We start from the raw sequence: 141670 nt of genomic DNA, 5'->3' as shown, positions 1-141670 counted from the left end.
TATTAGCATGGATTTTATGTCGTGCCAAGCCTTGTGCCATTTATTCATTATATAATTTCGGCTTTCACGGACCAACAAAGATCATGTGCTCTATATCATGCCTAGGGTTTAAAGGTGAATCCTAAGTCTCACAGAAATAGTTTTAAAGGTGATTATTTTGGTGCTTCCAGTTTAGTTTACTTGTAGAGTTCACTTTGGTTTGTGATCATGTATATTCTGCTATACTGCTTGATATACAACTATAGAAGCAACAAGCTCCGGGTCTGACATGATATGTATGCTTTCTTGTCATTGATGTGTGCTACTCTTTCTATTCATGCTTTGTTGGGTGTTCTTCTTAAGAGAAAATTTACTTAAATGTAATAGAACCATGCTCTTGAAAAAATTTCTCCAGCTTTTGTCCATTATGTTTCTTATTGTTCTTCTTGTAGAAGGATGATATTGATTCATATTATAATGTGTTTTCTTTTTTAATTGAACCAGGATCTTGATTTTTTTTTTTAATCTATGTCTACTATGTTTCTTGTTATCTTTCCTGTAGAGAGATGATATTGGTTCCCTTTTTAGTTGGGAATTCTCCTATTATCACTATACTGTGAAGCCAGCAGAATTCTTCGAGATGTTCCCATGAAATTCTCGTGTAATGCCCTTGATAGAAATGTATCCATATTGTTGTAAATGATGGATTAGTATGCTGACTTGTAAATTTTGTCGAGGTGGTTTAATCATTTTGGTTTGATGAATGTTCAATTTCCAGCGTGCTAGTGACAGCATTTGTTGGGACTGCAATAGCATTCGGATGTTTCTCAGGGGCAGCAATAGTGGCCAGGCGGGCGGAGTTTCTTTACTTGGGTGGTCTGTTATCTTCTGGCGTTTCTATCCTTCTGTGGTTGCAGTTGGCAGGATCCATTTTTGGACACAGTGTGGAGATATTGAAGGTTGAGGTAATCTACTAAGGCCAAACCTGACCAATATCTCAATGTTTGTTATTGCCAAATTTGATGATGTTGATTTTTTCTTTTACAGCTTTACTTTGGGTTGTTGATCTTCCTGGGATACATCGTCTTTGACACTCAAGAGATTATAGAGAGAGCTCACCTTGGGGAGTTGGACTACGTGAAACATGCCCTGCATCTCTTCACAGATTTTGTTGCAGTTTTTGTTCGGATTCTCAGCATCATGGTAAGCTGCATTCCTACTACTTATCGCTTCAAAATTTTGGTAACAAACTAATTTCTTGTGTAGAAGAAGAGTACTCATTCTCAGTTTCTGGTTTGCAGTTGAAAAATGCATCAGCGAAATCTGAAGATGAGAAGAAGAGAAAGAAGAGATCGTAAAATCCTGGTCAGAAGAAGTGGTGGCGTTCATGAACTCTAGGGTCTATATTTAGGGTACTTGTGATCCTGGCAAAGTACAGAAAAGTAGGAGAATTATAATTTTAGTCCCTGGTGTGTCCTTGGACTTCTGGTTTGTTTTGTGCTTATGAAGGATACAGACATGTGCCAAACTGGCAGTGACGATTCTTGCGTTATGTGCTCCTCTTTATACCTCCTATGCTTCTACTAAAGATGAAACTAGGCTATTAGTTGTCTTCCTGCCGAGTCGAGACCTCCAGCCGTGCACATTTGTATGTTCTTGCTGGGTACGTACGTTAGACTGATGTAGAGATGGATGAGTTGCTGTCTATACCATAGACAACTTAGACGAGCGTGCTATGGAATAATAATTGCTGAGCTGAATCTTCTGTTTGATCTACTGAAATGAAACAAATACAAAACCGATTTACTAAATACACTAATCTTTAAAGTAATTGTAAGAATTATCTATCGAAAGGAATCACCCATTAGTCCAAGGTGTGGAAACAACGTCTGGTCGACGGTGTTCCGCGGAGAGACATGTCAGAACTCTTGTTCTTGAGCTTCATTTTTGACATTTTGCAAAGCGGACAAGCAAATGTACCCATACTATCTGTGGTTTGGATTCCGAGCAAATGCAAACGGCATTCCATTCTGGAAATCCGTTGACGTTGGTGTTGACGTTGGATTCTAAGCTTTTGTTGATGTTGATGTTGATGTTGTTAACGAACAAATATACCGTGGCTGATGAGTCAACACGGTTTGGTTCATGGGTCGATGTCGGGAGCCTTCTGTTGGAGCTAGACGCCGAGGTCGATCGGGACCTTGCGACGGGGTGTTGATCAGCATTCCTCGGTCTGTCGATCCGGGTGTCGTTTATAATGAGCCACATCTTTTCGTCTCCGGGGTGGTTGGCAGCTTGTCCTCGTACACTGGATGGCGATTCCCGGGTTAAGACGCTAGACGCTCGCCGCTTGTGGGTGATCGTCCGCCTGCAAAAAAAGGCCCTCGCCGGGTGATCCCCGACTGTGGCCCCTCCGACGAGCAAGTCAGTGTGGGGTGGATTATTTTTTTTGTGTCTATCCTCCCTTGGCCGGAGGTCGGCCAGGGGTTTTATACTATTGCATGAGGGTCGGTAGTGCGTGGCCGCTGACCCACGAGGAGCAGGATGGGACTTCTGACCGGCTGTCGTGTCCGGGACGTGCAGAGCAGCGTCAGACGGCACCGCCCGAGCTCTCGGGACGGGACAGGTGGAACAGCTTCTCGGTACGGTTCTGACTTGGCGTGTGGCGTCAGCGGTGATGTGTCCGAGGTTCCAAAACATGTCGTATCACTTCTCCCCCCTCCCCTCCGAGGCATGCCGTGTGTTCCTTTAAGAGCCAAGAGGCATGCCTGGGTCGGAGTGATGTTGATTGCTTACAAGGGGAAATTGATTGGACTCGTCGTGGGGCATTTGAGAGGGGCGACGCCCCGTGCCTCAGGCAGGATTGATTCTACTGATCGGGCGTCAATCGGAGCCTGACAAGATGAGACCGACGTGTCATAGGTCGGATGGCCGGTTTTGCCGCGACTCAGAGTTATGGCCACCGATCGAGAGCAGTATGGAGCGACTCGGTAAGAGACCCGACGAGCTATGAGTCACGGATTGGGGTGGAGCGACTCAGACAGCGGACTAGGCCGGGCGTTGGATCGGTCGAGATGCAATTCGAGCATTAAATTGACCACGAGGCGTGCTCGGGCGTTGGGTTGGTCAAGATGCGACTTGGGCGTTGGATTGGTCGAGATGCATGGCTCAAGCGTTGGATCGGTCGAGATGCGTGGCTCGGGTGTTTGAGGCGTGGCTTGGGCGTTGGATCAGCCGACATGCGACTCTAGTGTTTGATCGATTGAGATGCGCGGTTCAAGCGTTGGACTGGCCGAGATGCGACTCGGGCATTGGATCAGCTGAGATGCGACTCAGGTATTAGATTGACCGCGAGGCATGGCTCGAGCGTTGGATCGGCCGAGATGCAACTCGAGCGTTAGATCAGTCGAGATACGACTCGAGTGTTTAATCGGTCGCAAGGTGTGGCTCGGGCGTTGGATCGGCCGAGATACGACTCGGATATTAGACTGATCGCGAGGCATGGCGCGGGCATTGGATCGGCCGAGATGCGATTCAAGTGTTTAATCGGCCGAGATGCGTGGCTCAAGCGTTGGATCGCCCGAGACTCGACTCAGGTATTAGATTGACCGCGAGGCGTGGCGCGAGCGTTGGATCGGCCAAGATGCGACTCGGGCTGGAGGTTGGGCATGTGGGCCGAGTGACTATGCTCAACTCATGTCTCGATGTCGACGGGCCGCCTGTTGAGAGCAATCTGGAGTGACCCAAGCATGAGCTGGACCTGCAGGCCAAGCGGCTATGCTCGGCTCAGGTTTCGGTGCCAACGGGTCACCTGTCGAGAGCGATCTGGAGTGACCCGGGCATGAGTTGGACCTGCGAGCTAAGTGGCTATGCTTGGCTCAGGTTTCGGTGCCAATGGGTCACCTATCAAGGGTGATTTGGAGCAACCCAGGCATGAGCTAGACCTGCGAGCTGAGCGGCTATGCTCGGCTCAGGTTTCGGTGCCAATGGGTCGCATGTCGAGGGTGATCTGGAGCGACCCGGGCATGAGCTGGACCAACGGGCCGAGCGACTATGCTCGGCTCAAGTTTCGGTGCCGACAGGTCGCTTGTCGAGAGTGATCTGGAGCGACCCGGGCATGAGCTAGACTTGCAGACTGAGCGGCTATGCTTGGCTCAGGTTTCGGTGCCAACACGTCTCCTATCGAGAGTGATATGGAGTGACCTGAGCATGAGCTGGACCGATTGAGGGGTATCCTATCCTCTTCTCGGACAATTACGGAGATGACCGAGGAGTGGATGGTCGAAGCGGAGCTGAGCCCCACCACTGGGGGTATGGCCATTCACCTATGATGGCTCGAACGTTTGTCTTGACTTATCTGACCGATCCGTCTTCTTTTGTAGAGATGGTGAACCTTCATTTAGTGAAGAAGACGCCCGGTGTCAAGGCTGTCGTGCCCTCGTCTCGAGATGGGGAGGGTTCCGTAGGTGGGGATGTCCCGTGGGAGGGCACTCCAAAGAGGGCGCCAGCATCCCCGGCAATAGGGCGCCCTCCGAAGAAGACGAAGATGGTGGCTCGAAAGATGCCTACGGGCCCAGCCACTCGCTTGAGTGCCATCTTGGAATTACCGGGGGCCGCTCCCCAGGGTGAGGGCTCAGGGAGCACGAAGGGGAAGGGGTCGGCCGGGTTGTCCGGTAGCGACCCTTCTAAGAGGATGCCGACATGCTTGTTGCCGATATGGGAGCTGTCGCATCCACTCCTGGGCCGGTGGTGAGCAGTACCAAGCCCTGAATATGGCTGATCTTTCGGCTAGGGAGTCGGGGGTACCCTACGCCACTCGGTGGTCGACCCTCAAGGCTGACAATCGCATCTGGGACGACGGGCCAACTGCCCAAGAGTACATCCGAGGGGCATTGCACCCGACCATAACTAGGTCCACGACCTAGGCCACCGAGGAGGTCCTAAAGGAGGAGTGGCTGGGATTGCCCAAGAAGGTCGAGGAGGCGATCGCCGGGTATAAGGCATCTGCCAGGTTCTAGCGTGGCTTGGTGAGGTCGGGCTGAGCCACGTATGAGTACGGGTACCGGGTGGCCTATGCTTGCTTCCAGGCCAAGTACTCGGACCTACAGCTGGAGTCAGACCCGTTTGTTGACAACCCAGTTGATCAGGATGTCGACATGCCGGCCAAACGTCCCCTTCGACGATGGGCCCGAGACTCCCCGCGCCCCACCGCCCCCCGGCCACCCCCCCCCCCCCCCCCCCCCCCGAGCTAGGGGCTGCACCCCCTTTCCTTTTTCTTTTTGTTCTGGTCGAGTTTGGAACTGTGCCGCCCGACCACCATGTGTATTCCCTCTTTCATCAAGGAGCACTTTTATTTTGAAATTCTGACTTGTTTTTTCCCCAACTGTGGGTGCACAGGCCTCGTATATCTTCTCTGTGTCCTAACCAGCCTCCTTCATGGGTAGAATTTCTTCAGGTTTGTCGTGTTCCACGTTCTCGATAGGGGACTTTCCTCCATGGTCTCGAGTCGGTAAGTCCCCTCTTAGACCACGTCGTAGACTCAATAGGGGCCTTCCCAGTTGGGCGCGAGCTTTCCCCTTGCTCGGGTTGGGTCGCTCACTTCTGCTCTTCAGAGGACAAGGTCCCTGACCTTGATCAGCCGCGGACGAACTTTACGGTTATATACCCGAGCTGTCGCCTTCTTGTATGCTAGGGTACGTAGATGTGCCTTGGCTCTCCTTTCCTCAAGGAGATCCAGGTTTGCTTGGAGTCCCTTCTCGGAGTCCCCTTGCTCGTAATTGGAGGTGCGTAGGGTCAGGAATACCATCTTGGGTGGAAGGGCCGCCTCAGTTCCAAACACTAGGCTGAACGGGGACTTCCCCGAGGTGGTTTTGGGAGTCGTCTGCATCGCCCATAGGACGTTGGGAAGCTCGTCCACCCAAGCACCATGTGCGCTTGAGATTCTCCTCTTGAGGCCTTCCAGAATTGTCCGATTCATCACTTCGGTCTGGCTGTTGGTTTAGGGGTGCGCGACCGAGCTGAACTTTAGTTGGATCTCATATGACTGGCAATAGGCCTTGAATTTGGTATTATTAAATTGAGCTTCGTTGTCGGCGATGATAGCCTTCGGGATCCCAAATCGGGTGATGATATTCTTTCATGTGAAGTTCTGGACTTGCTTCTCAGTAATGGAGGCCAAGGGTTCTGCTTCAACCCACTTCGTGAAGTAATCGACCCCGACTACGAGAAAACGCCGCTGACCCGATGCTGGAGGGAAAGGTCCAAGGAGGTCGAGCCCCTATTGGGCAAAGGGCCAGGCCACGTCTATCGGAGTAAAGGGGACCACTGGCTGGTGCGACAATCACATGCCTTTGGCATTGTGGGCACTACTACAGGTATGACATGGCGTCCAAGCGCATAGTTGGCCAGTAGTACCCCTGCCGGAGAGTCTTGAAGGCTAAGGTTCATCCCCCGATGTGCTCCCCACAAATCCCCTCATGGAGCTCGGCGAGGATTGTCTCGGCCTCTAATGGCACAAGGCAACGCAAGAGGGGTTGAGAGAAGGCCCTTCGGTATAGCTTTCCACCGAAGGCGTAGTACCAGGCTTGGGTTTGCCTCAACCGTCTTGTAGCCGCCGAGTCGTCGGGCTCCTTTCCGTCCGTTTGGTAGCAGAAGATCTCCTCCATCCAGCTCAGTGGTGAGTTCGTTTTGGTGACCTCGTGAGTCATCGCCGTCGGTGCTGTTACGGACTCGGTCGCTAGGGCCGACGCCGAGCTGTGGGAGGAAGTCGATCTGGCTAGCTCGTCGGCCCGCATGTTCTGTGCCCAAGGTATCCTAGTGATTGAGAGACGGTTGAAGTGGTGGGCGAGTCGCTTCGCCTCCATCAGGTATGACACCATTATTGGATCCCGGGATTTGTAGCTCCCATTAAAGTGTCCCATCACCAGTTGAGAGTCACTGAAGACTTCAAGGTCGTCCACATGCATCTCCAGAATGAGGCATAGGCCATGGAGTAGCGCCTCGTATTCAACCTCGTTGTTAGTGGCTTGGAATTGTAATTGGAGCGACCTCTCGTAGGTTTCTCGTGAGGCCCTTTGAGGATGAGCCTGACCTCGGCCGCTCCGGTAGTGGACGAGCCATCCACGTATAGGGTCCACGTGTTTTGGTTGTTCTCTTACCCCATAGCATGGTCTTTGGGAGTTAACTCAGAAATAAAGTCAACCAATACCTGAGCTTTGATGGCGGTCCTAGGGGAGTACTGAATGTCAAATTTGCTAAGCTCGACCGACCACCGTAGCATGCGACCGGATGCATCGAAGTTGGAAAGGATCTGTCGTAGGGGCTGGTCGGTGATCACTTTGATTGTGTGGGCTTGGAAGTAGGGCTGCAACTTTCAGGCTATCTTCATTAGAGTGAGAGTTAGCTTCTCGATTGGGGAGTACCGTGCCTCGGGGCCGACGAGGATATGGCTGATATAGTATACGGGTTGCTGCATCGGTGGTATCTCCCGAACTAACACCGAGCTGACTGCTTGCACCGAGGCCGCCAAGTAGAGGCTAAGAGTTTCGCCCAGCTCGGGCAAAGCGAGTCAGGGCAAGCGAGCGAGGTGCGCCTTCAATTTTTCGAAGGCTTCCTCGCACTCCGAGGTCCATGTAAAGTTGTCAACCTATCACATAACTCAGAAAAGGGGGAGGCACTTGTCGCCTGATCGTGATACGAACCTGCTAAGTGCTGCCAACTTCCCAGTGAGTCGCTGCACCTCCTCGACCGAGCAGGGGGAGTGCATCTCGGTTACGGCCCACACCTTTTCTGGGTTGGCGTCTATCGCCCTTTGGTGAATGATAAAGCTAAGGAACCTCCCCGAGCTGACCCCGAAGACGCACCTCACAAGATTCAGACGCATGTTGAACCACTTGAGCATTTGGAATGTTTCCGCCAAGTCGGTCAGGTGTGCGCTTGTGACCTCGCTTTTTATGATCATGTCGTCCACGTACACTTCCATATTCCTCCCGAGTTGGTGCTTGAAGAGTTTGTCGACCATCTTTTGGTAAGTTCCCCCAACGTTCTTCAGGCCGAAGGGCATTACTTTATAACAATACACCCCGCTGGTGGTGACGAAGGCAGTGTTCTCTTGATCCTGAGCCGCCATCCGGATTTAGTTATAACCCGAGAATGCGTCCATGAACGTGAGGAGTTCGTGGCCTGCGGTGGCATCAACTAACTGGTCTATCCTAGGGAGCGGATAGCAATCCTTGGGGCATGCTCGGTTGAGATCGGTGTAATCAACAAACATCCTCCAGCTTCCATTAGATTTCTTAACGAGGACTACATTCGACAGCCACCGAGGGTATTGAACCTTAGTGATGAATCCGGCCCTTTTAAGGCAGTTGACCTCGTCACCAATTGCCTTTTGTTGGTCGGGGGCGAACTTCCTTGGTCTCTATCTCACCGGCTGAGCCTCGGGGTCAATATTGAGCCAGTGTTGGGCCACTTCTGGGTCAATCCCGAGCATCTCGTCGGGAGACCAGGCGAACATGTCGGCGTTTCTCCTCAGGAAATCAATGAGGTGGAGTTGATCCGCTACGGGGAGTGTGGTTCCGACCTTGACGGTCAGATCGGATCAACTCCTTTTCAAGGGCACCTCGATGAGTCGCTCGGGAGGCTCCAGCGACGTTGGTGCCATGGGTCCTTCACGGGGGTTGGGGGTTTAAGTTGGTTGCAATTTCCCAGGGAGAGCAATCGCGATGAGATAGCATCGCCTTGACTCCCCCGGGTCGCTCCGGGCCTCCCCGATCCCCGCCGAGGTCGAAAACTTGATGGCCCTATGGTAGTTGGAAACCACCGCCTTTAACTTGTTGAGTATCGGTCTGCCAAGGATGACGTTATAGGCCGAGGGCAGATCGACTACCATGAAGGTGGCCAATACTGTCTTCGCTCTCGGCTCTTCCCCAATGATGATAGGGAGGACCATGGTCCCAAGTGGGGAGATGGAATCCCCAATGATTCCTATGAGCGCTGACGACATGGGGGTGAGGTCTCTCTTGGTCAAGCTGAACCTCTTGAAGGCATCGAAGTAAAGACGTCAGCGGAACTCCCGGTGCCGACCATCACCCTTTTGACTCAGGCGTTGGCAACCTGGATGGAGATCACCAGGGCATCGTTGTGATGGGCACGCTCGACTTCTCTAGCCCCGAAGGTTATTTCAGGCTCGAGCTCAGGCCTAGGACGTTTCTCGGCCGTGCTGCGGGCATAGGCTTTCCTCGCTGCAGAGTTGTTACCGTCGATTGCTGATCCCTCGGAAATGATGTCGATCTGTCTTTCAATGGGTCCCCTGGGGCGCGGAGTCGCTTCCCGGGGTTCCCTGAGATAGCGTCCGAGGTGGCCTCTCCGGATCAGTCCCTCTATTTGATTCTGGAGGTCGTGGCAATCCTCCGTATCATGGCCGTAGTCTCGGTGGAATCTGCAATATTTAGACCGATCTTTGTGAGTGGCCTTCATGGGACGAGGTTGTCGCAAGAGACTCTTTTCCCTAATTTGGAGAAAGATCTCGGTGCGGGACGTATTCAGGGGGAGAGGCGGGGGCCTCGAGAGTAGTAGCTCTTGTCGGTCGGGTCTCCGGCGGGGTTGCGTCAGGGTTGCTAAGGTCATTCCCCAAGATTGTTCCACCCTTGGCCTCTTGCTGTCCATGCGCCTCCCCGTCACCAACGCTTCGGCGGTGACGTACTGGTTGGCGCACTGGAGCATTTCGGAGATAATCATTGGCGATTTCTCGATCAGCGACCAGAAGAACTTCGAAGGCTTCAAACCCATTAGGAATGCCTGCATGATTAAAGAGGGGTGAGCGTCCGGGAATCCCCGGATCTCAGTAGCAAAACGTGCCACGAACTGGGAGAGCAGCTCGTCTTCGTGCTGAGATAACGCGAACAGGGTGGCCATTGAAGGCCTAGGTCACACGCTGGCGAGGAAGTTCTGCTTGAACTCCCTGGTGAGCTGGTCGAAGGATGAGACCGTGGATTGGTGTAGCCAGCTGAACCACGCTCGTGTCGGTCCCTTCAGGGTGGTCGGAAATGCCCAGCACATCAATGCATCAGAGGTGCCGTAGAGGGCCATTTGAGCTCGAAATGCGGAGACATACTCTGCAGGATCGAAGCCGTTGTCATATGCTTCCAATGCCGATAGCTTGAAGTTGAGGGGTACCGGCTTGTCCTGTATTTCCTGAGTGAAAGGGGACCCGCTTGAGCCACCTTTGCTGGACTCGCCCCATGATTTTCGAAACTCGCGCTGGAACTCATCCAAGCGTTGCTTGACCCGAGACAGCTGGGCCCTAAGCGAGTCGTCAGCCGAGTCGGATGATATAGTGTTAGGTTCAAAGTGGGGTAGTGTGGCTCGGTAGGGTGTGGGTATGTTTTGCCCGGGCGGACCTCTCGGGTCCGTCGCTTGCTCTCGGGCTTCTCCGGTCCTAACATGCTCCTCGCTCAGCCTCTGCCGGGTAGGGTCAGTCGGGGGAGCTGCTAGTCGCACGATCTGAGGAATGAATGGAGCGAGCGTCTGCATCATGCCTGCCATGGTTTGCACTTGCTTGGTCAGGCCGAGGAATGCCTCGGGTGTCACGGTCGAGGGTCCCGCAATGAGTCCGAGGGGCGATAGCTCCGAGTCATTGAGCAAGCACCAATAGCGATCTGGAATCGAGGCCGGGACCCTCCCATCTCGGGGGGTGGCGAGGGCCTGACTTTAGGGTTCAACGGAAGGGAGACCGGTCGATGGTTCTCCCTCGGGGAGAGCTCCTGCTAGATGCTCCTACGACATGGCCCTCCTTCTAGCACCAAAATGTTAATGAACAAATATACCGTGGCTGATGAGTCAGCACGGCTTGGTTCACGGGTCGATGTTGGGAGCCTTCTGTTGGCTGAGCTGGACGTCGAGGCCGACCGGACCCTCGCGACGGGGTGTTGATCAACGTTCCTCGGTCTGCCGATTCAGGCACCATTTATGATGAGCCACGTCTTTTCATCTCTGAGATGGTTGGCAGCTCGTCCTCATACACTGGATGGCGATTCCTGGGTTAAGATGCTCGCTGCTCGTGGGTGGTCGTCCGCCTACAAAAAAATGGCCCTCGTCGGGTGATCCCCGGTTGTGGCCCCTCCGACGAGCAAGTCAGTGTGGGGTGGATTATTTTTTTGTGTCTGTCCTCCCTTGGCCGAAGGTCGGCCATAGGTTTTATACTATTGCACGAGGGTCGGTAGCACATGGCCGCTGACCCTCGAGGGGTGGGACGAGACTTCTGATCGGCCGTCGTGTCTGGGATGTGCGGAGTAGCGTCGGACGACACCTTCTGAGCTCTCAGGACGAGACAGGTAGAATAGCTTCTCGGTATGATTCTGACTTAGTGTGTGACGTCAGCGATGACATGTCCAAGGTTCCAAAACATGTCGTATCAGATATCATTGAGGAAATAGGGATTCATCTATTGGTTATTATAGCATATAGAAGGTCGTTGAATCTTTCGACCATCTTCTATCAAATTCTAAGATCCATATCAAATAAATATAGTCTTCTTCTTAAAAATCTAAAATTAATAATTATCATCTTCGAAAATAGAAAGAAGTAAATTAAGAACACTTCAGTCATCTTTTATTTTTTTAATCTACCGGTCTTTCTCTCTTTTCTTAATTGATATACTCCTTTTGATCTTCTTTGAACCATTGACTTTTCTATACAACTTTAGGGAGAAGGAGAAGAAAATTAATAAAAAAAATATCAGTATTTTCAATCTATAATACTTTTATATTTATCCAAAATCATTTATTTATATTAACTAAAAGATAAAATATAAGTTTTTTAAAAAAAATAAAAAAAAATAATTATATCCTGATATATCTTTTCATCCTAATCTATTTATTTAAATTTAAATTTTTATCTTTTATTTTATATAATCCTGAACATATCTGCATACTACAGATAAATTTCTGAGTACGAGCCCATTGAAGTACTCCCATCTGTTGAAGTTGTTCGCATTGATGTTGACGGAGTAAAGCGGCGTTTCATCTTCACTTCCACCAAGCGGGAAACATGCTGACGCTCCTTCTTGACCGGTCTTTCCTTTCAGCTTACATTCATCATCTTTTACCAGCGGTTTCACTTCGCCAGGTCAAAAGGATGAGAACCAGTCGAACACCAAAAGGGAGGTAGATCATGTGATCGAGTGTGCGTTCCGACGCCTTTCTCTCATCTTCTCGTGCTACTTGAAGCACTTCAATGTTGGACGAGCTCCTTGGTATGCTTTTGAATACTCAAAAGACTTTGGATCTCGTCAGACTTCCACGCATTCTGACGATGGCGAAGAACCAACCAGGATGAGCTTTTTATTTGGATTGACAAGTATGGCTGTTGAAGTCGTTGTTTTCGTTCTCGACGACATCTTTTAAAGCATGCAAAACTCGGGATAGTCAATACCTGCATTTCTTGCTTTCAGATGTCTCACAGCCGTCACAGGTCTTTGAAGTCACCAAAAAATTGTAAAGGCCAATCAAGGACATGTCAAAGTCCCTGCTAACAAACAAAATAATTGACAGCTAAATTATGTAGTTATGTCCGGTTGTTCCCATTGCCTGACAAGAAATCCGGGACCCTGAGGAGATCTTTCTCGATAATATGTCAAATTCTCATTGGTGTGTTTCTTGGTGTCAGCAAACCGGAGGATGTTTCTTGGTGCTTGGAGGCTACACAGTCAATGGTGTAACCGAAACGGTGCTTGGAGGTTACACAGCCTTGGTGCTTGATGATTCTTCAGGATGCATGGACCTAAACCTGAAGGTAAAGACTATTCGGCGATAATACGGGATGTTGTCTCTCGTTGAGGGGTCGGAGGGTGATTAAAATACGCTGTCGTCAGATCTGATGTATGGAGAGAGAGAGAGAGAGAGAGAGAGAGAGAGAGAGAGGCTCGTCAACCAAGGAAATGAAAGAGAGAGAGGCTTGTCAACCAAGGAAATGAATGCATGTGTTCGGATCGAACTGGAAATCGTCAACAGATGGATTGACCTCAGATTTATATGCTTGTAAAATTCTTTGACTTGCTTGCTAAGTTACGGCTGAGAGTATTAATTGTTTAGCAGACAATTGCAAAGGGTAAAAGTCAAAGTACATGCTTAGGGTCAAAGTTATGACTAAAACATATGTTGAATATGATACGTTTAATGAAAAAAAACTAAATTCTTTGCTATACGAGATTATATAATCTTCGAATCTAATTGGTGAGGTAGGTAAGGACAAGGTCAAACTTATTTGTGAACAGGTAAGATAGATGACAGTCTGTTTGTAGCCGACTTTTCCTCATACAAATGGCTAGTTGATCCGAGTTTCCGCGTTGATCCGAGATAATACTATTCAAGCTGCCAACTTGGTCTTGCACTGTCGCAGTCGATGTTGATGCTGCCGGTGAGGAAGCAGAGAGGGCTCTCAATTCATATTTTGAACTCACTGAGTCCACGGAGCTCTTTGACCGTCCTCTCCCAAGCAACCGTGTTTGGAGTTATAATATAAGTATATGTATACCAAGCAACCCCCCTCCATCCCGAAGCCCCATTCCGTTTCCTACTTCTCGGTTCTCGAGTCTCGCCCTTTCCCTTGCTTTTGCCATCTCGCCTCTTCTCCCTCCCCCTCTCCCTCTCCCTCGTTCCATCCGTCCACGTTGATTCGTTCGTTCATGCCAATCGGCTCCGCTATGGCGACTGCACCCCGCCACGTCTCGCCCGTTCGTAACCCCCTCCGCCACCGGCCCAGCTCTCCGCTCAATCCCCTCGCCGCCCGCCTCCACTCTGCCGCCCACATCCACGCCACTACTGCTACTGCTATTACCACTGTCGTGTCCACCAGAACACACCTCTCCAACCTCGACCGCCTCCTCCAAAAGAAGCAACCGGTTGCTCCACCACCGCCACCGCAGCCCGCGCCTGACCCCGTCGTCGAAGATGATCGCGATCCCCGTGATTCGCCTTTCTCCTTTTCCGTGCTCCACCGTACCGGCAGCTGCCTACTGAACGCCCTTAACCTCCCTTCCGCTCTCTTTCTTCCTTCCTCCTCTACCCAGCAGGCCGAAGAAATTTCTCCCCGCAGCCTCACCCATCTCCGCCGCCTGCTCTCTAACTCCAACCGCCAATCTCCCCGCGGCGTCATCGCCCCCAGATGGCATCAGTACCACGGTGCCGCCGACTGGGACGGCCTCCTCGACCCACTCGACCATGATCTCCGCCGCGAGCTCATCCGCTATGGCGAGTTCGCCCAGGCCACCTACCACGCCTTCCACTCGAACCCCACCGCCGCCCCGCCCGATCGCCCCCGCGCCGTCGTCCTTCCGGACCGCTCCTACCGCGTCACCCGCAACCTGTTCGCGACCGCCTCGGTGGAGCTGCCCCCGTGGGTCGACACCGTGGCCCCGTGGATGATGACCGCCACGCCGACCAGTTGGGTCGGGTACGTTGCTGTCTGCGATAACGAGCGGGAGATACAGCGGATGGGGCGCCGCGACATCGTCATCGCGCTCCGCGGAACCTCCACCTGCCTGGAGTGGGCCGAGAACTTCCGCACCTGGCTCGTACCAATTGACGAGGAGGAGCAGGAGGCCGAGGAGGAGGAATCCTCGGAGGGGGAGCAGACAGAGAAGCCCCGAGGAACTGTGCCGAAGGTGGAATGCGGGTTTCGCAGCCTGTTCAAGACGGCGGGGCCAGACGCGCCGAGCCTGTCGTCGATGGTGGCGGAGGAGGTGCGGAGGCTGATGGAACAGTACGCAGGGGAGGAGCTGAGCATCACGGTGGTGGGGCACAGCCTGGGGGCGGCGCTGGCGGTGCTGGTGGCGGACGAGCTGGCGGCGAGCGTGTCGCCGCACGTGCCGACAGCGGTGTTCTCCTTTGGCGGCCCGCGGGTGGGGAACCAGGCGTTCGCGGACCGGGTCGAGCGGCGGGCGGTCAAGGTGCTGCGGGTGGTGAACGCGCACGACCTGGTCACGCGCGTGCCATGGGTGCTCCCCGCGCGCACCGACGGTTACGCGCACGTCGGGCGGGAGCTGCGGGTGGACAACCGGATGTCCCCCTACCTGCGGCCCGACGCCGACGCAGCCTGCTGCCACGACCTGGAGGCCTACCTCCACCTGGTGGACGGCTTCATGGCCACCAATTGCCCCTTCCGCTCGGACGCCAAGCGCAGCCTCGCTCGTTTGCTCAGCCAGCAGGGCACCAACGTCAAGGAGCTCTACGTGAGCAAGGCGCGGGACCTCCGGCTCCGGCCGGCCGGCAGCTTCGCCCGCTGCAACTCCGGTCAACTCCCCAGTCCTTCGTCCACCTGCTAAGTCCACAGAGGAAATCATGCGCTCCTTGGATCCTCGACAAGCTTCAAGAACTTGGGAGGATCCGACTACTGACCAACACTAGGGTCATTCTACTTAAGAAAAGATTCCGATTCTTTGATTTGATATAAGAATTCTTAGTTCTGTAATCTAATTAAGATCTTTTCAAGAAAAGAGATGATATTAAAGCTACAACGATCATCATCGTTTTTGTCAAGAGCAAACCAAAACGTCAAAATTGACTGGCCCCAATCCTTTATCCAAAATAAGATGGTCTATTCCTAGTTGCCAAAGAGCCAACCAATTCGCACACCCCCTCAAAATATATAGAAATTTGACCTCCGTAAGAACCAAAGAACGTTCTTATGCGTGGTTAAGATAGAAATATCAATCAGGGTCAACAAATTCGATTTCAAGGTGCAACCAAGGTCGGTATTCGTTGATCCCAAGATAATTAAGTTTTACTCGGCAACAAGAGAAAGCAAAGTCCTACTTTCAACGATTAATTCACACGCACACAATGAAATTATGGCTCCAGTATCACACACACATATTTTGAATTGAAAACCTTCAGTATAAAAACTTTTTGACTTTAATCGATAAGGGGTTTGATATATAGAAATCAAACATCTATCTGAGTATCCCATCAAACACAACGTGATAAGGGCACCCAATCATCGCGATCACATACGATGGGTCCCTTCGTCTCATTTATATAAAACCTCTATGGGGGTAGTCATGACACACCTAACAATCAATGATCGATGATTCCACATAGTTGTCATATAGATTAACTTCTCACTTAATTTCAGTAGTTATCGGAACTCCCTTTTTTCCAAGCATGTTTGCAAATACTGTCTTGAAAAACTTGAGTACACAATTCCTCTTATTCCTACTAAATCCTTGGATTGCTTATCGAGTCGAGCACACCCACACCATCTCATTCTCATTCTCATTCTGGACCTTGGATTTAGATTATCTCCGATAATCAGAATCTCCATTACCAATTAGTTCCTTGCAACAATCTGTTTTCTCTGGTTGATGGAGGAGATAACGGCTTGCTTTGACTTTGGAATCTGAAGATGTTAACAGTTTGCCCTTTACTTAAATGTGGGCCAGTCATAAACCGGGCCAAGCCATAATGGGTTCGGTTTCTTCCACTCCAGAAAGCAATCCTAATATTTTATTTAAACCAAATCAAGCCAACCTACCAACAAAGTACAAAGGGGCTGAGACGGGCTGGTTCATGGTACCATTATTTTAATAAATCAACAATTATTAGAAATATTTAAATAATTTTTTAAAAAAACAAATTCTAAATTAATATATATATATATATAATATAATATAATGTCAAATTTTAATAAATAACATAAGAAATCATGTGATTGATTATAACTAAAATCCCTAGCCATATTTAGCAAAAATAAGGTTGATGAAAATTGAGACTTGAAATGACAAAATTGCTTAAAAAAGGAAGAAAAAAAAGATTTTTTTCCAAGGGTCATCACTGACATGGAGTATACTATCAACTAATCATTATCTAAAACCTAGTTATCACGTGGAGTCCTAAGTGGGAAGAAAAGATCTAGATCACATTCCACCGGTTTGCCCAAAGCAAATCCAAGACAAGCAATTCGAAATTATCTCCCATAGTCACCTACGTTGACAAAACGTCAAGAGGGAAACGTTGAGGGTGATTAGAGGCTGCCTCCATACATAATATTTCATGGAATATACTGTCCTTTTGTGACTAGGTTTAAAGGCTTATCTTCATCATTATGAGTAAGGGCTTACCTTTTTTTACTACACATATCCATACTCATATACCTCGGATTACTAACTTAGCTGTCGGAGGAACCTAGTCGAGAAACCTCTCTCGACCTCAGTCTTCATATAGGAGGCACTTTAGGAGCTCGATGTTTCCACATCGGATAACCTTGCGTATACGAGTCTGGACCACGTCGGGCTGACCAAGACATCAATAACTTTTTTCTTAACATTTTTTGTGCTCGAAAGAGGGTTCGATGTAGTAGGAATGTCTGCCCGCCAACTCTCACAACAAACGCTCAAGCGATGAGACTTTGTCACCAACCCATAGTACTTTCACTCAAAGGGGGCAGCAACTACCCTTTATGCATGTGGATGCATTTACCTCTACGTAAACGTCAATATGATACTAGCATATATTCAATAAGTCAGGTCCATGGATCTCAGAGGTAACCTCGACCCACCGGCTCGTCCTTGCTGAGGTGTTCTTAAACCTCACCCAATAAATGCAGATACTAACGAGCATGATATAATCTGTCATTCCACTTTTGCCCAAACTAGCCAAACAAGCGATGCCACAGGCTCAACAATGATCAATAGCTTAATCGCCATCGGCATCGATGCCTATCGAGGTTCCCCCACTTGACGTGGTACCGATATCCCAGGAGTGCCCAAGGCCTATCGAATCATTGGTCGAGGGGGTACTTTACTCCCCAACCATGGAATTTAGTGGACCATACCACCACTCTATCTTACTTGAATTTGAGACCTAATCGACAAATTTGATATAGGATTCCTCACGGATCCAACTATAGTAGATAGATCGACATTTAGAGGAGGTACAACAAGAGTTCCAATAATCGAAAGAGGAAGCGTTGGTCAACCCCACCTTGGGTCGATCGTCATTGACCTAGAAAATCCAAACAAATCAATTCCAACAAACTTTCGCCTCCTAACATTGGAGGCATTTAATAGTAATACCAACCCGATGGAGCACATCACTATTTTCTCACCTAAATATTGTTGTGCGATACTTTGAACACCCTTATGTGCCACACCTTCCCAACCATGTAAAGAGGCCTGACACAAGAATGATATGCATGTTTGAAGCCTCTCTTTATCAGTTCTTTTGGTCATCTTATAAGGGAGTTTGAGCTTTACTTTCTCGATAACATGCACTTGAGGCTATTGATGATAACACTTCTTGAACTTAGGCAAGAGGAGGAAATACTTTTAGACTTCGTTGCTTGGTTCACCATGCATTGAGTTGATAGTAAGGTCAGTAGTAGCGAGATAGGGACTTAGAGTTTTGCCTAAGATAGAGGAGAGTTGTGACAACTATATGAGGTGGTCTTTTATCCTTTCAAAAGCATCTTAATACTCATCGATCCATAGGAAGCTCTATGAGTTGTTTAATGCCCGAAAGATATATAGGCACCTATCACTTGATTGGGATAGGAATCAACTGAGTGTTGCTATTCTCCTTGTTAACTATTAGACTTCCCTTACCGAATAAGGTAGAAGCATCTCTAATATTAGCTCGTACCTTCTCGAGGTTTGTGTCTGTTAGTTACAGGTGTCTTGCAAGCTAATTACATTGGTGATAATATGTGTGATATGTTATATAATCTTTTTGGTTAATATTTATTATGGTATTTTCTATATTGGATGATGAATATATTGTGATGTTCTTGGATCTGTGTAATAAGAATTTGATTATGATGATATCATGATAATAAGACCAATTCGCATATAAACACAAACCCTAAATATTTCTGGTCATAAGTTACTCGAAAGAGACATCAAGATAACCAAAGAAACTGATGTGCTATATACTCGTCCATATGATGGAGGCAGCTAGTCTCATAGTTACTTATATGGAGATACTAGGGATAGAATCTCATATTTCCATAAAAAAAATTAGTCTCTTGTCGTCGTGCAAAGATTAGTGCGCAAAAAACATGTGAAACCGAAAAACTATACATATAAGAAAATCGTGTTACCTAGGGAGATCGTATATCCCTGAATTCCTATAGATTTATGAGAGAGGATAAAGGAGGTCAACTGTCTTCCTCTCTAGCGGTGATCCATATGGCAGTGGCTGCAAAGACACTCTTCAAATCGCTGCACACTCCTCGTTGCGCGCACCACACAATCAAGAAAGAGTGGCCCTTCTTACTGTCCAAATGCTCTAAATAGGGGCTGCAAGTTAAGGAGGAGTGGGGAGAGGAGAATAGGAGATGCCAACTAAAAAGGCTTAGCTTATGGCTTATTGGTTCTCTCTTATTTATAGAGGTCGCCTATAAACTTAAACCTAGTAGATCCTGCCCTGTTTGGTACTTGATCTTCATCCAAGTACCAAAACCTCTTAGATTAGTGGGTCTCTACCTAATAATCTCTCATTGGCTCTTATTGGATCTCATACATAGGATCCAATAATTCAATAACTTATTGGATATCCAATAAGCTAAGGGCTCCAACGGATATCTCATTTCCGAACCTCTACTCATCACAACACCTACCAGATGTGTGTGACCCTTTAGACCCAATATCGAGCTGATAGTGAGTCTTATTTATCAGGACTTGCTCTGGCTTAGTGAATTATTAATAACCTTCATAATAATTCACTCAACTCATCGATTGTGAACGTACTAGGCCAATACGCCAAAGTCCCTAGACGATATAAGAGAATCCAATCCATTAGATCTATCTATCCTTAGTTACTATATATCTATAGTCTCTCATCCACTTAATATCTCAAAGGTCGTATACCGGGTATGATGCTATCAGACTTATATAATTTCTACTCGAGTCTCGCTCTAATCGGATTCTCCTGAATAACTTTTTCTCTCTCAATCCGAATGACCCTGGCTAGGGATTTGTCTGAGCAAGAACACATGGAATATTTCTCTCATGACACTGAGAGTGGATGATCTTCTATCGATACTCAATAGCCCTTGTAAAATTGACTACCACTCTCGATGGTCGGATGTGCTAGATCTGGAACTTCTAGGCCTATAAGTATGATATCAAAGAGTGGAGTACTTATACAGGATATCCTTGGTGTCTCAAGTCTTAGGATCAGATACACCACTAGGATGACGGAATCATTATTTGATAATGAGGTATCATCAACCATCAAACATTCCGTGAGCGGATCAATCAGTGAACTTATTCTCTAATAAGTACCTGCACGGTATCCATAGTGTCTCCACATGAGCAGCTATAAGACCAGCCGCCTCAATCATATAGACATGTGTACAGTACACCAATCTATTCAGTCATCTCGAATCCCTCTTGAGTCATATATGACTGGGATTATTTAGGGTCTGTGTTTAAAGGTAAATTGATCTCATTATCGTGATCTCATCATAATCTGATTTTCATTGCATAGATCTACGAACATCATAATATATGCAACATTCACTTTGGTAGCAACGTTCACTTACTCGGCATTGTCCTCTAACTTGTCGAGCTTCCGTAAGCGAATATGAGCTCTAGAGCAGTACAACTCATCAGCCACTCTGATCATACCTCTGCATGATCAAGTCCCCCCCATGGGGCTTACTGGTACTTTTATTTGATATTCTCTCTCGATAGTACACAGCTCTCATATGCTGATGATCAAAACTTTTATCCGATATAAAATTTAATGCATGCATGGAAGACCCGCCTCTACGATACAATGACATCCACTTTTTAAATTTATAGCCTTTCTTATCGTCATGTTATTCACCAAAGTGGAGCTCCCAATAGCTCCCGATCATACCTTTGTATGATCTAGTCTCTCGTGGGACTAGTTTTGTGTGTATTGTCACAAATTGTTCTACCATGATCTACTGCACCATATCACCTCCTAGTGATATCTCTATTTCATTATGATCATTATGGAATGAACTTAAATTGTGATCCTTCCACGTGGGGCTTCTGCCAACACATCACACAACCTCTTCCACCTTCGATTATATTCACTCCTATGATAATCAACCTTCGTCCACCCGCTCTCAGGTCATACACAGATGAAGCACAACTCTATGATAGTCCATCACCTAGTAGCTCCCAAAGTCCACTGACTTTGCTGAAATTGGTGCACCATTGTTTGGATCCTAGGCCTTTGCCCCCACCAGCACAATCTCCTATACACACTGCTTTCTTCATGGCAACTCAAATAGTATCAATGTGGTGTATTCTTCAAGAGTAGCTACCTTCACATCCTCTTGCCTCATGCCAAGGCCTTCTAAAGCCAACTTCGCCTTTGCAAGTTGAGTCGCCTTGATTCCTCCGTCAAATGCTTCTCTAAGATAAGGTGCATGTGCATTGAAACTTCTTTCGTCTTTGGCATTATGTAGGATGAGTTTGCTCCATCAAAATGAAGGACCCATGGAACGACATGATCCTACTTTTGTCTCTACAAGAGTTCATATCCTTAACCTATATCCAAGGAAAGCTTCATGCCTTCAGTATATGTTTCATCTTCTATGTCAACTCCCTTCATGCGGCTTGGGTCCTTCACCAAGTTACACACAAGTTGCTCTGCTCCTCAATTTGCATTAAGTTGATGGTGGCCCTCATGCCCGCCATTCCAAGGGTCAACTCTCTATTGAGTTCAATCTTCATATCAACTCCAAGTGTGCCTTTATTTTGTATTGTCTTGGGTCACTCCCCCACTTGATCTCATAATGCATCTACCAAAGCATTACCTCATGTGAGATCATACGATAACTCCTGGCCACTCACTCGAGCCGTTGAACTTTTTAGGGTTATTGTCTTGAGGTACTCCTCCTCAATATGTACAGTTCATTGTACATGATTCTCCCTCTAAAGAATCGAGATTTATCTTTCTAAGGTATTTGTCCTGTTCGAGTAACTTCTCTTTGTGTCCTTCCCTCTGAAAGTTTCGGAGACCACCATCCCCTTGAACTACTCTGTCTTGCTTAACAAACTATGCATTATTATACCCCTACAAATACATTTACTAAATTGAGACTCCTCGCTAATGTAACCCTTGCTACACCGCTTAAGGCCTGGCAACATGCTGAACTCGTTGCATACTTTAGCCTCCTACTGACGCATCCTTGTCATCCCGAAGAAAAAGTTTCAATGCTCCATGGCGTCAAGTTTTGGTCACCTTGGGATGGCCACGAACATTCCATCGTCCGCATACAGGCCCTTGCATGAGTATCAAATTCTTCGAGTTAGTAATTCCCCTCACCTTTGTGAGCTTTGCATAACTTTTTCGATCGCTGAGCAACTCATTCCATTTTGTATGGTCTCATCATTTACTAAGCGTCTTGCTTGCCTTAAGCATTATCAAGTATGGTTGCCAAAGTCGAGCCATAGCTCTAACTCAGCCATCCCAACCTTTATGCACTATGCATTCTTCCTAGCTTACTTGTCCTCGTGATGCCTCTTGCGCGAAGGGTTGGTCATTGCTCTGAATGTCGGTCTCAAATGTCCGCTCCTCTGAGTGACTCCTTTTGCCTACATTTCCATGCTTGTCTCCCCCAAACAGTCGCGCATGCAGGCTGCCCTCAACACAACCCCACTAGGTCCCCCACATTTGCATGTCAAGTATTTCTATGTGTGCTTGTCCCACTCTAATACTATATGTCACGAACTTAGCTGGTTTTGCCTAAGTCGTGTGACACTCTTACGTGTCTATCCGCAAAGGTCAGCTTCCCTAAAACCTCCTATGATCCCTTAGGACATACAAAAGAGAAAATGAGTTAGAGAAAGAAGTTTACTCAAGATTCACAAGCAATCATTTCAGCAAATACTTCATAGCTAATGCAAATTATAAATAGACTTCATAAGTTATGAACGATCGAACAACAAAGAGTCCAAAATGGTCTACTACAGATCAAAATTCCCACAAGTGCCTGCATAACATAACCTTTGTTTACAAGCCTAAGACAATCACCAAAACCAAAGAAAATAGGGTTACTAAGCCTACTATCAGTCCTTTACATGCTATGCAAAACATGAACAAAACCGAAAGACATGGACATATATGAGTATTATATCAAACACCTTATTTATAATTTTAACCATGACACAGCGTGAAAAGAAATCTACCATAGTGGAGGCACAAAGCAAAATGTACCTACGATGCATAAGTCAAAAAAACCTAACTTGCGTGAAGAGAAATCTGTCACGCTGAAAGCACGAGGCAAAATACGCCCGAGGTGCATGAATTAAGAAAACCTCATTCGCATGAGGAGAAATTCGTCATGATAAAGGCACAAGGCAAAATATGCTTGAAATACGTGAGTTTGGAAAATCGGATCTGCATGAGGAGATCAAGAAGACTAACTCGCCTCCGTTTGAGGTGTGGAAATCAAGAAGACTGACCCTCACCTCCATTTGAGGTGTAGAGGCTACGAAGAGACAGGGAGGTTGGAAAACCCAACCCTGCCCGACTAACACATGCCCTTTGATGCACAATGGTTAGGTTGGTAATATGGATCACCACCAGTAATGCTATGGGGCGATCCCAAGCGCACTCATGTTGGATGAACTAAACCTTGAAACTCGAACCCCTCTCACAAGAGCCTCCAAGCATGCTTTGGGATGGGGATAAATGATAGGGAGTACTATCAACTAATCATCATCTGACCTATAGCTGTCACATGGAGTCCTAGATAGGAGGAAATATTCAAGTTACCTTTCACACGTCTACTCAAGTGGACAAGAGTCCAAAACAGGTTTAAGGCAGGCAGTTCGGGATTGTGCCCCCTGGTTATCCACATGGACAAGAGGCTAAGAGGGGATCGTTGAGGGTAGTTAGAGGCTGCATCCTCATAAAATATTTCATGGAATATACTGCTCCTTTGTGAGTAAGTGTAAAAGCTCTTTAACACGATGAGTAGAGGCTTATCTTTTTTTAATCACTCGCATCCGCACTCATACATCTTGGGTTACTAACTTGGACGTTGAAGGAATCGAGTCGGGAAACCTCTTTCAACCTTGTTCTTTATGCAGGTGGTACCTCAGGAGCTTGATATTTTCACCTCAACTAATACTACATAGGTCTGGACCACATCAGATGTCAATGAATTTTTCCCCTAAGCAAATGTTGAAAATATTTTTTAAAAACATTATTCCGGTGGATCGAATCACTTTGGAAATTTTACGAGGTGACGTGGCTTCCGCGAAAACTCAGTACTTAGCATAACTCTTTCAAAATAAGAAATTATTTAAATAGACTTAATTATAAGATTTAATAAATTTAATTATAAATTTATTATATTAACTTGGGTTTCACTGGATCGAATTATAGCATATCAGACTTATGAAATCCACATGGGGGGTACGAACACGCATGTGTTTTGTGTGCTTGTAATTTGTCTAGCTATGCATCAGCCTATGAAACTATTTGTGTGGTTAGAAAATAGGTGAAAAAGAAAAAGAGGGGAGATGTGTCCTGCCTAACCTTATGATGGCATGAAGAGTCGCATCCTCAGTAAGTTTGGATGTGAGTCAGATATCTCGATAAAGGAAAAAAAATGGTACGAGATATTAACGAACGTGTTCTTGACATAACAAGTATCTCTGCGGCATCCAAATCCCGCATGTGGTGGGTGCAAAGAAGACCAGGAGAAGATAGTTTTGCTCCTTCCTATTGGCCCGAGAATACTGACATTGACAGGGCATGCATGCAGTAGGGACATTTCCTTGGACGTGCATGCAATCTTGCCCTCCTCTCTCACGTACACCCTCGCTGATTGCTTATATCCAATAGACCACATCTTGCATGGAAGTATAACCTATCGACACCTGCATGCAATCATCTTTTGAGGCCAATCATGCTTTGGGTGGCTAAATCGGAAACTTATCCGCCATTTATATTACCATAGTGCAACGCCATGCATGACTTGTTTCCATTACTGGAGCAGTGGCGATGAAGTTGCAAAAGGATAGAGCCAATGAGAACGACAGAGGAAAATATCGCCTTTGGACTCTACTACAACTATATATGCTACATACACGGAGTGGAACAACAAAAGAAGGGCTCTCACTGCCTGCACTGAACTCCCCAAAGCTATCGAACTCATTTCAAAGGCATTTGGCGTGCAAAATGAGGAGAAGGTACATCAAACTCCGCAGCTCGAAGAGGAAATCTCACGTCTCACTGGGAGTACCTGAAGCCTTACATGACGGTGATCTTCCACATTCTAGGTTAAGCAGCAAGTGTGACCCCATGTAGATCAGAAACGAGGCGTTTGCATGGAGCAAGCAGAACTCATCCTGCGTGCAGATTGACATGGATGTAAGTAAAACTTGAAATGGATAGAAAGCATGCTTGAGTGGCTGTACTTCCCCGAATCATTTTATATCAGTCATGCAGTCCTTCATACTGTTGCTGCTCCTTTGTGCTTGAGATTGCGGCTGCCAATTTGGATGGCATTTCAGTAAGGCAATAGTACAAACAGTTCATAAGTGACATAAATGCTATTGACGATTTGAGCTTAATTGAGTTTTATATCAGAGAGGAACTTGTCATTTGGTATGTACTACCAAACGTAAATCCTTTTCGATGCCAAATGTCATTTCCATTCCTATTGAAGAGGTCAATTGGGGAAGCAAATCACTAGCGAATTCATGGATATTTAGAAAGACCGTCGATCTCACCCCCCTAAGTTTTAGGATGTGACGATGTCTCCGCTCATCCTATACAACTTTTAATGGAACCCACGCCTCCTAAGCCAACCAATACCGGGATAAGAAACGGGTTCCTTAAATGAGCCAACCGATACCTTACCCGAGCCCGAACGGCCTCGCGGTCCACCACAGGATCGCGAGGCCAAGAAGTTTCATGCCGCTTGTGGCTCACGTGACACCTCACGTGACTGTTCCATCGTCGGCGCCATCTCGCTTCAACGTTTCATACCAAACGCGATCAGTCCCCCGTCAAATCGGCACTGGCGGACGTCGAATCAGAGCCGTACGCTGGGGTCGGGTAGCCGCCCGAACAAGGAAAGCCGATCACAACGTGCGCCCTCGTGCCCCACGCTTCCCTCCACGAAAGGAGGAAAGAGAAGGAGAAGGAAAAGAAGAGCAGGTGTCCGCCGTCAATTCCTCCAAGTCCAAATTAACCGCCGCTTTCAATGACGTCGTCACCGCCCATCAAATCGAACACACCCTCGCCGTATAAATCTTGCACAGGAACAGCCTCTTCCTTCCTTATTCTGATCATCGCCACAATTGCATTAGCCACTCCACGCCAGCGGCGGCACGAGCAGCCGCACCAGCAGCTTAGGCGTTGGCTGTGGTAAGATAAACTAGAATGAGGCTCGCATTTGGTATCTCTCGGTCGTCCTTTCCGACGAGGGAGCCGCGGCGCTCCACCGATTTCTTCGCTTCCACCTCTACGGCTTTCCCATCGGGCCGCCCGACCACCGTGAAGATCGGAAAACGGTGGAGGGAGTACCAGGGCGCCAACAACTGGGACGGCCTGCTCGACCCGCTCGACGACGCACTCCGTTCCGAGATCCTCCGGTATGGCGAGTTCGCTCGGGCCGCTTACACCTGCTTCGACTTCGACCCGTCATCCCCCACCTACGGCACCTGCCGCTTCCCCAAGCGGTCCCTCCTTCGCCGCTCCGGCATCCCCGACACCGGCTACTGCATCAGCCGGAACCTCACTGCGACCTCAGGCGCGCGCCTTCCCGGATGGGCAGAACCCGGCGCCCCCGCCTGGCTCTCCCGCGGCACCAGCTGGATCGGGTACGTCGCCGTGTGCCAGGACGAAGACGAGATCGAGCGGCTGGGCCGGCGGGACATCGTCATCTCGTTCCGCGGCACCGCCACCCTCCTCGAGTGGATGGAGAACCTCCGGGCTACGCTCACGCATCTCCCCTCCGTCGTCGTGCCAGCCGCATTGGGCTCCGACGCGGCTGAGCCCATGGTCGAGCGTGGCTTCTGGAGTCTCTTCACCTCTTCCAGTTCAACCCGGCGCAGCCTCCGTGACCAAGTGCGCCAGGAGATAAGAAGGCTCATCAACAAGTACGACGCCCGTGGGAAGCCTCTCAGCCTTACGGTGACAGGCCACAGCCTCGGGGCCGCCCTCGCCGTCCTCACTGCACACGACATCACCACGGCGTTCCAAGACGTACCGATGGTCACGGTCGTGTCGTTCGGCGGCCCTCGCGTCGGCAACGCTAGCTTCCGCCGTCGCCTGGAGGAGCGGGGAACCAAGGTGCTCCGGATAGTTAACACTCAGGACATCATAACCAAGGTTCCCGGCTTCGTGGTCGAGGAGGACCGCAGAGTGGCCGCGGACGACGACAACGGCTGGCTACCGAGCTGGCTTCTGTCGAAGTCCGGGTGGGTGTACGCCGACATCGGCAGAGAGCTTCGGCTCAACGGGCGGCGCACGGCCAATGTGGTGGCCTGCCATGACCTTGGCGTCTACCTCAACCTAGTGAACCAGCTAAGCGCCAATTGCCCCTTGAGATCGTTAGCCATGCGAGCAGCAACCAGTCAAAACCAGGGACCGATTCTTGGATAAAATCACAGCCATTGTACATATATTAAAGCAAAAGGAGAACAAAACCGTTGAAGTTGGCGTAAAGGCAGTCCCTGGTGTTTTGCCATGCACGTTTTGTGAAGTCAGCTACATCGAGTTGACATGCATCCGTGCTTTCGCATCTCGTAGAATTCGCGACGAAGATCGATAGAAACAGACGGCATGACCCAAGGCAATCAATGCAAGGAAGCCATCGTCGATGGTGTTGCTGCTCGAAGCCTTTTCACATTTACCTAACCTCGTGTCGATAGATAGGGACTTCTACGTGTATATAAATAGCGGTCATTTCAAGTATTGTACGTTGCGGTGGGAACGAGCCACGTTGCCCACCGGCCATGCTTCTCCCGGTGTGTGGTTCACGAACCGTAGCCCTTTTCCTGGTGCAGTCTCATTCATGGCCACGCACGTCTGAAGTGACGGCCGTCGTCATTGACGTAAACACTCTTGACCGTGGATGCATCTTCTCAGACCATACACTTTGCGATAGGCCACAGTATATACCTTCACCTAAGTTGCCCGACTTGTTGATCGGATCCCAACCCGATGAACGTATCTGCTCTACGTGTGCCGAATTAAAAGTTTGATATATGCACGTAGACTTCATTCTTTCATTAGTTACGATGCCAACGACTTACAAATCACAAGGCCCATGCACTGCGTGTGTCATATCGTCAAGCATTGACGCAGTAGTAAATTAGTACGTAGACGCAACAAAATAAACAAAAATTGGAAAAGACTTGCATTGTTTTGGTGCAGTAGATCTTGATACGATGGAATGAAACGTGCATGTTGATCTCACCAGATATGAACTAAGCTTAAACAGCATGAAAGGGACGACATATAATAAAAAGCCTACTTAAAGGGATGATGATATAAATGAGCCATTGCACATTTCCTGGAGATATCAAGGTAAGGTATGAGATTTTTTTATATGAACAGTTTTGAGATATTTTATCGCCAATATAACTGGTTGTAATTATGTCTCTAATTGCCGGGAATCAGGAGAATGAGGTAGCAAGTACACTATATGACTTGGTCGGAGATTGCCATAAAAATGGACCACAGGATATATAGCGGCCTGACTCTAATGAATTGGGGTTCATACAACTCTCTCTCTCTCTCTCTCTCTCTCTCTCTCTTCTCAATCAAAGGCCCCGTAGAGAGCTTAGAAGTTTCTATCGCCATGAATGAATCGGCGTTTAAGGTCAATCAATCGGTGGAGTTCGATGGTGACTGATATCTACATTTTTAGTTATGTGATGAGGTGCGTGGCAAATCTATTTTAGCCGAGACAAGGGAGAACTCTCACAAAGATGGTGACCCTCGAGCCATTTCATTTCATGCAAGTATAAATAGCTACACAGATCCCGTAATATCAACAGTTTTATATACATGGTGTGGAACTCGTCATCTTGCAATCCTTTGGCTTGATGGAGATGGGCAAGCTCCATCCAGAGACATCCATCACTAGCTAGTTTGATACACAATAGTAATTAACTAGTGTCAGGATTGACCAAGAACACTCTAATTTGGACAACCCAGAGATCTTGATTTGACATGTTGGTTGGATTCTAATTCACCTACAGTTTAATCAGTTTGATAAATAATAATAATTAATTAGTGTCAGGATTGACCAAGAACACTCTAATTTGGTCAACCCAGAGATCTTGAAATGACATGTTGGTTGGATTCTATTTCACCTACAGTTTAATCAGTTTGGTACATAATAGTGATTAATTAGTGTCAGGATTGACCAAGAACAGTCTAATTTGGTCAACTCAGAGATCTTGAAATGACATGTTGATTGGATTCTAATTCACCTACAGTTTAACCTCATTCCCTTACATCGTTTGTCAGCCCAGATTGATAAACTCGAACGTCTCAGGAAATCCATATCATTGTGTTGCTTGGGCCATTACCTTGTCCAAGCTCTACAACCACTACAAACTACACAATGAGCCCATGCCACAAATAGAACAGAGAAGTCTAGAGAACTTGACTTTTGACACGCAGAGTCGGAGAAATAACGCAGACCGGTTATAGATTTTTGATAGTTTTTCTCATTCAAATGTTGTCAATAAAAAACTCAACGAAAATACGTATCTCGTATTTTCAATATATTCTTCCAAAGGTAAATTAGGAAATGATATTTTAATCTGTCAATTATTTCTCTTTCTTCTTCAATGGCTGTTATTACTTGTAATATTATGAACGTAACTGTCCAAGCACAATCTCATTGCTTGCATGCTTGCTTTCCCGACGCGTGTTGGCGGTCCATAATTCAGTGGACGCCCGGCCGGTTGTCATTTCGGCCGTGGCGTCGGCAAGCAGGCGACAGTAGTGCACTGGGATTAGCATGGATGGTGTCGTAACGCACGTCCTCATCACCAGTAGGTGGTGTATGCGGCGACGTCCCATAGCTTCCCACTTCCCACTGGCTCAGGAGATTTGTTTCGTCGCCGCCATTTCTCTCAGCGAACAAAGGTCGAACAGGTGAGCCTCCCATCGCACCTCCACGAGCTTCCGGGAAGGGACGGAGCGACGTGAACTGCACCGTTCGTCCAGCTTCGGTTGACGCCAGATCCTAGAGGATGGAAGTCAACGCACGCGTTCCAATGATTGGGTCGATGCGATCCTATTCCGATGCGGATGGGGAGCTCGGAAAGATGCGTCACCGCCCAGAGCCAGCGACGTCTTCAGCGTCCATTACTTTCGCATGCAAAATCTGGGGAAAAGAGCACAAGCTTTTATTTAGTTAGCCAAGGACAAGCCGCCCTCCCTTGTGAACGCCTCAACTGCGGAACGACGGGAGAAGAGAAGAGAAAGCATGATTCCTGAGACGATGACGAGCGGTGGATTGTTTCTGGGAATAACACATGCTTATTTTTCATTCAATCCTTTCAGCGTAGGTGGATTGATGGATATGGAAGGGTTTCTGTGACTTTTCTTTGAGGTAAAAAACGTGATATATATATATATATATATCTCGTTTTGTTTATTTAAATAGTAATCGTTATAATTTTCGTCGGACATCGACCGTTTACAGACCTTCATTTGGATATTTGTATAACGATATACCATAATTAATAAAAATATATATCACAAAATGGTTTAGGTCACACACTAGTACATATTTCGGATCCAAATTAAATTCGAGATCCGATTGATTATGTCCAACCCGGACCTTCATCCGAAGTCCGAAATTGTTTAGGTCACACACTAGTACATATTATTATTATCGTTATTAATTACTGTTATAGGAAGAATCTTTGCCTTTCCCTCTCAAATAGAGGCTCTCGAGAGAGCACAGCCGAAGAAAACGGTGGAGGGAAGGGAAAGGATCCATCCTTCGTTCATCCGCAATCGCGATTCCTCCAACTCCCTTCACCCAATTCCTCTCTGCCGCAGCAATTTGCCGCATTTCAATCCCGAGTAGTAAGTCAGTTTCCTCCCCATTTCTTGTTTCTTTCTTTTTAATGATGATCCTGTTCGAGAGAGCTATTAGATTTCGATGGATTCTCGTCTTGTGGTGCCCCTGGATTGACCTCGTCGGATCTTATCTTGGGAGTCAATGGGCATATCCCGCTCCTTGGACGCACCTAGGTGTTCCTTGATAGGGGTCTTGAGGCGCCATCTCCTCTGATCGACAATGTGCGCTAGATCTGATGCTTTCAGCAGTTCTGTTGGTTACCTGGTTGTCGTTGGTAAACCCATTTGTCATCGCTTTCTTTGCGAATGGACGTAATTAATTCCTGTAGATTAAATGGAAGATATTTTTACGAACTAAAGATTTCATAAAAGGTGAGATCTTGAGCACAGAAGATAGCAATTCAGCTTATCCAAACATGTAGGCTGTGAGTGGTCGTTCTCTTCTTAGGTCAGCATTGTCGGTGGGTGTCATTTTGTCCAACTTTGGAAAGACGCAATCGCATATCGAGACTGTATCTGGAGGTTTTGTACGTATCTTGTGAATTTTTTGGAGTTTCTCCTATAAAGTCTCCAAAATCAACAAATTGACGAAGAGAGAGCGAGTCACAGTAATGTACATTAGGTAAAAAAAAGAGACCAAATTTAGTTGTTCTTGCTGTTATTACATCTAATTTAGCAAACACTTGTTGCCTAATTTAATGGGTTCTGGACAGATTTAAATTATTTTAATCGGAGACTAAGTGGTTTATGTCAATTCTTGATAGTATGATTTCCTTGAAGTTCTTGTTTGATTTTTCATAATAAAATCAGGTTTATTGCTGGTTGTTCTTAATTATTTTTAGCTATCAGATATTGTCCTGTACAGAGCTCATTGATTGGGAAATATATGTAGTCAACACCAAATATGGGGTCTTATGGCTTGTTGTTATTGTTAATTTTATTGTTGTTTTTATGCTGAGTTTTATCTCCTTCTCTAACATTCTTCTCTGGATTTCTCTCTATTCCTTCTCTGGTTTCCTGGTCACTTATAGTCTAATGATGGTGCCAATACCATCACGAAGGTAAATTTCTGTTGATGCAGATTCTACACCTCCTTTATAGGGTAGCACCCACCTGGAGAGCCATTGTTAAAAGCTGATCTGGGTCTTATTTTGGGAGCTTAATTTAGATTGTAAGAGGATCACTAGAATATAACATATGAACAGAAAAAAAAAAAAAAAAAATTACAATGAGATGAACTTTTAGCTGCAACCAATTTGAAATATGATGTAACTGTAAAGTATAAATAAGAAGTAAGATCGATGTAAACTCCTTGAATTTCACTCCCCTGTATGTAGCAAGTGAGAACTTCACTTATTGATCAACCATAGCTTCCTGCCATCGCACATGCCTGAACTTCCATTTGGATAGCTAGATTTACATAGTTATTAGCCCTGTACCTTCTCTGTTTTTCAATATTTGTTGACATTAGAAGTTCTAAGTCTAAATATTGGTGCTTTGCTTTGCATTTTGTAGTGAAATTTCTGTTTTATCCATGATAAACCACCTCATTTTCTTTTCACAGTGAGATACTGTTGATCAATAATGCTTCAGGACAATTACCACCAGTTGAGGTCCTAATAATTGAGAGTTTGTTTAAATCCATGTGCCCTTTCTAATTCACACAAGAAAAATAAAGAAACTTTTTTGCTGAAAAATAGATATCTTCACTTGATAATAGGTAGTTCCCATTATCACATGCAAGGATATCTTTACGAATGTCAACCAGTTACTGAATGTGATTGATAGTTGTGCAAGTGAAAATGTCAACAAGCGTTTGCTCGGCAATAAATGTGATATTATTGTCACAGAGTTAGTTGAAATTGCCTAAATCGTGAGGTACCCTTGCGGCAAAGACGCGAACTTAGCTTGCGTTGCCTAAGTCGCGATTCACTCTTGCGGCAAATACGTGAAGTTAGCTTGCTTTGCCTAAGCCATGCTTCGCCCTTGCGATTTGCGTCCACAAAGATCAGCTCACTTGCAACCTCTCGCAAGTCCTAAAGGACCTGTAAAAAAGAAAGTTGATTAGTTCGAAGAACGAGCGACGGATAAGTTCCAACGTCTCACGAAAATGGGAAGTTTTACAAGTAATTCAGCGAGCACCTTGCATGTACAAGAGAAAAGAGAGAGATGAGGAAAACAATGACTTTAGAGGGTTGAACGAACAACTGCAAGTCCACAAACAACTACTCACCGGGTGCCGGGCACGACAACAAGTTCCCATCAAGGTAACGTGCGAACTTGCGAAAGATTGTTCAATGCCCGACACTATACCAAAGCCCTATCTCCCATGGTACCACTCGGGTGGTTCTAGGGTGCTGAGATGGCTGACGTTTCGCGTGCAATAACGGGCTGCAGAAAACAGCCTGTGGCACGTGAAAACGGAGCTGTTTTGGCTCGGTTCGGTGAGCGGTCACACTATAATGCTGTAACTTGTTTGAACTTATATTTTTACAAGCAAAAAGACTTAAAACCAAGCCAAAACATGTTGCTAAGCAGCTGTACATATGGATGAGAGCGACAAACGGTTTGTTGAATGAAGTTGTTGCAGGTGCGCGATGACCGTTCGTGACATTCTCCCCCACTCAAACTGTCGATGCTCTCGTCGACACTTGTTGATAATCGTTGATAATTGCTTTTTCATGTCGTAGAGCGTCTTTAGGCTCCCAACTGGCTTCAATTCGGGGAAGCTTTCACCGTTTCACAAAGTACTCGGTCTACTCAGCTCCAATGGGTAGCTTTATCTTGCGGTCCACTAAAATGGTTTCAACTCGCTTCTCGTAGGGGGCTGTGGTGGGGGGTAGCCGAGTTGGAACACTTTGGGAAGTATCTTGCGGATCTAAGTGGTAGGCTTTCAAGTTGCTAGCGTGAAGAACATTGTGAATTTTGAACCACGCTGGCAGCTGTAACTTGTAGGAGACGTTGCCCACCCTATAGATAATTGAAAAGGGCCCTTCATACTTACGCACAAATCCTTTATAGACTTTATTCCTAAAGAATTGGAGTGATGCTGGTTGGAGCTTGACCAACACCAAATCGCCAATCTTGAACTCTTGCGGTCGCCTTCCCAAGTCTACCCACTTCTTCATTCTTTTTGCTGCCTTCTCCAAGTAAGCCCACGCAATATCTGCATTTCGATGCCACTCCCTTGTAAAGTGGTAGGCTTACGGACTACTCCCAGTATACCTAATTACCATGGTGTGAGGAGATGACGGTTGTTACCCTGTAATGATCTCGAAGGGGCTCTTGTTGGACGCAGAGCTCTGCTATAAGTTGTAGGAGAATTGGGCAATGTCCAACAACTTCACCCAATCTTGTTGGTTGGCACTCACGTAGTACTGAAGATATTGCTCTAGGAGCGAGTTTATCCTTTCAGTCTAGCCATCTGTCTGGGGGTGGAGGCTTATGGAGAAGTATAACTTCGATCCCAACAATTTGAATAGCTCGGTCCAGAATCATCCCAAGAACCGAGCGTCTCGATCACTAATGATATTGTACGGGACTCTCAATACTTCATCACATCTTTCATCATCAGCTTGGCTGCCTCTTCTGCTGAACAGTGTAGGGGAGCAGTAATGAAAGTTGCATACTTAGAAAATCAATCGACCACCACGAGTATCGATCCGAGTCTCCTTACTGTAGGCAAGCTTGATATGAAGTATAAGGAAATGCTCTCCCACGGCCTTTCTGGTACGGACAACGGCTTCAAAAGTCCCACGGGCTTCCGTTGCTCCATCTTGTCTTGTTGGCAAGTGAGGCATGTTCGAACATATTCCTCCACATCAGTCCCCATCTTCGGCCAATAGAAGGCCCTCTCCATGAGAGCCAAGGTTCTATGAATGCCTGGGTGTCCAGCCAAAGGGAATCGTGATACTCTCTTAAGAGTTTACATCTTAGATTATCCACTTAAGGAACATAGACCCTATTCCCTTTGGTGTAAACGAGTCTCTCGTGGACCCAAAACCGTCGTGCCTTACCTTCTTTAATGAGTTGTATCATGGCTTCTACCTAGGGATCGCTGTATAGTCCATCCCTGATCATAGAAAGGAAGTTGGAGTGCGACTGACTTGCTTGGCCTCTGCCCTCCAATTGTACGACATTCACACGCTCCACTTTTTGACTCAATGCATCGGCCACGACATTCGCCTTTCCGGGCTTATACTCCATTACCATATCAAACTGCCATGAAGTCTTGCCATCATGCCTGCTTTGGGGAGAGTTTCTTCTAGGTTTAGAAATAGCTCAAAGCGATGTTATTTGTCTTTAGTACAAATCGTGATCCAAGAAGGTAGTGTTGCCAAACTCATAGACAGTGGATCATCGCTGTCATCTCCTTCTCGTGCACTGGATACCGCCGTTCGGTCTTGTTGAGTTTGCGGCACTCGTAGGCCACCGGATGACCCTCCTGCATGAGTACTCCCCCAATAGCGAAGTCTAAAGCATCTATATGGACTTTGAAGGGCTCCCCATAGTTTGGCAATTTGAGCACTGGTTCTTCCAACACAGCAGTCTTCAGATCTTAGAATGCAATTTTATATTTATCATACCACCTCCAAGGCTGCTCCTTCTTTAGCAACTCTGTTAGTGGAGTTGCACACTTTGAATACCCTGCTATGAAGCGTCGATAGTAGTTGACGAAGCCAAGGAAGGATCTCAACTCTAGCACCTTCTTTGGAGTTCGTCATTCCGCAACCGCTTGCACCTTCGATTTGTCTATCCGAATGGAGCCATCACCGATTCGATGCCCCAAGAATAAGATCTCCGTTTGTGCAAAGTAGCATTTCTCCCTTTTTACAAACAAAGTGTTCTCCTTGAGAACCTTGAAGATTATCCGAAGGTACTTAGACATGCTCCTCAAGCATTTGACTATAGACGACGATATCGTCTAAGTAGACGACCATGAACTTATCCAAATACTCCTTGAATAGTTGGTTTATAAGCATGCTCCTCAAATGCTCCATACTTGGTCACGCAGGTAGTCTTCTCTTCGTCACCTTTAGCAATGCGCACCTGCCAATACCTCGATCAAAGGTCGAGTTTTGAGAAATACTTGGCTTTGCCCAACTGGTCGAACAAGTTCGCGATGAGCGGGATGGGATACTTGTTCTTTACCGTCACTTTGTTGAGGGCTCGGTAATTGATGTATAGTCGGAGGCTCCCATCTTGTTTCTTCTGGAAGAGAACGGGAGCTCCGAATGGTGCTTTAGAACTGTAAATGAGACCACCACTTAGTAGTTCACCTAACTGCTTTCTGAGTTCTGCTAACTCTATCGGGGACATGCGGTAGGGTAGTCTCGCTAGAGGCTTCACTTCCGCTCCAGCTCGATGTTATAATCCACGCATCTGCGTGGCGAAAGAGTCTTCGGCAACTCGGATGGCATAATGTCAGTGAACTCTTTCAGGACGTTCGCCACCACAGCAGGTTCATGAATTGCCTTCTCGTCGAGTGGCTCTAGCTTCATAGCAGCCACGAATGTTAATTCACCTCTTTGCACCCCTTTTTTTAGTTGTAATATCGATATATGTTGGGGTTCCCTAGCTCCTCTCCGAAAGATGGGAACCACACAGGGGTTGTCACCTCCCATCACACATAGGGAGTTAAAGAACGACATTGGCACCAACTTTGTCGTGTGCATAAATTTCATTCCAAGAATCACTTGGAAGTCATCTAGTGGCACCGCCATCATGTTTGTGCTCCCGCTCCATGTTCCGATCTTGATGGGAACTCCTTTTGCCAAGCCGGAGATTTGCTTGACCTCCGAGTTCACTGCCTTCATTCGACTTGGGCTCGTCTCCAAGATCAGCCCAAGTCGCTTTGCTTCTCGATCGGTAATAAAATTGTGGGTAGCACCCATGTCCACCATTACATCGGTCGTTTGGCCATTGAGCTTAATATCTACGTACATCAACTCACCACTTCTTGTTTTTTATAGCCTTGTCTTCGCGTTCTCCCCCACTTGACCCCGCATGGTGTTCAACAAACACATTGCTCCTATTTGGGGTCCTTGCGACTCCTCATCGTCACTGCTGGATTCAGAACTACCCGAACTAAGAGCGACGGCCTTGCCCTTGTCTGATTTGGGGGGATAGATGAAAGTTGTTAAAGCATTGAGTGCCTGTTTTTGTGGGCACTCCCTCACCATGTGCGGCCCTCCGCACAAGAAGCATCCGCTAGGTTTCAGGGCCTTGCCTTTCGGGCTTGGCCCTTTGTGGGAACTCTTCATTGTTTACCCTCGAGCTCCTTCTCTCGAGAATATTTTGGAGGGCGATTGCTTGAAGATTATTTCCTTTTTCCTAGGTCTTCAAAGGAAATAAAGTCAGTGAGCCTTTCTGCGGCAGCAATTGCCCTGATCACGTCGGTGACATTCCTTCGATGTAGTTTTTGTTGAGCCCATGGCTTTAAACCATCGAGGAAGCTAAACGGCTTGTCCTTCTTAGATATGTCCTATATGTCCAGTATTAGCATAGAAAATTGCTTCACGTAGTCTTAAATAGAAGTATTTTGGTGGAGTTGTCTCAACTTCCTTCTTGCGACAAACTCTATGTTCTCCGGTAGGAACTGAGTTCTCTACTCTCGCTTCAAGTCCTCCCATGTGTCAACTTGACACTAACCTTATTGGATCTCCTCCCAACGGGTTCGTCACCAAAGTTTTACATCTCTATTCAGATACATTGTTGCTATAGAAACTTTGGTTTCTTTAGAATCAGGCCTCGTAGCTCGAAAGTATTGTTCCATATCGAACAAGAAATTCTCGAGATCTTTAGCATCTCTGGCCCCTCCATAACTATGAGGCTCGGGTGCCCTTAAGTTTTGTGGCGGCGCAACGCGGGTGTTGCTTCATCCCGCATTTAGTGCTCTTGTGAGCATGGTCACCCTTGAAGTGAGTTCCGCCACAACTTCCTACAGGTGTTGCACGGAGTCTTTGGTGTCATCTGACAATCGGACGACTAGGGCCTTAACCTTGTCGATCTTGGACTCCGCTTCTTTTTGTGAGCTTTCTATCCCAATAAGCCTTCGTTGGCCATGGTAGAGTTCCTCCAAGCTCGCTTCAAGAATATCTAAGCGGGTTTCCGCCGTTGTGAGTCTCTTCTTATGTCTCTTTTTCCCGGTTGGTGTACCAGATTGCGCCTCTTCCGCTCGCGGAGAGTAGCCAACTTCTCGCTCATCATGTTCACTATCGTGCTCCTCTTGAGTGGCTCCAACAGCATGAGAGTGAGTGTGCACTTGCAGCCCACCTGCAGCTGCTTGGGGAAATGGTCTGGCTTGCCCCGTCTTGCTTGATTTGCCACGATGTTTTACCATGGCGAAGTTGCGAAGTTCCTTCGCTGCTCGCTCGAAGTGCTTGCCCACTCTGATACCATAATTTCATGGACTTAGCTGGAATTACCTAAGTCATGAGGTACCCTTGCGGCAAAGACGCGAACTTAGCTTGCGTTGCCTAAGTCACGAGGCACTCTTGCGACAAAGAGAAAGTTGATTAGTCGAAGAACGAGCGACGGACAAGTTCCGACGTCTCACGAAAAGGGAAAGCTTTACAAGCAATTCAGCGAGCACCTTATGTGCACAAGAGAAAAGAGGGAGAGGAGGAAAACAAAGACTTTAGAGGGTTGAACGAATAGTTGCAAATCTACAAACAGTTGCTCACCGGGTGCCGGGTGTGATAACAAGTTCCCGTTAAGGTAACGTACGAACTTGCGAAAGATTATTTAACGCCTGACACTATACCGAAGTCTCATCCCCCATGGTGCCACTTGGGTGGTTCTAGGGTGCTGAGATGGCTGACATTTCGCATGTAGCAGCGGGCTACAGAAAACAGCCCGTGGCACGTGAAAATAGAGCTATTTTAGGCTGCTTTGGGGATGTTTTTGCTCGGTTCGGTGAACGATCGTACTATAGCGCTATAACTTATTCGAACTTATATTTTTACAAGTAAAAAGACTTAAAACCAAGCCAAAACATATTGCCAAGCAAATATACATGTAGATGAGAGTGACGAACGGTTCGTTAAACGGAATTATTGCGGGTGCGCAATGACCGTTCGTGACATTAAGACAAATGAAGTTGTATCTGAGACAGCCAAGGTGATTTTCTCTTGTGAGAGCTAGTTAAAGTAACCATCTTTCCTTGAGCAGAATAAAGCACCCAGATATGAACTATTGTTATGATCTAGCTAACCAAAATATTTACAGAATACAGGCTCTATTATCGTGTTGTAGACTTGCAAAGCAGCATGAAAATTTCTTTCTTGCAAATCCATTTTGTCCTCTCGTCATCCATTTACACAGATGGTCTGAAAGGTCAAATGAGATTCAATGTATAATCTAAGTACTGCTCAAATTCTTGTGCTTTTGCTTTCCCCTAGTTGATTGTCCATCAGATGATGACATGTTCCTATCCATTTCATAATATATCTGTACTTACGGGATGGCAAGGCTGTATGCCATGAACAATCGAGGCCTCTATAATACTCTATCTAAGCATGCCTTTATCCAAGTTGGTAATTTATTTTTGATTGCTTACGGGATGGCAAGGCAGCATGCCATGAACAGTTGAAGGCTTGAAGCCTCCTAGGATGCAAATCGGTGGGCAACCTGTTAATTAGAAGGCCACTTTGAACTGGCTATGTCTCCTGCATCTTCCCAGACCTTGGGCTTCTGCTTCCTTAAATGCTGATGATAATAATCTAAATTTTTTGATAATTATATCTCATCATGCACAAATGATGATCAAGCTAACATTCCTGCAGTTATCGATCATGTTGCTTCAAATATAGTCAACAAGTGCTGACATATGCTGCGAGAGTATTTTTCATTTTTATGTTGCAATTCTTTTGACACAAAACTGATTGTTGTTTCATCTATTATTTACCATAATATTTTTCTTCTCCCATCTCAAAAACCAGTTGTTTAATCATGACCTGTGTTTTCTATCCCTAGGATCATTCACATATTTATTTGATCTGCTCGTGCCATTTCAGACCAATAACAACAAGGAGGCCGATCAAAGAATGGTGTTTCCTGGAGAGCTGGGAGTCTATGTTGATAATATCTCATTCCAGCGCATCGGGTACTCTGTGGATGATAGAAGCAAGAGGACTTAAAAAGAACTTCACATGAGAAACCAACGGGTGACTCAATGCTGACCACCTTGCCACCTACTACCAAAGATTAAACTCAATGCTAACTGGTTTGATATAAACATGATTTTGTATGTCTCCGAGCATGCCTCGCAGAAAGAATGGTATTCCTGACTAGGATTTTAGCAATAGGAAGACCATTTGAGGACAAAATTGGCACAAAGAACAGTTGAAGACAAAGTGAAAGATTAACAACACTACATGTAAAATTTTGGAAAGTTACTCAGCCGAGCTTTTCATGAGATTACTGTTTAAACTCCTTTCCCAATGATAGTGTTTCAACCTCGATTTCTTTTCGGTATAATTTTTTTACCTGCTGTTATATAAACCTTGAATACAAGAAATCGAAGGTATTGCATCTATTCAAACTGCATGTATTTACATTAAAGGCAATGGACTAAAATATGCACAAAAACTAGAATATATTTATGTACATATTCACTATTTTAGTTATTTGTTTAAAGTGCATGGTATTACATTTATCCATTACGAAACACAAATAGGAAGGTCTCACATCATTAGGTAAGAGTAACCGTCAATGCAAATGATAGCAGCGGAAGCCGGAGGAGAGGATTAGGAGGAAGACATTAGAGCGACCTTAATTCCAAGAAAGGAAAGAGATGGTACGTTTGCAGAAACAAGATTGGGAGATCAAATAATATAAATGTTTGCAAAAGAGAATAAATTCAGTTGTAATTACCAAAAGGATGAACATTTTCCATCAAACTCCAATAGAATAAATTTGCAAACACACAAGAAGTAAAATGAAAATTTCCAAGACAAAAAAAGAAGTAAAATGTAGAGGGCAAAGACCTTTTCATTAACTTCAACAATTAATAGGCTGCTTTTGGCACCAAGAGCAAACGATGGCTTCTTTGGTGTTCCTCTTTGCATCGGTAGGCGCCAATTCCCTGTTGCTCCTTCTCAAAGCTACCTCCTAATCATTTCCTCTCCCCTAATAAAAAACCCCACACCTTCATCTCTTATGGTGTTGGCATTCCCCCATCACGTCTGACATGGTGAGGAGTTGGCCTCCATAGCTCTCTCTCTTGACACAGACCCCAAGAACAATACAAAATTCCGTAGCATGAGCACTTTGATTTGGACCATATATGTACGTTGCAAATGCATCGATCAAACTTACCGCAACCAGCAACGTTATGTGCACGTTCGTAGAAAGCAGCTAAGCATGCATAGGAGCACATTAGCTGTGGAAGAGATAAGGATCTGAAAGCTACACGGCTTCAAGTATGTGGGACATCATGATTCAGGCTCAAAGCTCGGAGTAACAAGGGACCTAATTTGCTTGGGGAATAATGGCTCGGATTCTACGAAAAAGGCCACAATAATGCATGTGTACCTACAAAAAAGGCTTTTGTACGTGTGTGTGTGTGTGTGTGTGTTGCATGTGAGGCATCACTGTAGCCGCGTGCTGTTAGTACGACAGAAAACGAAGGCAAACGAATTTGTGCATAACCACTTGGTAGGATTTACGAACTGTGTCCATGGCATTGTTGTCTCAGAAGTATCACCAACCCGGAGCAGTAGATAGAACACTATCTCCCACCAGAAGCCAGAAGAAAAGGTTCCTGTTACATTGTTGGAATAACATCATTCTGTAGCAAAGAGAGAATTCGTTGCCGAGTCCTTTTTATGTTAGATGAGAAGGAGAAGGAGCTAGGAAGGCTCGTCCCGTGCAATTAGAGAAGAGAGAGAGAGAGAGAAAGTGAGAGAGTGAGAGAGCGAGAGAGAGAGATATGAGACGGGAAGAGAAGAGAGAGAGAGGGAGAGAAAAGATCTACCGTCGTGCCTCACATAAAAGGGGAGAGCTCTCCTACCAAAGACTGCTCAAAGTTGGAGAGAGAGAAGGGTATAAGAATAAGAAGAACAGCGAATCAACATAGAGAAGAGGGAATGGGGCATCACTCCTGTTGCAACCAACAGAAGGTGAGGAGAGGGCTATGGTCTCCTGAAGAAGACGAGAAGCTCATCAGATATATCACAGCCCACGGCTATTGCTGCTGGAGTGAGGTCCCCATGAAAGCAGGTCTTGTTTCTATTCTCTCTCTCTCTCTCTCTCTCTCTCTAAAGTATGTCTGTGCTTGTCATTTGAGATTCTTATGCTTGGATCGTTGTACAGGGCTTCAAAGGTGTGGCAAGAGTTGCCGCTTAAGATGGATCAATTACTTGAGACCCGGCATAAGGCGAGGAAGGATAACGCCGGAGGAGGAGAAGTTAATCATCAGCCTCCACGGGATTGTTGGGAACAGGTTCTCATCTGCCCACCTTCCGAAATCATCGTCCGCATTAAGCTTCTTGAATGCTTGCACTGCCATCACTTTTATCACGAATATGATTACATTTTTTCTGGTCTCACTTCGTCTTCTCGCTGGCAAATCTACCGCAGATGGGCTCACATAGCAAGCCATTTGCCTGGTCGAACAGACAACGAGATCAAGAACTACTGGAACTCTTGGATCAAGAAGAAGATCCGCAAGCCTACGACACCCCAGCCTACCGCGTCCCCGAGAGTTGAGCTGGTCCACCCATCTCGCAACTCCATGAATCAACTCGATTCTACTGATCTCCATCGAGATTTAACGTCCAAGTCATCGCCGGATCCCATATTTCCTTCTCCTTGGCCTCTTTTCATGTTTGACGATGGAGGCGTCAGTGGCAGACACTCAGCCAGCAGCTGCACGAGGGAGGAACCTCTTCAGGAAGCGACATGTTCCGACATGTACAACGTCCCTAACCACAAGCAAGACGAAGCAGATATGCCTTCCCTCTTCGACTTGGTGAACAGCAGCATGACCTACAACAATTTGCCGCCTTTGGTTGACGACATGGAGAACACTGTCACTGAGGAGGAGGCACAGCCGTGTTGTCTGGGAGACAATGGGGAGGTAAGCGGGGAAAGCTTTGAGAAGAAAGGGCTGGGTGAGTGGCTGGTGCCACAGCAATACTCTTGCTTGCTTTCTTGGGACGATGTCCAGAGTCCCATTGGAGATGAAGCTATCATCACAACTTCCTCTAGTATGGCCACCATGGATACAACGTTCCCTTTCCCATGGCAATAAACACACGTCACACACACGAGGGAACATTTTGTGGTTTGGAATTGGATGGTCCTTTGATTTGTTTTGTTTGCTTGACATTGTGGATAACAGTAATAATGAGCGATGATCACGCAATATGGAGAACATTTGGAAGGAAGGAATGGAAGAAATGAAACGGGGAGGTGACCTCAATTCTCGGGTGTTGTGGTTGTGAGATTGTGATGCTAACTTCACACCTTCGTGTACTTCTTTCCTGACGGAGCGATGGCGTCGTGTCGACTGCAGGCGTGACCAGAAGAAGCATTTTGTCGACTGCCGGCCACCTCATACTGCATCCATAAATCCATATATTCTTTCCCGCATTACAAGTGACGCAACAGATATCCCTTTTGGCCTTCCGCCAGCTTTGCTCTGTTTCGACTGTCCTCGTGGATGCCCAACCTTATGTTCTTCGACGATGCCTCCTTTGTTCTCTGCAATTTCATCAAACATCTTTGACAATTGACATCGCATGCATCCATTATTTTACAGAAATCACACACATATCCGCATACGATTTTGTTAAGCATATAAGTAGAGCCCCGTACTTGTCGATTATTCTATCTAATGTTTGAGAGAGAGGATGGATACATGCAATTCTGAAATGCTTCTGCATCACTTGTGAATACAGCAACTGCAATCGACGGATTGCGATCAACAAGAGCTTGATCCTGTTAATATATGTTAGAACAGATCATCCATCCATTTTGGACTCCTCTCCTTCATCCACAACGATCCTCCTCCAAAACGGATGCTCCCTCCACACTCTGCCCATCTGCTCCATGGGTATGTTCCTGGTCTCTGGCAACAGCATGTGTATGAACATGGTCATGATGACCAGCCATCCCGCAAAGAAGAAGAAGATCCCGGACTTCATGTGGCACAGCATGGCCAGGAAGGTCTGAGCTATGATGAAGGTGAAGATGAAACTGACGGCCACTGTAATGCTCTGCCCTGCAGACCGTATCTCCAGTGGGAAGATCTCACTGGGGACCAACCAGCCCAGCGGCCCCCATGACCACCCAAAACCCGCGACGTACACACATATCAACAGCAGGACGAGGTAGGCGTATCCTCTGCTCACCCCACCGTGGTCGCCGAGCTGGGTCGCCAGTATTCCCGCAATTATCACCTGCGAAATCAACATTTGGATCCCCCCGATCAGGAACAGTCGACGCCGGCCGAGTCTGTCCACCACGATCATCGATATGAGCGTGGAGGAGATGCCGACCGCTCCCCCGACGACGGCCGAGATCAAGGACGCGTTCTGGCCCAGGCCGATGGTCCGGAACAGCACCGGCTGGTAGAACGCGATGGCGTTGATGCCGGTCACCTGTTGGAAGAAGGGGATGGCGATGGCCATCACCAGCTGGGGACGGTAATTTCGTCGAACGATGGTTCGGAGCGGCCGGCGAACGATCCGGGACGCGTTGCTGGCCGCGACGAGATCCTCCAACTCCTGGTCGACGTCGGTGGTGCCTCGAATCTTTTGGAGCAGCTGCTTGGCGTCGTGGACGTCGCCGCCCTGTTGAATGAGGCTGTTCGGAGTCTCGGGAAGGAAGAAGGTTCCGAGTGTCAGCAACAAAGCTGGAACTGCTGCTAAAGCCAGGGAGACTCGCCAGCCCCACCCGCCCTTAATGTTCGCGGTGCCATAGTTGATGATGTTCGCAATGAGAGCTCCGATTCCAATGCTGAACTGGAAGCCATTGTTGAACGCCCCTCGATACTGAGGCGGAGCCATCTCCGAGAGGTACAACGGAACGGACTGCATCATGATCAACAAGTCAGATACCGCCAGCGCAGTGTTCGACGCTGTAACACAAAAGACACACGCGCGCTCTCTCTCTCTCTCTCTCTCTCTCTTCGTTGCAACCTGTAGACCTTATGTTTCTACGAAATGAAGTCATTCATCGACTTGACTTTTCCGTTTGCTGTCATCACGACGGAACACGTATACGACGATGCGTCCTATAGATGGTGTGATGTCGCTGTTTGACGTATATTTAATCGAAGCCAAACACCTTTTTTGCAATCTTGCAAGCCGCCATTTGGGACCGCTTCAAGCAAATCATTGAAGCGCCGCCAACAGATACTTATCTTTAGGGTACGCTTTGAGTGGACCTCGTTTCAGATCAAACATGGTGCTTCAGAGAACAAAAGGTTTGGAATTCTTACCTGGTTGGCTAATCCGACGCCTATACCCAGCAAGACGCGGCCGAAGATGACCATGTAGATGTCAGCCGCAGCTCCACCGAGCGCTGCCCCGGCCATGAAAGCGAAACCCCCCGCCAGCATCGTCCGCCTGCGGCCGAACCGCCGCGTCACCCACGAGGCGATGAAGGTGGCGAAGAGCCCGGCGACGTACAGCGACGACGTGAAGGTCGTCAGCAACTGGCTGTTGAACTTGCAGTAGTTGCTTACGGCGGAGTCCCCTCTCATCTTGGCGTACACGTCTGGGAAGAACTTCTCCAGAAACGACTCCATGGAGGTCACTCCACCTACAAGTAGAACCGAGTTGAACGAAGAGAAGCTCACCCGTGGCTGGCCGACGAAGGGATTACTTACCTGAGATCCCGATGTCGTAGCCGAAGATGACGCCTCCCATGCCAGCCATGACGCAGGAGATGACCACAAAGGTTGTGACCCTGCCATTGTAGGTGGTTGCCGCTCCGGTAGCAGCCGAGATATGGACGGCCATGGGGGTGGATGGGAGGAGGGGAGGCGTCGCGATAAAGGACTGTATTTTATAGATCTTCGCAGTGTCGAAGAACACTTACAGAAGGGAACAAAGAAGAATAGCAGTCGTGATTGACTTTTTGGGTCTCCCTTTTTCTCTCACGTCGCGATGAAACGGGCGCAGGGAAAATTTCTACCTTCTATCCACTCTCATAAAAAGGAAGTAATCTTTTATTGATTGGGCCATGAAAAGAAAACAATTGAAAGAATCCTTGATTACCTTAATTTATATGAAAATATTGCTTACCAATTGAATCATTGATATGATTTCCTCCATTATTTCTATCAGAATTTACTCTTTTGCTTTTCCATCATGTTTGAAAAAAAATTTCATGATTCAATAAATTATCATGAAACATTATATTGCTATACCAGGATTCAATAATTTATACTATAATTAGAAATTATAATAGAATAATCAATACTTGCCGAATTAAAAATTCTGTAGATTTTGCGATATAGGAATGCAAGAATAAAACTTGGATAAATATTCATCGTATTCTATAATCATAAACAATTTAATCATAGGATATTGTTAATAATTTTGACAATTCAGATCCATAAGAAATTTCATGATCAAAACATAAATAAGTGACATTATCCTTATACAATCTAGAGAGTTATATATCATCATATAACCATCAAAACTCTTTATCATATCACAGTCAATACCAATACCAATTTATTTACATAATTACAATATAATCATATTATTACCAAAATAAATAATATTTCATATTAATATTATACAAGTCTAAAATAGGATACATTTTTAAATAATAATATTTCTCTCAAGCCTACGCTACTCTGCTCCTCTGACAAAACGATTTTTAAGAATAAACATTAGCAAACGATAGATAAATAATAATAGTCTTCTAGTAAACATCATAACTAACTCATATACCAGTAAAAACGACTATAAATGCTTATAGATAAATATTTTATAAATATACTTTTATAATCAATTTAGAAAAAAAAAATATATAATACCATATCATTTTTATGATTTCTATCAAATACACATAAATGACATATCAATATTTGATCGATAAAATAAATTTAAACTTTTTAATTGAATTGATATAGACTCAATTCATATGCAAAAAATATTATGATCTAAATCAGCTAAAAAATGTAACCTTTTAAGAAATATCTAAGTTTAGTCGCAAGATGGAAGGAGATTTGAATTGATATTCTATCATTAATTTGTATTAAAATATTTTTTAAGTCAATTATTCAAATTGAACAAATGAATATGTCGATTATTCTATTATTATATGATTTGGGTACTAAAATATTTTGAATTAATGGGTTCCAACTCAACAGATGAATGGATCTTTAATCATCATGATTACATACGTTGGATAAATGAAATATATGGGCCAAAATTTTGAGTTGGCTAACATTGGCTCGGGTCCAGACCGTTCGGCCGAGACATTATTATTTTCTTAGGCATAAATGCATCCCTCCAAACAGAAAATTTTTTGTATTTGGTTTGTTTACCCCAAAATTATACTTGTCACTATTATTTAATCTCTACTGAACATCATAAACAAATTAATTGTTGGTTAAGACTATAATTTCCAGTAATATCTTTTAGAAACTCTCTACGAATAGTGCAAATATATTTAGATAATTTATATTTTAATTTCAGTCATAATTAGAAATGATATTCTGGAGATCTTAGATATATGCCAACGATATTGGCACATTTGGACGATCTAAATAGAATGAATATATATATATATATATATATATATATATATATATATATAATATTAAATATTTATAATTTATATGTTTCTTTTCAATGATGAGTACAAGATTCAATCACAGAACATATATATATAATTGCTGACGTATGGAGCTGTGCAAATTATATGCTCTAAACTACCATTCTCATGTTCGTTTTCTTACAAAAATCAAATAAAAATTGTTGACCATATTATCACTGCAATAAACAACAGCAAAAAAAAAACACACACACACACACTTAAGTCGAAGCTTGTGTCAACTCCCAGTCTCCAAAGACATTCAAATCACATGGACCGTTGATTGGCTTCTTAAATAAGCCTGGCTGTGAAATGGACTACCCATCTCTGTGGTCATGATATAGACTAACATATCTTGCATTAATTTCCCAAGACATATATACGCACATCAATAACACCGAAGTATTAATGTTGTAGGTGAACTCTACAAGATCTAACAACGTTGATGCTTCTTTGACCGATAGATGGAGCAGCAATTAAAAGGCAGCAGCAAGCTTTCCGAAGGAGAGAGACAGAGAGAGAGAGGTGCGCGTGGACTATTTTTTGGAGTTGGAGGAGGAATGAGAAGAGGCATGGAGATGGAGAGCGAGGACGTGGAGGAAGAGTTGGAGGAGATGAGCGGTGGGCTGGACACGCCCCGTGGAGCTGCTCCGGAGACGGAGGAAGGCGGCGGCGGGGAAGCGGAGCAGAGGAGCGTCTATTACGACGAGGACCAAGGTTTGTATAGCCTCGCCGTCTCTCTTCGCGTCTTTATTCCGTTTTCTATTTTTGGTTCTCGAAACCAAGAAAAATGGGCAATTATGAAATGACGATGATGCCCTGGCGCAGTGAGTATAGAATGCCAAGACAGAAAGCATCGATTTCCTCGAAACCCTCTTCTGTTGTTATTTGTCGCTCGCTCGTTCCCGTTCTTGATCCTCTCCTTGTCCTCATTCTTCCCTGGGAATGGGAATGGTGAGCTTCGAGCGATCATGGGGTTTTCTTCTCTCTTGCTGCTGCATGCAGTCTATCATCTTGCTTTTATCACCTAGATCGGATTTCTTGTTGTGATGGGAGAACGCCACTGGATCTTGGCGGTAGGTTAGTTTCTTGATCTTTGAGACATGACTCTACATGGAAGAATGGCTTGTATATTGTTGTTGCTTCTCTCTTCTTGAACCCTCTGATTTTGATTCTGGCGGCAGGGTTTAACGAGTGTTTTTGGTCCTTTAGATCTCCATGCAAGAGTGGTTTGTGTATGGGTATCATTCCATCATGTCAACCAGATATCGTCTTGCTTCTCTCTTCTTGAATCTTTTGTCCTTGATGCTGCGGCGTCGGATTCATGTTGACGCTTCAGGGATTCGGCAGTCTTCCATTTCAATGTTCGGATGTCAGTCGTCACATCGTGAATCTCTTCGTTAGAAATCCTTTTCGGAATGGTTCTGTGATCAGCATCCGGGGAAGGGCGAGTTGGTTCCCTTGGATCCCTAATGATCTCTGTTTCTTTGTTTCCTCATCTGATGAGATCCTCTGACGCACACGAGCCGATGAATGCAATTTTTTTATAGAGAGGTTTGCTAGATTGCGATCTGATCCCGAAGAGGAGATATGAATATTTATTATAAATCTTGCCATCTTATTTAACTTCTTTTGCTTTATCTTAATGGTCTTTACATTAATTGTGTGATAATTGTTCTCAGCCATTGATGTGACTATTAGGTTATTTTCTTGTGCATCCGACATGACTAATAGGAAGTTGCTTTGCTTGATAATCTCTTATGGAGATATATGCATTCTACCATCTACAATTAGTGTCTAATTAACCACCAATCAGTTATGCCATGGTTTTTCAAGTATGTATATTTCTTTTATACAACTTCATTCACATTTTAGCATGCAGTTTATAAATGCATCTGAGCTCTACTTTGAACAAATTAAAGTACGGAATTTCTTAGTTCAGACATTACCAACTATTTCATTATGGCATTAGGTTCTTTGCCTTTGTTTTGTCGTGTCTAGTCTAACAATATCATTATGGCATTAGGTTCTTTGCCTTTGTTTTGTCGTGTCTAGTCTAACAATATCAATCGGGTGGCTTGTGCAAAAAGTCCTGATTGCACAATCAACTAACCTCTTTAAGATGTTGAAATTAGATTTCCTTCAATAAAATCAAGGTACTGAAATTAAATGAATTTGAGATTGAATGACTTGGTGTTGAATTTGTTGTTCACGATACCATATAATCAAGATTTTCAATTTCGAATGATACCGTCGGCAGTACACGGACCGCTCGCTACTGGGCGGTACCGTCAATTGAGGTTGTTTCCGCCCCGTCACCATGCTAAATCGATCGGTGAGAGTCGATTTTGATTGTCGTCGCCCGCTACGGGGCGGTATTAGTCGAGGGAGAAGGAAGAAGAGGGAGAAGAAAAGGGAGACCTTGGAGATCCGGGGTCGCTCTCCCTCAACGATCTCGATCCGTCGCTGCCCTCTCTTGTCGGACGTCGTAGATGAGATGTCGTCTACTTCTCGTCTGAGGTGACGAGGCCTCGGCATCGTCCGCGACTTCTCATCCGCGCGGGGAGAAGAAGCCTCGGCAACGACGTCACCGAGGCTTCGCTGGGAGAAGAAACGAGGCGTCGTGGCCCTTATTATTATTATTATTATTATTATTATTATATATATATATATATATACACACACACACGCCAGAGCGTACTGCTCAGTATACTCGTACCATACCGTATCAAGCTGATCTTGATACTCCGGTATGATACGAAATTGCAAACCTTACATATAATATCATTGTAGAGAACCTTATTTGCAAAGAATGAGATGTTCGTAAGTTATGGGAGTCAGAAGAAATTATTTAGAATTTTGCTTTCATTAAAAAAAAAATGCATAACTACATGTAGTATTGTGATCAATTTTACAAACAACCACTAGGCTTAAAATATAAGAAATAGAGTGTGAAACCAGTGATTTAAAAAGCGCTAGATGCCAAGATCAAAAAACACCCGAGGCGCTAGGCGCTCGCCCGAGCGAAGCGAGGCGCTAAAATATAAAAATATATAATATAATTAATAAATATAATTATTTAAAATTTTAAATAAAAATATGCTATTAAATTAAAAAAATCATAATGTCACATTAACAAAAAATTTCAAAATTCAAAACAATAAAATTTTACATCAAAGTCATTCATCATAATTAATATTATCATCATTTTCACACAAATCATCTTCATTGAATTCGTCTTCTTCCTCTTGTCCTTCGACTCTTTCCTCTTCATCAAGATATGTTTCATTCTTTATGTCTTCAACAATAGCAGGAGCCGAGCTTGATGCTTTTGCACTCATTTTTCTCTTTGTCATCTGTCTTGTATATGTTTGTAATTCTTCAGCACCTGAAGCTCTTGTCACATCTCCCCATGTCAATCTATCATATTCAAATACAAGCTCGTCTTCGGCATCTTACAAGTTAGTACCCATTTCTCCTACTAACCATTCATTTGAATCATCAATATCTTGTAATGAGATTGAATCAAATCTATTTTGCAAATAATAACGAGCTTTCAAAGCTTGATTATACTTTATGTAAACAAGATCGTGCAATCGTTGATGTTCCAATCGATTTCTTCTCTTCGAGTGAATCTGTCATGTCATATAATTTAAAAATATATTAATACATCTATCTAAATAAATAAATAAATTAAAACAAAAATATTTAGTGATCCTTACATGCTCAAAGACACTCCAGTTTCGCTCACAACCCGAAGCACTACATGTCAAACTAAGTACTTTGATAGCAAATTGCTGTAAGTTCGGGGTGGAATTTCCAAATAGGCTCCACCATTCAACTGCAAAATTTATGTTATTATTAGCAATAACATAGTAACATAATATATATGAAATTAATTATATCAAATTATTAATACCTGGAGACGTAGTTGTCCTGGATCGAACGACAATTGGAATTCCAAAAATACCTTCGGCATTTTTATATAAAGATAATTCATGAATAATCTTATCTTGAACCTCAAGGCTGGGAACTAATCTTGCAACGCACTGATATAACCCATCCAAAACTTATGCATCAAACCTAACAGATTTAATCTTATAAAAGAATTCAGGATTCAAATAATATCCTGCTGCATGTAAGGGACGATGAAGTTGACAATTCCATCTTTCGCCAATGAATGTAAAAATTTTCTCATATTTTTCTTTATTTTTATTAAAATATCTTTTAATCGTCTCTTTTGTTCTATCCATAACCTCATAAATATATCTCATTGCAGACTTATTTTCATTATCCATCAACCGAAGGACTTGAACAAGAGGGCCCATTACCTTTAATATATAAACTACATGATTCCAAAAGGATGACATTAAGATGATATTAGCAGCCCTCTTGCCTTTTGCTTCTTTTGTCTATTTGCTTGTCACCCATTTCTTAGAGGTAAACATGTTTCTCAGATTATGTTTTTGACGATGCATGCTCTATAATGTCAAGAATGAAGTTGCAAATCGGGTGATACCATATCTCACTAATTCTTTGTTCCCTATAAATTCTCTCATCATATTCAAAGCCCCAATATGATTATAAAGAAATCCAACAATAAAAATTACCCTTTCTAAGGTTTTCTTGATGTCTAAGATCTTTCTAATATCCTCCAACATTAAATCAATACAATGTGCTGCACATGAAGTCCAATACAAGTGTTGTCTTTTTGTTTCAAGCAATTTACATGAGACAAAGGATAACAAAAATGATAAGACTTAAGAGTTTAACACATTTAATTGAAGATAAAATAATTAACAAATTCAAAAGATGAATATTACCAACTAATACATAGTTGCTTCTATTGTCGGTTATGATTTGAACGATATTTTGTTCTCCAATTTCTTCCACGAAGTTGTCAAGTAAATCATATATCTTGTCTCCAAATTTTACAAAAGATGAAGTATCTATTGACTTCACAAACATAGTCCCTAAAGAACAATTAACCATAAAATTAATTATACTCCTGCGCCTCCTGTCAGTCCAAACATCTGACATAATAGAGCAACCATGTGTTGCTCGTAATTCTTTATGACCCTTTAGCAAGTCATTTGTATAAGTCAACTCATTTTACAATAATGGAACTCGCATCTCATAATAACTTGGAGGTTTTAATCCTGCACCATATCTTCCAATAGCTTCAATCATATCCTTAAAACTGTCTAAACGAGTTGTACTAAGGGGAAGATCAGCCTGATAGAAGAAGCGAGCAATGTGCTGAATTGTTCTTCCTCTTATTTCTTTATCACAAGCATCACATATATTTTTTTGTCTAAATTTTGAGCCTCCTGCTTGCCCTTGTTGTTTCTAGGATCCTTGAAACATATATAGATCCATCGGTCCTTTTTTACCCTTCTTAGTACTCATAATTTTTTTTCCTTTTTTGTCATATACTTTTTTTCCACTTGGGTTAATACTCATAGAATAATCTTCTTCTTCATCCCTGAGATGTTCAACATTATCTTCTGGTTCCCTTAAGATTCATTCTTTTGTATCTTCTTTTCATTCATAAAACTTAGCAACTCTTCTTTTACATCAGGTGGACACTTTTTACAAGCTGCTGCATTCTTGAAATTTCCTACTAGATGTTGTTTTATACGAAAAATACCATTTCTAGTAGTCTTATCGCAGAATATGCAAGTCACTGCATTAGGATCTTTCGGATCCTTCAGATAATTATACTTACATGCAGGATCTTTTTTTGATGCCATTAGAGACTCTATTGAGTTGCTCTGTACACTTGCCATTTATCTTGAAACCTAACGATAATTTCAAATAAATAAAAATTAACAGTATTAAAATCAAAATAATATATTATTAATCTATTAACAGTATTGAAAATTAATAATTTCAAATAAACCTAACAATATTAACAGTATACAGAAGGAGAAGAAGGAAGAGTGTAAGGGGGTGCTGAGTCTGCTGATTGAGAAAAGAGGAAGCGACAACGGGAGCGGGAGTGTAAGGAGGCAGCGGCAGCGGGAGCGGGAATGTAAGGAGGCAGCGGGAGTGTAAGGAGGCAGCGGTAGCGGCGGTGGGAGCAAGAGCGGCGACAGCGGCAGCGGTTGCGAGCAGTGGGAGCGGCAGCGGCAAAGAGCAGTGTTAAGGTTGGGCAGCGACAGCAGATATCGGTTTTAGTTGGTTCGATTGAACCAACTAACCACCGGAGACCGAACCAGACCTAAAATCCTGGTTCGGTCACCTGGTTTAACCCAGGCGCTCGCCCGAAGCGCCCAGCACCTGGGCTCGGGCGAGCGCCCAGGCGGTGCCTCTTTGAAGCGCGCCGCCTGGAAGTTTAGCGAGGCGCTCGAGCCTCGCCTCGCCTCGCCCGAGAGCCTTTTTAAATCACTGTGTGAAACATACAATTGCTCGCTTTTCTCTTTTTCATTCTAGAGTAGTTCTCTTTTGGTGATTGAGGAACATACGAGCAAGGATTGAAATTTCGGTTCGTATCGACGTGCCGAGCCCTACTCTATATGGTATATACCAAGGCGTACCGACGGCATGCTGGGGCATACCAACGATACGCCCAAAATCATAAAAAAACCTCTAAAAATAGAAAAAAGTTAGATTAGGGTTTTTAAGTTAGAAATAAATATAAATTTAGTATCATTTTAGCAAAACTAATATAAATTAGGGAAGAATAATGTTATATATCTTTTTGAGCTTTAAGGAGTACCTTTATGGTTCGTTCCAGATCATTTTTATGTTAATATTGAGTTATCTACGAGGAAATTATTTAAATTTTATAATTTATTTTTTTTATATAACTTAAATTTTAAAATTCAAATGAATTAAGTAATTAATCGATGAATATATCTAGTTCTACCACAAAAAAGAACGGCGAGACTCCACGGGCAGTGGATCGGGGTCCTCGATCCTATGTATCTCTATATCAATATGATATGTTTGTCGGACCCAATCGTAAAATTGATCCCACGACAATGTATTGATATACTGTATGCTTTGTTGAGTTTAGGAGAGTGAAAATGTGAGAATAAGAGAGAGATGCGAGTGAAAAAGAGTTTATGAGAATTTAAGAGATTGAGAGAGTGAAATGAGTTGAAAGAGGACGGAGGAAAAGGTTTTAAATATCTATTCTAAGCTTCAAACGGTTAAATTGACCATTTGAAATAGGGTAGTCTCAGCCAGTAATCGTTAACGGTCGAAATCTGAGCGTATCGACCGGTATAGGTCGGTAATGGTCGGATTTCAATCGTTACTGCCTGGTACAGATCCTATATCGCTTGATATTAGGTGAAGTGACCGGTACCGTCCGGTAGACGACAATCTGCGTATCAGTATCTTATCGGACCGGTAGATATCGCCCGTATCGGGCGGTACGCATCGGTACAACAAACCTTGCATATGGGTACTTTTCTATTTCTTTGGCTGAAGGAGTATGGAAGTGTCTCACTGCACTTGGACCTTCCCATTAGTTGGTCCTGATAGACATCATATTTAGAATCATGAAGGTAGCTATCAAGTGATGATGGATGTCAAATCACTAAGACTGCTTGAATCATTTTGTCTCATTGAATAAAGGTACATTAATTTTCTATTATATGAATTTAGTGCAAGGAGATAATACTATGTCCATGATCTTCTTAAGTCTAAGAGAAGCAGATAAAGGCAGTCTGTGTCTATCATAAGGCAAAATGTTGAATATCATAAGACAAAAAGTTGAATATTCATCATTTTGATGCTCATTAATGCCAAAAGAAACTTCTCATCATTGTTTTTTTCCTACTTACTAGAAACCAGAATTTTCATCTTGTGAATCTTTATATTGTTGTTTATTTTAAGGATCATAATCTCGTACCAAGGTACTATACTGGTCCCCGATTGGACCAATACATACCACATACCAACCAGTATTGGGTGCCGATATATGGTACACCGGCATGTATTAGAGACTCAAAGAGGAATAAGAAGAAGAAGAGGAAGGAAGAGATGGCTGTGGAGGAAGAGGAGGAAGAAGGAAGAGGTAGGAGGAGGAAAAGGAAGGAAGAAGAGGAGGTGGTGGAGGAAGAGGAGGCAGTGGAGAAACAAGAGGAGGAGGAAAGAGGAAGAGGAAGAAAGAGGAGGAAGTGGAGGCGATGAACGAAGATGAAGAAGAGGGTGATGGAGGAACAAGAAGAAGATGAAGGAGGTAGAAGAGAAAGAAGAAGAGGTGATGGAGGAAGAGGAGGAAGCATATCCAAGGTTGATGTTGGTGGCCGGCTGGGAGGTAGTGGCAGCGGATGGCAGGAGGATGATGATGGTGGCTCATGGAGCTCCGCATGTATGGAGAAGAGAATGCAAGCTCTAATTCAAGTTTTAAGTTCTTTTTTTCTTCATTAATAGACCGAAATGGATTGCCCAAAATAGGGGTGGTCTGTGTCTGTATGGGCTCCAACTGGTATATATCGGTCAGTGCGAGCTGAACCAGCCAAAACTGCAGTCCTTGATTTATGATCTTATAGCTACTGTTACTTGTAACATCAATATTAACAAATTTAGTGTACAATATATGGCAGCCCATGCTGCAGTCACAGTTGAAATTGGTGGAATGAAGCCCCAAACAGGATGATCAGATTGCTAATTCTCAAGAAGTTGCCAATGGAAGATCAGATTTTAAATCTCATTTGATAAATGATCAAAAGGACCTTGAAAAAGCAAATTATGTCTTAATAGATACAAAGATGGAATATGGGTCAAATTCACAATGTTATTATGAAAACATGGCGAATGACTGAAAGCAAAGATGAAATAGCAGTGCATGAACATATTATGGTACAAAAATTAGTAAACTGAAAGTGACAGAGTTTGATCATGAGAGGATATTAGAGGAACAAGATACACATGATTTGTACTGTCCTAGGTGTAACTCATGCATCACAAAAGGAAATGGTCAGTTAGAGGAATTCAACATGATGTGCCATCAAAGAAAGTGCATTAACAACTATATGGTGCTTTGGATACTGAATTTGTTTCAGGTTGACAAATTTAACTGATCCACCAGAACCAGATGTATTCATGTGTTTATCACGTGTCAGCTTTTTCAGTCCAACAGGTTTGCACCTGTTAATTCTGCCTCTGTATGTATCTAACAAAGTGTATAAAAATCAGATGTTCTTAGGATAGATAGCCTGTAGTGGCCTTTTGCTTTGTGATGGTGATAAATTACCACTCCTGTAATATACAGATATTCTACGATGTTCTTACATTTTTGGGCACAATCCTCACATTGTGGCTCATACTAAGTCAGTTTTGCACTGGCAAGGGTCATGATGCAGCAAGGAAAATCATGGTTTTAAGTTTTAACTTTTAAGTACTATGCATGCTTTTAACTTATTAGCTTCAACCTTGAATTGATGGGAAATGGATATAATGGTTGCTCTCTTTGTATTCTGAACAGAGGGTGGTTTTAACATATTTCACATATTTGAGAAAGGAAAGGATACTCATGTGCAAAGTTCAGAGCAAGTGCCCGAGAAGAAGATAAATTGGATTTCTTCTATTTTTAAAGTGGATAGAAGCAAAACGAAAGAAAGCGAACCAGGTGTGTTTCTATTGCATCTTTTTGTGATTTATGGAGCGAACACTTGGTCTAAATTCATCCTAATAACTTAGATCTATCATGCTAAGTAATTAACTTGTTGCATTGGTAAAACATGTGACTGGCAATTAGTGTAAATCCCACAAAATAAATGAATTATTAGTCTCAAAGATAATTAAGATCTTGTCTTGAGTTGTTTGGTTGCCTCCATTTAAATTTACCTTTTGTGTTATGTGTCAGATGGAAATTGAGATGCCATTTAATTTGGTCATGTTATTAAATGAACAAACTTCTTTCATTCTGGCTACATATTCTTGATGAATTTCTGAGTTGGGTTTAGATCTCTCATTAGTTCTGAAACATGGATATGGTTTGCCTAATTACCTTCAACTACTTCTGATGGTCCCAAAAGATATTTCTTGTTCTTGCAAATTCTATTTTTGTAATTCCCTTTTGGTCAATTGATCTGACTCTGTGGATAGCTTTCACAGTTTTGTCTCTTTAAGATTATATTATTTTCCTGTATTAGTTAGTTACTGTTCTTTAGTCAATTGTTATGAAGCTAGGATTTGATGTTCTTTCATCATATATTCGTTTACTGTAAATTTGTTGATAAAAAAACACAACTGGGGATGTGGACATTACTCATCATACCCATTATTGATGAAAGCTGGAGTGAATCTTATGCCATTCTAAGGTTGTTAGGAGCTTTAAAGCCCAGTGAATCTTTTACCACCGTTAGAAGAGTCGATGACTTCATACAAAAGAGAAGAAAGAATCACCTCCCATAACTCTGCATAGCAAGGTTCGTAATACCGTACCGTACCGGTATTTCGATCCGGGCTCGGTACCGGTACGGTACGGTATACCGAGCGGTATACCCAGGTGTGCCGAGTACTGTAACAGCACTATAGTGCTACAGTGCACTGCTACAGTGCTACAGTGCACTCGGACCGGTAACAGACGGTCCGCGTACCGACAACCTGTCGGACTGGTACGTACCGCCCGTACCGGGTGGTATGGTTCGGTACGGCAGACCCTGCTGCATAGTGCTTTGAAGTTTTTAAAGTCTCAAATCATTTCTCAAAAGAATGATAGGTTTGTTATTCTAAAGTGAACTAAGAAATTAATATTGGAATATAACTAGGTTGGTCTATAGTCATTACTATTAATTTTATATGCAGCCTTATATGGGAATTGGGAAAGATCAACTTATGTGGCCTTATCTCCTTAAGTAGTGGGGCTGTAGGGATAACTAATTTAATAAAACAAAAGCATAACATGGATATGGAAATTAAATAAATATGTGTCATTTTTTCTAGTATTACATATATGGAGATAAAATTTGAACAATTTATACAATATATGATCATCATATGTGCAATTCATGAGATGCATAATAATCATTTGCATGAGCAACATACTAACAGTATTAAAAAAAATGCTTTCCCTGAACAATATTCATAGAAACACTTCAATCACTTATATGAAACATTAAGGATAATATTCTTATTGTCAATACTCGGTTCACATATATGTATGTACATATACATATGTATATATATATGTATATATACATACATATAAACATGGTTCGCATTACCGGTTTGTATCGGTATACTGATCGGTTGTTAGTATGGTACATACCGAGCATATCGACACAAGGTATACTAGGGTGTACTAATATACTGCCTATGCCGGTCCTCTATTGGACCAGTATGTACCACTCGTATCAAGCGGTATGCTTCGGTACATCAAACTTTGCTCACAATAAAGCTTATTAATTTATCTATATCCATTTATAGTTCTTTTTACATGAGTTTTTGAATTAGAGGTTGAATAACAAATTAATTTTAAAGGTCCATAATACTATCAGAGATGGATTTACAGACCTCCAGTATTACCAGTCTGACTAAGGACCAATTCTGGACCTTATAGATCAATACCGATAAGTATTTATTTATTTATTTGTTAATAAAAACTTTATATTCTTTTAGACTTGGTAATTCTGAAACGTTTAATTGTTTCACTAGCAAGTCTAGCTGCATATTGATGATTATTGCAGTAATTTGTACAACTCTAGGCAACAATCTAAATTACTGATCACAACATCTTGGTCGATATAGCAGAAAGAACATTTCAAAATTTTGATTTATCTATGAATACATCATCAACATAAGTAGGTTCATCATAGAAAACAAATGAAGATAGCTGATATAGTAGTACACACACCCTAACAGAACACTGTCAACGATAAATATCAAGATCACCAAGGGGACAGAAAAGAACATGACCAGCTGCGATTGTACCAAAAAAAAGGAAGATTTGGTACTTCTCAAATTACAATTATTAATAATGATCAAATTGCAATGTTAAAACCATATCTTGGATAATAGGTAAGATAGTATTTTATTCATGACTCATTCCAATTTCTAAGGTGAGAATTTGAGCTAAGGGAAATTTGGATCTCAATGCCGAAGGACCATTCCTAGAAAAGGCAGGAAGTACCATATCATTCCTTACAGTATTGATAACTTATAGTATTGAAACCTTTACAATGCAGCATAAGAAAAACATATAAATCAATACAAAGGCAGATCCACTTAAATGAGTATGCTGTCTGTACAGTTTGAGTAAATAGAAAAGACATAGATTGCATATTATACATGAAATCATGATATTTCTATAAAAAAGCTCATAACAGCCTAACTTGCGTAACTTGCGTGCATTAGGTAACTGCAAGAAGGAACTTTACTGAAATTATAAACCAGCCTCAATTGTTTCCACACATTTCCATAAATATGATGATTCTCTATGTTTAGGACCCAAAAAATGACCCATATAATTAATAATAGTTGCTATAACATTTTACAATAAGCAGGGAAGGCAGAACAAATGTCCAGGTAAAAAAAAAGTATAGTGAATAGACAAGAGCGATTTCCCTAGAAAACAAAGTTTTGGATATCGGTTTGTACCAACGGTACACCTTAAAATCTTAAAAATATTTTCATCTATCATGCCAAGGCATATTGATCGGTACACCTCAGTAACGATCGAAATCCAGGGTGGTACCGGTCTATACGTCTTGGTACCGATATCCTCTTGGACTGGTATGTACTACCCGTACTAGGCAGTACACATCGAAATTGAGAACCCTGCACATATATATTTATATATATAAATATATATATATGTATACATATACATATATGTATATGTATACATATATGTATATGTATACATATACATATATGTATATAGTTTCTAGTGTAGATATGTTTTTTTAATACATGTTTTGTAATGTCTTAAATGCCTGTCATTGTGCTAGGAAGTGTCCAATGAATATCAATATCTTACATGGATATGTCATGGATACAACAAGAATCAAGAATCTTTTAGTTTTTATGTTTCCTAGTACTTTTTCGTATGAAATTACTGTTGAATTTATATGTTTTGAATTATGTTGCACCTGCATGGTTTCCAGCGAGCTAAGAATTCACCCAGAAACTTCCATGGACATTATCAATTCATGTTGCCTTTGTTAAATAGAGAACCACTTATTCTGTTTGTATTAAATCAACTTATAAAAGGAGAAAATGATGCCTACAAGTAATTAATTTTTTGAATACTTATAATCAGCACTAATGTCATCACTTATATATGCACTGAATAATATTAGAAAAATAGACAATTTCACTAGTTGCCTGCTAGTGTGTCTTGCATGTTATTACATCACAACAATCTTTCACTAGTGGCAACCAACAGTTTGCAGCTTCTTCCATATCCCTGCCAATATTATATATCTTCCTAAATGGCTCTATAATCAGTTAAATGTGAAAGATTATGACTTAAAGTAAGTGTCTATATGCATTTCTTTGTATACACAGGAGGCCCAACCACTGTAGAAGGAAAACAAATCAGGGAAACATCATCCTCACTGGGAAGTGCAGAAACTTGACACTAGTGCAACTCTCCTAGAAAAATAACCATTCAGATCTTGTATATAAACAAATTCAGTGCTGCTTGGTATGAATATATGGAAAATATTATAAAACAAATCCAGTGATGCTTCACATATGAAAATATAGAAAATATTATATCTATCTTTAAGTGTGTAAAAACATTGTTTGTACTTTGTAATCTTCAGTATCTTATTGATCCTGATTACTTACAATAGTTATTTTGAGTGGGAATTCATAAAATAATGATTTCCAGATAAACAAGCAAAACATTGGTACAACTGTACCAGGAAGAAAACTTGACAATCATGGAATTGCCACTGCAGTAATTGATGCAGATATGATATTGTACTCCAAAGAGATTTAGGCATAAAAAAAGGGGTACATGGACTTATAGCTGTTGACATGCTTCAAGACATTTTATTTATATGATATCAAGCAACAAGCTTAGAGTATAACTGCGGCTTCAATTCTTGTAATCGTGTAACTGCAACCTTCAATTTTTGTAGTCAGTCATAAAAGCTGAGCCTTCACTGAGTAATATGGTAGAATGGTAAAAAATTATATATGGTAGAATATTATAAAATATGAATATTTGAGCTTTGCAAATAATTCAATCTATAAACTACATCTTGCATCTTCAGTTATTGAGATTCACAAATTAATGCCTGACGATTCATATCTCTTGATGACATTGTAAAAAGAAAAGCTTATTATCTTGCCATCTTTAACTTAGCATGCATTTCCTGTTCTCCTGATTGATGTTTAAGGCGATATCTCATCTGGTTAACATTTGTTTTTCTATATGTCACATTTATGATTTTTTATTCATTTTTTAAATAAAAGTGAAGTACTAAACTCAACTTAATTGTCAGGGACTTGTAGAGTTGTCCTCTCTAATTTTTTACGGATCCAATTTGTATAGACTATTTTTCCAATTTTCCAGCCATTATCTCATCTTAACGATTCATTTCTATTAGCCCTTAGATGTGACAGGATGGATGGAGCCCATCCTGCCATGTGGGGCATACCCATGAATGGCTGAAGGGTGAATGGACAGCTGTGTTGGGGATGAACTGCACCATACCAACTGGAAAGGATCCTAATTCTGCATTTGTAATTCTAATTGTTTTTTAGGGTTTTACTCGTGCACTTATATAAGGATGTGAAATATCTAAACACGGATGGATGATGTGATTAAAATGCCTTAAGTCCATTTTTTGTTAGTTAGAAGACTGTGATGCATCTCTTTGGCTCTTTGCTTCTGCACCTATTCTTTAGTCCATAATAATATTTTCTTGTCTATTATAATTGGGTTCTATGACTATATTGAAACATGTGGAATTGTAAATTTAGGAGCTCATCGTTGAAAAATGTTTGGAGTTTCTCAAATTTGTTGTAATTGATGGAAATTTGCTGAGCTAGTCATGGTCAATACTCACATCTTTGTTTTCTGTTTGTTTTGGTAGATTTCTCAGTAACTTAAAATGTAGTTAGTAACACAGTGTATTTCTTCTTAATATTCTTTTTACCTGTTCATCTTTGTGCTATGCATTACCTTATATTTTCTCATGACCAGCAAATAATTGACATTTATGTCAACTTAAGTAATTAGCAATAAAATTTTATCTTCCTATGCATAACCTTTGCTTGCTTCTTCAGCAGTTGTAGAAATATTTTGTCACTTATGTGCATATGATGATTTTATCCAAGTATCTGAACTTGTCCGTGTACTTTTCTTCAGCTGGATAACTTATTTGACCACAATCATATTTAATTTGTATATGATGCAAATTTGTTATCCAAAATGCTAATATTTTGAATGATTCTAGATAAGATGTTTAGTGGACCGTCTAGTGTTAGTTTCAAAGAACAGATGGAGGATCGATCCAAACTACATGATCCTGCCACTCAGATCACATCCACTTCAGGAGCTATGGTTCAGACCAAAAAGTGAATTTATGTTGGAGTAAAAGATGTCAGAATAAGGGACCAGTGATTTAAAAAGCTCTAGGCACCAAAAGGTGCTAAGGTCCAAAAACGCCCGAGGCGCTAGGCGCTCGCCTGAGCGAAGTGAGGCGCTAAAATATAAAAATATATAATATAATTAATAAATATAATTATTTAAATTTTTAAATAAAAATATGTTATTAAATTAATCTAATAAATACAAATACTATTGCTAGTATACAGTATACCGTTAACAATATACTATCGAAAGAGGAGAAGAGTATAAGGGAAGAGTCGGAAGACCGAGGATGTTGACTGAGAAGAGCGAGAGCGGCAGCTGCGAGCGATGATAGTGGCAGCGGCAGCAGCGATAGCGGGAGCGGCAAGCGGTGACAGTGGCACCGGTAGCAGCGAGCAGCGGAAGCGACGAGTGGAGACAGTGGCAACGGTAGCAGCAAGCAACGGTAACAGCAGCGGGAGCGGCAAGCGAAGACCGTGGCAGCAGTAGCAGTGGTAGTGGGAGCGCGAGCGGCGACAGTGGGAGTGGCAGCGATAGCAACTAGCAGCGGCAACGGTAGCAGCGAGCAGCGGCAGCGAGAGCGGCAACAGCAGCAACGACAGCAGTAGCGTGAACGACGAGCAGGGTTAGGGTTGGGGAAGTCACGCTGATATTGGGGAAGTCACCATACCTCAAACGTTGGTTCGGTCACCTAGTTTAACCCAGGCACTCGCCCGACGCCTGGGCTCGGGCGAGCGCCCAGGCAGCATCTCTTTGAAGCGCGTCGCCTGGAAATGAAGCGAGGCGCTCGGGCCTCGCCTCGCCTCGCCCGAGCGCCTTTTTAAATCACTGTAAGGGACGATCCAGGTAAATTTCTTTAATGACCAGAAAATTATGAATGGTAAAAGGATAAATTGTGAAAACAATTATCCAAGTGTAGCTTAAGCTAGCATATACAACACTTATGATGACATACTATTTCATTTATTTTCTTTGGACTTTATCTATCTGAAATTGTCCGATGTGACAGCTTCTCTATGCTTTTGTCTTTGTTCATTCATGAGTTGATGCTACTACTGAAATAACTTCTCAAATTGACCGGATAATTCGAGGTTCAGAAGCAAGTGCTACTGAAGCTTTGGCACATTCAGATGTTCGGATTAATGCGACAGAGCAAACTACCAGAGATGCTGAAATAAGCGATGACAGGTTTAGTGGGCCACCTGGTGTTAGCTTTGAAGAACAGACGGATGATCAACCTGAACTACATGATTCTGTCACTCAGACCATATCCACTTCAGAAGCTATGATTCAGACCAAAGAGTTAATTTATGCTGGAGTTAAAGATAATGATGGTAGAATGAGAGATGATTCAGGTAAATTTCTTTATGACCTGAAAATTATGAATGCTAGAAGGCTAAATTGTGAAAACAATTATCTGAGTGTAGCTGAAGCTCAGCATATACACTTATGATCACAGATGACATACTATGTCCTTACTTGCTTTGAACTATATATCTCTGAAATTGTCTGAAGTGACATCTTTGCTATGCTTTCGTCTGTTCATGCAGGAGTTGATGCTACTAAAATAACTTCTCAAAGTGACCAGATAATTCAAAGTTCAGAAGCAACTACTACTGAAGTTTTGGCACATTCGGATGTTCGAATTAATGTATTAGAGCAAACTGCCAGAGATACTGAAATAAGCAATGACAGGCTTAGTGGACCTTCTAGCGTTAGTTTCAAAGGACACATGGAGGATCAGTCCGAACTACATGATCCTGCTCAGACCATAACCACTTTAGGAGCTATGTTTCAGATCAAAGAGTCAATTGATGCTGGAGTTAAAGAAAATGATGTCAGACTCAGAATGATGGACGATTCTGGTAAATTTCTTTAGTGACCTGAAATTTATGAGTTGTAGAAGGCTAAATTGTGAAAACAATTATCTGAGTGCACCTTAAGCTAGCATATACAACCCTTACGAGGCCTACTATGTCATTATTTGCTTTGTACTTTTATCTATCTGAAATTGTCTGAAGTGACAGCTCTCTATGCATTTGTCTGTGTTCATGCAGGAGTTGATGCTTCTAAAATAACTTTCCAAAATGAACAGATAATTCAAGATTCAGAAACAAATGCTACTGAAGTGTTGACGCATTCTGATGTTGCGATTAATGTAGCAGAGCAAACTGCCAGAGATACTGAAATAAGCAATTACAGGCTTAGTGGACCTTCTAGTGTTAGTTACAAAGAACAGACGGAGGATCAGCCAGAACTACAGGATCCTTCCACTCAGACCATATCCACTTCGGATGCTATGAAACAGATCAAAGAGTTAATTGACGATGGAGTTAATGATAATGATGTCAGAATGAAAGATGACTCAGGTAAATTTCTTTGATAACCTGAAAATTATGAAGAGTAAAATGCTAAATTGTGAAAACAATTATCTGAGTGTAGCTTAAGCGCATATACAACACTTATGATGACCGACTATGTCCTTATTTGCTTTGAACTTTATCTGAAGTTGTTCGAAGTGACAGCATCTCTATGCTTTTGTTTTTGTTCGTGCAGGAGTTGATGCTAATAAAATAACTTCTCAAAGTGACCAAATAATTCAAGGTTCAGAAACAAGTACTACGGAAGTGTTGGCACATTCAGATGTTCGGATTAATGTAGCAGAGCAAACTGCCAGAGATACTGAAATAAGCAATGACTGGGATATACTAAAAAGCATTGTATATGGAGGTCTGAATGAATCAATTACTAGCCTGGCTGTTGTGTCATCAGCAGCTGGTGCTGACGTTTCAACATGTAAGTTTCAAGATCAATATCCTTATCTCAGTTTCAAGAGTAATTAGGTCGACCTTTTTTTTTCGGGGGGGGGGGGGGGGGCCGTGGTGGGGGGAGCATGATTGACATCAAGTGTCATATTCTTAAATATGCTTATGGAGTAACATAGGATGCACATCATTAATTCTTTGGTACACATAGGTGGACTTAAAAATGAGTTAACTCTGGTGGGATGAGATCTTGGTGGTAAGTTCACAACTATCTATTATTGTGTTGTTCAATTAAGTAATTAGATTGGTAATTTTAGAAAATTTTATTTAGTAATACATTGCATAGTTTTGCTATGTTATGTTGCACATTCATCCCACATTGTAGTGTTAACTAAATTCATACACTGCTAAAATAATTGTTTTTACTTCCATGATAAAGAATGTAGGTCTCCTTAGTCTGGAAAGAATTAGGTAGATAAATGAAATTGCTAACCGACCATTCGTTATAATTTTCTACTCAATTTTGGAAAAACACTAGCATTATGTTGATGACACTCTTGGTTTTCTTTTCCTTACCTTTATTTTCCCGGAGGCAAAGGTTCATTATTCTCTACACTTTATTGTAATTATTACTTTCTTTTGCAGTGAAAATTGTTGCATTAGGGTTGGCAAAATTGATTGGCGGATTTCTTTTAATTACCCATGAAGTAAGTTGATTTCTTAGATGATACTTTTTTTGTCTTTGCCTCTTCTTTCAAAGATAAAAGTATTTTTCATATTTCAAGGAAACTGACCTGTTTAAGGCTTCTACTGTTCGTGAATTTATGTGATGGAAAAGATCTATCCAAGTTGTTTTTAGCCTGACAACAACAGTTAGAATGCCGATATATGAAGGAGAATTTAATCTCAGGAACTATGATCAATTGATAATCAAAAAGCCATAAAATGAGAGTTGTCCTGGTGTTCTCATGGAGTAGTTGCAAGAATCATATAAATATGTGGAGAGTTCCAAGTATGGCTATTTTTTGTTAGGCATCTTTTTTTTTCCAGCTAATGGCCAATGGCTTCAATGGCACACATTTTGCTTCAATGGCCAATGGCTTCAATGGCTTCAATGGCCAATGGCCAATGGCTTCAATGTATGTTAATATTGGAAATATAAGCCAATGGCTTCAATGGCACACATTTTGCTTCTTTGTATGGCATTATTACTTGAACAACATTGTGCTTTAGTCAAAGTCAAGTTTTCATTATGTTTCCAATATTAACATACATTTCCCTGAAATAGTATAAAACTCAGATTTTATTCTTGATAGACTCGTAATTTTCCAAAGGGATGGGTGCTAGAGGGATTTCTGACATGTTTTATCCGAGTGTTTTGCAAGTAAAGCAGATAGATTGCTCCCATCCTATTGATAAATTATGAGTGTATCTTCTATACTTGCAATTTCCCTTGTAATCTCCTAGCATGGGCTCTTTGGATCGATAAACAACATAAATTCATGTAGGACAGCAAATATAACAACTAGTAAGAGGCTATAATGTCCCAAGTATTAGTGAGGCCAATATCACCAGTCAAAGCAAGAGAAGCAAAAAGTATCATGAATAAAGTCTTTTAGGTCTTCCTCCATCAGTACTCACACCACTAATTTTAAATGATTTATTTTGTCTAGCCAGTGTGTCTTTTAAGTCTCTTTTGCACATAAGCACAAATTTTAGGTTAAAAGTTTATTGCATGAAACTTCAATGATGAACCTCTCTGTGTGGCTTTTGGATAGCAGCTAATATAGTTCAAGCAAGCATTCTCAATTCTTACTTTGGGCATTTTTTTGTCACAGCTTTTTGAGCTTAGAACTGCACAAGATGAAGCTACTGAACAGAAAGATGAACAAGGTGGACGTTACTGGGAACTGCTTGGGTGGAGAGCAAATTTCCGCCGGCACTTTCCTGTTGCTACAATATCATACATTTTATTTGGCTTAGTCCCTCCTGTTGTTTATGGTTTCTCATTTAGGAGGAGCGACGAGAAGGAATTCAAGCTCATGGCTGTTGCTGCATCATCTCTTCTATGCACAGCTTTGCTGGCCTTATGTAAGGCCCATGTTAAACCACAAAAAGGCTACGTAAAAACCATGGTCTACTACCTAGTTCTTGGTGTATCAGCATGTGGTCCTTCCTATCTGGCTGGGATGATGATCGACAAGTTACTTGAGAAGCTTGGTTTGTTTGATCATGGGACAACTCTTCAGTCACCTCCCACTCTTATGTGTCAAGACTTAAGAGAACCATCATGGACATCTTATTGATGATGGAACCCTGCTACTGATAGACGTGAAGGTATGATCATTCAGTACACCTGTTCCAGATGATAATATATGCTTTATTCTTATCCAGTTGGATTTCGGGGATGTTGTCCTCAAAAATTACTCTTTTTGGTGCGCCAGGGGTGCATCGAAGGACTTGGGATGATGCCGATCTGGTCGTTCAAAATCGCTGTGCACTCGCTGCAGCTGTCCAAGTGAGATTTTTTTTCTTTGTTTTAGCTTTACTATGATTTCATAGTCTTGAGTGATGACGCAATTGACAGTAACTACATAATTGGTCTTTTCTATCGCTATAATTACATATTTGGTTGGGACGAATGAATAGTGCAAACGAATCGTAGACGAGTATAATGGGCCAAAGTTTGGGTTTGCGAACGTTTGTGTGAGGGCCAACCGATCACGGACGCCGAATTCTTCGTACTGTTCCCAACATTGTCAAGGAGCTCTAAATACTATTTAGAGTCCCCATCTTATTATTCATAATCCTCTTACTCTTTATAATCTTTTAAAAAATTAATAAATTATTATTATACTATTCACAATCATTGTAGTTCTATTTTTACTTTTTTTCCTCATAATTGTTGCCTGTGGATCCTATCCTATTACTGTTGACTCTCTTCATCACTCATGCACTTATTTTGTAAAGGTTTGAAACATAACATCTTCTAGGTTAATAAAATTGGCCTAGAAGATAGTATTTACTTGACTATTTTAGAATGTACGATCTTAAAAATATTTATCATTGTAATAAATATAAAAAATATTATTTTTATTTCCTTCTTTTCGTTATTTGGTTTGTTTGATTTAATCATCTTTTTTTTTGTAATTTTATATCACTTCTGGCAAAGAAGAGGAGAAAAAATATATATATGAAGAAAAAAATGTTATAGATAAAGAATAAAAAGATTTTATTGAAAATAAGTTATAAATTAATGGTATATATATATATATAAAGAAATAATTTAAAAATATTTAAAAGTCTTAATATGAGGTTGTAAATAATATGTTTTCAAGTATTTATCTTCCATTGCCAATTATCATATGAGGATGGATATTCGGACCGGAGCAAAATAATAAGAGAATCACCTGGGATAATATTGCAATTTGAATTATTAATTTTGAAAGCAAGATGTATTGACATGATTGTCAAGATTTTCTTAGATATATATATATGAATTTGTTGTTGATCATTTCATTGCTGCAATAAATAACAAAAAGAAACTACAATTTGAATCAAGTCAGATATCATAATTTAGAACTTAGTAGCGCTTTTATTATACTTACCTGAAGTCACAAAAAACAGGTCGGTGATTCTTTGACCGACGGATGGAATGGCGGGAATTAAAAGGCAGCAGGCGAGCTTTCAAAATGTGAGAGAGAGAGAGAGAAAGAGAGGTGTGGGTTTGGTTTCTTTCTTGGAGTCAGAGGAGGTTGGAGAAGAGACATGGAGATGGTGACGGGGAGGTGTTGGAGGAGAGCGGTGGGCTGGTGGAAGCAAGGCGGCGCCCGAGGAGGAGCGCCAGCGCAGTGGAAACTCCCGGTGGAGCATCGCCGGAGACGGAGGAAGAAGGCAGCGGCGAGGAAGCGGAGCAGAGGAGCGTCTATTACGACGCGGACCAAGGTTTGTGTGGTTTCTTCTTGGTGGCCGTCCCATTCGTTTCTGTCGCCACCTTAAACCAAGAAACAAGAAACATTGTGAAATGACGATGATGCTCGTGTTCTTTTGTTGATTTGTACGAGGAGCATTTCCTCCCTCCCAGCGCCATTCGTGTCTTTGCTGGTGCCCTTTACGACGTCTGAGAACAGAAAGAATCCGTTTGTTTTCCCAGAAAGAATCTGGGATCGTTTACGGGAACGGGAATTAGAAGATACAAGCGATCGCGTGGTTTTCTGCTCTGTTGCCGAAGCTTTCCGTCTATCATCTTACTTCATTTCTTGGATCGGATTTCTTGTTGTGATGGGTAAAGAACACTGAATCTTGGCGGTAGGTCTGTTTCTTGCTCTCTTAGATCGACATGGAAGAATGGTTTGTGTATCGTTTTTGCTTCATCATGTCAGCAAGATGCCTAGGTTATTATCTCTTCTTGAACCCTCTGATCTTGATATTGGCGGCAGGGTTTATTGAGTTCCTTGGTCTTTTAGATCTCCATGGACGAACGAATTGTATATGGGTTTCGCTTCCTCGCGTCAACTAGATGCCTTTTTGCTTCTCTCTTCTTGAACCCTTTGTTCTTGATGCTGTGGCGTCGGATTCAGGTTGACGCGTCAGAGTTTGGTCGGCCTTTCATTTCATTGTTAGGAATTCAATTCTTAGATCGCGAATCTCTTCGGAATGGTTCTGTGCTTAGCGTCTGGGGGAAGGGCGAGTTGGTCCACTTGGATCCCTCGTGAGCTTTACTTGTTTGTTTCCTCATCTGATGAGTTCCTACAAGAGGACGAATGCAATTCTTTCATAATGAGGTTTGGTTTGACTTTGTCTTCATGGTCTTTACATTAATTGTGTGATAATTTGTTCTCAGCCCTTGATGTGATAATTAGGTTACTTTCTTGTGCATGCGACAGGAATAATATGAAGTTGCTTTTCTTAGATTCACAGTGATGCAATAATCTCCTATCGACAGATGAAATTGGTGAAATGAAGCCCAGAATTTAAACCTCAATTGACAAAACATGGCAGTGAAATTACTGAAAGTGAAGACAAAAGAGCAGTACATGAACAGAGTATGGTACCAAAAAAAGAGTCTATTGAAGGTGATAGAGTTTGATCTTGAGAGGATATTAGAGGAACAGGATACACATGATTTGTGCTGTCCTAATTGTAACTCATGCATCACAAAAAGAGTGATTTTACAAAAAAGGAAATGGTCAGTTAGAGAAATTCAGCATGATGTGCCATCAAAGAAAGTGCATGAAGAACAATATGATGCTGAGAGGTTGGATACTGCATCTGTTTCAGGTGAAATGACAAATCTTGCTGATGCACCAGAACCAGATGTATTCAGATGTTTATCATGTTTCAGCTTTTTCATTCCAACAGGTATGTTAATTTGGCCTCTGTATTTATGTAGTAAAGCATATAAAAAACAGATGTTTCTAGAATAGGAAGCCCATGGTTGCCATTCTTCTTTGTGGCAACGATAGTTTACCTCTCCTATCATATATAGATATTCTAGGATGTTCTTACATATATGTTTCAGGTACAATCCCCATGTTGTGGCTCATATTAAGCCAGTTTTCCACTGGCAAGGGGCACGATGCAGCAAGAAAAATCATGATTTTAAGTACTATGTGTGCGTTTAACTAATTAACTTTGACCTTGAATCGACAGAGAATAGATATAATGGTTGCTCTCTTCATATTTTGAACAGAGGGTGGTTTTAACATATTCCGGGTATTTGAGAAAGGAAAGGAATCTCATGTGAAAAGGAAAGAAATTCAATTGGATTTCGTCTATTTTTAAAGTGGATAAAAGCAAAACGAAAGAAAGTGAACCAGGTATGTTTCTATTGCATCTTTTTATGATTTTAATTCATATGGATAAGTTCTGTTATCCTGATAACTTAGATCCACTATGCTAAGAAATTGACTTGTTGCACTGGTAAGACAAGTGACTGGTAATCAGTGTAAACCACACTAAACAAATGAATTACTAGCCTCAAAAATGATCAAGATCTTGTGATGACTTGCTTGGTTTCCTAATACTACATAGATTTACTTTCTGTGTCATGCGTTAGATGGAAATTGAGATATGCCCATTTAATTTGGTCATGTACTTAAATGGACAAGCTTCTATTCTGGCTACATATTGGTGATGAATTTTTGGGTTTGGTTTAGGTCTGATTAGTTCTGAATATGGATATGGTATGCCTAATTACCTTCAACTACTTCCGATGGTCCCAAGATTTATTTATTTTTCTCGTGAGTTCTATTTTCGTAATTCTCTTTTGGCCAATTGATCTGACTCTGTGGATAGCTTTCATAATTTTGTCTCTTTAAAAGTGATATTCTTTTCTTGTATTAGTTGGTTACTGTTCTTTAGTCATAATTGTTATGAACCTAGGATTTGATGTTTTTTCATCATATGTTTTCTTTTAGTGTATATTTGTTGATAAAGAAACACATTTAGGGATGTTGATATTGCTCATCATACCCACCTCATTGATGAAAGCCGGAGTGCATCTTATACCATCTTAAAATTGTTAGGAACTTGAAAGCCAAGTGACTATTATACCTTCACTAGAAGAGTTTTTGACTTGATACAAAAGAAAAGAAACAATCACCTCCCATAAGTCTGCATGGTTCTCTAAGGTTTAGAGAGTCTCAAAGCATTTATCAGAAGAATGATGACAGGCTTTCTATAGTGCTCTTCGAAAGTGAACTAAGAAATTAACATTAGAATATAACTAGGTTGCTCTATAGTTGTTACTATTGGTTTTATATGCAGCTTTATTTGGGGTTTAGAAAACATCAATTTATATAGCTTTAGTAGGAAGTGTCCAACGAGTATCATAGAAGGAAAACAAATCATTGCTTTGTATATACAGGAAGCCCGTCAATCATAGAAGGAAAACAAATCAGAGAGCCAGGAGGTGCAGAACTTGGTACAAGTGCAACTCTCCCAGAATATAATCATTCAGGTCTTGTATATTAACAAATTCGTACATACGAATATATGGAAATATATAGAACAAGTCCAATGATGCTTTACACGAGATGTTCAAATATTGTTTGTAATCTTCAATATTTGATATAGTTATTTTGAATGGGGATTCATATTTTGTTGGTGGACAAGAAATGGCTACTGATTTCCAGATAAATGAGCAGAACATTGGTAGTCCAAAGAGGCATAGAAAAAGGCAAATGTTGACATGCTTCAATAGGCTTATATTACAAATTCGTGCTACTTTACATACGAATATATGGAAATATCCAATGATGCTTTACACAGGAGATGTTCAAATATTGTTTGTAATCTTCAATATCTTACAGATTTTGATTACTTATTTGATATAGTTATTTTGAATGGGGATTCATATTTTGTTGGTGGACAAGAAATGGCTACTGATTTCCAGATAAATGAGCAGAACATTGGTACAAAACGGCATGCATTTATCTGACAGTAATGAAATTGCCACTGCAGTAATTGATGCAGTCCAAAACGGCTTATGATGTCAAACAACTGGCTTAGATTATTAACTGCAACCATAAATTCTTGTCGTCAGAGAAGCTGAGCCTTCACTGAATAATATGGTAGAATCTTATAAAATATGAATATTTGTGCTTTACAAATAATTCAATCTGTTAAGGGCAATCTTGCATCTTTTTTATTGTGATTCACAAATTAATGCCTAGCAGAAGGTATTCATATCTGTTGATGACATTGTAAAAAAACCTTATTATCTTGACATCTTTAACTTGCCATGCATTTCCTATTGGTTGGTTGTGTCAACAGCAGCTGGTGCTGACGCTTCAACATGTAAGTTTCAAGATCAATATCCTTATCTCAATTCAAAAGTAATCAGGTCAACTTTTTTTTTTTGGGGGGGGAAGCATGATTGACATCAAATATCATGTTAGTGTGATCTTCTTAAATATGCTTGTGGAGTAACACATGATGCTGCATCATTAATTCTTCGGGCATTTTGCTGTTGCAACAGGTTGGGACCATCCGAGTCCAGCTGCTTTCTGCTTTGCGGAGTTGAGAGCAGCCAACAGATAACTGCGACTACTTCCTCCATGCTGACGATCACTTCCAATGCTACAACTGAAAGAGTCCTGTGTACTTGAGTAACTATTACAGAGGAATAGGAGATGCATTAAGTAAACTAAAAAATTGTATTGTAACATCTTCCAAGTTATGTTTTTTTTTTTTAATTTATATTGTAAATACATCGTAATACAAATCTATCTTCGAGGGATGTGATTGATAGCAGCAATAAACACAAGCTAAGTTCCAAGGCATTCATAATATCTATAAATATAAAAAGTTGCCCATCATTAACCCAATATAAACATCTGCTTAAACGCTTCAAGGCACAAGGCCCACAAATACACCGGATTAATGTAGTAAGTTGGGGGTTAAGTCTCATGGTATCTCTGTATCAGGCAGGATACTGTCTAACTGTTACAGATTGAACCAGTCATGAATTAGCTTATCTGCATGTATTTGTAGTATGACATGCCCTAATAAATTCACCTGAAAACTCTTATATAAGTCATCACTAGGTATGCCATCACTAATAAATTCAACTGCAAAATTATTGTCATGGACAATGAGCTCATTGGTTGTTGGTTAAGAAATTAGGTTATACTGAAAACAAGATAGCTCGGTGCCAAAAGAGTACCGTGGACAACAAAATAAGACTATGTCATGTCAACTTAGACTCCACAACTGAATCTAAGACAGTTATTAAGCAATGATGATCAATCCTTGTTAAGCAACTTTAGAAAGGGAACTAGTCATGAAACCTAACACAACTTTAGAAAGGCAATTAATCATGAAACCTAATATTTCCTGAATAAAGAACGCCATGGGAACGATTTCAGAAGAAGTAAAGATCAATCAAGATTAGAGGTATCTGATGGAAGACAACCACGAAGCGATTAGGGAGAGAACGATTTCTTCCTTCTTTCCTGATGCAAAAGTTGAAGAATTTGTGCGGAGTTTGGTTGACGCTCTCCGGACTTCCGTCGGCCATGGCGATTCTTGAAGCATCGATTTGGACTTTGTATATGGCACACGCGTCGGGCTGCGGGCCGCATCCGTAAGAGCTTGACATTAAGTCCCAATTTGGGCCCGTCAGGAAATGAAGCTCGAAAATTACATATATTAATATTTTATGCTTCCAAATTAAATATAAATTTAGCATATATTCTTACCAAAATTAACTGAAACCATAAATGATGTTAATATCCTTTAAAAACTCATTATGATTATAAAATATAAAGAGTATTTTAAGTATTTAAATATATTCTTAAAAAAAAAAAAAAAAAAACTACTTGTACGCCATGGTTGAAATAAATTTTCTTTCTGAATGGCTGATAAGAGATGCATACATACAAAGAATTATAATATTTGAAGGGACACATGAATCAGGAAATCAGGACACCGACACCTGTCGTCTAAAACCGGATTAGAATCGGAAAAATGGTGATCAGGTGGTCTATCAGTGTTTCTGCTTAATGCTAAGACTCCTCGTTTTTGTCTCAAGAGGTAGTAGTAAGTAGTAGTAGTAGCAGCAGCAGTATGGCCTTGCTGGCTGGCATTAATTATCATCAATATGGAGGGGCCATCTGTCGTCCTTTTGCCACACCGGAATGATAGCAATCCACGGCAATTGGAAATGCCCATAATTATTATTACGTTTCCTCCACACCGTTCTACAGTCTCTAAGAGACCCCACGCCATGAGACTAGCAAGCCAATACCACAGACATAATATGCTGACATAATATGCTGGATTTGATGTCATGTCACACAAAGTGGTGTGTTATAATTTTTTTTAAAGTAATTATATAATTTAAGTAACGAAGAGATATTTTATCGGATACTCTCTCAACATAATACAAATTAAAAGTCAGTCACCTTCGAGGAGATCAACAAAATAGTTTCGACATACCGTATTTGAGAAACGAGTCGTCAGATGACCGAAATGCATATTTTAATAATATTAATTTAATTAAATCAGTACGATAAATCTTTTCCGATCTCACATCTATCTTCCTCTTAGATCAGTGAACTTAAGACATCAGCTCAAGCAGTTTTTCTCCACGGCATAAGATGGTCCAGTGAACTAATGCTCACCACCCCAAGCGAGTGCAATTGTATCTTATAGGGTAATCAATAGCAGAAGCATACTAAACCTGTGGGAGAGCTCAATACGAACACCACCATTTGTTTAGCCAATCAACGACACGATTGTGTGCTTTGTATTTATTGTTGCTGATCCAGTGGTTGGTTGCTTGGTTTCCCAACTTCATACGGCAACACTTGCCTTCTCGATTGTTTCTTGTCAGAGTCACGCTGTGGAGCGCCCTAATGACTGACCCATGCCTCTCATTTATTTGTATGTTCATCGTGCATCTCTGTTTTATTTATATGTATATATATATATATATATATATATATACACACACACACGTAGACAAAAAGAATATAAATACATTATTTATTTATTTAAAAATATTTTATATATTTATATATTTATATATTATTTGAGCCCGCTTCGTCTTCTATATATTATTTGCCAGCTAAACCAAGCATGAAAGAAATAAGGCAACCATGCGGGCGCTGCAGTGAAGCAAAGCACAGAAGAAAGGAGAAGCAGCAAGCTTTCCCCTCCCCACTCCTCCCATTGCCGCCTCTCGCGGGTCTAAAGAGACGCTGTTAGCGAGGAAGAATACGACCATGCCGGTCCCTCTTGGGGACGACGCTTTCTTCCACCCTCCGCCGCCCACCAGGGTCGGCAGGAGCTTCAACGCAACCAGCAACAAGTGGGGCCCCTACTCCGGCGCCGGCGACTTCGGTGCCGGCATGGCCATCGTCCTCGCCTCGCTCTTTTCCACCGTCCTCCTCGCCCTCGCGCTCGGCGCCGCCGTCCGCCTCCTCCTCCGCCGACTCCGCCGCGGACCCCCCGACACGCCCGAGAAGCCTGCGGCACCGCCGCCTGCAGCGTCCGGCACGCCGACGACGTGGTTCTCGGCGGCGGGGACGAAGCTGGCCGGGGCGGAGGCGGAGTGCGCCATCTGCCTGACGGAGTTCGTGGAGGGCGACGCCGTCCGGGTGCTACCGGCGTGCAGCCACGGGTTCCACGTCCGGTGCATCGACCGGTGGCTGGCCGGGAGGAGCTCCTGTCCGACCTGCCGGGCGTGCTGCGGCGTCAACTCAGACAAAGCAGAGCAGACTCAGTCTCGGTTTGTGGTGGAGAGGGTTTAGTGTCAACCCAGCAGCAGCAGCAGCTTCCGTTTGCCTGGTGTCATGATGCCAATGATGGCGTTCTGAGAATGTGTTTTCGGGTTGCGATTAATTGTTCTTCGGAATCGCCGTTTGGTAAGGACGTAACTCAAAATCAAAACAATTCAATATTAGGGTCTCGACATCATGAAAGATACATCATCTCTGCACTGCACAAGAAGTGATACCATCTTGAAGTTGATCGTAGCGTATGAGGAGGATCTATCAATTTTAGCAAGAGTGACTCATCGTTCGGCAACCAGCGGGACCGACCGACCGTCCATGTGAGACCAAGAAGGTCCCATCCGTCTCACAGCCTATGTGGCGTCTTCTGTCGCTCGGATACGGGCCTCGTTACTGGATCCATGAGCTCGGCCGGATAAGCGAGCTACTAAGGCGTCACAGCCCAAGCGGTACAGGTCAATGGGTTATATTTTGGGATAGTCTTTGAGCGTTATCTATCATCAAATGACGATTTCTAATGGGGATAAGATCCATATCACGATAAATGTGATATAAGATAAGCTCGATTCATGTGTGGTCAATTAGAATTTAAGGAACGTAAATTTATCTCTTCGCGAGCGCACGCGTTTACCACGTGGAAGCAAGCGACCATCGCGCAAGATGGCGAGCCTAATGATCGGGGCCAATCCACGCCGGGACCCGCTTCCCCCCCCCCAATATTTTGCCCTTCCCAGGTGGGACCCCCTGCTTCTCTCTTCTCTCTCTCTCTCTCTCTCTGTGTACGCGCACGCTATGGAGAGGAGTCGCTGTAGCTCGGGTGTTCGCTGCCTGAGAAAGCTGCTGTGTTAAGAATGCAAACGAAAAGAAACCATAAAGAAGGCGATCGAATAGAGAAAGACGTCTAATGGTGCAATGGGCTCCTATTTTATTGGCTGAAAGCTGTAGTAGAAGCATAATGTAAGAAGGTGGAGAGTGCAGTGGGGACAATGGAAAGAAGAAACACAAGGAAAAGGCGATGGCGCGGGTGGTTCCATACACGGTGGAGCGGACAGTGGAGGTGGCTGCTCGGCTACGTCTCCTCTTCTTTTCAAGTGTATATACTTGGTACATTAGAGCACTCCTCTTCGCTTTGTTGCCCTCACAAATCAATCTCGTTATATCCTTAGATTCAAGAAACTGATGGAAAAAAGGGACATGTATACATGAAATGATCTGGACATGGATGTATATAGTAGGCCGGTAACCTCCATCTAGACATTCTATTATGACATGAATTAAGTGCAAAAAAGATGTCTTTGTAGGATAATAGGATCGTAAATATGCGGACATGTCTTTTCATTCTTTACATTCCTCGGGATTTATATAGTGGTGGGAAGGTTGTTGAAAGTGCAAGAGCTCTCAAGGAAGATTTACTTTTAGACTGCCTCTCCTCCGTTTCCGTTCTCTGCCTCTCTCCCTCTGTAGCGGGCACGCGAGGTGGGTGCAGCAGAGCCTTTCTCCTTTCTTCCTACCATCTCTTTTCATGGCAGAAAGCCTGAGATATATGTTATCCATGTCCAGTACTTGAAAAGCTATCCTCTGCTATCTATTCCTCGACCACTGCTCTCAGCTGCCTCCTATCTTTCCTCCCCTTGCGATCGGATCATTTGGCGTACCAGCAATTGTCTTTATTGTTTTGGTGTGTTTCAGGTGGTGCCAAGGTAGGTTTTGTGTTTGTTTTTGTGATCCCCTCCAGCATAAAAGCGAAGGAGAACAAAAGATCCAGATCTTGCATACTGGGATCTTACGGACGACAACAAGAAGAGAAACCGATTCAGGTGATATCAACAGGTGAGCTTTTGTATTCAGAAGAACTCGCCGATCATGGATACACTTTCCTTTGCCTTAAAATGGAAGTAAGACCGTGTTATCTCTCTCTCTCTCTCTCTCTCTCTCTCTTGTTTTCTGCATAAGCTCCGTGGAATATAAGATCTCCATGGTTTTTCCTCTTTAGTTTCCTTTCCTTGTATCGTTATTTCTTTTTGAGATCTTTTAATGAACGTTTATAGGCATACCGAACATATGATTAATCCCATGCAGGCAGTCTCTCTCTCATAGTGAGATCCTTAAAGCAGATTGATTCTTTAACTAATTTTCTTCTTTCCGCCTTACGAATGAATGATTATAGTGAGAAGTAGAAATTGTTGGTGAAAAGATTTCTTCCCCTTCTTTCCAAGAATTGTTAGAAGAATCAGTTCAACCGGACATAATATTTTATGTGGCGGATTAATTTGTGAACCACAGATAAGCGGAAACCAGTTGTTATATTTAGTTGATGATGATGATATATGTACTTGAAAAAGCTTGCAGATATTTGTTCTTTAGAATATTTGCGTATAATTTCTTTCGGCAATTCATCTATTATACTTGTTATAAACATCTTTATATTGCCTGCCATTCAATTATATCTGGCTACATTGCCAAGAAACAAAATCTCACTAGTCATCCAAAGTACCAATTCTTGATTTCATTCATATTGTGAGTGAGATAGATCACCTTTGAAGATCTTTTCTTCCCCTTCTTTATCTCGGGTGTCCAATAACCTCAAAAGACCATCTATCGATTTAAACTTGCGTGAAGCAAGTAACAAATATGTTGGAAAAGAAGATAATTGTCGGAAACTAGAGAATAGGTGGTGCATCTAATGATCTTTGCTAGTTCGATTTGTTGGAAAACCCACATAGACACATACCAAACGGATTCGTTCGTTGGTTGGTTCTTACATCTTTGATTTGGTTTATATATGATGCCTCGACTGCAGATGAAATATATCCGATCGAACAAATTAGTTGGATGGATATATATGATGCCTCGACTGCAGATGATCGAGCAGGCAGTGCATCAATCTACGTCAATCACAACGAGCATTCCACCTCACTGAGGACATTAATCCAAGAGTTGCATGTATTAAAGAACAAGCACCCTAAGCTACATTTCCACAGAGGAATCTTGGGCCAAGTGAGACATTTATTGCATCAACAGTAATTGTGGTTTTCATTACATCGCTTGCAGGAGATACTTCGACTATGAACGACGACATCTCCTGTGTTCCTCCGGGTTTCCGGTTCCACCCCACCGATGAAGAACTGGTAGGCTACTACCTGAGGAAGAAAGTGGCTGCAAGAAAGATCGATTTGGACGTAATAAAAGACGTCGATTTATACAAGATCGAACCTTGGGATCTTGAAGGTATGTATGTATCTACATCCGCTTCTACCGAAAAGATTTGTACAAATTTCGTCCGCTGAAAGTGTGTATGTTTGCGATCATATAGAGATATGTAAGATCGGAGCAGAAGAGCAGACTGAGTGGCACTTCTTTAGCCACAAAGACAAGAAGTATCCGACTGGAACTCGAACGAATCGAGCAACAGCAGCTGGATTCTGGAAAGCTACGGGAAGAGACAAGCCGATCTACTCCGTGCGTCGCTTGATCGGGATGAGAAAGACCTTGGTCTATTACAAGGGTCGAGCACCGAACGGGCAGAAGTCGGATTGGATCATGCATGAATACCGGCTGGAGACGAACGAAGATGGAACTCCACAGGCAAGCATTTCCTTTTTGTGCTTCGCGATCTCTCACGGCAAAGATTTTAAGTTCCAGCATACGTTACGTGCATTTTCTTTGTGATGTTTCTTCCTCGTTATCCGAAAGCCCAACACCACTTTTGCTGCTCTCTTTGGATCTTAATCAACAAAGACAATGCAACAACAAGCTCATGATCATATCATATCCTCTGACTTCATATCACAGGAAGAGGGTTGGGTGGTGTGTAGGGCGTTCAAGAAACGAGTGCCTACTGCAAGAAAAGCGAGTGATGAATTGCTGCCATGGTACGATGAACAAGCTTCCTTCATGCAAGACATCTACTCCCCAAAGAGGACTATTCCGCAGGCAGACATAGGATATCACCACCAACTCTACCCCCACAAGAGAGATATAAAGCTGCATCACCACTCACCACATGAAGCTTGTCACCAACTCCCACCATTGGAGAGCCCTAAGTTCCTCAACTACCTAAATCATGAAAGCTCTCTGCAACGATGCATCATCTCAGAGAATGAAGCTTTGCAACCCGGCCACCGATTCGGGGAAATCACGACCTGCAACGACAATGAAAATACAAGTCGAGCATCAGATCAAATGACAGATTGGAGGGTCCTCGACAAGTTCGTCGCGTCTCAGCTTAGCCATGATGTTTCAAGAGAGCCTATTTACTCGGATGAAGCTAATATTCTTCAAGCTCCTGTTGAACAACAAGTTGTCGGAGTGGAGCTTCCGCTGGCATCAGCTTCAAGCTGCCAAATTGATCCATGGAAATGAAACGAGAAGATGATTAATGGAATTAGAAATATATACGTAGCAGGCAGGTCCTCTTGTTTTGCTACAACAGTATAAATCATGTGTGTCATGATCATGGTTTTGTATGGTATATAAGCAACCATAAGATTGCAATGTCGGTGTTATTCTTGATATTGCTGGTTGTTAATGGTACAAAAATATATCTAGCAATATAAATACCATGGTAGGCCTCCGGCCAAGAATTTCTACAGCTCATCGTTTGGGATGGAACCTAATCTCTCCATTACGACACTGACTGACATCATCTATCTGCTCCTCGTAATGCGCCTGGCCAAATTCACTAGCTAACTCGAAAATATTACCTCCATTAATCGTTTCATGCAACGATGAAAACACATTGCAAAAGTTCATCATGATAAGGTAAACATTATTTCACTGTGACAAATACGAACAAAAACATGAATGCTAACTAAAGCTCACGCAAAAGCAATACATGAGTGTTACAGATCATATTAACGACAAAAATAGAACGACCTTAATGAATCCAATAACATGCACGATCAAAAAGAGCATCATCATATCATCCGCGAACTAGTTATCATAAGTTAATATACAATGATTTCAAGACTCGGTCGATGTTACATGTATCAATGTGCTGAAGAACTACTGGAAAGTAGGAGTTTGTCGTAGCAAAATAATGATGGTAGCATGTGATACCTGTTGTGCACAAGGCAAAGCTGGTGGCATGACCAACACAGGTATATACATCCTTAGCATTCGATGGTCCTTTTAAGCAGGCCGATAGATGAAGAGTACCTACAGATCGTCGTAACACAAAAGCTTTCCCTCCTAAACTATGATCACGTGAGACTATAACTCGAATCCACACCATTCGCACATCGCTAAACAAAATCTCTTCTCACTTGTAATGAGATAAAGACTACTATACGAATCCTAAATCTAACCTGTTTTCAGCAACTCCTCTTCCTACCAGTCGAGCTCGACAACAGTGAGACAAATTTTGAGTTCACAGCCTTGGCAACATCTATGCAGACTTTTGGCACTTCTTCTGGAAAGCTGCTGTAGGAACCACCACCAGAATCGAGAGTAACGAAGCATCAGAAGCTGAAAGCCTTGCAGCGGAGACCGTCCGACAACGAAGAGATCACTCTAACACGAGAAGATGGATTCGATGTAAAGATCGGTAGAACAATATTGCTTCCAACTTACCATTTGGGTTTCGTTTCCATGGACTGGACGAATCCACAGGAATCCGGCAGAATCGTCTCGCTCAGCCCTTTAAAGCCGATAAAATATCTCTGTCTATATATCACACAGACACAGACACATCTCAAAGTGGGCATGAGATGCATGCAGTATAAAAGCATGGGACGTGGGAGAATAATTAGAGTTGATGGGAGTAAGCGTTGTTGTTTGTAGACGAAGATAACATGATGTCTGCGTGAAAGCTCTCATGTGACGGCTCATCATGCAACCAAACCCCATCTCTTCTTTCCTTCCACGCCTTGTTCTGACCCACCTTAAGCCCGCTCTCGGGGGTCTCTAATCAATCATCTTCCTCCCCTTCACGTTTCGTCTCTCTGTCTAAGTATAGATTTATTGGCTGACAAAGTGGTGGCCCACCTGACAATCCATACAACGTAATTAGAGCATCCAAACACTGTAATCATCCACACTGACTCTTTTAATACGGTTTTCTGCCTATTTAATTGCAGCACTTATGGTATATATATATATATATATATATCCACTTGTCAGCCACCAAAGATGAAAGCTGTTGCAAAGGGAAACCACTATGGAGACAATGCTTCTGACTTCAGTGACTGAGGCTTGCTTGTTATGAGCCAAAGAGCACGGGAAGCAAAGCTCATGATATTGCTTTTGATCGAACACCTTCTGCCCTATCCCAAGCTTTACTTTGGTGTCATGTCACTCTGAGGTTTGAGCTTTTGTCCCCATTGACTTGTCCAGGCAAATGCCTTTCTCCTTGTTGCTCCTGTGCATCGGAAGGTGTCATTTTATGCAGTAAATATGGTGGTTTGTGTAGTTCTTCTGGATCAGTACAATACCAATCACATATATCTAAATCATGATATTTGCTTTTGAAATGAAGTGTTAGTTGTTATATAACAATTAAAATGCAAATAATTATTTTAGGCCTCTCAAATATTATGTTGAAAACAAACACTCGGTAGACGAACTTTCGGGTAAAGAAGACTTTTCACTTTTCCTTTAAAAATGATATTGACTTTATAAATCCATCTACCGCTGTTGCCATGATACTGTGATGGGACTATGCCTAAATCAACCACATGTGATCACATATATATTATATATGAGTAAGTAGAAACATAGTATTGGAACATATTGCATATGTCACAGCATCTCTTTAAGAAAATTGAATGTCTCGCTCCGTGATGATTTTTACTTGAAATTGGCCTCAAAATAGATTTTTTTAATTATTTTTGTGATCAAATACTTTTTTTTTTTATGACGTTATGTATCTACACCAAATAACTCAGATTTATACTGTCTTTTCTCCCAGAATGTTTAAATTCCACGTGATAATATTATTAACCATACAACTTTTCATTTTCCTTTTGCTTTTGTAACTAGTTCTATTTGTAGTTTTCTAACAAAAGCCTTCAAGGAATGGGAGGGATGAAGGAGGAAAAAAAAAAAAAAGAGAAAAAGAGGGAAAAAAAGTGATAAGAGTCACAAATGCCATCGGCTAATGAGTCGATGCAGTGAATATACCGTGAGTCGATCCGGTTGATTCACTACCGAAGGTGTAGGTGCCTTCTAATGACTCTTCACTGATGTGAAGTGTAGACATGGTGGACTGTTAAGAGAGGTCTGTTAGGGGGATGGTTCATCGAGGGTGATCTGGCCTTAGAACAGAGAGGTCGGGTAGACGAATAGAGGTCTCCATTGCTACGGGATCATCTCCTGGTGGCAGGGTCATATCCTGGACGTCGATAGTCCTGCACAATAGGTCTACACCAAGGGCTTCCTGGCTCGACCTTTTCGATGCTTAAGTCGATGAGAGGCAAAGAGGGAGGAAGACAATAGTATAAGCTGTGTAAACAAGAGAATAGAGAGTAAAGAGGCTATTGCCTGCCCTCTTAGCTTAGCCTATGGTATGGCCTTTATACTTGGGCGTCGAGCGATTTGGTCATGCATTAGCCAAGGCCCTCTTTACCCTAAACGGTGGAGGCCTTAATAAGGGTTGCTTACTGTCAATCATTAATGCAGAGGGATGGCTCGAGATGTCAACCAAGAGGTGCTTAGGGAAGTTAAGGTGTGCTGTCATTCATGATCGCTGGTTCTCATGCCTTTATTATTTGTTAGTGCACGTAGTGGAGAGAGCTAAAGGGTGTCAATATTATCCCTATCACTGTCTCCTCCGGGAGGTGTGTTTCGGGGCTTCACGGGGGGCTCTCAAAGCATATCATTTTGCTTATATTATTGCCCACTTGCATGAGCATTGTTTTTGCTATGAGTTCTTCAGTGAGGCAGTGGTGGTTGGTGCGAGGCCTGCTAAGGTGGACGGTGCTCTCGGGACATTTGTAGGAGTGACGAATGTTGAACTAACGGGTTTGGCTAGGCTACTTTTGAGCGGGAGGATAGATCCGTTATGGGACTTGGCTCGACTGTGTTTAACAAGAGGTTGGACCTATCATGGGGTATGGCTTGATCGTCGTAGAATGTCTTTTGACCGAGATACATGGCTTGAGAGTGGGTATGCTTAGCTGAGGTGCACAACTCAAGTGCTCCTGCGATGTAGTAGATCTTCTAGCTGAGGTGCACAACTTGGGAGTGGGTCTGCTCGGCAGAGGTGCACGACTTGGGTGCTCGTCTACTGTAGCGGGTCTTTCTAGCCAAGGTGCGCGATTCAAGAGTGGGTTTGCTTGGCCGATGTATAGGCCTCGAGTCTTCTTGCTAAGGTGCAAGGCTCGAGAGTGGGTTTGCTCAATTGAAGTATAGGCCTTGGGCCTTCTTACCGAGGTGCATAGCTCAGGAGTAGGTTTACTCAACTGAGGTGCATAGCTCGGAAGCGGGTTTGCTTAGTTGAGGTATAGGCTTCGGGTCTTCTTACCAAGGTGCATAGCTTGGGAGTAAGTTTGCTCAACCGAGGTGCATGACTCAAGTCTTCTAGTATCAAAATGTCATTGTCCTTGATGCCATGGCATGAGAGTTGGCATAACTTGGTGCGTTCCCGATCATGCTAGGGTGTCCATGTAGGCGTTCCGAGGTAGAGATGAGGGCAAGATTGGAGCGACAATGGGTGTCTCCTAGGCCAGCCCGGGGCGAAGCTAGGATTGCCTTTGGCATTGGGTCCTTCGGTTGTTCTTGGCATTGGAGCTAGCTCACCTGTGAACAAAGGAAGCTGAACAAAAGCTCGTGGAGGCCTAGAGAGCGCTGTTGAGGCTGAGGCGAGGGCATAGGGCCACTGAGGCCTAGATCCCTAAGCTATCCCTTACGCTAGAGATGGCTCACCTGTGAGCAAAGTAAGCCGAGTAGAGGCTCAAGGAGGCCTAATGGGTGTTGTCGGGGATAAGGCGATGCACCATAGTAAGGGAGCCAAGGAGCTGTTGTGGGCCGTTGTTGATGCTCCGGCTCAACACTAGGAGAGAGCTCGTCGGGGTCGCCATAGAGGCCCCCAAGAGTTGCTAGCAGGTGAGGCCTAGGAGGGCCTCCAATGAGATGAGCAGGTGTCTAAGAGGGATAGTCTCAAGTCATCAAACTGACACCAATAGTGTTCAAGGGTTGGTGCCCCTCTACAAGGGGTTTTGGACCACGAGTAACGCTTACTTGCTAAAGCATTTATTGAGAGTAGTAGTAGAAGGATATTTCTACGATATTCATGCTAGTCATAGGTGCTTTATAAGTCAATCACATGAGTAATGACACGTGTAACAGGCTACATACTTTTTTTATTTATTATTATTTATTAATATTTTTCTCACTTTACATTACATATATAATGATGTTTGTAGATCTGTGCAATAAGAATCAGATCATGATGAGATCGCAATAATAAGACCAATTCATCTTTAAACATGGATCCTAAATAATCTCAATCATATGTTACTTAAGAGAAACATCGAGATAACCGGACATACTGATGTGTTATATACTCGTTTATATGATAAAGGTGGCTAGTCTTAAAGCTGCTCGTGTGGGGACACCGAGGATATAGTGTAGGTACTTATTAAAGAATAAGTTCACTGATTGATTCGCTCATAGAATGTTGGATGGCTAATAATGCCTCATTTGTTAGACAGTGATTCCGTCATCCTAATTATATATCTGGTCCTTAGACTTTAGACACTAAGAATATTGTATGAGTACTTCACTCTTTAATACCGGACTTATAGATCTGGAAGTTACATATCTAGCACAATTGGTTATTGGGAGTAGCAACTAACCTTACAAGGGTTATTGAGTATTGATAGAGGATCATCTGCTCTCGGTATTATCAGAGGAATATCCTATATATTCTTGCTTAAGCAAATCCTTGATCAAGGTCATTCGGAGTAAGAGAGAAAAAGTTCTTCGGAAAAATCCAATTAGAATGATACTCGAGTGGAAAATGTATAGATTTGACAGTACCATGCCCGATATACGGTCTATGTAATATTAGATGGATAAAAAACTATAAATACATGATAATAAAGAACAAATATATTTTATTAAATTCCCTTTATCATTTTAAGAGTAGTACGATGAATATCCTCTTCTCGAAGAGGTACGATGAATCGGAGAACTTGTTAAGAGCAATTATTAAATATAGGTTGGGAGGAAGAGATTTTTCTATATAATGAACTCAAATCTATGATTGGCCTCTACGCTCTATCCGTGGGGTGATCGCAACAGATCTTCAGCCCCAATGAACTCCTTCCATCTTCATGGCAAACATGTTTTTCATTTGCCGATCAGCATTCATGCGTGTCGCTAACTAGAGGGCATACGCATTAAGCGAGAACTTTTCTCTTGAGTTTGTAGAAAGAAGGCACAAGCTAAAACAACTTGAGTCGATAGCTTGCTTGCGAAACTTTTTCCTAAATTCTCAGCAAAAAGCAAAAAGAAAAAAAGAAAGAACATAGAACAAGCCTGGTGGTAAATGACCAACAATGCATCTTGTTTACAGAGCAAAAGTTTTTACAAGTAGCAATGGTACAAAAAAAAAAAAAAAAACCTAAAGAACCTTGCGGACATACCATGTCTCACCCCCAAATACTTTGACAATAACTCAAAAGTCGCATTGCTAGATGATCAGTAATCCTTTGCCGCTAAATAAGCAAATGATCACACAACAACCTCGAAGGTGATTTTGATACAAGCACACAACAAAGAAACTCAGGCACCGATAACAGATATGCAAACAACCTAAACTCCTAGAATGGAAAAGCTAATTGAAACAAGTCAGGTTTTCTTAAAAGGGTTAAAAATGACACATCAAATACACTTCAATCTAACCTGGACTAATTACGGGAAAATGACAATTGAAGCAAAAATCATCATGCATGTAAGCAGCATGGCCCCAACATATGTGGTGAAAGAAGATGAACCCTGAGAGCCATGTGGAGTCTGCTGCCTGCAAAATTTGAACAACAAGAAAGTGGATGCATAAAGCAGTTTAAGAACATTATTCCAAATTTAGGCTGGAACAGATGGTGTTAAGAATAATTTAAACATACTTCTGCTTATCTTTGAGGAGTCCGCAATAGAGAACATTATCTGGCATCGGCAACTCTGTCTTGTTAGAATTATCTTCCGGATTGACAACTCTTACATACACCTCCTGCCCAAGGTACCATGTATCAAGATTCTCCACACGCACATTCCAAAAACCTACGCTGTCCAATGAAACTAGTACAGCAGTCCATGCCCCTGGGAAAACCTGAAAAAGAAAAAAAGGGTGCACAATGTTATCATCAGAGATCATTGTGAGCAGCGAACTGGTATGGCATGATTTTGTAACTGAGAAGAGGAGCCCCAAATTAGGAGATGAACAAGCGATAGCTAAGAATATATTTTGGTTGATAAAATTGTTATTTTGAAGAACTTCCATCCAGTTGAGTTGAAACAAGTACTACAAGAAAAATTGTTTCCAAAGGATGAGATGAGAACATTACAGAAGAATATTTATTAATGGATGACACAACATGATCATATTTCTTATTCAAAAGCTGCCAGAAGACCTCAAAAATCAGGAAGCTGGAAAGCTATCTAATTAGACAAAACAAACTCCACCTTCTTAATCACAATTTAGGACAAGACAAAGTTAAATTTCTATTTTGACCTCCACCAAAATTTATTTTTCTGGCCTTTCTTAGACCACAGTTTCAGCTTTAGGAAAAAAATTGTAGATTGTTGGATAACTTTGCTTTCAAATGGACACGGGGAGGTGGCAAGTGTTTTTGCTTCTCCATGAAACTTCTGACCATAAGTAACTAAGCTGAAAAACATATCAACAACAATTGGAAAGCCTATCCCCACAGTTATATATCTAAAAGTGTATCAAGTAAATTGTAAGGTCCATCATAGAGTGTGAATAACCCTGTGGCCACAACTGTAGGGCCAACTTTGTGACCCTAGGGTGATTGACCTTATTATGGCAGCATAAATGGGGTCATATAGGAGTACATAATAAGTGGGTATGAAACACAGCATCAGAGGATTGGAACGCCAAGGCAGCGAATGACTGTGGACAACCACCATCTGGAGATGCAGATGTGGCTGCCAAATGTTGCCACAGAAGATCTAATCTCCGGTAAGGCATGTAAATCCATAGGCCACTAGATCTGAATAAAAGTCAATTCATTTTGTAGCATCACAAAACTGACAGAAAAAAAAGCCAAAAAGACACATCAGAACATGTCAAACAGAGAAACTAAAAGAAAACTCATGAACCAAAAAAATCAATATCAGAGATCAGTGACAAGAAATTAGAAGATGAAGTATTGCATATCAATAAGTAGTTTTCTACAATAAAGTAGATAGCATTAATCTGAAACTAGAAGCCTGGAGGAGAACAGGAAAAATCCAGATTCAAATTATACAATTTGATTAATTTATCAAATTGTTTGAAGAGCAAATCCAGAATTTTATGTACACTTACAGAATTTTATGCACTTAAGTGTATGCCAAATTTTGGTTTCCGTATGCCCATATCATCATATCATATTTGAAGTAACTTCACAGACGAGGTATAACAAAAACACACATCTCAACTACTTGGGAGGCAAAAATAATCACATAATATGTGAACAAATTCTTGCCACATCAATGCAAGAAAATCAACAAGCACAAGTGAAGGCAGGTAATATATTCAAATATTTTCATCAGTTAGGAAAACCAATAGACTTTGAGACTAACTTTGAATTCAGCAAAATGAATTTTCATTTGAAAGACTTTTGCAGTAAAAGAGGAAAAAAGAGAGTATATTGGTGTATAAAGAAACAAGGAAATCCTCTAGCAAAGACCTGTGTTGTGCAGCGAGAAACACCATCCCACTTATTGTATGTGCCCCTACTGTTCTCTGTCCATTCTCCATAATCCATCCTGTGTTAATTAAAAACCAATGTCACATATAGAAAGATAAACAGCATAAATACAGTTTCCTATAGCTAGTATGCAACACTAAATGTTGTCCATACCCCACCACAAAGAATGCATATCCATCCATGTGGTATGTCTGAACTGTGGTGTCATTGTTTTGGAATATAATTTCCATGAAACCCCTATATGTGCCATTGATTACAGATGTTCCAAGTCGAGGTGGTCTATCAAGTGGTCTAGTGGGAAAATCAAGTGTATAAACTCCCTGCTTGTCAAACTCGTCAGCAAGCCTCAAAGGAGTAGCTGGAGGAGAATATGATATACCACTAAGTACAGTCCTGCGTTTTCCATTGATGATCACAGGAGGCATATTTCTCAAAACATACACCTGGGTAACATTGATCGAACCATATCTGAATGATCCTTGAGGATTAGGACGTGCAGCACCAGCACTAACATTTGTCCTGAAAAGATATGAGAACAATAAGCTGCATGAAAATAGTTGATAGTAACAACTGCAGATTTGATTTTAGAGTATACTACATAAACCAACTGTATATTCCTTCTGAAGACCAATGAATAAGCAGCCAGCAAGAAATTCTCAAGAGAATAAAGAGTTCACATTACAAATTCCAACATCAAAAAAGCCAAAACGAGGAAAATATGGGCTCTTTTTGCACAACCAGATACAATTGCAGAGCATATTACAAAAGGAATACAGCATATTATCACGAAAGCTGGAATATTTTAGATATGAAATTGTACACAAACCTGATAGATCTGGCCTGATTCATCGAAAAGGTTTTATCATAGAAATCATTAGGGGGATCAGGAAGAGGACCAGCTGCTTTTCCCTTGGAATTTGAATAGTGTAAAATGGCAACACCAGTAACTCTGGTCCATAGCGACTCATTCACAAACCTAGCACTTGCCACAATATAGTAGTCACTGCTTGCATTCTGATCCATGGTAATCAAGAAGGAATATGATTGACCCACATGGATATCGAGGTTGGTATAATTCTGTTGCACGGTATATGTTCCTTCTGTCTCCGCAAGAAGCAGGTTGTGATTTTGAATTCTAAAGTTCAAGCTAGTTGAGATGCCAACGTTGTGAACACGAAAACGATATGTTTTGCCTGTTTCAAGGAAACAAATTTCTCAGATGTCATATAAAACTAATACAACAAAAAAGGACCTATCAATGAGAAGATAAAGAAAATATAAATCAACTATGGTCCAACAGACTTGGGAAATAAGATCATCTACAGAGAACAAGAAAACTCTCGAATTGGATCTAGAATAATGTTTCCAGTTGCTCCCAGACTAGATGCATTCTATGTGGCTTTTTTGTGGAAAAAAAAAAGACTCAATCAGAAAGCATTTCCTTCATAAATATGTACGGAATTAGCTGATATGGCTTTTAATCTAACAAACCAAGTATGGTGGTTAAAGCTGGATACTGCATAACTGGAAGTGCATCAGAGGCATGCACATAAAACCTTTGTGTGATTTCACCAACTCTAATTTCTCACCACTACAACTAAAATCTAAAATTATTTGTCACGATCAAAAAGAAAACTCATATAAGTGTGCATCAATGGAATTAAACAACATCTGACCAAACAATGTTTTCTTATAAATAATATAAGCTTTTAGCTCACAGTGATCCTGGTGTTACAGAGAATTTAACCACAATGTTGGAATGAATTACAACCAGGTCCAAACTTACTGCCTAAAGTTCAAAATCAATACCTAAAAATATAAATCAACACCTCTACATGAAATAATTCATCCTATATCAGCTTTTGATTTTTTAAGTTTTGCTGCTATTATCGAGAAGACCAAACTCCTGAGCAGTTCAAGCATGCAAACTGAGCAACCTCCTTCAGGGAAATCAAAACTAAGGACCTGACTTAAAATTTCTTTTATTCATAATTGATGGTTTGGTAATCACTAACAATTACCAGGTTCGACGTTGATGGTTTCATAATCGATGCCATCAGGAACAAGTGTGGTATTGTAACGGTATGGCCCCTTCCCATTCATCAGAACACCATCAGGCATACCAAGGTCCTTCCCCTCATCAAGGGCCTTCCTCAGGTCCTGCACACAGGATCCCACCAAGCTAAGGTCATGCGGATTACATGCTTACGGGTAGAGAGATGGACAGCAGTTGAGAATCCACTGACCTTGTGGCTCTTGATGTACCAATCCCCGGTGAAGAGAGTGATGTCCCCATCCGGGTTCCCAAAGGGCACAGCAATGACTTCACGGTTATTGACGGTGATCCCACCAAAGCCACCGGCAGCACGCTGGAGGCCAAGGGAGGGAAAGTAGAAGAAGCTGCCGATCTGGTCCTTCACTTGGAACTGGTAGGTCCAGTTCCAGCCCTGGGGGATGGGGCAGTTGGTGCCCAGCACCCCGTCCTGCCAACAGTTCTTTCGGTGCTGGATTCCGTCCCTAGATCCAAGCAGACCGACCACACAGACAAAACACCAATCAACAGCAAGAAACCAAACTCAAAACCTCGTTCCTTGTCCCCGAGCGGAGGCAGCATATAAACGAACACCATATCGACATCAAAAGACCACCCTCCAAACCCTCAAAACAACCAAGTCCAAAAGAACAAGAACAAAAAGAAAAAGAACACCATGTCGCACCAAATCAACACCAAGAAGACGAACTTGTGATCCCCTTCAAACCGTCGAAGGGAAAAGGGGAGGGATCAAGAAAGAAAAAGGAGAAGGAAAAAAAAAGAAGCCATGGCATCAAAAACACAACTTGAAAGCCTACTTTTAAACCCTCGAAAGAAACAGCGAAAAAAGAGGATCAAGAACAGGAGTCCAGAAAAGATACCATGTGAGTAGCAAGGGCTCATCCAAGCTGTTGAGCACGTTCACGACCACATTCCAGTTGGTGGTAACGTTCATAACGGGGCCGGGAAATTGCTTCGAGATCGCGATCACCTGCCATCAATCGCCGCCATCACAAATCAACGGTGACTACAAAATCCGAAAGGGAAAAGAACCCAACAAAACCCTAAGAATCACCCTACGAGTCGTGCGCCGCTTCCACCTAAACCCGCTGAAGAAAAGCTAATCGTTTCCACGTACTAAAGTAATGAAGAAGCATCACCTCATGTTCTTCTTCAGATCAAGCAGATTTCTAGATCTAAAAAGTAAACGTGAAGGGAAAAGAGGTGCAAACACAAGCGGGAGACGTAACCTGCTGGGGGACGCCGAGAGGGGAAGCGGTGATGTAGGAGACATCGAAGTCGAAGTAAGCGAAGGGGTCGCCGGCGGAGCAGGGGCCAACCAAGGTGGCGGCGCACACGACCGCCACCGCCACCCACCCGGCGCTCGACCTCCACCGGCCCAGCATTTCCTTCTGTCCCCCTAGACTAGTGATTCTTGTCTATTTTCGTACAAGAGCTGCCTCAGAGAACTCTTCTTCCGCCGTTGACAAACCAAGTTGCTTGCCAGGGAATCGGAGAGCAGTTGACAGATGAGGGAGATCAGCAACAGCAGCGGTAGTGTATCCTCTCGCTAATCACTCTCTCTTTCTGCCTCGCTCGCCGGTTGGAATGGCAGGTTGTACTCCCAACACCGCCTGTCTTATGCTCACCTCCGAAGACTCGTTAGTGAAATGGGGAGCGTCTTCTTTTGGTTGCGGTTAGGGGAGAGAGAGAGAGAGAGAGATTAATAGGGTTTTCCTCGAGGACTGGTATTATTATGTATGGAGGAGATTGAAAGAGAAGGGAGTTGCGCTGTTATTATTCTACTAAATTAATAAGGACAAGAAATATTATTGTGTTAATTTATTTACTTATGTGAGGTCTAATAAAAAAGGAAGGGGATGGATGGATTTAAATGCTGGCTTGGCTTGGCTTGGCTGGGCTTTTGAAACGTTTAGGTATTCCTGGAAAGACGTGTACTTCTTGTAATTTTTTATTGATTAAAGAAAACAGGGAGAGTGTGTTGTGTGTGTGTGGCGAGAGCGGGAGGCGCGGGCCAGCGAATCGCCAACGCACGCAGGCTAGTGGAGCGGAACTGAGTTGTACTCCGATCAGCTGTTCTTCTCGAACAGCGGAAGCGTAAGAAGCCACCGGTTACATGCCACTTGGGTTTTCGACGTCAGGATTTCATCGTTACCTTGAGATCGCCCTGTTTGGTGACGGAAGCTCCGCAGCCGCTGCCGTATGCATTCAAAGAGGGGCACATGGAACGAGGAGGGAAAAAGCGCGCGGGTCCCGAGTGGAGGAGGGCTTTGGAACGCGTCACGACTGAATCACCCAAGGGAATTTCCCCGGGTGACGTAGCGTCAGAACATGGGACAGACCCACATCACCCGAGAAATTTTACCGAGCTCAGTCGGTCAGGGCCGGCGCTCCTGCGGCCTTCGCTCGAGTCTTGTCGTCTCCAAATTAAAAACGCGACGAGGGAGTGGACCGTTACGAAAAGCATCCAAAGTTGCAATTTGAAACCCTCGTCGTGGTCGCCTCGATTTGATCCCGTGACGGTCCCTTTTATTGGCAGGACAATAGGAATGATGTCGATCCATCATCACGATGATTAAAAACATGAACAAAGCTAGTGATTGCCAAAATTCGCGATTCGTTTGGCCTGGGAATCACTGATTCGAAAGAACATCTTCCCATTGCTCGTCCGTGCATATCACAATTTGATCTTCAATAAGTTTAAATATTTTACGTGGAATAAAAATATATAAGAAACAACACACACCATCGTTAATTATTTAATCGATTTTAGAATTGATACAGCTTCATATAGCTAACATCTTACTATGGTCAACTTGTGATTGACGTTTCAACACCACATAATCGATAGATGATCGATATCTTAGTACCACATAATCGACACGTGGTCCATACCTCAGTGCCACAAATGATCAAGTCAATTAGATCATTATTATATCTTAGATTCGATACAAATGATCAAGTTTGGAAGAAATAATCGACTATATCCGATAATCGACATTGATCACGAGAGTAATGACTAACAAAGCCATATACTACTATAAGTAAGTATTTTAAAAATATTTATTGGGAATACTTCTAATGTAGTTTTTATAGAGTTTGACACTATCAAAATTTTCTATAGAAGAAGGTATCGATTGGTTTTGAATAAGAATCCATTTGGATGATAAAAAATTGAGTTAATATAAATAAATATAGATAAAAAAAAAATATTTATTAAGATTTAAATGAGTTCAGATACCTAAGTGGGTAATGACGTTAGATAGTATATGCAAATCATGACATTAATTGTGAGTAGGCATTCTTTGTTGCTCGACGATGATTGCGTTGTTTAGATCGCAACGCAAGCGTCTGCGTTTCGTGCACTGTCGGGCAGAGGAGACATATCCATGTATCGTCAACAACGAGAGAGGATATATATATATATATGAACTATTAATTACGAATATGATGCTGATGCTGATGGGTTCGTGTACATGACTCGATCTCATTGTCGGATAAAGTAAAACCAGATATAATCGAGTCGAATGGAGCTGATGAACCGAGAGTATGATGTAATTTGAAATCACCATTCGTTCGTTCTCACCTGTTTGGATTTCTTGGGGTGCCTAATCGGCTTCTCTTTTGGATTTGTGTAATGGCGATAGGCAAAGGGGAAAGAAGGTTGGCGCACAGCTCGGCTTTCTTTTTGACCAAAAAGAGCACGTCATTGAATGAATCAAAAAGAAAGCTGAACTCACCACACATACTTTTTTGGTCATGCGGACTGACTACAAGTGCTACAGAGAAAGCTCAAAGATGCCTCCCTCGTCATCGATTCATGAGGAGGAACGTGAAAGTGTGAGCCCGTCCCCCATCTTCCCAGTCTTTAAATATATTTGGGCTCGCGCCCTCCTCTCAAGCTTGCCACAATTACCGGCTGGAATATAGGGCGGATGGGATGGGTGCGCATGGGCCCACCACCGTCCACGTCTTGTTTGCACCGTCGTTGTTGTTGTCGTCCCACCAATGCTTGCGTCTGTCTGTTGACAAAACACACATACGTATGTATACACACATACAGAGAGAGAGAGAGAGTCGGTGCCGAACATACGGGAATGAATAGGGCTGAAAGTAAGTAACGACGACATCTTCGGATGTGGTCCGTCTCAAATCAGCTTGTTTGATTTATCCTACGATAATTAATGAGTTGCACCGACAGATTGATTCGACCAGGGTTTAACAACAAAGGTGATAATAGATTAAAAAAAAAAAGGGTGCAGTTTTGGCTTCCTGTTGAGGCTATTAGTTAGTGCACCGCACCTAATACGAGACGGGCATAATATTAATTTCTCTGGTAGAAGATCCAGTCAGCAGTTGTGGAATCTGAGTGTATATAATACCCCAGTCAGTAGTATTATTTCGAAACTTGATTCTTATTGTCAATGATGATTGAATCTCTTTCCTCCTCAAGACAACTTACGAAATGCTTACAGTCTGTCAAAACCCTGATGATCAGCACCACCTCCCAATCGAAGCAGACAGTCTGAATGGAATATTGGACTTTGAACTCACCGCATACATATACACCGCCCACCTTACGCGATCAATCACATGGGCAGACTGCCACCGACACGTGGGCGAAGGTTCCACAATCTCTCTCAGCATGTGGAGTGTGATATGGTGGTGGGAAGTCAAACGGATTTATGGAGTTGGGTTGGAATGCGGCATGCTTTCATTTCACACATCTAAATCGAAGCAACCCATCGGAGTTCCTACTTCCTCCTCTATGTGAATAAACATTTAACGCACACTTATTAGTGCATCAAAGGCTGGCTTCATTCAGTTCGAGGAAATATGTGTGTGTGTGTGTGTGTGTGGCACGTTTCAGTTCGCTATTTTTTGAATTTAATTGAAGTAATAGTTAATAAAATGTCTGATTAATTGAGTATTGAAATAAAGAAAATGCATGCAATGTTGATCTGATTCACAAGTTATATATAAATATTTTTATTTATTTATGAAACATGTTCTTGGAGAAAAAGGAAATGAACATCCCAGGATGTCATGAAAAGAAGGTACCAAAGATTATGTTATTAAGATGATAGCCAAAACAGTCTGCAAATTTATGAAAAAGGCATTTAAAAAAAAAAAAAAAAAAACAGTTGGGCGTTCAAATACCATAGGCCGGCTTATATTATTCACTTATCAAAAAGACAGCTCACCCTTGCTGTCAAATAAGCTTAAACATTGGGTGGTGGCCAAATCTTCCCAAAAAGTTTTTCCACACGCCTTGTTTGGTTCACATACCCTTCAAGCCCAGCAGCTACAAGCTCTTCAGCAGCTGGTCCCATTGCAGATGCAAAGCTCCTTTGATCCCACTTCACAAGCTGTAGCATGAGAGAAACGAAATGTGTGAAGCAGTTTCTCATGTCCACAAAGGTCTTTGCGTATGGATGAAATTTGTTGTAAGTGAATGATTCTGAGCTTAGCATTTCACAAGAACAGGACACAGTAATATATTGGTGTCTATAAAAATTTCCTTGGTGAATGTAAGTCAACAAGTCTCAGGTAAGTAATGCAGAGAATATGTGTGATCAAATTTTTTTATAAGACAGAACTTCATTTCTTCTCGCAGAGCACATGATGCAAGTAAAATTGACAAGAAAACAAGACAAAATAACATTGCCATGGAACTCAAATGACTTCATAACGTCTTTTGCAGAGGAAAAAATTTTGAAACTTCATGTAAGAATCCATGTAAAATTCAAACCAGCTATGTTGTTGGTCTTGTATTGCATTACAGTAGAATAATCCTAAATTAAGCATATGATATCTATAAATTGTTTCTCTCACTTTACTAAGAGATATTTGTTCCCTTCTGAAGTTCCTCAAAAGGGACATGTATAGACAATGAATAGGGAAAGAAAACACTTCTAAATTATATATATATATATATATATATATATATATATATATGTATATATATATGTATATATATATGTATATATGTATATATATATGTATATATATATATGTATATATATATATATGTATATATATATGTATATATATATATATATATATGTATATATATATATATGTATATATATATACATATATACATATATACGCAGACACATACACATATACATATACATATATGTACCACACACACACACACACACACACACATATATAAGAGGATAAGAACAACATCTCATAGAAAAGAATTTACCTCTTCTTCAGTGAAATTGTACATCCTCGCAGAACCCGGAGATAACCTCCTTACATATGAATACTTCTCATCAGGATAGGTAACAGATTCTTTCAGAGACTGCAGTATTTTTAGAGGTGCAATTATGTAATCAATCCTGCAACATAGTCTTGAGATTAGTTGATGAGAAACTCAGATACTAACAAAATGCCAAAAGAAAAGAAAAAGGCTACCCAAGGAGGCTAAATATATCTTGCTTATTCCGAACCGCAGCGGCCATAAGTTTTGACTTGTGCCCGTATTTGTGAATATAATTGTATGTTTTCTTAACCTGCAATTGTGTATAAGAAGAAAGTTAAAAATCCTATTCTATGGAAGATTCAAGAAATAAATTAACAACCTCCTGTCCTGTTGATAAAGAATATTTTCCACCATCACAGGGACAAACAAAATGGGAACATGATATGTAAACATAGGTTTATGACCAGAAACAAAGAGAGTTTAAGTAGGAACATGAACACGTTATCAGCAAGGGACTGGCTTTTAGAGCAGGATATTTCTATCTAGAAGTTTCATTATATGGTTACTAAGATGGTGATATAGGTATCCAAATCCATTATACAAGTTTTTTATTACTAAGCTGCTTTGATTTTTATGCTACTTAAAATGTCTCCATAACTGAGCATTTGGTAAAAGAAACTTGAAAGTTCACAAGAAGTAAGCATGTATATATGTCATGTCTTGATTTTTCATTGGTAAAGCTGAAAGAAAAGAAGTTGAATGCCCAAATTCCAAACACATAAAACTCCCATTCTAGAAGATCTTGACAGGAACTTCACTTGGAAACTGGTCTGGCAAAACTGAATATCCACGGCCAGAATGGATTGTTTTAAGACATTTTAAGTGACTGAAGCTATCTATTGTTGAACGAGTCTTATTAATATTAAAATACTAATAAATTCCAGAAAAAAAAAGAAATTAGTACCACAGCTACCGTGAACTTATGCGAGTGAGAATTAGGCAAAAAATCAGCAGCCACAAAAAAACAAAATTCTACTTTCTGTGGTAAAAATGTTTAAAGCTCTCACAAAGACTTATCATGTGGGATTACTCTCTCTTTAACTGCTTAATATTCACTCTCATGTAAATGTTAGTGCAATCATATACTTGAGAAACAAAAAAAGAAGTAACCAAAAAATTGCAATTAAACTCACCAAAGCCAATCCAGGATCTTCCCCATTTCTGCAAGCAGCTTCAATCTCTGGATCACCAGAGTGATTGCGAGCCCAGTCCTGGAGTGTGTTTCATCATGACCATCATAACAACTTTGAAGAAACATTAACTAATGGGAAAAAAATTACCCTAATGCGACCAACAAATATCTGAATAACTGATGCACCAGCTTGAGCTGCAGCTGCTGCTTGAGAAAAGCTGCATGGAAGGTATGAAATCATCACAAAATCAGAAAAGTGTGACAGCTAAAACATTAATCAAGTATGTTCTCAAAATCGCTAGTTAATGATATATCCCAAAGACCAATATTATGCTAAGATGTGCAAAACTTAATAGTCTCTCCAAATACATAGATATGGAACACAAGCCTATGTGCATTCCTTTACAAGAAGCAAGGAGAATAAAAGATCATGTATATGTTCCTGATAAAGTCAGTGACTAATAAGTAGCGGTTAATTTCTAAAATATGTGGAGCCTTAAATAATGCTACACTGTGAGAGTCTCTAATAATAGAAAAGGACTATCAGAAGAAAAGTTGGAGCAATATTCTAATCATATTCTTGTGGAGTTTTGCAAGTGTATTTTTTTACCAAATAATGCTGTTAAAAATTTTATTTGTTTGACACAAGTGAATTTAAAAAGCTCTGTATCAATCGGCAAACTATCACTATGAAACCTCCTTAAAGATGCATGAATCAAAAGAAAGTATTATTAGGCTTATATCATAAAAGGGTGATCTTGTGGGGAAAGCTCTTGCCAATGTGAGGTCTCAAGATGGTCAATGCACGCAAGCTTACCCCTTGCATATGTAGAGGATGTTCTTATGATTGGAAATGTAATCACGATAATTTCTCCCTTAACATAAATTAATTACTATAAATGATGTATTTGCTTTATTATTAACTTCTATGTTTGTGTACTATAGTTAAGGAAATGATTAAATTGGTTTCCTTAATCATGTGGATAAGTTAGGAATTCTACTAATTAATCAAATTATTAATTGATTTATTTCCTAATGAATGATTTGATTTTTAGGAAGTAAATAGTTTACATTCTATTTTCATGTGTGAACTATAAGAAATGAATATTATATTTCTTTTTTTGTGTATGAAAATAAAATAAAATAAAATTAAATTATTACTTATCTTTCGGAGAGATCTTATCTTCTCCTATATATAGAGTACAACTCCTTTTTTATTTCTCACCGAGCCTATCAATGAGAGGATTGAGGAGAGGACTTCCCGAAGAGATGATATTGAGGAAATGATAACCGAGGAGAAGTAGGATCCTTTATTTATTTAATTAACTTTGATTTATGTTTTAAAATCTTAATATTGAGACTGTTATAATTTTATAATGCATAATGATATTTTAATTTTAAAATTTCATGATTAGTAAATAATGATAATTGGTTTGTGATGTTAGAATGATTATTTGATTTATATTGATCTCTTAAGCTTAAGTGGATTTTAATATTAATTTAATTATTAAAATTCTTATTTTTGAATTAGCATAATAGTTCTAATTTATTTAATTAGATATATCTATGTTTCAAGAATTATGTATAAATTTCTATAATGTAATTAGTTTTAAATTTAAGATCGTGAATTAAAATTTTTAATTAATGGATTTAAATTATTCTTTAATAATTTTAGATATTGAAATCTAATTTGATAAGAGGATTCTAATTGGGGTCTGACTTGAGTCAAGTTGATCTGTTAATCTGGATCAACTCAGCCCATGTGTTCACAGATCTAGCTCACGTAGCCAAGTATAACCTAGCCCATATGACTCGGCATAACCCAGCCTATATAGTTGGGTAGGAGCCAGCCCATATGGTAAGGTACGACCCAACCCATGTGGCTAGGTATGGTCTAATCCATGTGGCCATGTATGACCCAGCCCATGTTGTAAAGTACGATCCAACCATGTGGCCAGGCATGGGTCAACTCATGTGGCTAAGTACGATCTAGTCAATGTGGCTATGTATGACCCAACCCATATAGTAAGGTACGACACAACCATGTGGCCAGGCATAGGTCAGCTCATGTGGCTATGTACAACCCAGTCCATGTGGTCAGATACAATTCCAACTCATGTGTCTAGGTACGACCAACTCGCGAGTCAAGCATGGCCCAGTTCAATGGTAAGGCTCCGCCCAACTTATAAGTGAGGCTTAGCCTAGTCCATGAAGTTAAGCCTGCCCAGCTATGCGATTCATATTAGACATATTGTCGCTCCTTTTATATAGCTCGTTGTACCTCAACTCAACTTATTACTTGGAACATGCATATGCAGCGTATGTGACTCATCCAAGACTCGGGTGGGTTGATTCGGTTTGGGTTAATACTATACGATATAGTCCAATTTCCTCTCTCTCTCTCTATTGGTTTGAGCTCGTTAATTAACTAAATCAGACAGGTTTGATCGGTTAAAGCCAGTTTAGGGTGATTCTATACTAACTTGACTAGTTTAAACCTATTTGACATAATCGAGATCAATCAAATCTAAATTAGACCAGTCTAGGATAATTCCAGACAGGTTCTATAAAGATTTGAGATTGATTTCATTAGATCATATTCGCATTGAGTTTGGTTTAAGTCAATTGAGCTATTCCAATTAAAGTTTTGGTTGATTGAGAACTATTGAGAGATTAATGTTTCATACATTTATGATTTGATGAATTTAAAGGTTTTATCTGAAGATGTTATTTGAAAATAATTACTGGTTTTCTACTTTCTTAAGTTTGTGATATTGATATGATTATTATCATATAGTAGATATGACTAGGCTAATAGTTCACATTGGAAGTGCAACCTGTAAAAGGAGCGACGAGCCCACCACAGTGCAGAGCCGCTAATGAACATAGTCTAGTAGATTTACATCAAGTATGGTCTCTCATAATATTTAATCATATTGATTTCTTGATGCATGCGTGAGTGAATGGATGATTGTAAATGAATGATTATAGATGTTTATGTATCCTTGTCAATGGTAGGTATAGCGATTCCCTTCGGGACTAGCGGGCCGTCAGACGTGATGGTTAGATGGTTTCTCCATCCGCTGTTGGGAGGAATGTGTCCCCACTAGGGTGGGTGAGGGATACCACTCTATCCGTTATTGGGAGTGCGATATGGATTACCTTCATCCGCTGTTGGGAGTGCGATATGGATTACCTCCATCCACTATTGGGAGAAATCTATCCCGTGGAATATGTCTCTTCATCCGCTATTGGAAGAGTGTACTATCGGGTGTGATATACGCCTTTGTTATCTAGTTATTATGTATGTATTGCATGTGGCTGATACATGATTTTGTTTATTATGAAAGAAATTATTATCATTTTTTTTATGCATAAGTTTTATGATGAATCGATATATTATCATTTCTTATTGAATTATTAATATTTATTTATATTACATAATATTGAATATTATTTTTATGATTTTTTCGAGATTCTTATCAGCATGTGTAGTTACTGATATGTTTTTATTTTATATTTATTTTTAGAGTAATCTACTACTTTGTAATAGATCTGATGCTTGGGTGGAAGAAACTTGTGACCCTACCAAAAAGATGTCATCCTATTTCTAGTTAATAAGACATTTACTATTGTAAAGACAAAGATTTGAATTCAAGGATGATGGAAAAAAAAAAAAGAGTTTATTATGTAAATTATGGATAATAAAATACTGATTTTATTATTCTTTTTATAAATCTAGAATGTGACAGGAAACTTAGGCCCCCAAGTTGTAACAGTGCAACTTGAAACTAACGCCGAGGTACCCCTCAATGATTAGGCTTAAACCATGGTCACAAATTATCAATTATGTAAAAAATACGTCATGCCAGACGACTAATGATGAATATGATTACAAACTTAACGTAAGATGGTCTAAATGGTAAATTTCTTGCAAGTATGTCTGCCAATACCCTATTCATGCAAAATGAATGCTTAAGATGCATATTAGTCAATCAAACAACTACTTTACCTGACAAAAGCATTCATTCCATATATAGACCTCAACAACTGTTTTCTTTAACAAATTCCAGTAATGTTACTAGAAACTGATTTATTAGCCAATTGCATATACCTGTATACAAATGTTAAATGTGTTTGTATTCCTTCTGATTCCAGTAACCTGGAAGCTTCTATACCCTGAATCAAGGAAAAGGCTTTAAACCAAGAGGAAACGTATTGAACAAAGAAATTAAACAACATTTGCATCTTCAAAATTTCAAGATATGAAAATTAAAGTAATGCATTCAATTTTAGTTCTTACTTGCCAAGTTGAAGGAATTTTGAAAAGCAAACGTTGAGAAGAAACCTCCACTTCATTATATAACTTTAACAGCTCATGCACCTGGAATTCCCAATACAAATTATAAGTACATCACATCAGAGTAAATGATTAACCAGAGAATTTAAATGGATAAAAATATAAAGTAATTCAGTTGAATGTGACAACTGAGATGTCATGCCCTGCACACACAGACAAACATATTAATTGCTACAAATTAGAAAGGGAAAATCTGCTGCAACCTTTGCAAAGCAAAACTGGCCAATATTCTTGATAAGGGTCTAGATGAGAGGAAGAAAAAGCCATCTTATCTTTTTACTCAAAAAGACATTATAGAAAGCTAATACATTCTGACAGACATGCTCTTTATAGAGTACTAGGAAAAAGAAAAGAAAGTGCCCCTAATTCAGACTTACAAAATCTTGGAGGCAGACCAAAATTATCATCATATTATCTGAAAACTTCCAGAAGGTGACACTAATTACTGGACGAAAGCATCTGACTGATTTTACTGCTTTTTCTTTTATTTAAAAAGTCAATTTTTTAAAAATGAATAAGCATCGATGCAATGGGTGGTTCAAGTTGAACAGTATACTGTACCAGTATCATATGGCAAGAAAAAAAAATAGCAAGCACCAAAATAAATCTGATTAGAGCCGCTATCGACAATGCAGGTTTGACAGGGATAACCTGAAATTCTAGTGTCTGTATCAGATTATTTTAGGGGACAATTCAAGTATAGTTCAAGTTGCAAAATGTTAGGGTGATTGGGACAAAATTTGCTGATGTGCCAAGCAATTTAAAATTCAAGTATCGAAGCACCTCAGAAGAAAGCAGGAAGGATTTTGCCTCACCAATTTGAAGTAATTCGGCAGTGCCACAAATTCAAGATATTTCACCATACCTTTCGGATGATGCCTCGTGTATCATACGCTAAGCGAGCGTCGACTTCGGTTGAAACCCTCCCAGGGACAAATCTGGCCAAGTCAGCTCCCACATTCACTAAGGCCTGCTCGTTCACAAGTAAACAATTTGATTGAAGCAAGCAAGAAACTCAAAAAAAAGAAAAACACCATTTATCTAAAGCAGTAACGCAACAATAAACCTTGTTAGAGAAGCAGGACAAACGATCACTAGAATTCTCTTTCCCATTGCATTCACTATCAGCCAGCGCTGTCTCTATTGCACTCTACCACCGAGAGGTACACACATTATTGTGCAGAACACAATCTTCTCCTTGTCTTGGAACAATTCAAGACTTCAATATCGTATAAGTCCAGCATTTCTCACCTTGAACTTGGTGTCAGGAAGGCTACAAAGTCCCAAGAGGAATGAAGAGCTAACCGTGGCAGCGGTAGGGGGGAACCTGCAGGAGATTCAAAATGACTAGTAGCGAAGAAAATCTCGACCTACAAAGGGAGGGCAAAATGAAATAAATAATGAATTCCGTCATGCCTTTCAAAATCATCGAAGACAACGGTATCAGGGACGATCTCGCTGAAGCTCAAGACGGCATCCAGCTCATTGCTCAGATCTTGGAACCCCAGAAAATACAAAACAATTTGGATTCAATCAAAACGCCAATAATCACGAAAACAAGCCCAGTGAAACAGCAACAGCAAATCGGTGACCTACCGGTGTCTGCGGGAGAAGCGTTACCAGCGAACACACGAACTCTCGGTAACGAACGCTGGAGCCGGATCAAGAGGCTCGGAGGCGGTCGGGCGGAACCGGTCCAACTGCCACGCTAATCGATCACACGGAGGGGTCAAGAACGGGCCAAACCAGGCGCAAAGGAAAGGGAAATCGATAGCAGAGAGAACAGACGAAGAAACGAAAGATGCAAAGCGTAAGAAGAGGGAGATGGAACCTTGGTTAAGAGAGCGGCGGAGGACGGAGAGGAGGCGATCGAGATGGACATTTCCTCTTCCTCAAAACTGACTCGGCGGACGGAGCTTTCGGAGCAGTTGGTTTGAGCGGGCATTTATTTGCTCAGTTCCGATGTGCGAGGGACCGGAAGATTAAGGCAATGACGAACTTGCCCCCACGCGTTGTATCGGGGCATGACAAGTGTAATATAAGGAGCACCGTCAATTATGATAACGGGATTAACTTCTTTTAGCCGCCTTGTCCACATCAAGTTGAATAACGATAAATTCTTAAATTTGAAATGATAATTTTTCTGCCGCGGTGGGCGCGACTGGCATTTGATGAACACAAGAAGGGCAGTAATGTAATTGAATAAAGAGGCTTCCAAGGATTCGATACTCTCGAGGTTAGCATGCGGCCTCACTCATCCTGCGGGCCCGAGTTTTCTGGTCGAATCACCGTGGCAAGTTTATTTATTTTATCTTCCCAAAAATAAAATTAATAAGGTAATTATTAATTAAAATATTAATCAGCAGTAAGCTTGACAGAATTAATTATTATACGGTAAATAATAAATGATTAGAGGTTGGGTCCGTCAAATAATCATCAACCCAATCCAATCCAACCCAACTCAACATTTAGCCCACCAAATAATAATTAAAGGCCACGTAACACCTTTCTCGAATAGACCCACGTGTCTGAGTGGAAATTGGTCGACCAAGTCGAGCCCATTTTAAGAGGCACCCACCAACCATATGCTGCGAGGTTGCAGAAATAAAAAAAGAGTCAAGTCGAATATTATTACATTTTGTAGAAATATATCTGTTTAGAAATTAACGTAGAGTCTACCGAGCGCCACGTCTACAAGTTCCACTCGACCGTACACTTAACACATCAAATTAATGATTAGAGAGTCTAATTATGGCCAGGCAGTGAGCACGTGAAGGGCATGATTTATGATTTGACGCGCCATGCCGTTTTGGGTCTGGCGCGACGATGAATCGTGGAGTGGTTTGAGCCACTCCATGAAGCGGTTGCGTGGTGATCGTTTTGGTGGGTCATACGTTGCCCGTCTGGAGTTTCGTTCCACCTCATCGAAACCGAATAAACGATTAGTAGTAGTCACAAAATCTCTAAAATATTTGGAATAGAATGGGAGATGTACCTCCTCCAAATGGATTACAAGAGGATTAAGCTCGGTCGACATATCCTGCTGGTCCACAACAACGACTATTCTATGTGTACCTCCTCGTATCACTGTAACCATCATCATGACAGACTCTTCAGGAAGACTTTTTTTTTTTTTTTTTTTGGTCTGTGACTAATAACCAAAATTGACGCAAATAATAATAATAATAATAATAATAATAATAATAATAATAATAATAATAATAAACGTATCTCTATTGAATGAACATATACTAGTATTTTTTTAATTTTCATTAAAAAAATTGAGCAAAATAAGGGGAAAATGATAAATTAATGCAATAACTTCGATGATAATCGTGCAAGTCGGTCGATTCGATCAATAATAAATATATGGAGCGGTAGAGGAGGTCATCATTTTTATCGTATTTGTAGCATTTATCGACCAATCATAACTGTCCAATCGATAGCGGTCTCCACTCGACGCGTGTTGATGATCCCCGTGGTGTTGGTGCCGGTTCGTTTTCGATCACCCATCTAATTTAATCCGGTGGGATATTTATTGAACCAAATCAGAATACCTATCTATTGTTGAGTTGATTAACCTCCCAGTCCGCGTTGCTAATAAAATGGTCCCACGATACGATGTTGCGACCAATCAGCACTGCGGGCCCCCGGAAGAAGATATTTATCTGCAGGGGGAATAATCGGGAGAAGAAATATAGAGAGGGGGAATAAGAGGAGAAGAGAAATCGTGGCGTGGTGGCCCGTCCCGTTGGTTGGTTAGTTGGTGTCCTGTTTTGTTTAGTTTAATGAATGTTCATTGCATCTCGTGTGTGTGTGCGCGGTTGGTTGTTGGTGTGATCTCTATCAAATCATGAGCCATGGTTGTTGTTGGTGTGATTTTTCATGCTACATACCACTTATTAGATCGATGCTCTCAAATTTCGTACAGATAATTTTATCTTCGTCGTTTACCTTTGAATCTGTGGATACATTACGTATGCTTTAATGTCAATAATTCATTCATGAAGTTGATCTGAAGAAAAAAAAAAATAAAAAAAAAAGAGAGGATATTTAGGAAGAGATGAGAAAACGTAGACAGATGAAGTAACCAAAAGGATACAGTAGCGTCACTCATAACCCCTTTTGTACGACTCAATTCTTTTGGATACAGTAGCGTCGACCAAGTAAAAAATTAAGTCGATTCCACTGCCTTAGCTCGGTGCTCCTCAGCTTTCATGTTGTCGATCACAATTATTACTAGCTCTTGATTTCTGCAGTTCGTCAACATAAATATACGCGTGTAATTTTATAGGACAAACAGATTCTTAAGGGAAAAAAAAAAACATTTTTGCAAACCATCCTCATTAATTGAATTTCTTACAACAACAAAACAAATCTTTTTTTATTTTATTAATATCAAAACATACTTCAAACTATGAACATGAGGGGAAGCAATATAAAGGTGATTTTGTAAATAGAGAAAATCTGGTGCGCTCTGCAGAATATTTGAAAAATATTTTTAAAAGAAGCATTTATTTTCTTACTCTTTAATTTATTTATTAATCTTAAGTCCATTGAAAAATAAGTCTCTTAAACAAGCAACATAATAATTTGCATGATCGTACATGTTTATAGAGAGGAAAATGAGATTGTAAAAAACCTTAAAATTATGATTTTTTTTTTTTTTTTTTTGTGAGCGGGGAGTGATCCCCTTAGCTAACCTAGTTTTCGTGCTTTGATGCTACGAGTCTTAGGATGTAATGCTTTGCAATAAAGTTTTTCTTTCAAGAAAAAAAATAATTTTATGAGATGTTATTGGGGTTTTAATGCTCAAATTAAATCATCCAAGTGATCGGGATTGATATGTGATATTGCATATTTCAGCACCATTCATGTGGTCATAGACGGGAACCACAACAAGGCCAATAAGAGATCGTTAGGCTAACATGACGTGACACCTCAAACTCAAACGAGGCGACCACGTGACCTCCGAGTTGTTCAATGTAGTACAAGTTGACACCAAACACCATGGAGCCATTCCACAAAACTCGAGATGGTGCCGCATTGTGCCGACCCATACAGGTCGATCGATGTTCATCCGTAGGGTACAAGCCACTCTCTCGAGGAGTTAACAGCCATTAAAGGACCATGTACGACTGACCACCCCTTTGTAGGTATAAAAGCCCAACCCCTTGACTAATGGAGGGAGACTTCAAATACTCAACTATATTTTATTCCACTCAGTTATAACTTAACATTCGAAGAGGTCGAGTCAAAAAAATTTTCTCTTGACCTCAGCATATGTGCATGAGTTTGACGACAAAGACGCAAACCATTTGTCAAGAGAGAAGATCGCACTCGAGAAATGATGCTCGAACCAAACCCGACCCGATACACGCTTTACCCGAGCATCCGCGCGAGTAACCTTGCTCATTCAGGATTGAATCGAACCATTCTAACACCTTGACGACGGCATAAAGGTTCACCAATAATATGTATCCATTAAAGTTTCTAAACTATTGTGTCTATGTTTACCTAATCAATCCAAAAACTTTCGTTGACATAGATATTTCGGGGTGTTGAATTATCTGTGAAACGTAAGGCTGTAGATGCAGTTTCTGGTATACATACATATATATTTACTATTTGTCGTTGTACTCAAATGTAAGACATGAATCGATAAAGGGATGCGACCGTGCAATAAAAGATAGAGAAGCAAAAAGGACAATAAACGAGAAGAGAAGGAAAAAGAATAATCCGAATTCTATTTTCAGTTTGGAGTGTGAGTTGTGAAACTTTAATCGTGAAAGGATTAATTTATATGAAAGATATTTTTTTAGATAATCATATATAAATAAATAAATAACTTATTGGAGAAAACTTGTCAGCAATCTAATTGACTCGTAAGTTGATGGGTGAAAATGGGTTCCATATTTTACTTGAAGTAATGTTGTGCTTATAATTTACTCAACAAAATCTTATATTTTTCACATAAAATAATTTCTACTGCGATGATAAGAGATTGAATCTCAAGGCATCTTAACATAAATATATAACAAAGGGATTAGGTTCGAAATTGTGTAGTCTCCAAAGATCGAAGATAGACAGACTTGGGATGTGGTGGTTCCATGTGGATCATTGCATCAGTTTTCTTCCTTATTTTTTCTTTTATTTTAAATATAAATATAAAAATATTAATCCTTTTCTACACTGTCTTCAAAGTAAAATTTACTATCATATATATATATATATATATACATATATGATAGTAATAATAATAATAATAATAATAATAATATGTCACCATAAAATCAACAGCCCCAAAGAATTCATACATATAAATATAAATATAAAATGCATAGAAAGCCCTTTAAACCAAGTAGCGCAGGCTCGTTTCTCTTCTTCAAATCATCTTCTCCCTCCTGTCTCTCCTCTTCTTCTCCTCTCCACCTATTGTTTAATTAATATTTATATGTATTTTTAGACTATACAGCGCACGCAGCGCGCACACACACACACACACACACTCTCTCTCTCTCTATCTCTCAACCTTAATTCTTTATCTTGACGCCAACCTCACTCCCTTTCCTTCTCTTATACCACAAGAATCGGCAGGTTTAGGGATCTCTTGATCCAATGCGACTGGGATCGTGATCGGATCGCATTGTGATCGACAATGAGCGCGCAGAGGGCGATGCACCCCCTCTGCTGCATCGTTCTCGATCGACCCGGCGTCGCCGGCGACCAGTCCCCCGACCTGCCGACCAATGCCCCGGGGAGCGGCGGCGGGCCGCCGCGGACCAATGGCGATGACGTCGGCGTCGCCGGGTTCCTCTACAAGTGGACCAATTATGGTCGGGGGTGGCGGTCCCGGTGGTTCTCCCTTCGCCACGGCGTGCTCTCCTACTCCAAGATCCGCCCCTGGGACGGCCTCTCCCCGCCGGAGAATGGCGGCACCCGGGTCATCGGCGACGCCTCCGAGCGGATCTCTTCCCGGGCGGGTGGCCTCGGGGAAGCGCCCGCCAAACCCGTCGATGTCGTTTACCTCAAGGTGAGCAGCAGATCCCAACCATCAATCTCATTTTTGGAACGGCACAAAAACACCTCTTTTCCCTAATTAATTGTCATGACAAAAGAAAAATCGCCTCGAATGGCATTGCGTCAGATCCGCAGCTTCTTTTGGGCAATATGTGGGGCTGACTGGAATTTGACGTGTTCCACCAAAGCCTTCCCCGATTTCGTCGCTCCTCTGATCGATTATCTCGCTTAGGCATCTGGAACGCGTGGGGTTCAGGCATAAGACCGCCAGATCTCTCTGTTTCTTCCCCTCTAACCAAAATAATCTCTCTTTTATCATTATTTCGCTTCCATGTTCTTAATTATAAGAGTAACCTTTCCCAAGTTCCAATTCGATTTCACATAAAACATTGGCCTTTGTTGGCCTTCTTTTCCTTTTACCCTTAGTTTCTCGCGGTGAAAGAGATGACTTTTGAGCGTGGGTCACCCAGGGCTTTGTAGCCTAATCTAAGCCGTGGGCACGGCGGATTCCGCTTTTGGTGTTGTAGCGGGGGCAGCACGGCTTTGCTTCGACCCCGCACCACGGAAGTAAAGCTCTGTTTCCTCTTGCTTCGACATAATATTGTTGGTTGTAGTTCGTGGCTCGATGAAGCGGGTTGTACGAATTGCTGGCGTCAGTCTACTGTTTATGCTCGTTCCCGAGAACAGCTGGATTTGGGGCACAGGTGCACGGTTCTAGTAAGTCACGAATTGAAAAAAGTTGCCTCAGGTTACAGAGCAGCTGGACGTTTCATCTTTTACTGGACAATTTCTTTTCTTTTTGTTTCTTTTTCTCCAGAAAATATTTGTGTAGGGATTTGTGTTTTATGATGTTTTTCCTTGCAAAACTGAGATAGCTTCTTCTTTTCGTTTTCTGTGCTTGCTTTTATTCTGTTCTGTTTCTTCTTTTTGACATTCAGATTCGTTTAATTTGCTTACAGAAAAAAAATATTGCCTTTTGCACTATTTTGTCTAATTGTCCTCGATAGTTTTTAATATGAACGGTTTAGTAGTAACGGCTGTTAATCATCTTTCTGCTTTAGCTGCCTGGAGAATTATCATATGCTTCTGATCTGATGGTGCAAGTATTAGTTTTTAAGTGTGGTGGTGAAAGCTGAGCAGGGTAATCTATCAACTCGTCCAGCAGTGGGTTGCCAACATGAAGATGGGAAAGCATCTATTTTGACATGGTGTTGCCTTGTGTGTTAGTTGATAGTCTCTCTTGTATGACATGGTGCAAGTATTATTTCTTACTTTCAAGTTTAATTTGTAGATAGGAGCACCTAGGTACTGTAGAATTATCAAATGGATGCTGCAAAAACCAATTTGCTTAAGATGCAGATTTGTTATAACTGACAGAGAAGTGAAATGTAGCAGGTTGTGTGATAAGTGGCTTAGAAGCATGACATCACCTAAACAAGTTATGTCAAATCTTTGGCAAAAGCCAATTCTGATAAGAAAGTCAGTATGAGGTTATTTTCAGTTTGCATTAACTAATTCGATAATCAATAATAAGTAAAAGTAATCTATATATGACAAGCTTGCTCAACTGCTCTTGGAAATCAATTCCGCAAATTTTACTCATATTGGGCAGTACACACCTATCCGAGTTCAGATTGGTACATGAACCACTCATTTTAGGCCGAAACCAGAGAATCTTGCTCCAACATGATTGTTATTGGAACACACCAAATTTTAATAAGTTTCAGGTGTTTAGTCCCTCTAAAGCACATTGGGTTGGATTTACTCATGTGGCAAAACAGCTTACCTTCAAAGTTTCAAGGGCACGAGCTTCAATATGTTGCTGTGAGAGAAAAAAAAGAAAAGAAAAGAGGAGAAGAAAAGGAGGAACTATAGTAGCTGTCGATTAACATAGAGCCTTGGGCTAAAAGTAATAGTTACTTTAGCTCTTCTTTCAAATTTTCCGATCAAAAATTATTTTATAATTTTTTCTTTTGCTTTTTCACTCTGCTATCCACATAGCTAATAGTGCAGTTTGTTGGCATTTAAGGATGGGTCCTTAACTAGACTGGTATCAACTACTGCAGGGATTGCAATTGTCTGTGTTTGCAAACTTATTTAAGTTTGGCATGTATATTTTTTGATAATTGCATATCTGTTATGTAACACCCTGATTAATTCCGTATCGGAAGTAAGAAAAAAAATAAATTTGCTTATAAGAGTTTGATGAGTATATTATTGGCTATCATTATTTAATTTATAATAAGTTATTCAAATTTATAATATCATATTTGTATTGCGGTATGGTGAGAGGCTCGAGTAGTGTGGAAGGGGTCAGAGAAGGCACGTCATAGCTTGGAGCACCCATTGGGTTATGCCTTACATGCACCATGCTAGGGTTAGGTCTTGGGGATGACGTCGAGCCCTTAAGTAGGAGAGATTACAACATCTTGATTAGTGCCACATCGGAAGTGAGCAAAGATAGATTTGTTTATAAGGATATGATGATATGCTATTGTCAATTTTGACTTAAACATTTTGGATTAGTAGTTTATGTTCAATGAAGTTAATAGGCTAGTTATGTTACAAGTCATGGCACATTATTTCTCTTGGCAATAGTATTTGAGCTTGATATACTACTGTTAACTTTGACTTAAGTATTTTGGATTAGTAGTTTATATTCATTGAAGTTAAAAGGTTAGTTATGTTACAGGTCGTGGCACATTATTTATCCTGGCATTAGTATTTGAACCTAAAGTAAATTATTTAGATAATATTGTTCAAACATGCCACTCTAATACTTACTGACAAGAAAAAAAGATTTTTGTCTAATGAATCTCTATTTTCTTGATGTAATTAGTCTCCATAGGAAGAAGTTATTTTGCTGTCGCCAAAGATGTTCCATTCCAAGTATATATTAATATATCATCCACCTCTGCTTATTCCCATTGAAACATTGCTTAAACAGTCTGAAACCTGTGGTAGGAGCACGGAAGCAATTGAGCTCACCATATCAAAGATGAAGCTTTCTCTACTTTTGGCTGCTTGTATCCGCTGTAAATAACAAGAAAAAAGAACATGGAGATGTTCAGGCCAAGATGCATGAGATGTGTGTATGTCAGTGACTTACTAGTGTGTCATGCCTATAATTAAGGTTTCCCATGCTGAATTATGTCAGCATATGCTACAAGAAAGGTACAAAACTTGATCTGTACTGGCACAACGTGAGGATCGATGTTTAAAATATGATCACAACAACTGCTATCGTGGCTGCTGTATTGATTTTAGAGGGGTACTATTATCATATTATGTTATATACAGGAAAGTTAGCAAGAAATACTTGTAGTGATTGTAACTTGTGATTGCCCATTATAATGGATGTGCTTGTGATAGGTAAGTTCTGGAGATCATCCATTGCAATTGTTGTATTAGACTATTAGGTCATAATGGTTTCAAGATATCCTTTATACTTATTATAGCATAGCTTTAAAACCTTGAATTATAATAGGCTTCGCTATTGAACATTTAATTTATAGTTCTCAGGAAACAGCATGGCTCACATATTCTGTTCTTACCTTATCTTGGTACATACTTGGATCATATTATACAAATATGTTTTGTGAACATAGTCCAATGTTTTACTCCACATCTTCAGCCTTCATGTGAACTGATCTATATTAAATTATGAGTTGTTTGAAATTTATTGCCTCAATTAGCTGACCGACTTGTGTGTTTGTTTTTTCTCTGCACTGCTAGGTGTCATCATTTCGGGAAAGCAGGTCTGATGATAGAAGGTTCTATATATTTTCTCGCACAAAGACACTTCATCTGAGGACTGATTCAAAGAAAGATCGTGTAGCATGGATCGAGGCTTTGGTCTTGGCAAGTAGTGTATATTCCTTAAGAACATTGAGTGAACGTATTTCCTTTATCCCAAATGATATAACCTTCTCAACTGAAAGACTGAGAGACCGCATGCTTGTTGAGGGACTTAGGGAGGATGTAATAAAGGACTGTGAACAGATTATGTTATCAGAATTTTCAGAATACCATAGACGACTAAAGATTCACTACGAAAAATGTTTAAACTTTCTTGGGACAGTTCAGCAACAGTTAGAGGTAACATGCACTTTTCACTCATTGATGCTCTTGTTGCTATGGGCTTATTCTTTTTGGTAAATGATAGTTAGTGATAAATTTACAATTTAATAAAGTTGGAGAGGTTTTACACTAATATTGTTAGTTTGAAATGATGATTTATATTGACAATCCATTTTGTTGAAATTTAACAACTATCATACTTCTTTTCAAATTTAATAAATATGTCTTTTTGCTATTGTTCCTAGGTGTTCATCTACTATTACCTGTTTTTGACATGTTCTCTAAGAGTTTACTTACCATTTCCATCTATCAAGAAGAATTTTTATTGTTATTATTGCATAAAACATTCTTTAAGCATTTAAATCTATCAAGAAGATAATTCCTTCAAAATTTTCTTTCTTGTCTAACCTCAATGTCTCCTGACTCTTAACCTGATAAATTATTTCATGTGTATCAAGTATCAATAGTATCAAAGTATTTAATAAATTAAATGATCTCCATGATTCTAAATGTAAGGCCAAAACTGCTTTAGAGTCTTGTTATTACTTCCTACGAAGAAAAAATGAGTTCTCGTTGACGGTTATCGTATTCACTGGAATTGAATATGTACTATGTGGCATTGTGCTTGCCTTTGTGCAGGAAGTCAATATTAAAAATGAAGCAGCAAGTTGTGAAGGCCACTTGCAGTTGATGAAAACTGAATATTCTTGCTCTGGACATGGAAAGTACAGTGGTATAGCATATCTCCATTTTCTCTTTTCCTTTTGGGTCAGGAATTGTGTTCATTCTGCTGTCATATACTATTTTGCATTCTTTTATGCACAAACTGCTCATTTATTCCATTTAAATATAGTGGAGTGAAGTGATAGACACTTTGTTCTTGTCCATATATTTCAGTTCCTTCATATACAATGTCAATATCAAAATGATTAATTTATTGGTTTTCTGCTGATATTAGCATGTCTCAGCTTACTCTCTGCGATTGTGTATATGCAATGCTCCACGATGGTATAAATTGGCATCTGAACAAAGAAACTAGAAAGACAGTCTAGTATTCTCCTACCGGCGTTTTTTATTTGGTCCACTTACTGAATCTTCATTTTGTTTTTATGTTTGCTAATATCATCATGTCTCTACTAACTCTGCCATTGTGTATATCCACTGCTACAAGATGGTATAATCAGTGTCTGCTCAGGGAATGAAAAAAAACTACCTGGCATTCTCCAACCAGCTTTGATATTTGGTTCACTTGTTGTCGTTTAGTCTTGATTTTTTTTTGTATGCCTTTCATTGGTCCAACACTCCACTTGAGAAACAGTTGTCTGCAGTGTCATTATACTTGTATGTGTAAAACATATTTGTGGCATCTTGCAACTGTGAAATCGATTCACTTGGAGAGAGTTCTTTCAAACCCCACGTATAACCAAATGACAAATAATCTAGGTATTTATGTGTTATGTGTTCCATCTCTTTGTTTTCTTCTAGTTTTGGTGTATTGTTATTGCAATCTAACAGCAACTCAGAGAGAGAGAGAGATTGGCTGAGAACTCATTTGCTGATATTCTTGGACTTTTTGTAACTGGAACTTGGTTCATGTGACCAAAATAACATAGATACGATTGTGCTTTTGAGCTATGGGTAAGTGACATAATGCAATTTTGCTGTTCGCATATCAAATTAATTGAAGGTGTCCAATTTTCATAATTTAAACCCAGTGCAGAAGTTATTTTCTTCACTTGTCTTCTAATATTCCATCAGAAAGCTATTTAGTAGTATCTTTCTTTGTCTAAAGTACAGCCATCGAAAAAGCCTATCCTTGCACGTCCTCCTTTCTTTAAGAATAATCAGCTTTAAATTTTTATTGTTTACCTTTTCTCTCATTTTATATTGTTACAAATTACAACTGACTTGTCTTATTAATATTATGCAAATAGGTCACAAATAATTGCTTTGTTTTTGAAGAAACTAATTATTGTTTTATTGTTGAAAAAAGAATAACATCACCTCTTTGTTGCTGTTTTCTGGTTATTACCTTTTCATTTAAATTGATTTTAGAAGAAAAGAAATTGATTCTAGCTTCTTGCATCTTTGTATGACAAAGTTTATCTTGTTCTAGCATATCTGTTTTGACAAACCATTTGCTTCTACATAACGCTGATCTCATAGCTTTTATTGGTATTCCACTATTCTTATCCTATGTTGTTCTCAAATTGAACTTAAAATCTTTTGAGAAAGACAAGATCGTTGCTTCCAAGTAATTTTAGCATTTTGGTAATTTTTGACTTGATGTTGTTTCTTAGGCTTATAGGATTTGCTCTTCAAATGCCACTACAGTGATCCAGTTTTATGTTAGGCCTTTTATGGTAGAGCGGTTCATCATTCAATTGTATCAATAGCTTACTGATTGTCTTGTCTACTTTATCATCTGTTCTTTGTCTATTATAGAATTATTTTGTTCATCTTGGGCTTGAATTCATCTGGTTGATGCTTGCCTTGCTGACTTGATTATAATGGAAAATGTGTAGAACTCATACCAAGGTTTCTGCTAAATATAGTTATTTCCTTGATGACTTTATGGATTGATGTCAGAGATTTTACTGAGTTCAGCTGTGTGAAGTTAACACTATCAGCCTTATAAAGTTGATTTTATCAGCAATCAATTATGCAAAAGAACTGCCTCGCATTTGGCATGCCTGTTCCACCTGGAAGAGGTGCTGTGACAAAAATATCGGTTATCCATGAATGTTTGTCATGAGTTGTTCCACCATAGTTTCTCTTCAATGTCTGGTGTTGCTATACCATCATTCTCAAAAACAAAAAAGAAATGAAAATGCCCGAATTGACATTTGATGGAAGTCACTGGTTGCTGATTGCTGTGATCAGATCAATCTACATCATGCGAAACAGAGATTTTCATAGTTGACTGTGGTTTAGGTTTAAACAGCTTTTTGATCGATATGCCTAGAGGATGAGCTTTAACAATAACGGTAAGTTTGCTCCTTTGTAACATGGGTAACTAAGATTAAAGTCATGGAAACAATCTATTTGCTTGCAGGGTTAAGACTGCACAGATTGTCCTTTCCTAGGCCTTGCATTGGTGGGAGTTTCATGTGGCACAGTGGCAGTTCACATTTTTTCTCTTGTCAAATGTTTAGTAACCATTATTATTGTTCTTTTAGCATTAAGATTCATTATAATTCAGGCTGGAGGGTTACATATATTATTTGATTACATGTAAGCTATTTAAAACAGACATGTACATGCACATGATAATATTTCACTTGATTTTTTCACCTCTGATATCCCCTCAAGGCATAGTCTTTTCTCATTAACCATTTACACAAAGTAGGTCAACAAAAATATCACACTTGACTTTACACTCTTGGCCAATCATTTCTAAGTACTTTTTTCTGATCTTTTCATGGTGTTTTCTCTTTGTGCTGCTCATAGCTTCTATTTTTGTTTAGAATATAGCACAACAGAATCATCTGATGATGTTGAGAAGCAAGAGAATGATGATATTTCAGATGAAGAGGAGTCTTATTTCTTCGATACAAAAGAGAGTTTTAATGATGTTTCCGATTCCTGTGCTTTTAATATAAGGGTGGCAAATCATGAAACTACAACTTCCAAAAGAGAGAGCAAGACTGGTGATGTGGAGATAATGTATACCGAAGAAGAACTTCATTGTCAACATATGTTCCCCCATATTGAAAGGCGAAAGAATCTGCCAGCACCACTTGAGAAGGAGAAAAGTATTAGCCTTTGGTCTTTGATTAAAGACAATGTCGGAAAGGATTTGACACGTGTTTGTCTACCGGTCTACTTCAATGAACCATTGTCATCCCTTCAGAAGTGCTTTGAGGAGCTTGAGTACTCGTATCTCTTGGATCAAGCATTTGAATTTGGCAAAAGGGTGATTCACTTTCTGATTTAGCATTACATCCTTTATACAATGTCATTATCGACCGTTGCTTCTTCTATAATTACCAAATGACTGCATGATATTTTGTTAATGATTCCATGATTCATTGCATCAGATGGTCTTGAGACCCCTGTAAAATCAGGGAGTCGGGTGCAAAAGGCATGGACTTGGATGGAAACATCCCAGACCAGACATAATTTTCTTTCACTGAATCCAGACCGTTTCTTTGACGACCAATCTAGTTGACATCTGGCAATTATCATCTTATGAAACCAATATGGTTGATCGGACCCAATTCTATTGCATATTCTAGTGTTGATCCTGATTCCAACTAAATCTCTCCCATTTGTTCGATAACCAGTAACTTCCAGCAATAATTTTTTTAAAATAACTAATCTGGATGATTCAACAGTCTTTTCTCTTATACTAGTGTTGATCCTGATTCCAATCACTTCTTGGAAAACTTGATTTATACTAATAGCTGGACAAACAATCATTACAAGAAGGTGCAGAACTCCATTTAGACACAATGAAGCCTGATATTTGAGGCCTTCATAACTGTTAGAACTTTTTATCTAAGATGTTATTTATTGTTCAGGAGATTTGAGAAAAAGAATATTAGTTAAACTCCTCTGTATTTGAAATTTTTTTTATTGGTTGTAGGGGAACAGTCTCATGAGAATTCTGAAAGTAGCTGCCTTTGCAGTCTCCGGTTATGCTTCTTCCATTGGTCGAAGTTGCAAACCATTCAATCCTTTGTTAGGGGAGACATACGAAGCCGACTTTCCCGAAAAGGGAATCCGCTTCATCTCAGAAAAGGTAATTCTGTAAAACCAATAAAACCAGTAACATGTTCAATACGCATATCTTTGGCTTATGATTCATTTTCAGATCTTGTGCGTACCTTTTTAAATTAGAAATATTAATCTGATGTTTATATTTCCACTAGTGAGACTCCAAGCACCTTTTCATTTAGTAGTTGACAGTGACTTATATGAACTGACTTTTTCTGGCTATTACTATTGGAAGTATCAGTTAACATAAGTGCCTAGTTTTATTTTTAACTAAAGACATTAAATTCTTTTCATAATTCAGATACAAGAGAGGACTTTGAATTGCATATGAGCTTCACTATTTTAATTTCTAGGTTAGCCACCACCCAATGCTCATTGCCTGCCACTGTGAAGGCAAAGGTTGGAAGTTTTGGGGTGACAGCAATCTCACCTCTAAATTTTGGGGCCAATCCATCCAGCTTGATCCCGTTGGTGTTTTGACCCTGGAATTTGATGATGGTGAGATATTCCAATGGAGTAAGGTTTGTCTTCTTAACATCCTCATGATACGTTTACCAATTCAAGTTTTTAACTGGATTTCATTATGCCATGCCTAATAGAACTTTCTCAACTTTAGGTAACTACTACTATATACAACCTCATCTTTGGCAGACTTTACTGTGAACACCATGGAACTATGAACATAAGAGGCAACAGGCAATTTTCATGTCAACTCAAGTTCAAGGAAAAGTCTCTTTTTGATCGTAATCCTCGGCAAGTAAGAAGCAACATATTAACTCTACATTTAGTTTACACTTTGAAAGTGTACCAAATATGTATTAACTGTTTTGCAGGTTCAAGGCTATGTTGAGGATGTCACGGGGGCAAAAGTTGCCTCCTTACTGGGAAAATGGGACGATCTCATGTACCGCAACAAAGGAGATGATGTTCCTAACAAGACTTGTAATATAACACAAAACATGTGTTTATTATGGGAAAGGAGTAAGCCTCCTGCTAATCCAACTCGATACAACTTAACATCATTTGCCATTACACTAAATGAGCTAACTTCCGAGCTGCAGGTATAGATGAAACATGAAAGTGTAATGAACATATAGCTTTTATTTTACTGCTATTCAACTTCAGTTGTATTCTACTCATCTGATCCAAACATTTGATCGTGAATCAAGGAGAAACTTCCACCTACAGATTCAAGACTTCGTCCAGACCAGAGGCATCTGGAAAATGGGGAATACGAAAAGGCAAATGCAGAAAAGTTGCGATTGGAGAAAAGGCAGCGAATGGTATGCCTCTAGACATACTGAATTTTCGTTTTTTTTTCATATCCCTACTGCGATTACCACCTGTGTACACTATCAACAGCAAATCGAGTGCCACACTTAATTCACTAATGTAGCTAAATGTTGTAATTTTCCAAAAAGATTTGTTGTTCAGGGAAATAAGCGCGTAGAAGTTGGACAAAATACACTTCTATTTCAACACTCTTTGTTGTCGTTATTATTGAACAAGATTTATTTTTGCTTCATAAGATTGTTTTAGTGCTGACAAAATCAAATGCATGCATATAAACACCCATATTACAAAACTAATCTCCATCTCTGATATTCACATGCCTTGTTTTGACAGTCAAGGAAATTGCAAGAGAATGGTTGGAAGCCGCGATGGTTCCAACAAGAGGGTGAAGATGGCACGTATCACTACGTTGGTGGATATTGGGAAGCAAGAGAGCAGAAGAAGTGGGATGGATGTCCAGATATATTTGGCGAATTTTAGATGATGCTGGTTTCTCTCCCGACGCTGAACATTGTTTCAGGTGGGTACTGCTTAACATCGGACATCCGTGCTGCCGGAGGTTATCTTTGAGCAGGTTGTAGATTGGCAGCATTATGGCAGAGTCTGATGTAGCACTTATGTGGCATTTTGCAGTACGAAGGGAAGCCTCTCTAAAGTTGTCTTCGAATCAGAGTAGTTTTCCTTCATAGGTTTATACTTCTTTTCCATCCATTTGTTACAGTAGTAATTTGTTTATGTAGCCAATACCGATTCAGTCCCCTATGGGAAGTTTAGTCAACAAATGAGTGTCAAAATAGGTAATCTTTTCAATAGATGAAGCAAAAATGGGTAATTTTTGCCGCGAGAGCATTACGAGCGATATTTAAGCTATGTAATATGATGACAATAAGATGGTCATCCTGATTCATCTTTTGTCCAAATGTTGTGTTGTTTGATATCTTCTATTTTCAATACAATAAATGTAAGCTTGACATCAGAATCAGACGTGGAAGACATTATAATAAATGTAAGCTTAACATCAAATGAGATTTGAAAATTATTTTATTTGCTAACGGTTCGCAATCTTATCTGACAAACATAGATGCTTAGATATATCTTCTTTTTTTTTTTTAGCTGGTTAAGATGGGATTTAAGCTCAGGATCTTACAATGAGTTGCCAATCTTTATCGCTTGGATTGAAATTTGTCTTCACAATTTATTCTTTGTTATATATATATTATATATATACACACACATCATCGTGTGTATGTATATATAGTATCTATCCTTGGGAATTTTCGTTCATCTCATAAAAACAAGCACATGTATGTTCGTTTTATGATGCTCCAAAACATCAAAAGAAATAAGTTTTTTCTCTTTATTCTCTGTTTCATCATCTATGGAGAAAATGTTTGATCGTTCCCAAGAAAATGTACACGTGTTGACCGGGACCCAACGATCGAATCCAGGTTGCATGGGTCCCATTTGGGCCATGGTTGCTCCTAAGTACTTCGGATCCGTCTCTCGACAACACTATGGCTACGAATCCGACTCAATGGGAAAGCATCCGAACCCTAAGGGTATTATCGTCCATGAGAGTTGTGAGGACAACGACAATATACTATTGTTATTACACCCAACTATGCGACAGAGCAGGAGACGGACCCGAGAAGAGAGATCTGCACTCCCCCAAACCTACCCGTTCGCCGCGCTCCCTGTTGTCCCTCGCGAGAGAAGAGATCTCTTCCAATCTTTGGCGCCTCCCGTTTCCAAATCCCAAGTGGAGGGGGAGGAGAAAAGAAAGGAAGCCGAAGAGTGAAAGAAACCTTGGATCGTTGTTTTCTCCCCGCATTCTCGTATATTAATTCTTGGAGGAGTGGATCTGAACGCGTAAGGAGATATGAGTGACGGAGGTTTTCTGGAAATCCAGCCTACGGAGCTCAAATTCCCTTGTAATCGCCCGTTCACCTTTTTGGTCTTTGTCTGTCCGATTTTGCATTTTCCTTTTTTTTTTCTTGATCGATTAATGTTTTCTTTTTCGGGCTTTTTTGGTACGAGATTTGAGTAAGATTTATATTTTCACTCGATCACACTTTCTGTTTTTATCCTTAAATGGGTTTGCATTGTTCTTTCGATCTCCTCAAAGACGAGACTTTTGCGACTGGGTGATTTACTTATCCTTTTGTAAACTGTTCTTCGTTGTTTCCATCGTTAAGCCTTGATTATTTTCCCGACTCTGGTTTCATCTCCTTGATCGCAAATAGTATTATTTGCTGACGATACATGTGCTTTGTCCATTGGTCATGCGTGAGAAGTCGAGTTGAAGAAGCAAAGCTCATGTTCCATGCAGCTGATCAACAAAACAGATCATTTTGTTGCCTTCAAGGTAAATTTTTATCTTCTCTATCAGGTTATTGCTTCGGTGCCATTTCTTCATATATAGTCTTAATTATAGTAATTTACGTCTCTGACATTTTAGGTTAAAACAACCAACCCAAAGAAATATTGTGTCCGCCCCAATACTGGGATGGTCTTGCCCAGGTCGACCTGTGATGTCACTGGTATGCCCCATTTTCCAAATCATTGAAGGTTTTTCCTGGATTTGATTGGGAATGTTAACAAATTATCTGTAAGTTCTCTGTCTTAATGTATATGTTCTCTCGTTCTGCTTCTCTAGTCACAATGCAAGCACAAAAGGAGGCTCCACCCGACATGCAATGCAAAGACAAATTCTTACTTCAGAGTGTTATCGCGGAGCATGGTGCGACGACCAAGGACATAACATCCGAAATGGTTGCCACCTGTGTTCGCTTCATTAGCATATCTTTATATCTCCTCTATTGGATTTTCTTGCACGATTCTGACTTATATCGAGCTTACTGCTAAATTGTCAGTTCAATAAAGAACCTGGTAAGGTTGTTGATGAATTCAAGCTGCGGGTTGTTTATGTGCCTGCTGGTCCTCCCTCACCTGTTCATGAGGAATCAGAAGAAGGATCCTCACCAAGGTCCTCAACGTTTGAAAATGGGACCCAAAGTTTGCAAACACTTGACTCTGTAAGTAGTTTCCAATCGGCTAAAGCCCTTAGTAAACCAAAATTGATGTTTTATTGTTCTTTTATTTATGTCATCTTATGAAGGGTCATTTGACCCCAATAAAAAATTTAGGTATCAAGATCCAATGAACCCTCGAAGGAGAAGTCCCCAGAGGTACCTTCTTCAACTTTTCTATCTATTATTGGTCTAGAAATTTTAGAAATATTTTTAAGCTTTTGCAGTCTATTTTATATGCTTTTGGCATTTGAAGTCCCGTAGATTGAACCTGCACGATATCATCCAAAAAGGAAAAATATTAAATGATGAAGTATTATCTTAGTCAGTCAGCTGCAACCTGGGTCTTCTCATCTTAAGCATCCTGTGCATAGGTTGAACTTCACGTAAAGAGCACTATGGGATGAGTTTTTTTTTTTGTTTCCTCAACCAAAATTTTTCTTTGATTTTGTTCCATTGGCTTGAAAGTTGTGGATGGCACGCCGATTAGTTGCTCTAGCCATGTCAATCTTCTTGGTTTGTAATTCTCTCCTTTTGCAGAAATCATCACATTGATGTTTTCGCAATTGTAAAGATGGAAATCTTTAATACTAAAAGAACTAATTCTGAACATTTATGAGACAACCATCTGTTTATATTCCTTTACTTGGCTAGTCTTCTGTTCCTCTGGTGGTGGCAATCTTATTCTACCACATTGAATTGCTTAGATGTCATGTAACCTATGCCATCTTAGACTCGGATGAATCATTGCACCATTGTGGTCCATTAAATAGACAATATTAGTTAGCTAATAAAATTAGTCAATTTGTTGTTTAAGCCAGATTTACTCCAATGTTTCTCAATTGACTTACTGTCACGGACAAACTTCTAAACAAGGTGTTTGATGTAATGCTTATGTATGTCCGTGTCTTTTGGCATGTTCATGCCTTGTACAGAATGTAAAGGGGCGGCCGAAGGCTTAATAGTCTCATTTTAGTTGGGTTGGTGGCCTCTTTAGGCTTGTAAATAAAGGTTGTGTCATGTGGACACGCTCGAGAGCTTTTCGGTCTGTAATGGACCATTTTACCCTTTGTTGAGCCACTGTTCAGAGCTTGTAAAGTCTGTTTGTAATTTGCTTTGTCTATGAAGTGTTTTTCGGACATGTTTGCTTGTGGATCCCGTTTGAGGCGTTCTCTTTAACCCGTTCTCTCTTTTGTTGGTCCTAAGGGACAATGGGAGGCTTCGGGGAGGCTGACCTTTGCGGACTGACACGCAAGGGTGCCGCACGACTTAGGCAAAACCAGCTAAGTCCGTGTCATATGGTATCAGAGCGGGACAAGCACTCATAGAAACACTTGACATGCAAACGTGGGGGACCTAGCGGGGCTGCGTTGAGGGCAGTCAGCACACGCGCGACCGTTTGAGGGAAAACGGGCATGGAGATGTAGGGAAAAGAGTCGCTCAGAGTAGCGGGCATCTGAGATTGGCATTCAGAGGAATGGCCAACCCTTCGCGCAAGAGGCACCACGAGAACAGGCAAGCTTGGAAGAATCTGGAGCGCACAAAGGTTGGGATGGCTGAGTTTGAGCTACGGCTCAACGTTGACAACTTTACTTGATGGTGCTCAAGGCAAGCGAGGCGCTTGGCAAAGGTCGAGACCATGCAAAGTGGAATGAGTTGCTCAGCGACCGAAAGAGTTGTGCAAAGCTCACAGAGGTGAGGGGAATTGCTAACTCGAAGAATTCGGTACTCATGCATGGGCTTGTATGCGGACGATGGAATGTTCGTGGCCATCCCAAGGCGGTCGAGACTCGGCGCCATGGAGCATTGAAACTTTCTCTTCGGCATGCGAAGGATACGTCCGGAGGAGGCTGAAGTGTGCAACGAGTTCAGCATGTTGCTAGACCTTGAGGGGTGCAGCGGTGGCTGTATTGACGTGGAGGCGCAATCTAGCAAGTGCGTTTGCAAGAGGCAGAACAATGCACAGTTTGTTCAGCAGATCGGAGTAGTCCAAGGGGATGGTGATCTCCGAAACGAAGAGAGATGTTGCTCCAACGGGACAGCTATCCAGGAGGGATAAGTCTCAGCTCTCCAGAGGGAGAATCATGTGAGATGGACTTCACATGTTGAGGAGGAGTACCTCACAAACAACAACTCCACGAAGCTCGATGGACTGAGCAAGCGGCGAGGAGTTGTCGCATGATCTCGCTCGAGAGAATGCATTGGTGGATGCATTGCGAGATCAAGTGGGGGAGCGACCTAAAGCAACTTAAATGAAGGCACACTTGGAGTCGATGTGGAGATCGGACTCAAGGGAGGGCTGACCCGTGGAATGGTGGGCGCGAGGGCCACCATCGACTCAATGCAAAAACGAGGAGCGGAGCAACTTGGGTGTAACTTGGCGAAGTACTCAAGCCGCATGAAGGGAGCCAGCATAGAAGTTGGAACGTGGAGCAGAGGCACAGTGCTTTCCTCAGACAGAGGTCAAGGACATGAACTCTTGCAGAGGCAAGAGTAAGATCATGTTGTTCCATGGGTCCTTCTTTCTGACGGAGCAGACTCATCTTGCATGGTGCCAAAGACGAAGGGAGCTTCGGGGCACATGCACCTTATCTCGGAGGAGCATTTGATGGAGGAACTAAGGCGACTCAATTTGCGGAGGCGAAGTTGAGTTCAGAAGGCCTTAGCACGGGGCAAGAGGACGCAGAGGCGGGTACTCTTGAAGAATATGCCACAGTGTTGCCATTCAAGTTGCCATGAAGGAAGCGGTGCGCAGCGGAGATTGTGCTGGTAGGGGCAGAGGCCCAGGATCCAGACAATGGTGCACAAACTATAGTGAAGTCGGTGGACTTCGGAAGCTACTAGGCGACGGACTGTCCTAGAGCGGTGCTTCATCTAGGTGTGACCCAAGAGTGGGTGGATGAAGGTCGATTGCCAAAGGAGCGAACAAAATCGAAGGTGGAGGAGGCCCTGCGATGTATTGGCAGAGGCCACACATGGAGGGTACACAATTCGAGTTTATTCCACAAGGATCAGAATGCAATGAAGATGTCACCAGGAGGCGACATGGTGCAGCGGATCGTGGTGGAACAGTTCGTGGCAATGCGATACACACAACCTTGTCCCGTGAGGGATGAGATCATATGGAGGTATGATCAGGAGCTACTGGGAGCTCTGCTTTGGTGAACAACACGATGGCAAGAAGGGCTATGGATTCAAGGAGTGAAGGCCATGGTACCGCAGAGGCGGGTCTTCCGGGCGTGCACCGAATTTTGCATCGGATGAAAACCTTGGTCATCAACATATGGGGGCTGGGTTCCACCAAGGGAAAAGTTCGAATGCAAGTACCAGTGAGTCCCATGGGAGGGACTTGATCATGCAGAGGTATGATCGAAGCAGTTGGAGAGTTGGACTGCTCCAGAGCTCATATTCGCTTAAGGGAGCCCGACAAGTCAGAGGACAAGGTCGAGTAAGCGAACGTTGCTACCAAGGAAGCTAAGGAGAACAGAATTGGTGCAAACCCTACAACGCGATGGCAGAGGCCATGCATGGGAGTTGCAGTCTGTCTTTCCATCGATCAAACAGACTGCTTGGAGAACACAGAGGTGTTGAAGCAGGGGGTCGAAAGGGGCGAGGAAGCGACGACGAGTCCAGAGGGACTTAGCTACCCAAAATCAAGCATCAGTTAGAATGGAGGTGGACTCAGAGGAGTGCCACGGAGACATATCTACTGATCGTGAAGAAAAGGGATGCAGATGCGAGGCGACGGATAGTAGGGCCATGGGCATGGCAGCGCCATGGTACCGTAGAGGCGGGACTTCCGTCAAAGTCATTGATCCCTTGCTCTCATGGAGGGAGAGCGCTTGGTCGTGAAAGGGGCCGAGGAGGTGGAGAATGCAGAGGCAATCTTCAAGTACCGAGACAAGGCTGAAGGGCAGAGGCCGAAGAACTTCGTAAGACCGGTGTCAACAAGTTTCTCATCAAGATAGCCGTAAGTGAAGGACTTCGGGTCATGCAAGAGTGCACGACCAAGGAACGAAGCAAGCAGTACGCGGTGCTGTACCTTTGCTACTCAGTGGAGTAGGCGGCAGGGTTGATGGAGAAGACGGTACAATCCCAGAGGCGACCTCATCTATCAGAGAATTACTCCAAGTTGGGGTGAAAACTTCCTGCATTCCAAAAGTTCAATGGCATTGAGAAGGTGAATCACAGTAGCTAACTCAACGCAAGGAGTGCAAACACTTCAAGTGCTTCAGAAGTGTGAGCAAAGAGCAGGCGAAGGCCAGTAACCAGCTCGATGCGTGAAGTACAACCTCGAGGAGGCGGGCGAAGTCAAGTAACCTTTGCCTTCTCAATCCTTAAGAGAATGGGCGAAACCGAGTACCCCAATTCTCTTATCTATCCAGCAGAGGAGCTCTGCACAAGTTCAAAGACCCTTCGAAGATAATGGAAGACAATAGTTGTCAAATCCTCACCAACGGTGATCAGTGCTACTGAGAGTAGATTGTCCGCTTCATTTCCCAACGAAATGCCAATCGAAAGCGGAAGTGATGCGAACCTACTTGGATGCGACAACTAACTGAAAGAAGAGTCAATGAGTAGATTTTGTGGAGGAAGGACCCGAAACTTCAGAAGTTTGCGAGGCGATGCTCGTTAAAGCTCCAACAAGCATCCACCCAGTTCAAGTAGCATGTGGAAATTTTGAGAAACTGGCGCAGTAAGAATGGTCTTTTCCTTCATTTGGTGGATCCGCAGGAATCAACGAGGATCAACACAACTCAGCCAACCCCACACCAGAGTCAGAGTCATTGGTGAGTTGAAGCAGCATGGCGGATCAAAGGTTCGACTACTCAAAAACAGCAGCGGAGAGCAGCTGGGAGCCAGGAGGCGCATTGCAGCTAGAGCAGAAGATTGAAGACTCAGCAAAGGTGAAGAGTTGCAGTGTTCACAAAGGCTTCGACGAGGACGTCGAAGGGATAAGTGGGGGAGAATGTCACGGACAAACTTCTAAACAAGGTGTTTGATGTAATGCTTATGTATGTCCGTGTCTTTTGGCATGTTCATGTCTTGTACAGAATGTAAAGGGGCGGCCGAAGGCTTAATAGTCCCATTTTAGTTGGGTTGGTGGCCTCTTTAGGCTTGTAAATAAAGGTTGTGTCATGTGGACACGCTCGAGAGCTTTTCGGTCTGTAATGGACCATTTTACCCTTTGTTGAGCCACTGTTCAGAGCTTGTAAAGTCTGTTTGTAATTTGCTTTGTCTATGAAGTGTTTTTCGGACATGTTTGCTTGTGGATCCCGTTTGAGGCGTTCTCTTTAACCCGTTCTCTCTTTTGTTGGTCCTAAGGGACAATGGGAGGCTTCGGGGAGGCTGACCTTTGCGGACTGACACGCAAGGGTGCCGCACGACTTAGGCAAAACCAGCTAAGTCCGTGTCATTACGCCAATCTGATGCAGCCTTTGCCTTGATCAGCCAAAAGCAATTGATCTTGGCCAAGATAGATCTGAATTAATATATTTTGACCAAATCTGATTTGGGTTAACTGATCTGCTCAACTCTGTCCCGGTAAGTTAAATATCAGGACCAGTTTGATATTCCTTCCATACCCCACATCTCATCAGATTGCTCCTTTCCATGTTCACTGTTTTGATCTCTGAATTTGTTGTCTGCTAAACGATATGAGAAAGGAAGAAGAGAACTCATTATAGTATTTGACCATGACTGGAGGGCTCAAGGGACGGACCCATGAAATTTGGCCTTCGGGGTTTCAAAAAATTCTAACACAGCGCCCTAGTTTTTGCACTTAAATGTGTTATCTTGATAATAAATTGAACACTTGATATGGTTGGTCCTTATACTAACAAAATTGTCGAATGTGATCATGTACAATATGTGTTAATGTTTTATTGACACCAAAATAATATTATGACCAGGTATTGTGTATATTAAAAAATTCCTTCCACCTTAATTTATAAAATTAATTTGATATCTGTTTTAGTCGTCATTTTGGCAGTATCAATCTGCCAGAGCCGATTTAAAAAGATGCTGACAGAGCAATCTTCTCAGATTTTTTAGAACTAATTGGAAGGGTGTAGGTTATTAGATGAGAAGAATTTTGGAAACCAACCCATGAAGATCATGGAGTCCTAAAGATTTTAGGATGATGGTTGCCCTCTTAGTTAATTATGTCATGGTCTCAAATTTCACAGTATACACTGATCGTAGAATGATAATTTGATACTCTACTGTTGTATCAGTGTAGCAACCATACAACTATGTATCAAGCAAAATGTTGTGTATTCCTTTCATTGTTAACTGAGGCATACAGCGTTGGTATATCATTACCGATATTCGAAGCCTTGAAATAGATCTCTTTCATTTACCAGCAACTTTGAACTCTGGTTTCTTGTACATGCTATCTTTTGACTCTTCTGTTTGTAGAAGTTCATTAAAACTTGGGCAAGTTTAATTTTCCAACGTTGTATCATCAGGGTGATTGAGAGTCTAACATGAGGGCATTCTTGTTGTAGCTAGAGAAGAGAATTTGTCATTGGCTGTGTCTAGTTGTTTTCTGACATTTACACTCTTTTAAAATCTACTCCTATACATTAGAAAGTTTTTATAGAGGAGTTCTTGGCTGGGTTTTGCGGACAAGGAATTCCGATAGCTTGACAAGCAGTATGGATATGAGAACAGATAATGGAAAACAGTTGCAGATTGCAAATCTTCGGACCTAGCTTGCTTTTTTTTTGTTCCTTGGATTTTCTACCTCTTGTGGAGTGTCTAAGGGCTAGGATGAATTATAATGCTCCAGTATATTAATAGTAAGCACCTCAATATGTAAATTGGTTTATTGTCAAAATGATATTGATAAGTTTCCCCCTTATGTAAGATTCAGCTATACTGTAGCTGACATTCTTGCCTGGCATGCTGTTCTTATTATGTAATTTAAGAATGAGCTTTAATTTGATTGTATGCACTACAAGCTTTGTAGTGGCAATTGTTCAATTATCTTTTATAATATGCAGGCATTGGCTATGATTTCAAAGTTGACTGAAGAGAAAAATTCTGCCATTCAGCTAAACCAGAAGCTTCGACAGGAACTGGTATGTGTTTTGTTTTCATGAAAAATATATGGTACACTTAAAGGCGAGCAATTATTTTTTTTTGGTAAGTTGGCGAGCAATTATCCATTCATAGCATATGTTTGCCAGTAAATAAGTTGTAACAAAAGCATAGGAGTTTGTCATGGTGAATGCCACCTCATTTCTATAATATGTTTTGTTTGTCTACTTCATTTATATGTTTTCATTTCAAAATAACTGTTTACCCAATTCTTTTTGTATAAGAAAATAATACTTTCATTTAATGAAAGTACCCAATTCCTTGTGTAGGGCCAACATGTCTTTGTGGGTTTCACAAATAAAGGGCGTGTGAACGCCATAATCCTGTCTCTGACCAAATATAGGGTAAACTGATAACACTACCAGGATAACATTTGCAGCTAGGAAACAGTGTTCTTTTAGCTTTTAGGGCAGATCTTCACTCGTGAAACAAAAGCTGTAGTCATCCAAAGGTGTTTATTCAAGTTTGGGATCCGTATAATTATCAGATGGATGTTGGATGAACCAGGTAAATACTTTAGTTCCCTTTCTTTTGTCAAAGAGCTCTGTTTCTTTTTTGTGAGTGCTAACAACAAAACCATTAGAACACAGCATGCGAAAAGGAGTGTATCTAAGATTCCGTTCAGTATATTATACGTTGAGAGGACTCTTTGTTCTCATTACTTAGTCCATAATTTCTTACTGGAACAAGTCTAATAAGCCATAATCATGGTCAGTAAAGAGCAGCTTTGCAAGGAAAAGGGCTCTGCAACCGGTGTTTTGTAGGCTTATGTTGGGGGAACCCTTAACCCAAAAGTAATTAGGAAGTGCAGTCACAAGTTTGGCCTGTGAGCAAATGGGAACAAGTGAATCACCATAGGGAAGAAGGGTATGTCAAATGAAAAGAACAAGGAAAACAAATTTGGATGGTTCATTCAATCCTCCATTTCTTTCTCCTATCTTGGACCAAAATCATGATGATAACAGGATGTGACTCTTTTGGTAACAGTTTTTTTTATACTTTGGTTAACATTTTAAGGATGTTGCTGCTCGAGGTTCGTAGGTTTTTGTCATGATACTGCTGATTTGATTCCTCGCCCTAATCTCAATTGCAGGATCTGCTGCGGAAAGAACGGGGCATGCACCACGGCGGCTTCAGCGTCACATTTGTGGTGTTGGTGGGTCTCCTAGGTGCTCTTATTGGGTACATCATCAAGAAGTCATAGATGTGAGCACAAAATGATGAGAGAGTCTATCCAACCAACCAAAATGGTTTCTTTCCGTTTTCTCCATCGATGGACTTATAATATTCACAGTGTTTGTCACCTGGCACTAATCCATGCGGACTGTTTTTGTTCTTGGATTAAAATTCCTGTACCAGTGATGGTTGAAGACCTCGAGGCACTAAATCCATGTGACCTTGTGACTTGTTAGATTACTGCCATGTAATGAATGTTTTTTTGCAGCAGCGTATGCTGTGTGTGTCTTTCGAGCGTCTTTTAGAGGGGCTTAAAACCCTGAGTGTTCCAACCACCACCATTTCCGATGGCCCAAAGAAGTGCATCGATTAGTATCATTCATTACTTATATTGACTTGACTACAATAACAACAAGGGCGGCGGCATTGGATGATCTGCAACACGAGACCTGCAGTGTCGGTCGTGTCGTCATGCATGGCAACACGCCGCGTCCTCCGTCAGTTCTACCCCGGCATTGCTGTCGTCGTCCACCGCCGCGCGCTGCTCCTTGTACGCGTACCACCTGGCCACCACCAGATAGGCCACCAGGTTCACAAGGCACAGCACCGCCAGAAGCCAGTAGAAGTTGTAGAGCTTGCCGCGGTTGAGGTTGTCCGCCAGCCACGCGCCGTGGCCGCTCTCCCCCGTGACCTTGTGCACCACCGTCACCAGGGCGGAGCTGACGAAGAATCCCAGCGACAGGGTGCTCAGGAACAGCCCCGTGCTCATGGTCTTCATCCCCTTGGGGCACTCCCGGAGGAAGAAGTCCAGCTGGCCGATGTAGGTGAAGGCCTCGCCGGCGCCCACCAGGAAGAACTGCGGGATCAGCCAGAAGACACTCATGGGCACGGTGGCGCCGTTCTCGAGGGCGGCCGGGGTGGAGCGGGCCACCCCTAGGCGCTTAATCTCGGTGAGGGCGGCGGCGGACATGGCCAGGATGGAGAGCACGAGGCCGGCGCCGATGCGCTGGAGCGGGGTGAGGCCGTGGGGGTTGCCGGTGAGGCGGCGGGAGACGGGGACGACGACGCGGTCGTAGACGGGCACGGTGAGGAGGATGGAGCCGACGAAGAAGACGGTGAGTGAGCCGGGTGGGATGCGGAAGGAGGGGCCGATGCGGCGGTCCATGGTGGTGGCCTGCGACACCGAGAAGGTGGTCATCTGGGCGTACACCGTCCAGAACATGATGGTGGTGGCCCATATGGGCAGCATCCGGATCACGATTTTGACCTCCTCCACATCGGTCAACGTTGGGAGCCACCGTTTCCCCTGCTTCGCGCCCGGGTCGACGTCGATCGCAGCCCTGTCCAAGAAACTGCACCCGAGAGCAGAAGACGATGATGATGATGATGATGATGATGATGATCAGAAGATTCATACAAGTATTTATTAAAGATCAGAACATATACCCTCGAAGTGGAGGCAAAAGATCGAATGATTTCAGAGACATGGAGGGAGCACGATACTTATTTTGGGGGTGTTGATTCATACAATTTTTTTATGAAGTTTTCTTAATATATTTTATATCCATGGAGAGATGAAGAAATCCTAGTGATTCTTAACATCGAACAAAAGGATATTTGGGTTCAGCAAATAGGAAAAAGAAAAGTGAGTTGGAAGAAACGACTGCAGAAAACCGAGCACAGCTAAGAAAGGAAGACAAAAAAAAACTACTGCATCTCACAGTCTGTGACTCCTCAGGTCAGGCGGCCAAATCAATCACCGAAAACACGGTGAATAATGTGAGATGCTAACGAAGGAATACCAAAACCAGGCAACCAAGTACCCTTATCCGAACGAAAGCATCTCACAGTCTGTGGCTCAGGTCAGACGGCCAATCAATCACCGAAAACACGGTGAACAATGTGCCTTCACATGGTCCTTGACGTGCACCACCCGACAAGCATGTCGCTGCCGATGGCGCCCTTAGTGGCTCACCGAATCCTTGCAAAGACTACTCTCCCTCCCTCGCTCAAAGATTGCTTCTACTCTAAAAAGTCGACTAGCTTTGTCCTTTCATGATGAGTTCGACGCAGCACCCGTAGTAAACGGGGGTTTCCATCGACGATCAACCTCTTCTTGGTGTCGGCAGCTTTCTCGCGAGCCAGCTCGGTTCGTGGTGCACGGTTTCGAAAGGCACGACGGCGGAATGCACCGACCGACGCAAAGCGGCGTCGATCCATGGCCAGGATCTTGCGAGATGTTCCCGGAATCCATTGCTCCACGTTTATCTTCATGTGAGTAGCAGTGCGAAAGGATCATAATTCTAATGTGTATGTGGACAGCAAGGACAGTATATACCCTGAGACCACACGAGAAACCTGCAGTCGGTGGTCTCAACTATTTGGCACTCGGTGGTCTCAACTATTTGGCACTCGGTCATCAAACAATGTCCGACAGTAATCTACATGCTATCATTATTCATCACTGCTACAAAGCTTAACAAATGAGAAGCACAGAGTTGCATAAGCAGCACACGGAATCTCATTCTTATTTTGGTTACCCCGTCGTCATTTGATTGCTGAATGATTAGTTCATGGCGGTATTATTTAGTCATGTGTGCCATGGTGAAAGCACGGGCCTCCTGTTGGGAGTCGGGCCATGCAGTGCGTGCACAGGAGCAACATTAGTTTATGCTCTTCTATCCGCTATGATGGAACTCAATTCAATTCAATTCAATTCACTTCATCTACCTCAGCTCCGGGACAATTATTATTATCTTTTCTTTCAGAGAACTCATCTACCTTCTTTGGTGATTTGCTGAATCCTCCATGAACCCCAACCCCATCAATAATTGAACTCTTCGAACGGTGTCAGCCATGGATGGCTGCGTGTATTTGCTTGCAGGGTAACAACATGTCCGGGAATTGTTTCTCTTCTGGTTTCTTCTATGAACTATTTTTCTCTCTTCTGTGCGTTTCTTCCTATCTTGTTTTTGTTTCTGAATTTTATAGAAACATATTCTCTAAATTAACGACGATATACTCTAATCGTAAGAAACCATGATGAGAGGAAACGTTGGATCTAAACGACGACAACAGGAGAGCAGAGAAGAATGATGTGCGTACCGGAACTGCTTGGTGTGAGGCACCCTTTGCTTTGCCTTACTCCTCTTCGATCCCTTCTCCGCGTCCGCGTCCGCCTGCTTCTCGTCGATGTCATGCAGCAGCGAAGGGTCCGACGGCAGCTCGAGGCCTCGCTTCCTCCACGCCGCCGCCACCACCGCCGCGATCTGTGTCAGAGGGCTCCCCACCAGCTTCTTGAACCTGTACCTCCGCGTCCCGGAGAGGAAGACCACCAGGCCGAGGGCGATGGCCGTGGCGCACACCCCGTACCCCCACTGCCGCCCCAGGTTGTCCTGGATGTACACCAGCACCGTCACGGCGAGCAGCGAGCCCAGGCTGATGAAGAAGAAGAACCAGTTGAAGAACTTCATCATCTGCGCCTTCTCCCCGCGGTCGGTCTCGTCGAACTGGTCCGACCCGAAACCGGACACGCTCGACTTGAGGCCCCCGGTGCCGAGCGCCGTCAGGTACAGCGCCAGGTAGAGCACCCCCAGCTGCGCCCCGGAGGCCTTGACGCAGCCTCCGGACGCCGGGTCGGCGCATGCGGGCGGGCGCAGCCCCGGCACGGCGGTCGAGATGGTCAGGATGGACACTCCCTGCATGTCAATTCCATCGAACACTTTCGATAAGCCCGTAGCTGAGAAGGAAAGGGGGGTGGAGATGGAGGTGGCGGTGGTGCTTACGGAAGCTTGCACAGCCGCGAAGATGGCGATGGTGAGGTAGCGGCCGAGGAAGGTGTCGGCGACGAAGCCACCGAGGAGGCAGAGCATGAAGGAGGTGCCCATGAAGTTGGTGACGGTGTTGGCGGAGGCGGCATTGCCCAGGTGCATGGTGCCCGTCAAGTACGTCACCAGGTTAACCGCGATGCCGAGCGTCGTCAACCTCTCGTTCAGCTCCACCACTTCAAAAGGTTTCCCCAAAACCATGAATTCAGGTCAAACACGAGCTAGAAAGACGAACACCTGCAGTAGATTGACACTAACTACCAAAGGCCACGGATCAAGATTGGGATACATGCCTAGGATCATGGCAGCGGCGCTCCAGACGCCGGTCCGGGAGCGGACGGCGGGGCGCCCCTTGTAGTCCCAGGCGTCCGATAGGATATCATCGGTCTCTGGCAAACCCACCATGTTTGCCTTCACCCGCACTACTAGTAGAGAACTAACTAAAGACACTGCGCGATGTGGAGGCCGGAGGAGGAGTTGGTCAGGAAGAGGAAGCTTCTCTCTTGTTGCGTGTAGGCCGCTGTTAGCCTATGGACTATATATAGATCAAAAGGCAGGGCAGGTTCAGGTCTCCCTGCATGCGAATCTAATGAAACAATGAGGTGGCCTAATCATCGATCACTGTCTACAGGGAATCTCTCTCTCTCTCTCTCTCTTAAATCTGTATTATGATTTGCATTGAACTAAATCTCGAGGTCTTCTCTGGCAGAGATATCAGAAGCCATTGCTGTATTATGATCTGCAATAACAAGGGCTTGTTCAGTAACATACCCTGCAGCTAAATGTCCATCTTCTTTCCACCTCACAGCAGACAATTAATGGCCAAACTTATCCCAACCAAGATAGATGGGTTGACACCATCTTCCATGATAAAATCTCCACCCTGGTCATGCAGATTCGCATTAAATCTGCTTGTCTTGGCTGATACAGTTTCATGTATCGAAGAATTATACAGCAGTAGATACCGTATGTTTCTTCAGCAATCTTGGCTACCACTTGCAGCATTTAGTTGCGTGCCTCGAAGAATCTCAAGCAGGTTCGGAACACGAGTCTTAACATTGACGCATTGATTTTATCGATAGAACAGCAGAGCAGTGGATGCTTGCCACAAGAACAGGAGCCGAAAGGATCAGGTCACAGGAATCAACAACTCGAGCAAAATCCACCACGATCTGATCCTGTTGAAGTTGACCAAATTCCAATTAGGAATTCTATTCCGGTAGGGTCATTATCGGATTGGTTTAAAGATAGATTTGGGTTTTGATTCGAGCTCATCCGGTGGATCGGGGGGAGGTCGCGATGGGTGTAGCCATCAGAGTAAGCTGTGGTGATGTGAACCGGTCGTGTGTAGGTCCAGCGAAAGAGAAGAATCAGAGGCTGATAGCCACCTCGGTGTCCAAAAGCAGAGACTGCCTTGTTGCACTGCTCCATGACCAACGATTCCTGCATCCCTTGTTCGATGGCCACAAGTTTGAGCTCGCAGGGATGCAACTCGTCATCTGCACTGTGGACAGGAGATACGGCAAAGATTCGTCGAGACCAACTCCCGAATAATCTTCGAGAACAGTGAAGCTTTCTCGCCTTCACACTCTTGCTTTCGGAGCATCCGATCCTTATCACCGTCTTTTCTTCCTCTGTTTTCTCACCATTTTCGCATCTGTTTCACTTTGCTTCTTCATTGTGACTCGAAGTAGAGCAAAAATATTTTATTCCCGGAGATGGAACAGACACCACTGAAGAAGGATTAAGACTAGCAGAGACACATTTTTCTTGCATTTGCCTTTTTATGCTGCCGTGATGCTCGCCTGTGCAATACGCACCTCATGAAATGGCTGTACCTTAAAGCCACTCTTCTCCTTGAGATGACAGCAAGCATCCGAAAGGACTGCTCCGATACAGGAATGAAAACAAGCCAACATTAAAGTCGCACTATTTTGGCATTGTTAATTCTTATCTTCTTCTTCTCCTCCTCCCAAATAAGAGAGGCTGAGTTGAAGGAAGCGTGCATGAGTGAGTGTCTTTGTTTGCTGAGGTTTTGTATCTTTTGACTGCAAGAGTCGAGGTTAAGAAGAGAGACGATGTGCAACAGAGCTTCAAGTTGGGACCAAAGTGGTGGTTTATTATGTATGCTTGATGAGGATTAATTGGCCTTCATCAATCAATCAGTATATTATATGAGCTGGGAATCTGCCATGAATAATAAATACTACCCTATGCATGACCACAGTCCACCACAAGTAGACAATCCAGCGGATGGGTCCTCCTTCCTCCTCCTCATCCTCCTCATCCTCCTCCAGCCTTAAAAGCCTAAGAGGCATAGGAAGTGAAGTGCATATACCATAAGAGCCTCCGATGACACTGACACACACACACACATTACGTTTGCAATTAAAAAGACACAGAATCTACACTTTTTATTCCAACTTATCTAATCCGCTTAGATGTTGTTTGGATAGTATCTATCTAATCGGATTTAAGATGAACTTTATATAAGTTTAAAGGGGTTGAAATTTGGATTACGTATCTAAGTAGATTTCCATGCTTAATTCGAGTACTTTGCTCGCTGTACTCGATTTCTAGTCGAGAGTTTATCCGATCAGCTTAAACTTGGATTCTGGTTTAGATTTCGATACTTTGGAAATTTGTAAGTACTTGATGTGATAAATATATATAGTGTGATATATTTGATAAATATGTATAGTGATAGTTTGTACTAACCTACTTAAGAATGACATTGATAATTTGAGTGACACATCACTGTCAGCTCGACACCAAGTCAGACATCTAATTGGCTCCATGTATCTTATCTATGGTGGGGTACATCATCGAGAGTCCACACTGTCAATTATGACGTTTGACGGTTCGAATGACTTTTCACGTCCGAATAATATTTGAAAATATTCCGCATAATAAAATCACCTCTCCTTACCCGCTTCAACTATATCACTTATGGACACAATATATTCGTGACCTAACTTTCCTTAGATGATAATAATTATTTTATTATTATATATTATTTCTTTTTATAAAAAAAATAAATGACGAAAGTAAGATTCGAGCTTACAACTCTACGATAAATTATCAAGGTCTTCATCAATTAAACTAGTCGACTTCTTCAAAAAAATATTAGATGAGATTTTAAATCCTCAACCTTTGATAAATAGATCTGATAGTTCATCATCATCTAATATTTTATATATTATATTAGACTTTTTATTTATTTATTATTAAAAGATTTATATTGTTTTACTTATTATTCAATATATACGTGTATACACATGTATATATAGTTATTAATCATATCATTATCATAATACACATGGTAATAGTTTATATATATATATATATTTTAGTAGCCAATAATGGAGAGCCACCCGACATAAAGCATTATTGTTAAGCACATAATGGATGAGAGAGAAAGTGAGGCTTGTGAAGAGGAGAGCTTCACAGTGGTAAGACTTCGTGCAAGATACAAACATTATTATGTAGGTCCTAATTTGATGTCCACCATAAGGCGTGTGCCATGAAGGTGAAGTGTCTCAACTACATCTTCGTCAACGTCAACTTATGCTATGTCTCATTAGAAGCTAGTGGGCGTCAACATGGAATCGAACGCAAATAATTGAAGCCTACCCTTATCCCCTCGAAATGACTCGACGTCTACGAGCTTTTCTTATTACCTTTGTTGAAGGTTATAGCCCTTGTCATCAACGAAGTTTAGGTACTTAATGTAATGCAACAAGCTATGAGGGGAGAGAGAGAGAGAGAGAGAGAGAGAGAGAGAGAGAGAGAGAGAGAGAAAGAGAGAGAGCTCAACATTGAAGTGAGACAAGGACGTCACTTTGATGGTTGCATTTGCTTTGATTGGTGTTTGTGTATGGTTGTGACTACAGAGGGTATAAGCTAAAACGATATATATATATATATATATATATATATATATATATATATATATATATATATATATATATATATATATATATATATATATATATATATATATATATATATATATATATATATATATATATATATATATATATATATATATATATATATAATGTAAAATTTTGCTTCGACACCATTATTTGAAACATCAAGAACTTATTATGATATACAAATATATAGTTTTAACCTAATTTCATATATAAATAGTTTTCTACTGAATTTGAAATTATAACTAGACTAGTTCGAGGTCCGAACCATCTATTTCAATCATTTATTTTTTTGTTTAAATGCTCCTCTAGCCAGTCATTTATTAAAAGGATAAATTCATCATTCAGAATCGAATTTGAATTATGGGTTTCGGTTTCAATTCTAAATGCTAGGAACTAGAATCAAATTTTGGTTTAATTCGGAACAACCAAATCTTATTTAATTTTAGTTTTTTATCGATTCGAATCGAACCATAATTGGATCTATAAATATAAACGGTGGTGTTTAGAAAATTAGCAGCTAAAATTAACTATAATTATTCGTGATTAACTTGACTTTTCTGGGAGAACTATTGAGAGAAATATATGTGAAGGATCTTAATAATTTGATATATATATATATATATATATATACATGAATTATCTTTATATACTTATATGTATATATATATTTTTAAAGCATAGATATGCAATATCCATCTTGTCTATATCTTACGTCACATTGACTTCTCAATAAACATCATTGTTCTTAATGACCTGTTCTATAGATCTTAAAGTCTGAATGTGCACATTTGACAACCAGTTTGCTTTGTTGAGAGTGATACTTTTCCAAATTGTCTGTATATGTGACAGCAATATTCGATTAAGTGACAGCAATATGGCTTAAGAAACAAAAGTTGGATTAAATATAGGTGTTAGTCAATAATATATGAATCAACATTTTACTATATTGCACTATATTATACCGATGTGATATTAGTGGTTACGTTTGATATATTAGGTAGTGGTTGGAACCTTTGGCACCAAGCGACCGACACCAAGATGTCACGATTATAATATTTCTATTGTATATGATTGATGAAACGATGCTTTTCAAAAGTTATCGACTACATAATGCCCATCGTTTGTTTTCCAAGTTTAATGCAACGTAATTTCACACGGATAGAAGAATATATAAGACTGTATTTAACATCAATGCACGTTTGCGATATAATAATCCCAAAGTCAAACTATATAAAGTCTCTTAGCGTTTCGTCAATATCTAAACTCCCAAAGTAACTTAAGCATCAAAAGAATTTTGTCGAACATACCCAAATGTAATTTTATAGGGTTTGACAACTTCTAGATTCAATAATGACAAGAGGCGAGACGTAAAATAAAATTTTATTTGGTTTCGAGTGGATATCCAACTTAATAACGCTCCTACATGAATAGGCTCACCGAAAACTTGGCATTGGAATTGGAACT

At 41.7% G+C, this 141670-nt stretch overlaps 15 protein-coding genes and 1 long non-coding RNA gene across 25 annotated transcripts in view; 9 read left to right on the top strand and 7 right to left on the bottom strand.

Annotated features, from left to right (window-relative positions):
- LOC103989912 (bax inhibitor 1) overlaps positions 1–1591 on the top strand; it is a 4352-nt gene extending 2761 nt beyond the window's left edge. Inside the window, exons 4-6 of the mRNA XM_009408861.3 lie at positions 758–944; positions 1027–1182; positions 1281–1591. Of these exons, the coding sequence (XP_009407136.2) occupies positions 758–944; positions 1027–1182; positions 1281–1337 (400 nt within the window). The 3' untranslated portion in view covers positions 1338–1591. The remainder of the gene's footprint in view (positions 1–757; positions 945–1026; positions 1183–1280) is intronic.
- Positions 1592–5587: 3996 nt separating this feature from the next.
- Positions 5588–5956, bottom strand: LOC135641489 (uncharacterized). The gene has a single exon (XM_065156853.1). It carries the CDS (start codon positions 5954–5956, stop codon positions 5588–5590), a length of 369 nt encoding a protein of 122 aa, XP_065012925.1.
- A 3122-nt stretch (positions 5957–9078) lies between these two features.
- On the bottom strand, positions 9079–9894 carry LOC135641488 (uncharacterized). Its single transcript, XM_065156851.1, has one exon. It carries the CDS (start codon positions 9892–9894, stop codon positions 9079–9081), a length of 816 nt encoding a protein of 271 aa, XP_065012923.1.
- Positions 9895–13534: 3640 nt separating this feature from the next.
- LOC103989913 (phospholipase A1-Ibeta2, chloroplastic) lies at positions 13535–15493 on the top strand. Its single transcript, XM_009408862.3, has one exon. The coding sequence runs from the start codon at positions 13664–13666 to the stop codon at positions 15299–15301; it is 1638 nt and encodes a 545-aa protein (XP_009407137.2). The 5' UTR covers positions 13535–13663; the 3' UTR covers positions 15302–15493.
- Positions 15494–26315: 10822 nt separating this feature from the next.
- On the top strand, positions 26316–27578 carry LOC135641487 (phospholipase A(1) DAD1, chloroplastic-like). Its single transcript, XM_065156850.1, has one exon. The coding sequence runs from the start codon at positions 26355–26357 to the stop codon at positions 27576–27578; it is 1224 nt and encodes a 407-aa protein (XP_065012922.1). The 5' UTR covers positions 26316–26354.
- A 14074-nt stretch (positions 27579–41652) lies between these two features.
- Positions 41653–43446, top strand: LOC135639654 (transcription factor MYB14-like). The gene is made up of 3 exons (XM_065153505.1): positions 41653–42248; positions 42342–42471; positions 42609–43446. The coding sequence occupies exons 1-3, from the start codon at positions 42116–42118 to the stop codon at positions 43279–43281; spliced, it is 936 nt and encodes a 311-aa protein (XP_065009577.1). The 5' UTR covers positions 41653–42115; the 3' UTR covers positions 43282–43446.
- Positions 43447–43803: 357 nt separating this feature from the next.
- Positions 43804–46145, bottom strand: LOC135639653 (hexose carrier protein HEX6-like). The gene is made up of 3 exons (XM_065153504.1): positions 45865–46145; positions 45475–45797; positions 43804–45064 (listed from the first exon to the last, which is right to left on the bottom strand). Exons 1-3 carry the CDS (start codon positions 45995–45997, stop codon positions 43994–43996), a joined length of 1527 nt encoding a protein of 508 aa, XP_065009576.1. The 5' UTR covers positions 45998–46145; the 3' UTR covers positions 43804–43993.
- A 2130-nt stretch (positions 46146–48275) lies between these two features.
- LOC135639417 (uncharacterized) lies at positions 48276–70161 on the top strand. Of its 4 annotated transcripts, none has more exons than XR_010496931.1 (10): positions 48282–48524; positions 57250–57393; positions 64416–64673; positions 64869–65183; positions 65376–65687; positions 65875–66114; positions 66729–66790; positions 67922–68420; positions 68528–68601; positions 69711–70161. XR_010496931.1 is itself a non-coding variant. In XM_065153161.1 (9 exons), exons 1-8 carry the CDS (start codon positions 48368–48370, stop codon positions 68387–68389), a joined length of 1956 nt encoding a protein of 651 aa, XP_065009233.1. In that variant the 5' UTR covers positions 48282–48367; the 3' UTR covers positions 68390–68420; positions 68528–68721. The 4 variants fall into 4 exon arrangements, 2 of the variants coding, with proteins under 2 accessions (XP_065009234.1, XP_065009233.1); XR_010496932.1 differs by lacking the exon at positions 48282–48524 and adding an exon at positions 48691–48887; XM_065153161.1 differs by lacking the exon at positions 69711–70161 and having other exon boundaries at positions 68528–68721.
- Positions 70162–73884: 3723 nt separating this feature from the next.
- Positions 73885–75161, bottom strand: LOC135639418 (uncharacterized). The gene is made up of 2 exons (XR_010496933.1): positions 75001–75161; positions 73885–74171 (listed from the first exon to the last, which is right to left on the bottom strand). It is a non-coding gene; the product is annotated as an uncharacterized LOC135639418 (long non-coding RNA).
- A 1506-nt stretch (positions 75162–76667) lies between these two features.
- Positions 76668–77502, top strand: LOC135639662 (RING-H2 finger protein ATL79-like). Its single transcript, XM_065153517.1, has one exon. The coding sequence runs from the start codon at positions 76814–76816 to the stop codon at positions 77339–77341; it is 528 nt and encodes a 175-aa protein (XP_065009589.1). The 5' UTR covers positions 76668–76813; the 3' UTR covers positions 77342–77502.
- A 1149-nt stretch (positions 77503–78651) lies between these two features.
- Positions 78652–81126, top strand: LOC103989920 (NAC domain-containing protein 7-like). 2 transcript variants are annotated; one of them, XM_065155826.1, is made up of 4 exons: positions 78652–78799; positions 79013–79153; positions 80375–80551; positions 80637–81126. In XM_065155826.1, exons 3-4 carry the CDS (start codon positions 80389–80391, stop codon positions 80990–80992), a joined length of 519 nt encoding a protein of 172 aa, XP_065011898.1. In that variant the 5' UTR covers positions 78652–78799; positions 79013–79153; positions 80375–80388; the 3' UTR covers positions 80993–81126. The 2 variants fall into 2 exon arrangements, with proteins under 2 accessions (XP_065011898.1, XP_065011897.1); XM_065155825.1 differs by having other exon boundaries at positions 78884–79153.
- A 6666-nt stretch (positions 81127–87792) lies between these two features.
- On the bottom strand, positions 87793–93949 carry LOC135639568 (monocopper oxidase-like protein SKU5). The gene is made up of 9 exons (XM_065153387.1): positions 93481–93949; positions 93112–93221; positions 92445–92715; positions 92220–92358; positions 91025–91391; positions 90352–90717; positions 90178–90256; positions 88390–88592; positions 87793–88286 (listed from the first exon to the last, which is right to left on the bottom strand). The coding sequence occupies exons 1-9, from the start codon at positions 93634–93636 to the stop codon at positions 88178–88180; spliced, it is 1800 nt and encodes a 599-aa protein (XP_065009459.1). The 5' UTR covers positions 93637–93949; the 3' UTR covers positions 87793–88177.
- A 3349-nt stretch (positions 93950–97298) lies between these two features.
- On the bottom strand, positions 97299–105957 carry LOC103989923 (uncharacterized). Its single transcript, XM_009408878.3, has 13 exons — positions 105852–105957; positions 105617–105728; positions 105437–105515; positions 105272–105347; positions 105087–105170; positions 104886–104990; positions 103964–104044; positions 103775–103839; positions 99809–99878; positions 99662–99739; positions 98681–98778; positions 98469–98604; positions 97299–97620 (listed from the first exon to the last, which is right to left on the bottom strand). Exons 1-13 carry the CDS (start codon positions 105900–105902, stop codon positions 97474–97476), a joined length of 1182 nt encoding a protein of 393 aa, XP_009407153.2. The 5' UTR covers positions 105903–105957; the 3' UTR covers positions 97299–97473.
- A 4564-nt stretch (positions 105958–110521) lies between these two features.
- Positions 110522–122114, top strand: LOC103989924 (oxysterol-binding protein-related protein 2A). Of its 6 annotated transcripts, XM_065155254.1 has the most exons (11): positions 110524–111053; positions 114776–115138; positions 115760–115853; positions 118588–119036; positions 119709–119864; positions 120193–120360; positions 120456–120596; positions 120673–120900; positions 121009–121122; positions 121466–121652; positions 121766–122114. In XM_065155254.1, the coding sequence occupies exons 1-10, from the start codon at positions 110679–110681 to the stop codon at positions 121610–121612; spliced, it is 2235 nt and encodes a 744-aa protein (XP_065011326.1). In that variant the 5' UTR covers positions 110524–110678; the 3' UTR covers positions 121613–121652; positions 121766–122114. The 6 variants fall into 6 exon arrangements, with proteins under 6 accessions (XP_009407156.2, XP_065011326.1, XP_009407154.2 ...); XM_009408881.3 differs by having other exon boundaries at positions 110522–111053; positions 120673–120820; positions 121466–122114; XM_009408879.3 differs by having other exon boundaries at positions 121466–122114.
- A 644-nt stretch (positions 122115–122758) lies between these two features.
- On the top strand, positions 122759–132711 carry LOC135640617 (vesicle-associated protein 1-3-like). Its single transcript, XM_065155259.1, has 8 exons — positions 122759–123063; positions 123427–123497; positions 123591–123672; positions 123789–123904; positions 124006–124167; positions 124279–124320; positions 131169–131246; positions 132359–132711. The coding sequence occupies exons 1-8, from the start codon at positions 123012–123014 to the stop codon at positions 132467–132469; spliced, it is 714 nt and encodes a 237-aa protein (XP_065011331.1). The 5' UTR covers positions 122759–123011; the 3' UTR covers positions 132470–132711.
- A 91-nt stretch (positions 132712–132802) lies between these two features.
- Positions 132803–136788, bottom strand: LOC135640616 (protein NRT1/ PTR FAMILY 6.3-like). Its single transcript, XM_065155258.1, has 4 exons — positions 136562–136788; positions 136227–136444; positions 135547–136139; positions 132803–133793 (listed from the first exon to the last, which is right to left on the bottom strand). The coding sequence occupies exons 1-4, from the start codon at positions 136671–136673 to the stop codon at positions 132911–132913; spliced, it is 1806 nt and encodes a 601-aa protein (XP_065011330.1). The 5' UTR covers positions 136674–136788; the 3' UTR covers positions 132803–132910.
- Between the last annotated feature and the right edge of the window lie 4882 nt (positions 136789–141670).

This window comes from Musa acuminata, chromosome BXJ3-6, assembly GCF_036884655.1.
Source record: "Musa acuminata AAA Group cultivar baxijiao chromosome BXJ3-6, Cavendish_Baxijiao_AAA, whole genome shotgun sequence".
Taxonomy (NCBI): Eukaryota; Viridiplantae; Streptophyta; class Magnoliopsida; order Zingiberales; family Musaceae; genus Musa; species Musa acuminata.
The sequence above is the reverse complement of the archived record's forward strand: the minus strand, read 5'-3'. Positions and strand labels throughout refer to the sequence as shown.

Coding starts and splice junctions, on each gene's coding strand:
- LOC135641487 (XM_065156850.1), top strand. CDS start 26,355: ATGAGGCTCGCATTTGGTATCTCTCGGTCGTCCTTTCCGACGAGGGAG.
- LOC135639662 (XM_065153517.1), top strand. CDS start 76,814: ATGCCGGTCCCTCTTGGGGACGACGCTTTCTTCCACCCTCCGCCGCCC.
- LOC135641489 (XM_065156853.1), bottom strand. CDS start 5,956: ATGAATCGGACAATTCTGGAAGGCCTCAAGAGGAGAATCTCAAGCGCA.
- LOC103989923 (XM_009408878.3), bottom strand. CDS start 105,902: ATGTCCATCTCGATCGCCTCCTCTCCGTCCTCCGCCGCTCTCTTAACC. Junction 105,516..105,616: donor CGCTTCTCCCGCAGACACCG/GTAGGTCACCGA, acceptor TGGGGTTCCAAG/ATCTGAGCAATGAGCTGGAT. Junction 105,348..105,436: donor GTCTTCGATGATTTTGAAAG/GCATGACGGAAT, acceptor AATCTCCTGCAG/GTTCCCCCCTACCGCTGCCA.
- LOC103989924 (XM_065155254.1), top strand. CDS start 110,679: ATGAGCGCGCAGAGGGCGATGCACCCCCTCTGCTGCATCGTTCTCGAT. Junction 111,054..114,775: donor TCGATGTCGTTTACCTCAAG/GTGAGCAGCAGA, acceptor CTGCACTGCTAG/GTGTCATCATTTCGGGAAAG. Junction 119,865..120,192: donor TCCGCTTCATCTCAGAAAAG/GTAATTCTGTAA, acceptor TTTAATTTCTAG/GTTAGCCACCACCCAATGCT.
- LOC135639653 (XM_065153504.1), bottom strand. CDS start 45,997: ATGGCCGTCCATATCTCGGCTGCTACCGGAGCGGCAACCACCTACAAT. Junction 45,798..45,864: donor CTACGACATCGGGATCTCAG/GTAAGTAATCCC, acceptor TTCTACTTGTAG/GTGGAGTGACCTCCATGGAG. Junction 45,065..45,474: donor GCGTCGGATTAGCCAACCAG/GTAAGAATTCCA, acceptor ATCATGATGCAG/TCCGTTCCGTTGTACCTCTC.
- LOC135640616 (XM_065155258.1), bottom strand. CDS start 136,673: ATGGTGGGTTTGCCAGAGACCGATGATATCCTATCGGACGCCTGGGAC. Junction 136,445..136,561: donor CGCCGCTGCCATGATCCTAG/GCATGTATCCCA, acceptor AACCTTTTGAAG/TGGTGGAGCTGAACGAGAGG. Junction 133,794..135,546: donor CCTCACACCAAGCAGTTCCG/GTACGCACATCA, acceptor TCTCGGGTGCAG/TTTCTTGGACAGGGCTGCGA.
- LOC103989920 (XM_065155826.1), top strand. CDS start 80,389: ATGAACGACGACATCTCCTGTGTTCCTCCGGGTTTCCGGTTCCACCCC. Junction 80,552..80,636: donor CGAACCTTGGGATCTTGAAG/GTATGTATGTAT, acceptor GCGATCATATAG/AGATATGTAAGATCGGAGCA.
- LOC135639417 (XM_065153161.1), top strand. CDS start 48,368: ATGAGAAGAGGCATGGAGATGGAGAGCGAGGACGTGGAGGAAGAGTTG. Junction 48,525..57,249: donor CTATTACGACGAGGACCAAG/GTTTGTATAGCC, acceptor TATTCTGAACAG/AGGGTGGTTTTAACATATTT. Junction 57,394..64,415: donor AACGAAAGAAAGCGAACCAG/GTGTGTTTCTAT, acceptor TTCGAGGTTCAG/AAGCAAGTGCTACTGAAGCT.
- LOC135641488 (XM_065156851.1), bottom strand. CDS start 9,894: ATGGCCACCCTGTTCGCGTTATCTCAGCACGAAGACGAGCTGCTCTCC.
- LOC135639568 (XM_065153387.1), bottom strand. CDS start 93,636: ATGCTGGGCCGGTGGAGGTCGAGCGCCGGGTGGGTGGCGGTGGCGGTC. Junction 90,257..90,351: donor TATGCATTCTTTGTGGTGGG/GTATGGACAACA, acceptor TAATTAACACAG/GATGGATTATGGAGAATGGA. Junction 88,287..88,389: donor CTCCTCAAAGATAAGCAGAA/GTATGTTTAAAT, acceptor CAAATTTTGCAG/GCAGCAGACTCCACATGGCT.
- LOC135639654 (XM_065153505.1), top strand. CDS start 42,116: ATGGGGCATCACTCCTGTTGCAACCAACAGAAGGTGAGGAGAGGGCTA. Junction 42,249..42,341: donor TGAGGTCCCCATGAAAGCAG/GTCTTGTTTCTA, acceptor ATCGTTGTACAG/GGCTTCAAAGGTGTGGCAAG. Junction 42,472..42,608: donor CACGGGATTGTTGGGAACAG/GTTCTCATCTGC, acceptor AATCTACCGCAG/ATGGGCTCACATAGCAAGCC.
- LOC135640617 (XM_065155259.1), top strand. CDS start 123,012: ATGAGTGACGGAGGTTTTCTGGAAATCCAGCCTACGGAGCTCAAATTC. Junction 123,673..123,788: donor GTCGACCTGTGATGTCACTG/GTATGCCCCATT, acceptor CTGCTTCTCTAG/TCACAATGCAAGCACAAAAG. Junction 131,247..132,358: donor AGAAGCTTCGACAGGAACTG/GTATGTGTTTTG, acceptor TCTCAATTGCAG/GATCTGCTGCGGAAAGAACG.
- LOC103989913 (XM_009408862.3), top strand. CDS start 13,664: ATGCCAATCGGCTCCGCTATGGCGACTGCACCCCGCCACGTCTCGCCC.